The 134,193-nt window shown below is 47.4% G+C and overlaps 2 protein-coding genes across 7 annotated transcripts; one reads left to right on the plus strand and one right to left on the minus strand.

Annotated features, from left to right (window-relative positions):
• Positions 1–26,648: 26,648 nt before the first annotated feature.
• On the plus strand, positions 26,649–46,936 carry KDM8 (lysine demethylase 8). 3 transcript variants are annotated; one of them, XM_033217887.1, is made up of 8 exons: positions 26,649–26,812; positions 33,188–33,716; positions 37,026–37,192; positions 38,328–38,460; positions 39,389–39,433; positions 42,360–42,509; positions 43,768–43,860; positions 43,940–46,936. In XM_033217887.1, the coding sequence occupies exons 2-8, from the start codon at positions 33,219–33,221 to the stop codon at positions 44,102–44,104; spliced, it is 1,251 nt and encodes a 416-aa protein (XP_033073778.1). In that variant the 5' UTR covers positions 26,649–26,812; positions 33,188–33,218; the 3' UTR covers positions 44,105–46,936. The 3 variants fall into 3 exon arrangements, with proteins under 3 accessions (XP_033073778.1, XP_033073780.1, XP_033073779.1); XM_033217889.1 differs by lacking the exon at positions 43,768–43,860; XM_033217888.1 differs by lacking the exon at positions 39,389–39,433.
• Positions 46,937–49,190: 2,254 nt separating this feature from the next.
• On the minus strand, positions 49,191–91,631 carry NSMCE1 (NSE1 homolog, SMC5-SMC6 complex component). 4 transcript variants are annotated; one of them, XM_033217890.1, is made up of 8 exons: positions 91,526–91,631; positions 79,691–79,837; positions 57,493–57,614; positions 56,619–56,696; positions 55,427–55,573; positions 50,937–51,053; positions 49,933–50,053; positions 49,191–49,433 (listed from the first exon to the last, which is right to left on the minus strand). In XM_033217890.1, exons 1-8 carry the CDS (start codon positions 91,623–91,625, stop codon positions 49,354–49,356), a joined length of 912 nt encoding a protein of 303 aa, XP_033073781.1. In that variant the 5' UTR covers positions 91,626–91,631; the 3' UTR covers positions 49,191–49,353. The 4 variants fall into 4 exon arrangements, with proteins under 4 accessions (XP_033073781.1, XP_033073783.1, XP_033073784.1 ...); XM_033217891.1 differs by lacking the exon at positions 91,526–91,631 and adding an exon at positions 91,221–91,394 and having other exon boundaries at positions 49,202–49,433; XM_033217892.1 differs by lacking the exon at positions 50,937–51,053.
• Positions 91,632–134,193: the final 42,562 nt, after the last annotated feature.

Below are 134,193 nucleotides of genomic sequence, written 5' to 3' on the forward strand. Positions count from 1 at the left end.
GCCTCCTTCAAAAGGGAAGGAGCAGTCTGTGTCCTCTCCCCTTGATTCTGAGTGGGCCTGAGATTATGGCAGAAGATAACCCCATGACTTCCAAGGCAATGTTTTAAAAGGTCATATGCCCCAGGAGTAATGAACACACTTAACACCTAGATCTTGGTTTCTAATACCGTTCTCCAATAAAAGAAAAAAAAAAGAAAAGAAAAATGGCTGATTCGAGGACTAGGGCAGGAAATACACGTGATGAGCCTGGAGCATATTGTAGTATCAAAATGTAAGGAAGTACACACATATGTGCACACACACACACACACCACAGGTGCCAACGTGAAGGAGCTTCCAATGGCCAAAGCTACAACAATTAAAACAACAAAATTAAAAGTCTTGGCTGGGCGCGGTGGCTCACGCCTGTAATTCCAGCACTTTGGAAGGCCAAGGCAGGCAGATCACTTGAGGTCTGCACTTTAAGACCAGCCTGGCCAACATGGTGAAACCCCATCTCTACTAAAAATATAAACATTAGCCAGGCATGATGGCACATGCCTGTAATCCCAGCTACTCTGGAGGCTGAGGCACAAGAATCACTTGAACCCAGGAGGCAGAGGTTGCAGTGAGCTGAGATCACGCCCCTGCACACCAGCCTGGGCAACAGAGCGAGGCTCTGTCTCAAAAAAGAAAAAGAGAGTAGTCTTGGATTATAACCCAGAGTATAAAATAAATAACCATGAGTCAATATTGGCATTAATAAATGATTATATAAATAAATAAATGGGAAAGAGAATGGAGAAATCTTCCATGCTGAATAATTCCAAATAACTTTTTAGATGCCCCGCCCCCCGCCCCGAGGAGACTGAAAATGACATCAGTCAGGTGCAGTGGCTCACACCTGTAACCTCAGCATTTTGGGAGGCTGAGGCAGGAGGAATGCTTGAGCCCAGGAGTTGGGAGACCAGCCTGGGCAACATAGTAAGACCCTGTCTCTACTGAAAAAAAAAAAAACTATGGCAGCTAAATGATGAGAACACATGGATACATAGAAGGAAACGACACACTGGAGCCTATTGGAGGGAGAAAACGGGGAGGAGGGAGAAGATCAGAAAAAATAACTAGTGAGTACTGAGCTTAATAGCTGGGTGATGAAATAATCTGTGCAACAAATCCCCATGACGTATGTTTACCTGTATAACAAACCTGCATATCCTGTACCTGTACCCCTGAACTTCAAAGTTAAAAAGAATTTAATTAAAAATAAAATAATTTTTAAAAGATTAACATCCACAGTGGTAAGTCATGTTGATAGTATGTACCCTTTTTTTTTTCTTTTTTTTTGAGATGGAGTCTCGCTCTGTTGCCTGGGCTGGAGTGCAGTGGTGCGATCTCGGCTCACTGCAAGCTCTGCCTCCTGGCTTCGGGTGATTCTCCTGCCTCAGCCTCTTGAGTAGCTGGGATTACAGGTGCACGTCATCATGTCTGGCTAATTTTTGTATTTTTAGTAGAGATGGGGTTTCACCGTGTTGGCCAGGCGAGTCTTGAACTCCTGGCCTCAAGCGATCTGCCCACCTCAGCCTTCCAAAGTGCTGGGATTACAGGCGTGAGCCACTGCAGCCAGCCAGATAGTATGTACCCTTGATATGATGTGATGAGAAGGGTACTTCACCCCAAAACCCATAACCCCAGCCTAACCATTAGAACATCAGAAAAACCCAGCCAAGGGACATGCTACAAAATACCTGCCTGGTACTCAAGACTGTCAAAGTCATGAAAACCAAGGAAAGCCTGAGAAACCCTCACTGCCAGGAGAAGTATAAGGAGACATGACCACCAATGTGGAGTTCTGGGTGGGATCCCAGAAGAGAGAAAGGACATGAGATAACAACTCGGGAAATCTGAATACAGTATGAGCTTTAGTTATAAAAATAAAAAGTATCAACATTGGTTCATTAATGGTGGGACATGCACTATACTATGTAAGATAGTAATCATAGGGAAAGCTGGATGCAGGACATATGGGAAATTTCTGTACTGGCTTTGTGATTTTTCTGTCAATCTAAATGTATTCTGAAATTAATTTTTTAATTTAAAAAAGTCATACAGTCTGAAGCCATCCTGTTGAACTGACCATGCAGAGAGAACACAGTGGAAACAGAGATGCCCCGCTGGGCGTGGTGGCTCACACCTGTGATCCCAACACTTTGGGAGGCTGGGGATCGCTTGAGCTCAGGAGTTTGAGATCAGCCTGGGCAACACAGCAAGACCTTGTCTTTACAAAAAAAAAAAATTAATTAATTAATTAGCTTGACATGGTGGCTCATGCCTATAATCCCAGCTACTTGGGAGACTGAGGCAGGAGGATTGCTTGAGCCCAGGAGTTTGAGACCAGCCTGGGCAACATGGAGAGACATTGTTCCTACAAAATAGAAAAAAAAAAAATTAGCTAGGTGTGGTGGCATGGCCCTGTGGTCCTAGTTACTCAGGAGACTAAGGTGAGAGGATCACTTGAGCCCAGGAGGTCGAGGCTGCAGTGAGCCTTGTTGATGCCACTGTACTCCAGCCTGGCAACAGAGTGAGACCTTGGAAAGGAGAGGAGAAGAGAGGAGAGGAGAGGAGAGAGAGGAGAGGAGAGGAGAGGAGAGGAGAGGAGAGGAGAGGAGAGGAGAGGAACAAATGCACAAGGACCCCCAGCTGTTCCAGCCCCCAGATATTTGAGTCTTCCCAGCCCAGGTGCCAGACATGCGTGTGAGGGGGCCTTTCAGATATCTTCAGCCTCTGGGCTTCTAGCTCCCGTGTTGACACTAAGTGGAACACGAACAAGCTGTCTCCACCAATCCCTGCTCACATTATAGATTATTGCTCAAAATAAATGTTGTTTTAAGCCACAAATGTTGTGGTTGTTACTCAGCATTAGATACATGGGACAACTGGTCTGCAAACCGACTTCAGTGGTTGATGTGTCTTCTGCACTGACTTCTGCTACGTGCTGGGCACTGGCAACACAAGATTCATAGGATATGGTCCCTGCCCTTGGAGAACTCACATCCAAGTAAAAGAAATCAAGTGCCATGAGGGTGATGGCAAACAATGACAATACTGGATTACAGGGATCAATACAGTACTTCAGACACAGAGACAGAGTGGATGGCTCTAGGGGATCCTGAGGATACTGATGCCAGTGGTGCCCTGTTTGGAGCAGCCGCTGTGAAGACGCTGGCTGCTGTGGGGGAGAAGCAGCCAGGGCTGTGCACTCCACAGAGCCGGTGGGAGCCAGGAACAGGCAGGGCTCCTGCCTGCCCCATTCTGAGATAGTGGGGTGGGAGCCCCGTGCTCTTCTGGCACCACTGCAGCCGTCCAGTCATGGCTCCAGACCACGGCATCCCTAAGCTCTCAGGGGCCAGGGAAGCCCCCACCATGACAGGCTCAGAAGTTCCTGCTCCCACTGTCTGGCCTGTCCCTGCTCCCAGCGCTCACTTCCATTTCAGAGCAAAGTGTGGCCGAGCCTGGGGACTGTCACAACCTGGCCGGGTATTGCACACTCGGGGCAGTGCTGACATACCAGCCTCCTGCCATTTCGGCCCCCTCCAGACTTTGGTCACTGACAAACATGGGAGGGAGGACAAGGGGGAGCTGAGGGCAGCTTGGCACGGGCCTGCAGGAGCCCCTTTGCATAAACAGCCTGGGCACGGTGGATGACATGTATTAAACAGATGGCAGCGGGAGGCAGACAGGCTCCTGGGCGGAAAGGGGTGGATCTCCAGTGAAGCCCCCACCTTCAAGCCCGGGACAGGCCAGCCTGAAGCCTGGGGGCTGGGCTGTCAGTTCCAGGTGCAGTCTGCAGCCCAGAGTGAGAACTTACGGTGCTTTTCTGGGCCCATTCATGGGAGGAACACACTTCCTCCCTTCTGAAGCCCATTGAAAACCCCAGACTCAGCCAGATTCGTAGAGCTGTCAGGACAACCTGCCTGCGGATAGGCGCTACCCACTTTGGGTCTCCTGAGAGCTGTACTGTCGCTCAATAAAGCACCTCTTCGCCTTGCTCACCCTCCAGTTGTGCTCGTACCTCATTCTTCCTAGATGCAGGACAAGAACTCAGGACCCAGCAAATGGCAGGACTGAAAGAGCTGTAAAACAAACAGGGTTGAAGCATACCCCCGTGCTTGCCATATTGTGGGAGACGAGGAGAGAAGAGCTGAAGCCCTTCAGGGAGCCCAGACCTAGGGGCTCCCTGAGACGGAGCTGTGACACCCTCTCTGGGGCTCTACGGTATCTCCAGCCTCCCAGGCACCACTGCGTTCCCCTTGTCTGGATGCGGGTGCCCACAGCTGAAGCCACTTGCAGTGCGTCAGACACAGCTGTAGGCTTGCACAGAGCCAACGCCTGTGCCAGTGCCTGGAGCTGCCCATCCTGCCATAGCAGCTGGTGTGCCCAGCTGTGCACGGTGGCCGGACCCCATGCTCGCTCACTCACGCACCCCTGGCTGCTCCATGCCTGGCTCACCCTTGGCAGGCGTGGCGTCTGGGCTAGTAGCACAAGCCAAGTGCAGCCTGTCAGGCTGAGTCAGTGCAACAAGCCCAGCGGATCGGAGCAAAACTCGGGCAAAGGTGCTACCAGCCACAGAGGCTTCTGGCTAGAAAAGCAACACCTGAAGAATCTTGCAACAGTATGAGGAGACAGGAGAGACCATAAGCACTTATTGAGCACCTCCTATGTTACACTGTTCTTTATTTTTTCCAGACAGGATCTCACTTTGTCACTTTGTTACCCAAGCTGGAGTGCGGTGGCACCATTATAGCTCACTGCAGTCTCACACTCCTGGGCTCAAGCGATCACTCCCACCTCAGCCTCCTGAGTGGCTGGAACTACAGATGCAAACCACTGTGCCTGGCCAATGTCTACAATTTTTGTAGAGATGGAGTCTCACTATGTTGTCGAGGCTGGTCTCAAATTCCCGAGCTCAGGCGATCCTCCTGCCTTGGCCTCCCAAAGTGCTGGAGCTATGGGCGTAACCCACTATGCCTGGCCTACCCTGTTCTAAATATGTTACAGCATTTATGTGAATTAATCCCTCCAATTAACCCTATGATGTCATTATTATAACTGTTTCAGAGATGAGGAAACTGAGGCACAGAGAAGTAAAGAGATTGCTCAGGGCCTCCCAAGTGGCAGAGATGGGATTTGAAAGTTGTGCTCCAAATGAAAACACCTTTCCCATCTACAAAATGAGGGTATCAGACAAGATGAACTCCGTGGCCCTTCCTGCCTTCAAGGCTTGTGTTCGGGACATGTGTGGTTTTGCCTGCCTCACATCCGTTCTCCTGCTCCTAGTAACACCACCTCAATTTTTGTGAGTGGTACCGCTCAACTTCCACTCTCAGTTCAGGATGGACACGTACTTGGCCTTGGCCAGTCACAGCATCGCAGCCATCATGCACAGTGATTGGCTCAGGCATCTGCATGTGACATGCCAAGCAGTGGCAGTCTTCTCAGGGACTTTTGCTAGAACTCTCGGGAAAGAGGCACTCTGTTTCCTCTGGGGTTGCTAAGCAAACATGGGGCTGCCAGGGGCCACGGTAAGAAAAGAGTCTACCTGGGAATAAGGTCAGTTCAGAAGAAAAGAGAGGCCAGGAGATGATGCAACAGTGGCCAAGATGTGACAACATCCTTAGCACCTAGATTCTGCCGTGCTTGAAGCCAGACCAGTCCTGAGATTTTCTGTCATACGAGCCAATAAATGTCTACTTTCTTGCTTAGAATAACTTGAGTTGGATTTCTGTCATTTAAAACCCAGTGATGTCTAACACAATTCAGTGATAATGACATGTACTGAGGTTTATGTTTTTGTATGTGTTTTCCCTAGTAATGCTAATCTCCCAGAAGGCCTAAAGAGCACCTTTTAATCTTTGTACCTTCACTCCACCCCTAGCAGTGTCTAACAGCGCCTAGCACATGGGAGGGCTTGCAAAAATATTTGTGGAATTGCACTGATAGGCATCATTGATCACTTTAACCCCAGCTTATCTAGTTCCATCGCTAGACATAAGTCCTCTGAAGACCTGAGGGCACTTAGCATTGATCTGATTCCTATAGAACATGAGGCTCTAAGTAATCAACAGTCTAAGAAATCTACAGTTTTTTCAACCAGCCAGGACTAGTCATAGGGAATGGATATGCCATTATGGCAATGCAATGGTTCTTAAGAGCACAGGCTATGTTTGGTTTTTGTTTTGTTTTGTTTTGTTTTTTTTTGAGACAGAGTCTCACTCTGCTACCTAGGCTGCAGTGCAGTGGCACAGTCTTGGCTCACTGCAACCTCCGTCTCCCGGACTCAAGTGATTCTCATGTCTCAGCCTCCAGAGTAGCTGGGATTGCAGGTGCCTGCCACCACGCCCAGCTAATTTTTGTATTTTTAGTAGAGACGGGGTTTCTTTATGTTTGCCAGGCTGGTCTCGAACTCCTGACCTCAGGTGATCCACCCACCTTGGTCTCCCAAAATGTGAGCACAGGCTTTTAAAGCAGACATATTGGCTGGATGTGATGACTCACAACTGTAATCCCAATAGTTCAGGAGGCCAAGGCAGGAGGATCACCTGAGCCCAGGAATTCAAGACAAATCTGGGCAATATAGTGAGACCCCCATCTCTACTAACAGTAAAAAATTAGCCAGGCATGGTGGTATATGCATGTGGTCCCTGCTACTCTGGAGGCTGTGGCAGGAGGATTACTTGAGCCCGGGAGTTCAAGGCTGCAATGAGCCTTGATCGTGCCACTGCATTCCAACCCCAGGTGAAAAAGTGAGACCCTGTCTCAAAAAAAAAAAAAAGTTAAGGAGCCAGGTGCAGTGGTTCATGTCTGTAATTCCAGCACTCTGGGAGGCTAAGGTGGGTGGATCACTTGAGACCAGAAGTTCAAGACCAGCCTGGCCAACATGGTGAAACCGCATCTCTACTAAAAATACAAAAATTAGCAGGGCATGGCAGCAGGCACCCATAATCCCAGCTACTTGGGAGGCTGAGGCAGGAGAATCGCTTGAACCCACTAGGCAGAGGCTGAAGTGAGCCAAGATCATGCCACTGCACTCCAGCCTGGGCGACAGCATAAGAGTCCATCTCAAAAAAAAAAAAGAGAGAAAAGGAAAGAAATCTGACTTATCTAGGGCCATATCTTTTCCCACATCTTATCAGCTGTGTGACCTCAGGCAGGTTACTTACTTCCTGGGCTTCAGTGTCCTCCTCTTTAAAATGGAGCTGTTACTACCGTCTCCAGTACCCTGAAGAGATAAAATGAGACGTTGTATTAATACATAAAGCACCCAAATCATGGTAAACACTCAAGAAATGGTGATTCTTTCTAGTGTTAAAAGCAATCAGAGTCAATCAGAATGATGATGATAATTATCAAGGTCCCTTCAGTCCCCGTGGAAAACCAGCCAAGTTGTTTGTCTCTATGCACCCCTCCCACTATGAGGGCCTCTCCTGGTGGACCCAGGATAGGACGGGACATATGCTCCACCCTTACTTCTGCTGCAGCCTCCACAGATGAACACACCAGGTTGAATGCAGCTCCCAGAAACCTCCTGTAGTGGGGTCAGCAGGACAAAGAGGCAGCTGGGTAGCACCCAGTGTCTTTCCAGTAGTGTCCAACGTGGAGGGGACTAGAATGCTCTAGAATGCTGAGGACCAGGCACGGTGGCTCATATCTATAATCCCAGCACTTTGGCAGGCTGAGGTGCGAGGATCACTTGAACCCAGGAGTTGGAGGCTGCGGTGAGCTATGATTGCGCCACTGCACTCAGCCGGGGTAACAGAGCAAGACCCTAACTCTAAAATAAATAAATAAATACAATATTGAGGAGCAGAGGCCAGGCTGTTCCCTCTTGGTTTTTGTTGCTATAAAAGAATACTAAGCAACTCCATCTTGGATGCTAATCTGCCGTGTTGACTTCTGATTAATTCTAGTTCCAGGAAGATTTCTAAGATTCCCAGTTTATCTATTGTTCCTTGTGTAAGAGCAGGTACTTACTGTAAATCCTGCCCTTGGGTCATACAACCTTGATGTTAATCATACTTCAGTTGTCCTGCACAGCCCTTCCAAACCACCCCTCCGCTATGGTAATAAGCCCTGGGTCTAGAGGGTAACCCGGTGGGGATCCACCACCTTGACCTGCAGCTGCCCAAGACACAGACATGGCTTCCGTTCGTAAGTCCCTATTAAATGTTCCTTTCTAAGAAACTGGATTTGTCAACCTCTTTCTTTGGCCTCTCAGCTTCCTCAGACTTTGGAGTAGGTTTTCATAGACCTATCTACCACGAACACTGGGTAATTTATAAGGAAAAGAGGTTTCATTAGCTCATGGTTCTGCAGGCTGGGAAGTTCAAGGGCATGACCCTGGATTCTGGTGGGGGCTTTCAGGCCGCATCACAACACAAAGGAGAAGGTCAAAGGGGAAGGAGATACAATGGGAAGGGGGGAAACATGAAGGGTATCTTGGCTTTAAAACAACCCACTCTTGCGAGAACTAATCCATTCCCAAGAGAACTAATCCAGTCTTGCCAGAGCAAGAACTCACTACCATAAAAACAGTATCAAGCCATTCATGAGGGATCCACCCCCATAACGCAAACACCTCTCACTAGGCCCCTTCCCAACACAGCCACACTGGGCATCAAATTTCAACATGAGCTTTGGGAACAAACCATATCCAAACCATAGCACCCCTCAAGACAGCTCAGAGCTTTAAGCCTGCTCCCTGTATTCGTCTGTTCTTATGCTGCTAATAAAACATACCCGAGACTGGGTAATTTATAAAAGAAAGAGGTTTAATTGTCTCACAGTTCCACGTGGCTAGGGAGGCCTCACAATCGTGGTGGAAGGCGAATGAGGAGCAAAGTTGCATCTTATACGGCAGCAGGCAAAAGAGCTTGTGCAGGGGAACTCCCATTTATAAAACCATCAGATCTCGTGAGACTTATTCACTACCATGAGAACAGTATGGAGAAAACCACTGCCATGACTTAGTTATCTCCACCTGGCCCCATCCTTGACATGTGGCAATTATTACAATTCAAGATGAGATTTGGTGGTGAAGACCCAGCCAAATCATATCATCCCCACAACCTCACCCTGCCCTGCTCCAGTCCTGTCCAGGTTTTCATAAGAATCCTGGTGAGCACTGGAGATACAAAAAGCGCTGGGACAGGCCTGGAGGCTGCCAGACCTGAGTCTGGTGCTTACTGCCTATGGGGCAGTTTGCAGGGGTGTTGAGCAAGCCTATCTGTGTCCAGTCATCTCCCTGGCCTCCTGTCACGTGCCCGCTCCCAAGCCATCTTCCCCTTTGCAATACTTCCCGTATTCTGCCAGCCCCTAATATTATTTCTTACTCCTCCTTATCTATTCTCAGGGGCGTTTTTTTCACGTTTTAACATCTGAAATTGGAATGCACCTTGCAGACAATTATGTCATGTCATGGCTATAGACTAGGTGGCCGTTGTAACATAGTTGTCATTGCCTGAACATGTGCAAACTTGGTTGAAATTCCTCACGGAATGACAAAAACAGCAACCCATCAATGCCTCCTTGGCATAGGACAAAATGCTTCCCAGTCACCCCTTGTACCACCAGCAGGAGCATCCAGACTTTGGGGAGTTCTGTTCTCAGTCACCGCCACAGTCTCTTCTGCCTCCACCCCAGCAGACCAGCTGTTTTCTCTGCCTGGAACAATCTCCTCTCCATGGCGAGGTATCTGAATTACCCCCTTTCCAGTTATTTGTTGCTGTGCTGTCTTAAAATTTAACAGGATACAATAACCATTATCCTATGCTTGCAGACTCTAAGGGTTGGAAAATGGCACAGAGGAGACAGCTTGTCTCTGCTCTATGATGTCTAGGGCTCAGCTGGGAAGATGCATATGGCTCGGGGCTAGAACCTTCCAAAGGTTCATTCATGCAAGTGCCCATCTCCTGGGCTGGGAAGACTCCTTACGAGGTAGCGCCAGGCTCCTGAGTGCTCCAGCAAACAAATAGAAGCTGCACCGCTGTCTATGACCCAGCCTTAGAATACCCGTAGTGTCACCTCTGCCATACCCCACTCAAGCCTGCCACTCGAAGGGAGGAGCATCAAAGCATTTGTGGTCATTTTTTAAAACTGCCACACCCGGCCGGGCGCGGTGGCTCAAGCCTGTAATCCCAGCACTTTGGGAGGCCGAGACGGGCGGATCACGAGGTCAGGAGATCGAGACCATCCTGGCTAATACGGTGAAACCCCGTCTCTACTAAAAATACAAAAACTAGCCGGGCGAGGTGGCGGGCGCCTGTAGTCCCAGCTACTCGGGAGGCTGAGGCAGGAGAATGGCGGAAACTCGGGAGGCGGAGCTTGCAGTGAGCTGAGATCCGGCCACTGCACTCCAGTCCGGGCGACAGAGCGAGACTCCGCCTCAAAAAAAAAAAAAAAAAAAAAAACTGCCACACCCTTCTTTACCTTTTTTTTTTTTTTTTTTTCCTGAGACGGAGTCTTGCTCTGTCGCCCAGGCTGGAGTGCAGTGGCCGGATCTCAGCTCACTGCAAGCTCCGCCTCCCGGGTTCACGCCATTCTCCTGCCTCAGCCTCCTGGGTAGCTGGGACTATAGGCGTCGCCATCTCGCTCGGCTAGTTTTTTGTATTTTTTAGTAGAGACGGGGTTTCACTGTGTTAGCCAGGATGGTCTCGATCTCCTGACCTCATGATCCGCCCGTCTCGGCCTCTCAAAGTGCTGGGATTACAGGCTTGAGCCACCGCGCCCGGCGCCTTCTTTACCTTTGATCTGAACCTGTGACATGTGCCTGTGGTTCTCCACATGTCACCTAACATGACATACTCCTCACAGTTATTGCTATTTATTATTTCTTTTTTTTTAGAGTCAGGGTCTTGCTCTTTTGCCCTGGCTGGAGTGCAGTGGCATGATCATAGCCCACTGCTCACTGCAGCCTCCCTTAAAGTTCTAGGCTCGAGCAATCCTCTCACCTCAGCCACTCGAGTAGCTAGAACTACAGGCATGTGACACCACACCCAGCTAATTTTTTTTTTTTTTTTTTTTTTTTTTTTTGAGACGGAGTTTCGCTCTTGTTGCCCAGGCTGGAGTGCAGTGGCGCCATCTCCACTCACTGCAAACTCTGCCTCCCGGGTTCAGCGATTCTCTTGCCTCAACCTCTCAAGTAGCTGTGATTACAGGCCTGCGCCATCACACCTGGCTAATTTTGTATTTTTAGTAGACATGGGGTTTCTCCATGTTGGTCAGGCTGGTCTCGAACTCCCAACCTCAGGTGATCTGCCCATCTCGGCTTCCCCCAAAGTGCTGGGATTACAGGTGTGAGCCACCATGCCTGGCCAAATTTTTGTTAGAGACAGGGTTTCATCATATTGGCCAGGCTGGTCTCAAATTCCTGACCTCAAGTGATCCACCAGCCTCAGCCTCCCAAAGTGCTGGGATTACAGGCATGTGCTACCATTGTCTGGCCTTTTAAAATTTTTTTATAGAGACAGGGTCTTGCTATGTTGCCCAGGCTGCTCTCGAAATCCCGGCCTCAAGCAATCCTCCTCCCTCAGCCTCCCACAGTGCTGAAATAACAGGTGTGAGCTGCTGCACCCGGTGTATTTATTAATATTACATCTTTAATTACCTAAGACTGTGAGTTCCTAAAATCTAACTCAGATCATGTCACTCTTCTGCTCAAAACCCTCCAAGGGCTTCCCATTTCACCCATAGCAAAAGCCTAAGTCCTAACAACATCCAGCAAAGCCCTGTAAGAGTTGCCCCCAAGGTATCTATCTCTCTGACATCATTAGCTTCTACTCCCCAACTTTTGCTCCCCACCACCAACCACAACGACCTCTGTGCTCCTTCTTTAGATGCCCAGCACACCTGCTGTTCCCTGTGCATGGAACTGTCTTCCCACACATGGCCCATATGACTTGCTCTCTCACCTCCTTCAGGTCGCAGCTCAGGTGTCACCTTATCAGAGAGGGTCTGAGCATTCCATGCAAACCAGTACCAGTAGCCCTCACCACACACACATATAGCACCATTGTCCCCCCTCCTCTGCTTGAGTCATAATATATATAACAGTGCATATAATTTTCTAATTTCCTGTTTCCCACCACTAGAACACGGGCAGGGATTTGTGTGCCTGTCCACTGCAAAAATCGCACCAAAACTTGACATCATCCTTCACCCATACCCAAGCCTTCTGAAATGTGACTTAAAGCCTCTCCCATCAAGTAATAGATTCTCCGTCAGCTGCCGTGACTCATTCCTGTAATCCCAGCACTTTGGGAGACTGAGGCAGGGGGACCACTTGAAGCCAGGAGTTTGAGACCAGCCTGGGTAACATAGTGAGACCCCTGACTTCAATTAAAAAATTAAGTTAAAAACTGGCTAGGCTGGCCGGGCGCGGTGGCTCACGCTTGTAAACCCAGCACTTTGGGAGGCCAAGGCAGGCAAATCATGAGGTCAGGAGTTCGAGACCAGCCTGATCAACACAGTGAAACCCATCTCTACTAAAAATACAAAAATTAGCTGGGCGTGGTGATGTGTGCCTGTAATCCCAGCTACTGGGGAGGTTGAGGCAGGAAAATCACTTAAACAGGTTCTCAGGTACTGCTTCTGGATATTTCAATTCAGGGGTTCTGGAGTTAGGTCCAGCTACCAGCCAGCAGGCTGGCCAGGGTTTTGCATTTTCACTGGCTTTCCAGAAAACTCAGAGGGAGATGGCACCCACATTTTTGGAAATGTGGAGGTTGCACAGGACCCAAGATTGCGCCACTGCACTCCAGCTTGGATAACAGAACTAGACTCCATTTAAAAAAAAAAACTAGCTAGGCATGGTGGTGTACATCTGTAGTCTCTGCTACTCGGAAGATGGGGCTGGGAGGATCACTTGAGCCCAGGAGGTTGAGGCTGCAGTGAGCTATGATCACACCACGGTACTCCAGCCTGGGCGATAGAGTGAGACCCTGACTCTAAAAAAAGAAAAGAAAAAAATTAGTGGATTCTCTTTCCTTAACTTTGGAATCTGACTAGTTTTGTGACTTTGGCCAATAGAATGCCACTGGATTTAGCCCACTGAAGTGATTTGTGCCATTTACGGGTTAAGAGGCTTGCAGTTCCTGCTCCCCCTCTTGGAAGCCACTGTCATGTGTACAAGCCCAATAGCTGACTGCTAGTCTAGTGGTCTCATTGCCCTAGCCAACAACTAGCTGATGCCAGCCATTGGAATGAGGCCACTCTTACATGAGCAAGCTCCACCAAGGTCAGCAGAGCCTGACCCAGATGAGCAAACTTCCCAGCCAATCCACAGACTTTTGTTCTAAACTGCTGAGTTTTGGAATGGTTTGCTACATAGCATTATTTGTGGTAACAGACAACTGATGCAAGCACTTAGCCCAATGCCTGGCATGAAATATATGCTCAATAAATATTTACAGCACAAATGATTTAATAAATGAGAAAAAGAAAAACATGCACCTTATGGGGTTTTTTTGTTTTGTTTTGTTTTGAGACAAGGTCTCACTCTTGCCCAGGCTGGAGTGCAGTGGTGTGATCATGGCTCACTATGGCTGCAAGCTCCAAGGCTCAAGCCTCCTCAGTAGTTGGGACTATAGACGTGCACTGCCACACGTGGCTGCCTTCTGTGATTTCTAGTGAGACAAGGTCTCGCTATGTTGCCCAGGCTGGTCTAGAACTCCTGAGCTCAAATGATCCTCCGCCTCAGCCTCCCAAAATGCTGGGATTACAGGTATGAACCACCACTTCCAGCATCTTATTGATCACTTAATAAATGATCAAGCACATCAAGCACCATGCTTGACAAATATTTTTTGAATTAGTGAGTAGAGAGTGACAGGTTCCTATTTTAGAGGTAGGTGTGGGCAAGCAAGATCTTTTATCTTTTAAGGGCTTAAAAGAATGTATCCTGGGGTGCGCTGGGGTAAGGTGGTAGTTTTGTAGTGTTTAGTCTATAAGGAAGCTAATGCTTGAGCCTGTCTTGACTGGGAGCTTTGGGCTGGCTGTGGCCTGGATTGTGACTCCACGTGAAGACACAAGGAAGTACTGATGGAAAAGGGTCTTATAACAGCAGCCAGAGGACCCAGCCGCAGCCATGAAGCTCTGGGCCTGAACTTTAGGTCAACTTTATGTAGTTTCCAGAACCCTCTTCCATCCTTAGCTCCACTTCTCCAGGCATCAGCTACATTTCCAAAACTGTGAGTGCCATCTCCCTCTGAGTTTTCTGGAAAGCCAGTGAAAATGCAAAATCCTGGCCAGGCTGCTGGCTAGTAGCTGGACCTGACTCCAGAACTACTGAATCAAAATATCCAGAAGCAGTACCCAAGAACCTGTATTTTAAGAATTTCCACACTGCCCAGAGGGGTCCTTGGACACAAGACCAGAAGGGCGACCTGTGCCATTACCAGCAGGTGAGCAGAGGGTTGGAATAAACAGATTCTGGGACAGACGGGAGAACAGGGAGTAGCTTGTGACATTTAACTGCCTTATCTAACCATCACTACCTCCTGGGGAGGTCGGTTATCATACTGTGAAAGGAAAATAAATCTCAGGATCCCAAAATCACTAAGGCAAAGGGAAAAGTCAAGCTGGGAACAGCTTAGGGCAAACCGGCCTCCTGTTCTATTCCTAAAGAAGATGGCTAGTAAGATAAAAAAGCTACATACCTCCTCACAATTTGTCCACAAGGGATTTTCTTATGGACTAAGGACAGACAGAACTCAGTCATCCCTGTGCTCACTGAGATAAATATACATCTGATGGATTATTTTGAAAAGGCTAATCAGAAACTCAAAAGAATGCAACAATTTGTCACTTAATCCACCTATAACCTGAAAGACCCCTCCCTGCTTCGAGTTGTCCCGCCTTTCCAGACCAAACCAATGTACATCTCACACATGCTGATTGATGTCTCATGTCTCCCTAGAATGGATAAAACTAAGCTGTGCCCCAACCATCTTGGGCACGTGTCATCAGGACCTCCTGAGGCTGTGTCACAGGCCCGTCCTTAACTTTGGCAAAATAAGCTTCCTAAATTGACTGAGGCTTGTCTCAGATATTTAGGGTTCACAATACTTATTTCATGGAGGTGATACAGAAGTTAAGAAGAAATCACTTAGGCAGATAGCCTTTTACCCTGTAAAAGACTTTTTTTTTTTAATGAAAAGCAGCTCCAAATCATTTTCTAACAAAGAGCAGCCTATAAAGTTGAGCTGCAGATATAGACAAGCAAGCTGGGAGCTTGCATGGGTGAATGACGGCAGGAACTAACAACTAGACATTTTCAAGATGGTGGCTCCATCTTCCCTTCTCTGCCAGTCACATGTACTGTAAGGAGCAGACAAGATGGCGCTGATCAACTGGAAAGCCTATTTGCATAATAAGATTAGGGTGAGGTGACTAGCCTTCTGCATGCACTATGTAAACGTCATACCTGATCGAACCAATCTATAAGCCCTATGTAAATCAGACACCGCCTCCTCAAACTGGACTATAAAATTTGCACATTTGCTGCCAGCCAGTCTTTTCCACTCAGACACCCCTTCCTCAATAGAGGAAGCTGTTTCTCTTTCTCTTCTCTTCTACCTATTAAACCTCCGCTTCCAGCCTCCTCATGTGTGTCCATGTCCTAAATTTTCCTGGCTGCAACATCGAACCCCAGGGTATATATCCCAGACAACATAGCCACTTCAGAGGTGGACACTGAGCCTCAGACAGAAAGTATCCTGGTCTGCCTGACTTTATGTCGGGGGCTTTTTGCTTCTACCCCAGGGGAACCCACTCAACAAAACACCTGGTATTTTGTTCTCAGTCTTCACACAAGGTCATTTTAGGCTTGGTAGCTCCCTGCTGAAGGTCACATGCTGAAATGAAATTGAAAGCACAGAGTAACTAAGTGAGCAGCCCTGCACCTGGAAAATTCAGGCGGTATCAGTGGAAGAGCCAAGACGTGGGAGGTTTTCATGTCTATTTTTAAGCAATTGAAGTAAATTAAATGTCTCTTTCACAGCCAAGATAAAAGTTGTTTGCAAGTTTGGAGCTTTGTTTGTATGTATATATTTTAAATAAATTTGATAATTAAGTCATGAATGTTCCCAGCACACTTGGATGTATTTAAATTACAGGCTTCGGATCAAATGGAGAAAAATCGCAAATATGAACCTAAATGATGCCTTTTTCTGTTCAATGCCTTTTGCAGCATTCAAATGGGTCTGTCAGCTTAATGGCCAATTCTAAGGCTGCTGGGAATGACAGGAGGCGGGAGGACTGGCAAAGAGACTACAGGAAGTGAAACCCTGTGATGAAAAATTGTGGTTCTTTTAAGAAAACATTTCATCTGTGCCCGTAATTCATTTCAACAAGCCAGTTTAAAAACACAAATAAGCTGGTAAAAGGGGTGTTTGTCTCTGCCTGACTGGCAGCCCTCCATACTCACCATTGACAGCTAGTTCCTGAACACTGTGGCTTCTGGGATCAGGGGGTCCCAGAGTTGATTTTCCTTTGGCCCTTGCTGTGGTGCCTGCCTGGGCAAGTTGGAGATTCTAGTGCCCACCCTACTGTAGTCTCTGTAGAGTAACTGCCCATCTATTGTCAAAACAAATTCAGACCTAGTAAAGAGTGGCTTTTCCCATCTCTGTGTCCTGAATGGTACTGCCTAGGTTTTCTTCTAGGGTTTTTATGGTTTTAGGTCTTACATTTAAGTCTTTAATCCATCTTGAGTTAATTTCTGTATAAGGTGTAAGGAAGGGGTCCAGTTTCAGTTTTCTGCATATGGCTAGCCAGTTTTCCCAGCACCATTTATTAAATAGGGAATCCTTTCCCCATTGTTTGTTTCTGTCAGGTTTGTCAAAGACCAGATGGTTGTAGATGTGTGGTGTTATTGCTGAGGCCTCTGTTCTGTTCCATTGGTCTATACATCTGTTTTGGTACTAGTACCATGCTGTTTTGGTTACTGTAGCCTTGTAGTATAGTTTGAAGCCAGGTAGCATGATGCCTCCATTTTGTTCTTTTTGATCAGGATTGTCTTGGCTATGCAGGCTCTTTTTTGGTTCCATATAAAGTTTAAAGTAGTTTTTTTCCAATTCTGTGAAGAAAGTCAGTGATAGCTTGATTGGGATAGCATTGAATCTATAAATTACTTTGGGTAGTATGACCATTTTCACAATATTTATTCTTCCTATCCATGAGCATGGAATGTTCTTCCATTTGTTTGTGTCCTCTTTTATTTCCTTGGGCAGTGGTTTGTAGTTCTCCTTGAAGAGGTCCTTCACATCCCTTTTAAGTTGGATTCCTAGGTATTTTATTAAATGGGAGTTCACTCATATTTGACTCTCTGTGTGTTGTTGGTGTATAGGAATGCTTGTGATTTTTGTACATTCTACTATAAAGACCCCCACACACATATGTTTTTTGCAGCACTGCTCACAATAGCAAAGTCTTGGAACCAACCCAAATGCCCATCAATGATAGACTAGATAAAGAAAACGTGGCACATATGACGCATCATGGAACACCATGCAGCCATAAAAAAGGATGAGTTCATGTCCTTTACAAGGACATGGATGAAACTGGAAACCATCAATCTCAGCAAAGTAACACAAGAAGATAAAACCAAACGCCACATATTCTCACTCATAAGTGGGAGTTGAACAATGAGAACACATGGACACAGGGAGGGGAACATCACACACTGTGGCCTGTTGGGAGGTGGTGGGCTCGGGGAGGGATAGCATTAGGAGAAATACCTAATGTAAATGACAAGTTGATGGGTGTAGCAAACCAACATGACACACCTATACCTATGTAACAAACCTGCACGTTGTGCACATGTAACCCAGAACTTAAAGTATAATAAAAAAAAAAAAAAGGAAAAGAAAAATCCTATTTGAAGGAAACAAAACAAACAAACAAAAAAGTGACTTTTATTTGAAAGGATTATTGCAAGGGGCAGGAGGGAATATTATAACAGGGGGAGAGAGACTATTGCAAAAGAGAGTATGCTGTGGCCACAAAGGTCAGGCCAAAAAGAGCTTTTCTTTTATAGGAAGGAGAAAACAAGGCTAGAAAGAAACTGGAAGTGGCGTGAAAGGGTGACATGATGGGTCAGTAGATCAGATAATATATCAATCTGAGGCCAGCCTATTCTGAGGCTGGGCTGTCTGCTGGCTCAGGCCCAGGGTGAGCCAAAGTTCAGGGACCCCGAGGAAGGAAGGAATCTTAACCAAAGTGGTTAACAAGAATTTTACAAGGATTGATTAGTGGGACCAGCAGTTCAGGTCATCAATTATAAGACAATGAGAATCGGAGGGTCTGTGTCTTGTTTACCTGCTCTCACAGGTAAACAACGGGGGCAGTGTCCTGCAGGGGAGTCTTATCTAAGTTCTATGGGGGAGGGCCGATTCTTTGCAGTAAACTTTTTTCCAGAACGTAAAAGGGTGAGAGCAATTCCTTTTATCTTTACTTTTTTCCAGGGACACAAGACTCAGGGAAAATTCAACATTGTCACTACTCAAGGGTGGTAACCTAGTGTAGCACATAACCATGAGGATTCTGAACCTGTGGCTGCTGGGTTCAGACACCAGCATCTCAGTGAGCCTGGTGGGTTAGGAGATCTTTCTGTGCTTTACTTCTCCCTCCCTGATATGGTTTGGCTGTGTCCCTACCCAAATCTCATCTTGAATTGTAGCTCCCATAATTCCCAAGTGTTGTAGAAGGACCCAGTGGGAGATAACTGAATGATGGGAGAGGTTCCCCCCACACTGTTCTCCTGGTAGTGAATAAGATTCACAAGATCTGATGGTTTTATAAGGAGTTTCTTTTGCGCGCGTCCATGTGAAGAGACCACCAAACAGGCTTCATGTGAGCAATAAGGCTGTTTGTTTCACCTGGGTGCAGGTGGACTGAGTCCGAAAAGAGAGTCAGCGAAGGGAGATGGGGCGGGGCTGTTTTATAGGATTTGGGTAGGTAATGGAAAATTACAGTCAAAGGGGGTAGTTCTCTGACTTGCAGGGGCAGGGGTCACAAGGTGCTCAGTGGGGGAGCTTCTGAGCCAGGAGTAGGAATTTCACAAAGTAATGTCATCAGTTAAGGCAGGAACAGGCCATTTTCATGTCTTTTGTGATTCTTCAGTTACTTCAGGCCATCTGGATGTATACATGCAGGCTTGGGCTCAGAGGCCTGACATTTCTGTCTTCTTATGTTAATAAGAAAAATAAAACAAAATAGTCGTCAAGTGTTGGGCCAGTGAAAATTTTGGGTGATGGTATGGAGAGATAATGGGTGACGTTTCTCAGGGCTGCTTCAAGAGGGATTAGGGGCGGTGTGGGAACCTAGAGTGGGAGAGATTAAGCTGAAGGAAGATTTTGTGGTAAGGGATGACATTCTGGGGTTGTTAAAAGGAGGATTTGTCATGTAGAATGATTGGAGATGGCCTGGATGCAGTTTTGTATGAATTGAGAAACTAAATGGAAGACACAAGGTCCAAATTAAGAGAAGGAGAAAAACAGGCATTAAAGTACTAAGAATTGGGAGGACCCAGGACATCCAATTAGAGAGTGTTCAAGGGAGTTCAGCATAATTACTTGCTTGCTCGGTCAGTTTTTGGGCTCTATCCTTGACAGAGTCCTTTTTTTATTTTTTAAGTTGGAGACTGAGCTTGGTGAGGTGTGTTTTTAAAAGGCCATTAGTTCATTCTACCTTTCCTGAAGATTGAGGACAGTAAGGGGTATGAAGGTTTCACTGAACACCAAGAGCCTGAGAAACTGCTTGGGTGATTTGACTAGTAAAGGCAGGTTCGTTGTCCGACTGTATAGAGGTGGGAAGGCCAAACCAAGCCTGGTGTGACAGAAGGGAAGAAATGATGGCAGTGGCCTTCTCAGACCCTGTGGGAAAGGCCTCTACCCATCCAGTGGAAGTGTCTACCCAGAGCAAGAGGTTTTTTAGTTTCCTGACTCGGGGCATGTGACTAAAGTCAATTTGCCAGTCCTGGGCAGGGGCAAATCCCCGAGCTTGATGTGTAGGGAAGGGAGGGGGCCTGAACAATCCCTGAGGAGTAGTAGAATAGCAGATGGAACACTGAGAAGTGATTTCCTTGAGGATAGATTTCCAAAATGGAAAGGAAAGGAGAGATTCTAAGAGGTGGGCTAGCAGCTTGTAACCTGCATGGAAGAGGTTATGAAATGATGACAGAATAGAGTGGGCCTGTGAGGATGGAAGTAGCTATTTTCCTTGGTCCCAGCACTATTTGCCTTGTGTGGGAAGAGATTGATAGGTGGAAGTTTCAGTGGGGGAGTAGGTGGGAATGACCTGCTGAGAAGGAGAAAAACTGCTGTAAGGGATAGAAGTTAGAGTGCTAGCTGCTTTTTTAGCTACCTTATCAACATAAGCACTGCCCTAAGCAATGGGATCTGATGCCTTTTGATATGGCCCTTGCAGTGAATGACTCCAGTTTCCTCTGGAAGTAAAGCAACCTTGAGAAGAGTTTTTATTAAAGAGGCATTAATGATGAAGGACCTTAATGTAGTGAGGAAACCCTTTCTGCCCATATAACAGCATGGTGGTGCAGGATATGGAAGGCATATTTAGAGTGAGTATAAATATTGACATGTTGTCCTTTTGCAAGAGTGAGGGCTCAAATTAAGGCAATGAGTTTGGCTTGCTGAGAGGTAGTGGAAGGGGACAGAAAGTATATATGTCAGGTGTGAGGAAGAAAATAGATTTTGGAAGTTATGAAAGCTGTAGAGAGTGAGTTGAGCATAGTTTGTGATTTTGAGGGCCTCTAAAAGTATTAAGGCAGTGGCAGCCGCCACACGCAGACATGAGGGCTAGGCTAAAACAGTAAGGTCAAGTTGTCTGGATAAAAAGGCCACAGGGCGCGGTCCCAGACCTTATGTAAGAATTTCAACCACACAGCCCTGCACTTCAGCTGTGTGTAATGAAAAACGGGTTGGGATGAGTCAGGGAGGGCTAGGGTGGAAGCAGTCTCTAAAACTGTCTTCAAGGAACAGAAAGAGGAGTGGGGAAAGGATTTAGGATCTATGGGGTCAGCTAGGTTTCCTTTGGTGAGTTTACATAATGGTTTTGTTAGGATGGCAAAACCAGGTATCCAAAGGTGGAGTATCTAACCATGCCTAGGAAGGAAAGGAGTTGTTGCTTTGTAGAAGGGGTTGGGGTTTGGGAGATTAGCCAGACACGATCAGCAGGGAGAGCACGTGTGTTTTCATAAAGAATTATGTCAAGATAGGTGACAGATGAGGAAGAAATTTGGGCTTGACTGAAGTAGTGGTGACTATCCATGAAGCCTTGCAGCAGTACAGCCCAGGTAATTTCCTGAGCCTGATGGGTGTCAGGGTCAGTCCAAGTGAAAGTGAAGAGAGGCTGGGATGAAGGGTGCAGAGGAACAGTAAAGAAAGCATGTTTGAGATCCAGAACAGAATAATGGGTTATGGAGGGGCTGTGGATCTCAAACATGCCTCAGAGGGGTAGTGCAAGGGGGCAGAGCAGTAGCCTCAATGATAGATGTGGAAAGTACTATAGCATAGCCTGCCTTTCCTGGTGAGTGGCAATTAGGCCTGGTGAAACTGCCATCAATAAACCAAGTGTGATCAGGGTGAAGAACAGGAAATAAGGAAATATGGGGAAACTGAGTGAATGTCAGGTGGATCAGAGAGATACAGTCATGGGGGTCAGGTGTGGTATCAGGAATAATGTGGGCGCCAGCCTAAAACAGTAAGGTCAAGTTGTTTGGACAGAAAGGCTACAGGGCACGGTCCCAGCTCTTGTGTAAGAATTTTGACCACACAGCCTTGTACTTTGGCTGTGTGTAATGAAAAGAGTTGGGATGAGTTAGGGAGAGCTAGTGTGGAAGCAGCTTCTAGGGCTGTTTTTAAGGAATGGAAAGAGGAGTGGCGAAAGGATTTAGGATCTGTAGGGTCAGCTAGGTTTATCTAGAACAGAATAATGGGTTGTGGAGGGAGGTATTGAGGATAGGAGAATATATGGGTTTGGCACCATGGGGTGGATAGGCAAGATAATTAGGTTGATAAGGCGCAGATCCTGAACTAACCTGTAAGATGTGTCTGGTTTTTGGACAGGTAAAATGGGGGAATTGTAAGGAGAGTTTATAGGCTTTAAAAGGCCATGCTGTAACAGGCACGTGATAACAGGCTTTAATCTTTTTAAAGCATGTTGTGAGATGGGATACTGGCATCGAGTGGGGTAAGGGTAATTAGGTTTTAATGAGATGGTAAGGGGTGCATGATTGGTCACCAAGGAGGGAGTAGAGGTTTCCTATACTTGTGGATTAAGGTGGGGAGATACAAGGGGAGGATGTGAAGGAGGCTTTGAACTGGAGAAAGGGCAGCAATGCGGTGTGGCTGTAGCCTAGGAATAGTCAGGGAAGCAGATAATTTAGTTAAAATGTCTCGACCTAATAAGGGAACTGGGCAGGTGGGGATAACTAAAAAGGAGTGCATAAAGGAATATTATCCAAGTTGGCACCAGAGTTGGGGAGTTTTAAGGGGTTTAGAAGGTTTAGCAGCCTGGACGTCAATACCCACACAGTCATGGAGGCAAGGGAAACAGGCCCTTGAAAAGAAGGTAATGTGGAGTGGGTAGCCTCCATATTGATTAAGCAGGCGACGGACTTACCCTCCACTGTAAGAGTTACCTAAAGTGTCTGTTGAAGGGGTGGCCTGCCCCTCCACACCTGTGGGTGTTTCTCGTTATGGGGAACGAGAGACTTGAGAAAAGAAATGAGACACAGAGACAAAGTATAGAGAAAGAAAAAGTGGGCCCAGGGGACCAGCGCTCAGCATACAGAGGACCCACGCTGGCACTGGTCTCTGAGTTCCCTCAGTATTTATTGATCATTATCTTTACCATCTTAGAAAAAGGGAAGTGACAGGATAATAGGATCATGTAGGGAGAAGGTCAGCAGTAAGACATATGAATAAAGATCTCTGTGACATAAGTTTAAGGAAAAGTGCTGTGCCTTGATATGCGTATGTAAACATCTCCATAAACCTTTTTAGTGCATAAAGAGCAGCATTGCGCTAGCAAGTCCCACCTTCAGCCCTAAGGTGGTTTTCTCCTTTCTCAGTAAACAGAACATACAATCGGGTTTTACACCTTGATGTTCCATTGCCCAGGGATGGGCAGGAGATGGATACTTTTCTCTATTTCAACTGCCAAGAGGCCTTCTTTCCTCTTATACTAGTCCTCCTCAGCACAGACCCTTTGCAGGTGTCAGACTGGAGGATGATCAGGTCTTTCTCTTCCCACGAGGCCATATTTCAGACTATCACATGGGGAGAAACCTTGGACAATATCTAGCTTTCCTAGGCAGAGGTCCCTGCAACCTTTGGCAGTGTACGTGTCCCTGGGTACTCGAGATTAAGAGAATGGTGATGACTTTTCACAAGCATACTGCCTTCAGGCACTTGTTTAACAAAGCACACCCTGCACAGCCCAAAATCCTTTAAACCTTGAGTCACCACAGCACATGTCTCTTGCAAGAACAAGGCTGGGGGTAGGGTCACAGATTAACAGCATCTCAAATACAGAACAAAATGGAGTCTCTTATGTCTACTTCTTTCTATATAGACACAGTAACAGTCTCATCTTTCTTTTCCCCACATCTGTGATGGTCCAGAAGGCTTCCGAGGCGATTGAGCAGCGTCAGTCTTCAGCTGCTAAACCAAGAAGATCTGGGAAGGAGTCAGTCCGAGAGCCTTGGGCTAGAGTTCCAGGGGCTCTGGGAGTGGCTGCTGGACGAGCTGGACAGTCTGATTTCCAGTGAGGCTTCGCACAGATGGGACACGACTTAGGAGGAATCCCGGGCTGCAGGCATTCCTTGGCCCAGTGGCCAGATTTCTGGCACTTGAAGCAAGATCCTGAGGGAAGCGGTGCTGTGGGAATGCCTGACTGCAGTGGCTTAGGCATTTTGAAGTTCTTGTGTACTGGAGGTGTGGCTGGGTTTTGTTTCACAGCAGAGGCAAGTAATTTTAACTCTTCTCTATTATTGTACACCTTGAAGGCAAGATTAATTAAGTCCTGTTGTGGGGTTTGAGGGCTAGAATCTAATTTTTGGAGCTTTTTCTAATGTCAGGAGTGGGTTGGGTAATAAAACGTATATTGAGAATATGACGGCCTTCCGGCCCTTCCGGGTCTAGGGCAATAAACCGTCCAAGGGTTGTTGCCAAATGGGCCATGAACTGGGTTGAGTTTTTATATTTGATGAAAAAGAGCCTAAACGCTAACTGATTTGGGAAAAGTCAGATAAAGAAAAAGAAGTATTAACCTTGGCTATGGCTCCAGCTCCAGCCACCTTTTTAAGAGGAAATTGTTGGGCAGGTCAGGGAGGGCTAGCTGCAGAACGAAACTGTAAGCCAGACCAGGTGTGAGGAGGGGATGTGATAAAAGGATTATAGGGTGGGGGAGCAGAGGCTGAGGAAGAATTGGGACCTGACTCGGCCAGGCAAGGAACAGCCTGGGGAGGAGAGGTCAGATGGGTCTGTAGAAAAGGAAGGTTCAAAAGACTCAGCGCTTGGGGTGGGACTGAAGGAACATACAGGAGAGAAAGAAGAAAGATTTGGGATGAGTCACATTGGGAGCAGAGACTAGGGAGGGACCAATGTGTAAAAGAATGCCTGGACATCAGGCACCTTAGACCTATTTGCCCATTTTTTGACAAAAATCATCCAGGTCTTGTAAAATGGAGAAATCAGAAGTGTCATTTTCTGGCTATTTAGAACCATTATAGAGCTTGTATTGGGGCCAAGCAGTGTTGCAGAAGAAAATAAGATGCTTAGGTTTTAGGTCAGGTGAGAGTTGAAGAGGTTTTAAGTTTTTAAGAACATAGGCTAAAGGAGAAGATGGGGGAATGGAGGGCAGAAGATTGCCCATAGTGAAGGAGATAAGTTTAAAGAGAAAGGTAGAGACACGGAGAAGGGGGTGGTGAGCAGCCCTGGGCTGCAATGTGGGTGAGCAGCCAAAGCAGGTGTCCCCACAATTGACTTGCCACCAAGGGAATGTGGGTGAATGACCAAGGCAGGCGTCCCCACGGTGATCAGACACCAATGGAGTGTGGGTGAATAATCAGGCAGGCGTCCCCGCAGTGATTAAACACCAAGGGAAGATTGTCTTCCCAAGTCCGTGATCGGCACCAGAGTTTTGGGTCCATGGATAGAATGTGTCTCCTTTGTCTTTACTAGAGAGGAAAAAGAACTGGAATTGGAAGGACAGGGAGATTGAAGGGTAGCAAGAGAGGAAGATTGGAGGGTAGCAAGAAAGGCTGGAGAAGAGAGTGAAAAGACTGCTTACCCGATTTGAAATTGGTGACATGTTCCTTGGACTGGTTGGTCTGAGGACCTGAGGTCGTAGGTGGATCTCCTCACAGAGTGAGGGCACGGATGGGGGACCAGTCTCCCGAAGGAGTCCTTCTGACCCGGGTCTTCGGCACCAAATTTCACATGTGTCCATGTGAAGAGACCACCAAACAGGCTTTGTGTGAGCAACCAGGCTGTTTATTTCACCTGGGTGCAGGTGGACCGAGTACAAAAAGAGAGTCAGTGAAAGGAGATGGGGTGGGGCCATTTTATAGGATTTGGGTAGGTAATGGAAAATTAGTCAAAGGGGGTAGTTCTCTGGCGGGCAGGGGTGGGGGTTACAAGGTGCTCAGTGGGGGAGCTTCTGAGCCAGCAGAAGGAATTTCACAAGGTAATGTCATCAGTTAAGGCAGAAATAGGTCATTTTCACTTCTTTTGTGATTCTTCAGTTACTTCAGATCATCTGGATGTATACATGCAGGCTTGGGCTCAGAGGACTGACAGTTTCCCTTTTCACTTGGTTCTCATCCTCTCTTGTCTTCCGCCATGTCAGACGTGCCTTTCACCTTCCACCATGATTGTGAGGCCTCCCCAGCCATGTGGAACTGTGAATCCATTAAACCTCTTTTTCTTTGTAAATTGCCCAGTTTCAGGTATGTCTTTGTATCAGCAGCGTGAAAGTGGATTAACATACTCCCTCAAATAGGGATGATCATGATCATTACAATAGCTACAATCTTAGTATTTTTAAAGCACAGTACCTAGAATCCACTAATCTATGAACTGATCTTGAGCAAGCCTGTTTCCTACTCAGACCCCAAGCTCAGTATGAACATAACTTTCCATGCCTCTGTGCAATGCTGCGAAAGGCCTGCATACTTGGAGTCCATAGGAGAGTGTGCTCAAAACACCAAAGTCCCAGTGACCCCGCACCACTCGACATCAAAGCAAACGTGGCAGGAGTGTGTCCCCTGGCCACTTGCCTTCTCACTCGAACAGACTGTGGATGTAGCACTTGCTCGTGGTAATTGTGGATCTGACTTTCCAAAAGTACAAGTATGTGGCCACTTTAATCACTGAGCTTCAGTTTCGCTCTGTAAAATAGGGAGAACTAATAATCCCAGCTGCAGGGATTAAATGGTGGATGCAAACAGCCTTGTAAGAAGTTGTTATCTGTGCAGAGGAAAAATCGGGTGTCACTAGCATGGAAGGACCCGGAGGATACAGCCAGCCTTTCCCTGTCTTGTCCATCCCCTGGTCTTTTAAACGGGAGTGGGGCGGGGCCACGGCATCGATCACTCGGCACTCCTCTAGGCACTGCGTCCTGATCAGAGGAGCGGTGAGCGATCGATACTCCTATGCTAGCCTCTGACTTCTCGGGGGAGACAGCCGCGTGGTCGGACCAAAAGCAACGAGTAGTCGCCAGCCCAAAGGCGACTCGACACCGTCCCAGCTGAAGAGAGGTTAGTCTGAGCAACACGAGAACGGAGTCAGCTCCAGTTCCTCAGAAGTGGAGAGGCCGGGTTCAGAGGCATAGACCGCGCAGGCGTCATGTGAGGCAGTACAGCCCGACCTCGCGCGTGCGCCTTGGAAAGCCGAGGCTGGCTCGCGTCGGCGCTTGAGCTCTGAGCCGGCCTGCGCTGCCAGATAGAGGGAAAGGCTCCGCGCGTGCGTAGTGCTCGTCTTCTGGCAGTGGTTTTGCGCATGCGTGAGGGCAGGCCCTTGAGGCGGGCTGCTGTGCGCTTTCGCGGTTCTTGGCGTCTAGTCGGTGTAGCCCTAGTGCGCCTGCGCGGGTTTTATGCCCTGGTGTGTAAGGCCGACTGGAAACGATTCAGCCGTCAGGTCCCAGATAAGAGCCGCGAAAAATGTAGCCCCGGGAAAGGCGCTGAGGAGGAAAGGGGGTCTGAGGCCTCGGGGGGCTTAAGGCTAGTGCGGGGTACGTGGGACCCTCTAGGGCCTGGGTGTGTGGCTGCCCTAAGGAAAGGTGCTTGTAGCTCGGTAAGACTTAACGATGGGCATCGGTGCGTTTTCTAGCAACGGTAAGAATCGCCGTGCTCGGGAGGACACGGGAGCAAGCCCGGGGTCAGGAGGTGCGCGGGCGATGGGGCCACACGGATGACCCAAACACAAAGACTGGGTGCCCCTTAGCCAAAGGGATCCTTGTGCCATGAATAAAGCTTTCTGGAAAATGTTCCAAACTTCTCTGGGAAGTTTTACAAAGCTCTTGTGTTTGCACAAGTTTTGTGGAATACTGCCATAATAACATTGAAGAGATTAGAGAACCGGACTGCCTGTTCCAAGAAAGCCAGATGTAGGCTGACCTGTCCTGGAAGCCCCCTCTGAGAGGCTTTCTCATGACCAGCATGGTGCTCGCAGAGTGCCCACCCTGAGACCCTCTGCAAATCACAGTGAGGCTCTCCGAGAGGCCGTTCCGCCCAGCCACCTTAAAGAATACTCAGGGAGGTGCTTTAGAGGAATTGATGTTTAAAAATAATTTAAGGGTGAGCGCGGTGGCTCATGCCTGTAATCCCAACCCTTTGGGAGGCCGAGACAGGCCGATCACTTCAGGTCAGGAGTTCACGAGACCAGCCTAGCCAACATGGCGCAACCCCGTCTCCACTAAAAATACAAAAATTAGCTGAGTGTGGTGGTGCACACCTGTAATCCCAGCTACTCGGGCGGCCAAGGCAGGAGAATTGCTTGAACCTAGGAAGCAGAGGTTGCAGTGAGCTGAGATTGGGGCACTGCATTCCAGCCTGGGTGAGAGGAGACTCCGTCTCAAAAAAAATAAAAATAATTTGAAAGAATCCTGGGATGACAGGGCAGTGGTTTCCAAGAGGGATATATCCCGTAACCTACCAGGAACCCACTTTGCTAGTGTGCATAGTGAATTCTGTCTGGATGGCGAATTTATAAAGTCCAGGCCTGAGTCTTAAGGCTGTTATATACAGGCTGTGTTTGGCTCCTTTTTGTTTAATACGACCAACAAGAAGTCTTTTATAAGATTCATCTTAGTCTTGTTTATAAATCCAGGAGAAAAACCACTCTGAGAGGTTAGCACATAGCCTATATTCTGACCTTCTTTGCAAGTTCATTTCATACACCAGCAGACAAGACTTTAAGGAGCATTTAGGGGCTGAATCAAGTCCACTCAAAAGCTGTTTTATGCAACCCGCGCTTGATCTTCCCCCTGAAAGCTGTTCCAGGTAATGAGGCCAGTTCACAAAGCCAGGACATAAGACCACTCAAGCTGTTTCTATACCTGATCCCCCAGCTCCCCTGCCAAAAAAAAAAAAAAAAAAAGCCTTCCCTGGTCCGGCATGCTGGCTCACGCCTGTAATCTGAACTTTGGGAGGCTGAGCCGGGCGGATCACCTGAGGTCAGGAGTTCAAGACCAGCCTGGGCGATGTGGTGAAATCCCGTCGCTACTAAAAATAGAAAAATTAGCTGGGTGTGGTGGCGGGCACCTGTAATCCCAGCTACTCAGGAGGCTGAGGCAGGAGAATCGCTTGAACTCGGGAGGCAGAGGTTGCAGTGAGCCGGGATGGCACCATTGCACTCCAGCCTAGGTGACAGAGTGAGACTCTGTCTTTAAAAAACAAAAACAAAAAAACCAGCCTTCTCCAATCAACAAGAGGTCTTTGAAGGCCAATACCTGTTGAGCTCTGGGAGACTGACTTGTAAAGTGAAGATACAAGGCCACTCAGGCTTTTTCATATGGCCCACATTTGGGTTACGGTAGGTGTCAGTTTGCCTGGAATAACACCAGTTTTTTACTGATGCAGACATAAATATTAATAGCATCTTGGTTTGGATGACCCACCTACACCTGGCCACTAGCAGGCTATCTGTACAACTCCCAATAAGCCCTTTTATGTGGAGCTCTTGAAGGCCAGTCTGTGGCACCACTCTCAAAGACTGCTTCACACATCTTTTTTCTTCTTGCAGATAACTGGCAAGTCACACATCTTATTCTTGACTCCCTTCTTTGGAAGCCTGTTTGTTTAGCCTTTTGTGTGTGTGTTCTTTTTTTTTTTTTTTTTTTTGGCAGGGTGGAGGGACAGAGTCTTGCTCTGTCACCCAGACTGGAGTGCAGTGGCTAGATCTCGGCTCACCCCAACCTCTGCCTCCCGGGTTCAAGTAATTCTCCTACCTCAGCCTCCCGAGTAGCTGGGATTACAGGTGTGCACCACCATGCTGGCTAATTTTTGTATTTTTAGTAGAGATGGGGTTTCACCATGTTGGCCAGGCTGGCCTGGAGCTCCTGACCTCAGGTGATCCACCCTCCTCGGCCTCCCAAAGTGCTAGGATGACAGGCGTGAGTCACTGCACCTGGCCTTAATATAAGACTTTGTAAACAGCAATTCACTAAGGAGTTCTGGGAAGCCAATCAATAAAGCCAGGCCATAAGGCTACTCTGGCTGGTCCTTTCCTCTAGAAAATTGCTTGATACAACGAGAAGCCTTTTTTATCGGACCAGTATGTGGGGAATGTCGGAAAGCTGATGAGCCTGGACCTGAGGCCATTCAGAAAGGCAGTGACCTGAGGCCCGCACCTGACCTTCCCAGGAGGCCCATCTCAAGTGGTTGGTGGTGTGAAGGCTGCTTCTCACAGCCCATGAGGCCAGCGACCCGGGAAGATTGCTTTACACAGCTAACAAGAGAGTGTTCCCCAGCCAGACCAAGACTCCTTCTGTAAGGCCTTTTTGCACAGCTAACAGGAGCCAATGTGTCTGCTCCCTGCAGGGGTAGATGGACACAACAAACAACACTTTCCTGTCACTATGAAGAAACCACAGATAGATTTGTAAAACTAAGACAAAATCTGACTTCACTGGGTCCTCAGACAAGCCCCCATCTATAGAAAGGCCAGTTTTTAAAACAAGTTACAAGGGCCGGGCATGGTGGCTCACACCTGTAATCCCAGCACTTTGGGAAGCTGAGGTGGGCGGGTCACTTGTGGTCAGGAGTTCGAGACCAGCCTGGCCAACATGGCGAAACCCGGTCTCTACTAAAAATACAAAAATTAGCCAGGCATGGTGGCAGGTGCCTATGGTCCCAGCTACTCAGAGGCTGAGGCAGGAGAATCACTTGAACCTGGGAGGCGGAGATTGCAGTGAGCTGAGATCACACCACTGCACTCCAGACTGGGTGACAGAGCAAGACTCCATCTTAAAAAACCATTTTGGAAGACTGTTTCCCGTGCTAGGAGGTGGCTGTTTGATATGGCAACTACATAAAAGGCCAAATTATGAGAGGTTTGGGGAAGTCTATGCAACCAGGCAGAAGACTCATACGGCCAGAATGCCACTTCACCATGCTGCCAACATAAGGCCTTGTAGGAGGCTATAGTTTTATTTTATTGTTTGAAACAGGGTCTCACTCTGTCGCCCAGACAGGAGTGCAGAGGCACAAACACGGTTCACTTGTAGCCTTAAACTCCTGAGCTCAAGCAATCTTCCTGCTTCAGTCTCTGGAGTAGCTGGGGCTACAGGTATGTGCCACCACAGCCAGCTAACTAATTTTTAAATTTTTTTTAGAGACAGGGTCTTGAATTCTTGGGCTCAAGCAGTCCTCCTGTTTCAGACTCCCAAGTAGCTGGGATTATAGGTGCCCTGCTGGAGGGTAGTGTATAATATCAATCTTGAGGCCTTTGGGGAGGCCATTCCAAGTGGCTTATACAGAGGCAAACGGAAAAGTCATTTTGAAAACAAACTCATACAGCCATCCTGAACCTCTGTCTCTGGAAGATCATTATATATTGTCAACGTAAGTATCTCTGAAGGCCTTTTGATGAGGCCATTCATTGAAGAACTCTGCATTAAAGAAGAAGAATAGCCAAGAGGAGACTGTTTTGTACAGCCAACTCGCAGTATTAGGAAGCCATCTTTCCCAGGACAAGGCTGTGTCCACTGGCCTTCAACATGAGGCCTCCAAGGCCAAGTTGCAAAGTAGCAGATAGGCTGCCTTAGGAGGCAGTTTATGAAGATCAAATGTGAGGCCACCCTGGGAGGCCAGGTGACAAAGCAGCACATGGGGCCACCGGGCAAACCTGGCTACAAAGCCACACACGTGAGGCCACCTTGTGAACCTGGCTTTGTAAGGCTGATAGGCGCCCTGTGAGGGGCCATTTTATGAGGTCACTCTGAAACACCAGTTTATAAAGCCCGTAGTCTGCATTGCAGGGAACAGGTTTATAGCCCATTTGAAACCCTCTGGGAGGCCGTTTTCTAAGGTCGTCAAGAGACAAGTTTACAAAGCTGGTACGTAGAGCCCCAGTGGAAGCCAGTTTTATGGTAAGGCAATAAATGGTCTCCTGGGAGGCCTTTCCACCAGCCTTTATGAGAAGCCAGGATATGAGGCCCCTGAGGTCTTTTGGATGCTCAAGATGAGACTTCTCCATGTTGTTCTACAAGATTCATAGAAGATACACAGGGGATAAGCCAGGAGGCCACCCAGGGAGGCCAGGGATGGGCTCATGTGGTGTCTTGTGCTGGCCTAGTGGATAAGTCCATGCTGGAAATTGGACTATGAAACTGTCCAAGAAGGCTGTGAATGAGGCCAACACAAGCATTTTAGGAGGTTAGAGATAGAACCCACCCTGGCAGGCTGGGGCTTTCTGAGGCCTACCACACCCTGAGCTTGCTAGAAAGACTGTTCATTGTGAACCAAGGACAGAAATGAACTCATTGTGAGCTCAGCCCTGTGGATACAAAGTCCAAAGAGCTCACACTTGAGGGCAATGAGTGTTCTGGGCAGACACTGCCACTTACTCTGTAGTTTTGGACAAATTGCTAAACCTCTGAAATCTCAGTTTATTCATCTGTAAAACTCCCATCGTAGGACTGCAAGGGACATGTTAATATATGTCAAGCATGCAGCATTGACATGGCACACAGGAGAGGGTGCTGAGATCAGAGGGAATTTAAGCCCTGCTTCTGCACAAATGATTGACCGTCGGCCTCGGGGCAAGTCACTTCATTTTTGATTTTTTTAAACTTGAGACAGGATCTTGCTCTATCACCCAGGCTGGTGTCATGATCTCGGCTTACTGCAACCTTTGCCTCCAGGCTTAAGTGATCCTGCCACCTTCAGCCTCCCGAGTACCTGGGACCACAGGCATGTACCGCCATGCCCAGCTAATTTTTGTATTTTTTGTAGAGACGGGGTCTTGCCATGTTGGCCAGGCTAGTCTTGAACTCCTAAGCTCAAGCGATCCAATTGCCTTGGCCTCCCAAAGCACTGGAATTACAGGCATGAGCCACCATACCAGCGTCCTCGAATACTTTTCAAAATCCGGCACTCCCGAGTGCCTGCCATGAGGTGGGCTCTGCTTTTAGGCTCTGGGGAAACGTAGAGGAGTAAGCTACATTCTTGCCCTGGTGGGGCTGGCAGTGCAGTGTTGGATAGACACACATGTAAGCTGGTGTTTTCATACATCCTGACAAGTGCTGTAAGAGAAGCTCAAGGGCTGCAGGAACACAGCACACTGCTGGAGAATCTTAACAGGCCTCACATAGGAGTATTTAAGATGGGCATTAAAGGTTGAGTAGGAGTTTGCCAGGCAGCAGAGGGGTATGGGAGGCCTTGCAGACAAAGACAATACACGTTCCTTTCTGAACATTTATCCAGTGCTCACTGAGTACCAGGTGTTGAGACAGGCCCTAAAGATACAGCGGGGACCCCAGACAGATGGGGGCCCTCCCCTCCAGAGCTTCTGCCCAGCAGAGAAAACCACTGTTGAAAAATCCTCACAGATGAGATGCAGGAAACTGCGGGAACGCACAGGGAATCAGGTCTGTCCTGGTGTCTGACTCTTGCTTCTCTCCACCTCCCCAGGCACGTGTCTGACTGAGCTGGTGGTGGCCTGATGGCTGGAGACCCCCACTGCCCTGCAGAGCCCCTGGCCAGAGAAGGCACTCTTTGGGAGGCCCTCAGGGCACTCCTGCCGCACACTAAAGAAGACCTGAAGTTGGACCTCGGGGAGAAAGTGGAGAGGAGCATGGTGACATTGTTACAGCGAGCCACTGAGCTCTTCTACCAGGGCAGGAGGGACGAGTGTCTGCAGACCAGCGAGGTGATCCTGGACTACTCCTGGGAGAAGCTCAACACGGGCACGTGGCGGGACGTAGACAAAGACTGGCGCCGGGTCTACGCCATCGGCTGCCTCCTGAAAGCCATGTGTCTGTGCCAGGCACCAGAGGATGCCACCACTGTGGCCACAGCCCTGCGGGTCTGTGACATGGGCCTGCTGATGGGGACGGCCATCCTGGGGGACATCCTCCTTAAAGTCGCCACCATCCTCCAGGCACACCTCCCTGGAAAGAGGCCTGCCCAGAGCTCCACCCTGGAGCAGCCCTGCACAAAGGTATGTGGGGGAGATTGCCCCAAGCACACTGGCCATCCAGCAATGCTGTTCTTCTAGAAATTCCGAGTCATCTCTCCCACAGGGTGAGGACTCGTAGCCTGCAACCCCTCTGATGGAAAATAGCATCTCCATTGATTCTGAATTTCTGTTTGTTTTTCGAAGTAGGCTCCCGTTCTGTCACCCAGGCTGGAGTGCAGTAGTGCAATCGCGGCTCACTGCAGCCTCCACTTCTTGGGCTCAAGCAGTCCTTCTGCCTCAGCCTTGTTAGTAGCTGGAACTATGGCAGCGTGGCACCACACCCAGCTAATTGTTTTAGTTTTCCATTTATTTTTCATTTTTTGCAGAGATGGGGTCTCATTATGTTTCTCAGGTTAATCTGGAACTCCTGGCCTAAAGCGATCCCCCTGCCGTGGCCTCCTGAAGCACTGAGATTACAGGTGTGAGCCACTGTGCTCAGCCCTCATTGATTTTTGAAATGGAACAGCTCCATTCATTTTGTCAAAAAAAAAAGAAAGCTTTTTCCTTTTTTTTTTTTCCGCAAAGGCAGTGCCCTTTCAGCAGAGAGGCAATAGAGAAGCTTCGTGGTTCCTGAGGGGAACAGCTTACAGCGATTGTGTGGGCGAGAGCTGCAGCCAGCGGCGGCCCATTTTTTTCAGCTTCTTCTTGCTGGGCTTGCTGAAGTCTCACCCAGGCGAGGCGATACCTCGGGCTGCTCCTGTCTCTCTGCTCCTGGGTTTGGATGAGATACTACAACTAGCTGATGTCTGTTTTGGGGATCAGTCTCTCCCACTTCTTGGGTCTGTATGCCTGTTCCAAAGAGCACCCCCAGGAACAGAGCATGGTTTACTCTGAAGGCTTCAGGTCCTGGTGCCCACACACAGGCCTCACTTACAACACCCCCAAGCAAGTCACTTAACCTCCTTTGAGCCTCGGTTTCCTTGTCTGTAGAGTGGCCGGTAACGGACCCACAGAAAGAAATGACTAAGACTGTACTAGACACTCAGTAGTGGAATTATGGGATGTTTCTGACGGTTTTCTAAATGCTGTGTTTCCAGAATTTCCTACAATGCATATTATTATTATTATTGTTATTATTTTTGAGACAGAGTCTCACTCTGTCACCCAGGCTGGAGTGCAGTGGCACAATCTCAGCTCACTGCAACCTCCGCCTCCCAGGTTCAAGCGATTCTCCTGCCTCAGTCTCCTAAGTAGCTGGGATTACAGGCGCTCACCACTATACCTGACAATTTTTGTATTTTTAATAGAGACAGGGTTTCACCGTGTTGGCAGGCTTGTCTGGACCTCAGGTGATCCACCCACCTCAGTCTCCTAAAGTGCTGGGATTGCAGGCATGAGCCACAAATTATTTTTATGTAAGAAAAATGCAAGTGATTGACACTAAACACACATGCATGTAACCAAAATAAAAGAAAATCCAATAAAGGGAGAAGAAACATTTTCAACAAATATGTCAGATAATGAATATCTCTATTACGTAAGGAATGGTACAAATCAATAGGGAAAAAATCTTGAGCCCCAGGAGGTAGAAGACCAGGAACCTGAACAGACTGTTCACAAGAAGGAAATAGATCTGTTAAACAAATGTGCAGGAAAATGTTCAGCCTCACCTCTGGTTAAAAAAATAAGAGAGAGAGATGCAAATAGCGAAACAGCATGTCATCTTTGGCTCTTAAGTTAGCAAACAAGGCTTCATATGATACCCGGTGTTGCCAAGGGCACCATGTGGCCAAGGGCATGGTGTGTGGGTTGCTCTTTTATTTTGTTTCTTTTTTTTACAGACAGGATCTTGCCCAGTCACCCAAGCTGGAGTGCAGTGGCACAGTCATAGCCTTCTGCAGGCCAGGTGTGGTGGCTCACGCCTATAATCCCAGCACTTTGGGAGGCCGAGGCTGGCAGGTCACCTGAGGTCAGGAATTCGAGACCAGCCTGGCCAACATGGTGAAACTTCATCTCTACTAAAAATACAAAAATTTGCCAGGCGTTCTGGCACACGCCTGTAATCCCAGCTACTCTGGAGGCTGAGGCAGGAGAATTGCTTGAACCCCTGAGGCAGAGGTTGTAGTGAGCCAAGATCATGCCACTGCACTCCAGCCTGGGCAACAGAGCGAGACTTGGTCTCAAAAAAAAACAAAAAACTGGCCGGGTGTGGTGGCTCACGCCTGTAATCCCAGCACTTTGGGAGGCCGGGGCGGGTGGATCACAAGGTCAGGAGATCAAGACCATCCTGGCTAACACGCTGAAACCCCGTCTCTACTAAAAATACAAAAAAAAAAATTAGCCGGGCATGGTGGCGGGCGCCTGCAGTCCCAGCTACTCGGGAGGCTGAGGCAGGAGAATGGTGTGAACCCAGGAGGCGGAGCTTGCGATGAGCCGAGATCACGCCACTGCACTCCAGCCTGGGCGACAGAGCAAGACTCCGTTTCAAAAAAAAAAACCGAAAAAAAAAAAAAACAAAAGAAACAAACAAACAAAAAACAAAAAACATAGCTCACTGCAGCCTTGACTTCCTAGGCTTAGGTGATTTCTCCCACCTCAGCTTCCTGAGTGGCTGGGACTACAGGCGTGCACCACCATGCCCGGCTTTTTAAATTTTTTCTAGAGATGGAAGTTTCTCTATGTTGCCTGGTTTCAAACTCCCAGGCTCAAGCAGTCCTCCCACCTTGGTCTCCCAAAGTGCTGAGATTACAGGTATGAGCCACTGTGGCTGGCCATTTCCAGCAGGTTCACACCTGTGGACACTGAGGCTCTCAAGCAGCAAGTAACTTACTCAGGTCACCCAGTTGGGAGATGGTTAAGTAAACGATGGTACAGCCACTCCTAAGAAACTGCAAGGACTGGGTGGCCACGTGGAAACTGCTTTTGATAAATGATTGGAGGGGAGAGGCAGGGCTGCTGCTTCATCGTTGCTGTTACCCCCAGTGGGTCAGAGATATTGTATGTGTGTGTGTGTGTGTGTGTGTTTAAGATGGGAAAAAACCATGCAGGAATGAGAAGACCTTAAGATGATGAAGTTGGAGATAGTAAGTTTTCCTTTATTGCAGAATTTCTGTGAAAGCAGTTTATAATGAAACAAACATTTTTAATGAAATGGTTAAGAAGAAAACCACCTTGATCTCATGAGGAGCAAATAGTAATAGTAGCACTAATAATAGCAAATGTTGTCTATTGTTGTCACTGGTACTCTTGACAGCTAAACTCTCCTACCCCTGACACAGGTTCCTGGTGGAAAGCCTCAAATGTCGACTTCCTGAGGTGCTTGCTAATTTGTTCTGTTTTGATTTTAAACAGAAGGCAAAGACGGACCATGGTTCAATTCCAGATGTGAACTTAGAAAGAACAGTCCCCCGGCTGCACCGTCCATCCCTCCAGCATTTCAGGGAGCAGTTTTTGGTTCCAGGGAGGCCCGTGATCCTGAAAGGCGTGGCTGACCACTGGCCGTGCATGCAGAAGTGGAGGTGGGTGGTCACCGAGGGAGGTGAGGTCCCTCTTCCCGTGTTAGCGTTCCCCAGGGCTCCCTGAATTCCTCCCCTGACCATCCCCAGCGGAATGCAGCCTTGCAGATGCTTCACTAGCAGCCCTTGACTGATTGCCTAGGGGTTAAAAGAGAATGAAAGTAAGGTGCTCTGAATTTATGCCGCAGGTTATGAGATTCTTACCTTCTACCTTCCTCGCCCTAAGTGGTTTTTTAATGAGTCCCTAAGTGGCAGTCCTAGGATGTGTCTGTTCTGCAATTTTTGCAGGATCCTAGCAATTTCAGACCATCTCAGGGCCCTGAGGCTAAGCACAGAAATAACCCAAGAGACAGCCCCTCTCTCTGAGGGATTCTGTGGTCTCTTGTGTTTGTTTCTAGTCCTCTCTCAGATTCATGATGGAGAGATCAGATCAGGCAGCTGGAGCGTGCTGTCATGGGAGGCTCTGCATGAGTTTGGAAATAAGGAGGCATCTCTCCAGGAAGTAGATGGAGTCGGCCTGTTTTGTGGTTTAGCGGAGTGAATGGTACCTGCTGAGACATGTAGAGGACTTCTCATTGCAGGAGCTCTCCTCACAGCAAGCCTTCAGTGAAACATTTTACTATGTACCTGGCACTAGGACAGGTGTTGTCATCACCCCCATTCTGTAAATGGGGATCAAGGACTCAGAGAGGTTCAGTAACCTCCACAGATCCCCTGGCCTGTACCTGATGAGGCCTGGAATCAGTCCCAGGCTAGAGGGCAGAGCCCAGGGGACTTCACTGCAGCACCCGCCGCGCTGCCCACTATTTGTTCAAAAGTTTCTCAGCTTAGTGACAAAATGAGCAAAGAAAGAAATGAGGAGGCCGTTGGCAAGCAGGGAACCAAAGCAGCCCAGCCAACCAGACTTACTGGCCCTATCTGCAAAGCTCTGCAGCACTGTGTAGGAGCTGTACAGCCTTGAGCAGGGAGTCCCGCCTCTCCGTGATCGTTTCCTCATCAGTGAAGCTGGGGATGACAGTCCTCGTCTCTGCACATGAGATCTTCCAAGGATGAAAGGGGACCACATGCAAAGCACACTTAGTACTATGCCCAAAAACTATTAGCAGTGATGATGCCAATGTGTGTGTCTTTCTGCTAGTTTGGAGTATATCCAAGGGATTGCTGGCTGCCGAACCGTCCCGGTGGAAGTTGGTTCGAGGTACACAGACGAGGAGTGGTCCCAGACACTCATGACGGTCAACGAGTTCATCAGCAAATACATCGTGAATGAGGTACATCATGGGGACTGCTTTCCCCTAATACTTGGAAGGGAGAGAGCGTAGAACATTTAGGCAAATAACCCTCCGTGTGTTGCAGTGGGAGGTTTTGGAGGAGCCAGTCCATAAGTCTGTGGTCAGAGGGATGACCACAGCGAGGAAGGCAGGCTGTTCGGCCAGCAGACATGAGGGACTCATGTCAGGTCCTTTTTAATGGGCAGGGAAGTATAATTCAGTGGGTTCCAAAAGTTGGACAGCTAAGTCAAGAGTATGTGTATTTAAAATTTTAATAGCGGCCAGGCATGGTGGCTCACACCTGTAATCCCAGCACTTTGGGAGGCTGAGGCAGGTGGATCGCTTGAGCGCAGGAGTTCAAGACCAGCCTGGGAAACATAGTGAAACCCTGTCTCTATAAAAAATATAAAAATCAGCTGGGCGTAGTGGTGCATGCCTGTAATCCCAGCTACTCAAGAGGCTGAGGTGGGGCAAATTGCTTGAGCCTGGGAGGCAGAGGTTACAGGGAGCCAAGATCAGGTCACTGCATTCCAGCTTGGACAACAGAACCAGGCCCTGTCAAAATTAGGACAGGACAGGATAGGACAGCTTATTTTTCCCAAAAGTTAATCACTTATACTTTCACCAGCAATTAACACAAGTGTCTGTTTTCTTACATCTTTGCCTGCGCTGTTTGTTGCCATTTTATGAAAATGCTTGGCAATCAGATGGGAGATCAGTGCTTTACCAACTGGGTACCCCAGTGCTGGAGAGGTTCTTTGAAGCTGCCCCAGGGCCTCTAAGGGTTGGAGAGGACCACTCAGGATGGAGTGGAAAGGTGGCGGGGCTGGGGCTGGGGCTGGGGCCAGCTGGACAGCAGCAGCAAGAGGGCATCTGTCACGACTAACTGGGCTTTCTGTGTCGCCTCTGGTTTTCCCCGGTGGATTAGCCGAGGGACGTCGGCTACCTTGCTCAGCACCAGCTCTTTGACCAGGTAAGTCTGAGGCCACACTCCTCTGTCCCTCACCTTCTCACCTTCCCCTCTCCTCCCCTCCTGGGCTCAGTGCAGCTGGAGTAGTGGGTGTGAGTAGGAGGGAGGCAGCAGGTGAGGCTGGGAAGTTGACAAGATGTGGGTGACAAGGAGCCATTTTCCTAAAGTAACAGGAAACACTAGGGGTTGCCAGTGCTCCGAGGATTGCAGGGGCTGCTGTTCAGAGATGAAGGGAGCAGCTGTTGGACCGGGTGGCTGGCTGGGCTGTTGCTGTGGTACAAGGAGAGGTGATGCTGGCAGGTGGAGCAGTTCAAGATAGGTGTGAACCGCCGGACCCTGGACGTGGGTGGATGTGTGGGGGTGGGAGGGAAGATCAGGGAAGACGCCCAGATTCAGGTCCCCAAAACACTAAATAGATGGAGCTGGGGTGCCCAGGAGGGACCTGGCTGTTGTGGTGTCTGCCCGGAGTGCCCAGGGAGGCAGCACTTGGCAGGATTCAAGAATAGGGCCAGGCGCATGGGGTCAGGGCCACAGCCAGGGGTGGGCTGGGGTCGCACCTCTGCAGCCTTTGCAGTGGGGCCCTGGGATGCTGCTCAGCTGCTGTATCTACTGCTGAGGCCAGGGCTGCCTGACCCTGTCTTGATGGGGCACCCAAGGACAGTAGGCCAGGAGCCTTCATGCCGACATTAAAGGAGGCTGGCAGTTTCTCTTCCCCAAGCCTCCCTATTAGGACTCGTGCATGCTGCCTCCTGTCCATGTCACTTGCTAAGTGAGGGAAAGGGGGATTCTAATTGATCAGGTCCCTACTGTGTGATCTCGAGACTCGCCTTTCCCCCGACCCCAGTCATCCTGGGGGCATGGCCTCAGTGTGGGCCGGGGACCCTGGAAGCCACAGTTAACCTTGGCTCCCTGTCCTGGAGCAGCTGTTTCATACTTTGTAGAACAGGAGGAGGTATATTTAGGAGTAGAAGGTCAAGTTCACAGTGGCTTTCAAGATGAACCAGGACTTGAAAGACATTTCGGGTAATGGAGGGCTGCCTGGGTGTTTACCTTGGGTCCCAGAGCTGAGTGTCCATCATGCTGTGAGAGGACCCTGGAGAAGTCCCAGCAGCCCATGCCCAGGTGTTGTCATGCCATGTGGCAAGGACAGTGTTCTAGAACCTTCTCTACGTAAGGGATTCTCAGGGGCTCCTACCAAATTCTTGTCCCAGAACCTCTTACTGACTTCTCCCAGAGACCCCGTGTTCTAGAAGATTTTGGCCAACAGTTTAAGCCTGCCTCAATTATCAGTCACATCTTAGGAGCGCTGATTCCCTTGGGGTCTGTGCATCCTTGGCCAGTGATTCTGACGACATAATCTGGTCAGCCAATCACCTTTCAGAAATCCTGATGATGTCATCAGGGACCAATCATACTTTCTGCTCAGATTCCACAGGGCCAATTCTGGTCAGAAGCAGCAGTGTCGGGTGTTACCTTTGGGAGGAACCCCCAGCAGCCCTGGGAGGGGCCTCAGCTTGCGAACTTGTACTTCAGTCCTAAGCAGCAGGCGCGGCTGCGTTTCTGCACAGCTGATTTGAGACAGGCTCTTAAAGGTCCGAATAGCAGTGTCTGGGACCAAGCTCCCTGCGGGGAGAACATTCCAGCTTTTCCCGGTACACACTGGTTTCTGAGCCAGCAGCCTGAAGTTACCGTCACTGCTCCCGAAGGAATGGTAGTGTCCACCTGCAGGTGCCTTCAGGCTGGGGAGCAGTGACTCTAAAAAGACCTGTGTCCCCCTGGCAACCCTGTTTTCATGCCTCTCAAGCTTGAAAAATGTCGCCGGGTCCAACCAGGGTCCTGTGAAGAACCCTGGGGTTCTCGGTGGCCTGGGGGGTGTGGGCTGGTGGCCTGCACTGGTGGGTTCAACCCCAGAGGTAACTGAGGTGCCTGCTAAGGGTCTGGACAGGAAGTGGACTTAAAGTGGTGTGTTTTCACTCTGAGACCCTAGCTTTGTCTAAAGGAGGCCAGGGCCGTGTGCAGTGGCTCACACCTGTAGTCCCAGCACTTTGGGAGGCCAAGCAGGACCGGCCTGGACAACGTAGCAAGACCCCATCTCTACAAAAATAAAATTAGCCGGGCACGGTGGCATGCTCCTGTGGTCCCAGCAACTCGGTAGGCTGAGGCAGGAGGATCACTTAAACCCTGCAGGTTGAGGCTACAGTGAGCCGTGATGGCACCACTGCACTCCAGACTGGGTGACACAACAAGACTGTCTTTGAAAAAAAAAAATTACAATAAATAAAGGAGGCCAGGCCACCGCAGCCCTGCCCCGCCATGAACATCCGAGATCGCCTGACGTGTGGCATATAACTCTGTTGGAGGCCATGGGGAGCCACCCCACCCTTACTGCATCATATAAAGCTCAGAGCACAGACCCAGGCCCACACCTGTCTTTCTGATCAGGCAGTTTCAATGCCCAGTCTGTTGCTGCCAGGTATGGCAACAGATCCTCTGTGCCTACCCTGGCTTTTAAAACTAGGAAGGCGAGGGCCAGGTACGGTGGCTCACACCTGTAATCCCAGCACTTTGGGAGGCCGAGGCGGGTGGATCACTTAAGTCTAGGAGTTTGAGACCAGCCTATGCAACATGGCAAAACCCTGTCTCTACAAAAGTAAAAATAAAAACAAATTAGCCAGGCATGGTGCATGCTTGTAGTCCCAGCTACTAGGGAGACTGAGGTGGGAGGATCACTTGAGCCCAGGAGGCAGAGGCTGCAGTGAGCTGAGATCACACCACTGCACTCCAGCCTGAGAAACAGCCAGACCCTGTCTCAAACACACATACACACACATAATGGATATAGGTGTGTGTCTCTGACTCTTCTTTGGCCTCCGGGCTGCAGTGTCCCCGGCCAGATCCCCACCTCTCATGTCTGCTCTGCCACCCACAGATCCCGGAGTTGAAGCAGGACATCAGCATCCCCGACTACTGCAGCCTGGGCGATGGGGAGGAGGAGGAGATCACCATCAATGCCTGGTTTGGTCCCCAGGGAACCATCTCCCCCCTACATCAGGATCCCCAGCAGAACTTCCTAGTCCAGGTTGGAGCTACAACTGGAATAGTGGCCTCCTATCTCCTCCTGGCCCAGGCACCTGGCTGGCCACGTTCTCTGCCTTTAAACACCGGGCTCTTAAAAAGAAACAAGAAGCACTGAAGGGGATGAGGACAAAACTAGAAAACAAACCCACAAACGGCGCCAGGCCCGGGAAGGCCTCTGCAGTCGGCTGCTTCCAGAAGCGGCTGTCCTGTGTGGGCCCCTCCCAAGATCCCTCACAGGGGAGCCCTCGGGAGAGGGAGCCAGTGCTGGCGTGGGTGCCTGGTGCCTCTGCCCCTCCCCCGCCTGCCACCCATCCGATCCAGACCAGCTTCTTCCAAATAGGAGGCGGCAGGCCGGGGGAGGAGTTTTCTCAGTCACTGGGAGGTTTTTTCCTAAGACCCAGGCAGAGGAGCAGATGGTTTTGCTACAAGGGGAGGTACCTCTGTCTACTGCTGTAAGACCACCTTAGTTTTCACAGGCAAAGAGAAGTTTAGTAAAGGAGAACATTCTCCTACCCCAGCAGACCAGTCCAGAGAGGCAGCTCAGGAGTGGGCTAAGAGCCGGGCTTCGGGAGCCAGCCTGCCTGGCGCGGACAGCAGCCCTGCCACACCTCAGCTATGTGAGCTTGGGCAGCTCATTTAATCTCTCTGTGCCTCAGTTTCCTCACCTGCAAAATGGGAGTGAAGATAAACCTCCTCAGAGAGGATTAAATCAGGTAACACACGTGAAGCACTTAAGTGGTGCCTGGCACAGACAAGTGCCTAATAATGGTGGGCTCCAAAATGTATTTGGAAGAAAAACATACCTTTAGGCCAAGTTTGGTGGTTCACACCTATAATCCCAGCACTTTGGGAGGCTGAGTCAGGAGGATCACTTGAGGCCAGGAGTTCAAGACCAGCCTGGGTAACGTAGTAAAACCCAATCTCTACCAAAAATAAAAATACAAAAATCAGCTGGGTGTGGTGGGGCACACCTGTAGTCCCAACTACTGGGGAGGCTGGGGCAGGAGGATCTCTGGAGGGAGGAGGTCGAGACTCCAATGAGCCATGATCGCACCACTGCACTCCAGCCTGCATGACTGAGACCCAGTCTCTAAAAAATAAAACAGGAAGAAAAACATACATGTGGAACTGTAAGCATGTGTGGAGGGGAAGGGCGGGCTGGGCCCAGGGAGCAGCATGTGGAAGGGGACAGAGGCCAGGGTGGGCGTGGGGCAGCAGCAGAGTGAGGCCACCAGCTGACTGTGAGGGTCTCTTCCCAGGTGATGGGGAGGAAGTACATCCGGCTGTATTCCCCGCAGGAGTCGGGGGCTCTGTACCCTCATGACACGCACCTTCTCCATAACACGAGCCAGGTGGGCACTGGGGGTCCGGGGTGACATTGCAGGTTCTCCCCACTGCCCCAGAGATGATGACGTCCTTTGCTTTCTTCAGGTCGACGTGGAGAATCCTGACCTCGAGAAGTTCCCCGAGTTTGCCAAGGCCCCATTCCTGTCCTGCATCCTGTCTCCTGGAGAGATCCTGTTCATACCCGTGCAATACTGGCATTACGTGCGGGCTCTGGATTTGAGCTTCTCGGTCAGCTTCTGGTGGTCATAGCCGGGCTAGGAGCTGAAAGGGCCTGACATGCAGACAGCATTCATCTGTTCACTGATTTCCTGCTCTGTGCCCCACCTGGTGCTGGGTCCTGGAATCTATAGACAAGCAGGACTGAAGCTGTGTCCTGAAGAGCCTTCACTGCCCAGTGGCAGCCCTGGGCGGCTGAGCTTCAGCACTGGACGAGCACAGAGCGGGGGCTGCCCAGGAAGGAGCACACTCTAGGCTGGGGGTGCATGACAGAGGAAGGTGAGGAGAGCCCAGAAGGACCATGCAGGCAGATAGCCTGCTTGGGGACTCTGGCATCAGAAAGCCTAACGTGTTTGGGAAACAGGTGGGTCACACGGGCAGGGGTGAAACGTGGGCTCTGAGGTTGGCTACTCGACTCAGACCCGGCCGCGCTGCGTACCTGCTGCGCGACTTGGCCAGGATCCCCCGCTTCGTTGTGTCCACGTGGAAAAGAGGGCAAGGCCAGTCCTCACTGCAGAGGGCCGAGGAGGCAGTGCCGAGCCCCTGCTGCTGCATGAACCTTAACCACTGCCACTGATCCCAATTACTCTGATCCTTCTGCCCTTCCTTCCCGTAACTGGGCCTGCTGGACACCACAGCCTGAATACTGGAGAAAGCTGGGCGTTGCCCAGGTCACAGGAGAGAGTCCATAGAGGCCTGCTCAGGAGCGCAGACCCCTGCTGGGCAGTGGGAGCTTTCTGTCATCCTCGTGGCTAAAGGATAACCCACCTGCCTGCAGTGAAGTGCGAAGGTCTTGCTGGATGACTTTTCACCCACACTCATCCAGGAGCAGGCTCCCAAGTGAAGAAACCACTGAACCATCACCAGCCCCTGGAAGCCTCCCTCTAGCCACCTTCTAGTCACCATCCCCCAGAAGTAATGACTCTCAAACCGGTGGAAGGTTTGAGGCCAGGGGGACACCCAGGCTCCGTGCTTTCTGTAATTGTGTCTTGTTTGTGTGCACGCAGGTTTGTTTTATGTTTTGACCATTAAGACTTTCCCCAGCCCTCTGTTTTTTGTTTTTTAAACTAAATAGAGGTGGGATCTTGCTATGTTGCCCAGGCTGGTCTTGAACTCCTGGGCTTAAGCGATCCTCTCACCTTGGCCTACCAAAGTGCTGGGGTTACAGGTATGAGCCACCATGCCAGCCTTGGCTTCTTTCTTCTCCCCTTCCAAGACAGGCCTGGGAAAAAGAGCCCCGAGGGTTCAGCTGCCATCCTGCCAGCACCTTGACTCACTGGCTCCGCTGCTTGTCTTTTAGCTAAAAATCAAGCCGCCTCTGGTTGGCCAGGGGGTAGCTACCCTGGGGTAACTAGAAGGGGGATGGGAAGGTGGCCACGGGCAGCTGGAACTCTAGTTCCTGATGCCCTCTGTACCCAGGCCAAGGAATTTGACCTTTATTTGGTAGGTCCTGGGGTTCTCGGCCTTTGAGCAGACACCAGCAGAATCTGCAATCTCGAAAGCTGGCTGTTGGCAGGGAGAGGCCATGGTACTTACTCATCCTGGGAGTGGGCTGCTGAGGGGCCGTGGGTGTGCCAGGGAGTGACACAAGAGCTATCTGGAAGTGGAGTCCACTTGGCTCCATGGGCAGCTGCTTGCAAGGACATTGTTTATTCCCTGCCATTGTTAATAGTGAATTACCTAATCTTTCATGGGAAGAATTTACACCAGATGTCAACACCCCTGAAAGTAGGGAGGCATAAAACAGGGACGCCCCATGACTAGGTTCGCCATTAGTGAGGAGCGGTGGCTGCCCGGCCACAGAAGGCTGTGACTCCCGGCCCGCATGTGTCACTCACACCTCTTCCCCAGCGGAAGGACAGGCGGGTTGTGGCCCCAGCTCCCAGTGGCCCAGCCGCTCCATGCGCTCCAGCTGGCAGGCCCCATGGCCCATCTGTAGCGTAGCGTGACAGAAAGCTGGGCACGGGAGGCCACGTTCATTAACGTATGGTATCCTGGCCAGGAGGCTTCCCGCAAATGTCCCTTGTCAGATGAGGAACGGGAAAACGGGAAATGGCCCTGCCCTGGGGCCGAGGTTCCGGCGTTCCTAGGAGTCCCAGTCTGAGGGTGACCTCAGCCCTCCGGGGACGGTGGACTCTCAAGCCAGCTTGGAACCCAAGCGCCCAACAGTGGGTCACAGACCAAGGAGAGGCACGTGCACGAGCCCCTTCCTGAGATGTGGCCACAGCAGTCAGGACACTGATACTGCCATCACAGACACAGGACACAGCTAGCAGGCCTGTCACTGACCACATGAGGCCCCTGCCCTCATGGTGTTTTAACACAATGGCGTCAGGCTGGGGCGCGGGGGGCAATAAGGACATGGGAATAAAACAAGACAGTGTCACGCCATGATTAGTGCCATGAAAGCAACAGAGCAGGGTGACGGTGGAAAATGGCAGCCAGGGATGGACTGGTGGGGCCAGAGGTTTTAGATAGTTGACATTTGAAGAGCAAGAGCTTGACTAGGAATCCAGAACTGGCCAGGAGACTTGAGGCCCAGCTCGTGACAGCAGGTACAGCAGCCGTGAGACAAGGCAAGCCCCAGTCTGGGGACAGGGGAGGTAGGAGTCAGGGCGGCTGGGGCAGAGAGGGGTGGGAAGGGGGGTATCAAGGCCACGGGGCCTGGGGGACCAGCAGGGGAAGGCAATGGGGGGCTCAGCCTGGGAGGGACAGGTCTGCAGCTGCTCTGCAGACAAGGGCCTACAAGGGGACCCTGGGAAGCAGGCCAGTCCGTAATTCCTGAGTGACAAGGTCAGGGGCACCGACAGGGGAGCATGGCAGTGAAAGAGAAGGCTGTTGGGGTAATAAAGGCTTTGAATGCCAGGCCAGTGTATGGAACTCCTCACGAGGGTTTTGGTTGAGTGCCAGCGTGTGTTGTGAGATGTTCACATCGGTGTCATCATGGAGGTGCTGGAGGCAGGAGAGACAAGCAGTAGGAGGGCCAGTGTCCCCAATGGTGAAGTGCCCAGAGGCTTCCTGAGTCCCCAGCCAGGACTGCCTCGAGTACAGAGAATGAACAACCAGAACCATGGGACAACTGGGTCAGTCACGAGCTGCCCTGGCCCCTCCTGCAGGCGGTATTCGCTGGTTGGCTTTTTGCCTCCTGGCGTCCATCTTCCCTTCTTCCAGAACAGCACACTGCGCTCTGGAGAATGACCTCTGCCCCAGGGATGCGGTCCTGGCAGGTCTGTACAGCTCCTCCCTGGACTGGCATCTTGAGGGCACGTCGGGAGGAGCATAGACAGGTTGGAGCTGACCCCCTGTGGCAGCAGCACCCACGGTCACAGAATTGTCTTGACATCCACGAGCCTTATTCTAAGGTCTGCCGTTCTAGACTGGTCTTGCCTGTCATTTCTGCAAGCCACCTCATATGTTTCCAAAAAACTCCTCTTCTGGTGAGGCCAGCTGGGGCTGGCACTGGCTGAACACACTGGGCTTACCAATGGGCGTGTCTCTGCCCACTGACGAAGGGCTGGACTGGGTCCCCAGCTGCCTCACTGATGGGAAGGTGGGCTTGAGGGCTCAGGAGCCCAGACTTGGTTCTGGGAGGGTTAGCCTCCCACCAGCAGGGGTCATTGGTTCACTGAGCCTTGGATACCTGCTCTACCCTGGTTTTATGGAGGTGAATAAAGGGGGATGTGCCTGCCTGTAGCGGGGGAGGCCAGCCACCAATTCAGAGTCCAAGTTCACTCCCCGCTGCCTCTGAGGCTACTGAAGATGCAATCACACCTTCAATTTGCTTAGGGAAAGGCCCCTGCTCCCTCAGCCACGTGGCCTGAGAGGGAGGGCCCCACCCCTGTCTTCGGGGTGGGTGTGATTTTCCAATGCCAGTCAGATCATCCTGTCCCCACCTCGCAGGTGTCCACGTGGGAGCTATGGGCCGTGAGGATGCTTGCAAGGGTGTGGGAGCCACCAAGTGAGAGCCACCCTCTTCCTCCTGATCCCGGGCATGATGTGTGAGGCCCAGAAGCATGGCAGCTATTTTGCTATCATGAAGAAAGCTGGATGTCTGGGAAACCGCCTCGTAGGCCCCAAGCATGCAGCCAGCCCAGTGAAAGCGCAGTAGACACAGAAATATGGCTGTGTGGTAACCTCACTGGAGCCCCTAGACCTAAGGCCTTTCAAGTCCCCTGTGGCCAAGTCCTTCCTTGTTTCGGCCAGTCTGAGTTGGCTTTTCTGTCATGACTGAAGCATCCTGACTGATGCCAGGGTTCAAGAGAGGCATGAAGATGGGGACTTAACAAGTGTGAGGATGGAGGAAGTGCAGGGAGCGAGGGGCTGACCAGTGCCAAAGGGCGAGCGGGTGCTAGCCAGGAAACAAAGCCGGACACCAGAGGGGAAGGTGCGCAGGCCCAGGGCGCTGTGCAGAGGCTCCCGAGCTGACGAAGGAAGCCCCGCACCCTGCGCAGTGGGTGGGGGGAGGCAGTGGCGGATGAGCAGGGGCCTCACCAGGGGCCACAGCCCTGCTGCAGCAGTTAGGGCGTCCAGGGGTCTTCCACAGGGAGCATGGAGGCAGGGTGTGGGCCAGGGCTGGCGCTCAGCCTGAGGCAGCAGTGGCAGGGCCAGAGGGCTATTGGCAGCTGGGCTGGACAGGATCTGGTGACAGTGGGATGCAGGAGGCTCAGGGAGAGGAAGCATTGAGGCTGACTCCCGGTCCCGGCTGGGGCTGCTGGATGGCGGGGCTGCTGGATGGCGGGGCTGCCGGGCACCCACAGGGAGCAGAGGGTCCAGGGAGGGAGAGCACGTGTCCTGCCCAAACGCCCAGCCTCAGCCCATTCAGGCCAGTGGCACCTTGGGCCAGGGGAGAGTCCAGACTGGGGAGTTGGGGAGGCCAAGGTTCACATATCCAGGTTTGGGCCAGCCCAATCCTGCTGGGACAGCTGGTCACAGCTGGGACTGGAGGCAAGGCTGCCCTGGGCAAGGACAGTGAGCTGTCCTGAGCCGTTGCTGGGGGCTCTGCTGGTTTCACCTGCTGGAGCCCAAACCCAGGGGTTCTGAGTGATGACTGAACTCCAGGAAAGAAGGCAAGGCCACGACACAGAGCCTCACACACAGGCTCGAGAACACAGACAGGGGCTGCAGCAACTTCCCAGGACAGTTTATTCCAAAGCTGTGGACAGTCCACGTTAAGAAGAAAGAGGTGACTCGCATGGAACCCGAAACACGGACGCCTCTCTTCCAGGAAGGGCTGCAGCGATCAGGCCGCCCAAGGCAGCCAGTCCCTCAGCAGAGCACGACGGCTAATGCTGCCTGGACCGCAGGGACTTTTTGTTCGATTTCGAGATACCAGACTCCCTCTCCTTCTCAGGGTCAAAGACTTCTGTAGACAGAGAAGGCAGGAAAGACAGTGAATGGAGGGGCTGGCAGCACAGGAGCACCAGCTCGAGCCAGCAGCTACGTCTCCTTTGCCAAGGACTCTGTCCTAGGTCTACACCATTCTTCACTGCCAACCCTCCCCAGCCCGTGAGGCAGAGTTAGCCCCAATTCAGACAGGAACAAACTGAGGGAGCTGTGGACGTGGCTTTCACATCTCCCTCCTCAGAGGGCTGCCAGAGAGGGAGCCTTGTCTAGACAAAATGCTCATAAGCATTGGAATTTCTGCTGGGTTCTAGAAAGTCCTTTCTAGAAAGTCCTCTGGAACGGTGCACACAGCTCAGCCTTTACTTCCTGCGGTGGCTGCTTCTAGGATTCAGGCTGCTAATGCGTACCCCCACACACCCTGGAGCCCTTCAGGGCCCTGTCTCTAAGGGCTTCCCCAGCACCAGGCCCTGCGACCTGCTGGCCCAGCCCCTCCCATGAGCACCTCAGGGCCCACGCACCTGGGATCTCATGGGGCCAGTAGTCGTTGCAGTGGGGGCAGCGCGGTTCGGTGTTTGACTGGAAGTACTTGGCCACGCAGGGTAAGTGCATCCTGATCCCACAGGTTTCGCAGCTTTGACCCTGAAACAAGAAAGGCCAATGACGGCGGAGCTGGTGCACACCTCTGTGTTCTGCAAACCTCTGGGGAAGCCACAAGGAAAATGGGCAGCTGGCAGCATCGGGTTATCTTCCAGGCCCCAGATTAATACTGAAAATCCCAAACGCCTTAGTGCAGGGGAGTCTTTTGTTTGTTTGCTTGTTTGTTGCGGTGGGTTTTACTAAACAATTCTGAACACATGAACGCAGTGACAGAAGCCAAGGGCTGGCAAGCTCCTGCACTCAGATCCTGCAGGTGGCGTGTGGACAGCCACAGCTCTTCAGAAGCTTATTTGCTAATGTGGATCAAAAGCTTTCAAAAAAAAAATTGCACTTTGTCCCAGAAGCTCCGCCCAAGGAAATAATCACCAGGTGCCCAAGGATACAGGTGTGCGAGGCCCATGAGAGCAATTGCAATTATAAACAGCTACAGCTGCAAAACGACAGAAACTGAAAGGCACATCAATGTCCATGCTGGTTCAGTGGTTGCAAAGCCCTGCAAACTGGAGTAGACCACTCCGGAAAGCAGCAATTGATAGAGACACTCTGCCAAATACTCTGCCACAAAACTGCCAAGATAATGCAGGTTGCACAGAACACTCAACCTTCCTGAGAAAAATAAAGTAAGCGAGAGCCCTTGGACCCCAACAGCAGAACCAGGGAGGAGAGAGGCAGTGCGTCCCTGCAGGCCACAGTGGGGAGGTGTCCTCTGACACGTCCTGGGAGATGGCCTCCACCAGCTCTTGTGGAGGATGCGCGGGCAGTGCAGGAGGGCTGGGTCCAGAGCCAGGATTCCGGGAAGTACCTGTGCAGAGCCCCAGGAGCTGAGGGCCCAGCAATGAGCTCCCATGCCCTGCCCAGCGGGTACCTGGATGAGGAGGCTGTGACAGATATTACAGATCTTCACCGCGTCGGGGTACGTCTCCCGGATGTATTGCTCCATTTCCAGGATGGCCCGGCCATGCAGGGTGAACTCCCCTTCCTTCTGCAGGGACACACGGGAGGTGGCCACCCTCAGCCAGGCCCTCTCCCCATTCACTACCTCTGTTCCCTCTGTGATCCCACAGCCCAGTGCTCAGGAAGACACAAGGGTCTAGGCAGCTTTGCACCAACCCCAGAAAACAGGCATCAGTCACGCCCCCCTGGCAGAGCCTCAGCAAGGGAAACTGAGGCAAAGGCCCAAAAGGCATGGAGGCACAGCTCCCCGACACCCGCCTTTTCTCAGCATCTGTTGTGCCTTCAGACGTGACTATTCTGTCTGCACAGCAGTCCCAAGAGAGGCAGTCACAGCCCTCCTGCAGAGGAGGACGCTGAGGCCCACAAGGGGTCAGTCTCCCCAGGGCACAAACCCGAGCACCCACTGCTTCCATCCGCCACCCATCCCACTCCCAAAAAGCAGCATCCCCGGTGCCTCCCAGCACTTCTGCCTCCAACTGCAGTAGGGACCCTCAGAGATCATTTCCGGCAACATCACTTTACAGATGGAGCTGGAAGGAGTCTGGAGAGGGCAGACAGGCCCCATCACACCATGGGCAGTGGAGCCTCCAACGGAAGCCAGGCCTCCTGGTTCCCACGCCAGGGTGCGGTCTACCCATCATGCATCCTGAAAACCCTGGGAGAACCAGGAAGCACATGAATAACGCAGCTCCCCAGGCTGACCCTCCTGCCAAGTCACAGGAGGGAGGCAGCACTGAGGGAGACCCGAGGGAGGCAAATGACATGGGACCCAGGACACGGACCCATGCAGGCTGATTCCAGTTTCTCCGCAGTCAGCTCATGCATCGGACGTGAACCACGCCAGGAGATGGCATCACTGAAGCCTGCAAGTCACCCGAGTGCTCAACTGCCTTTCCTGTTATTTTCTAATTTTTACAAGCAAGAGCTGTCACTCCCGTTTTTGTTTTTTGGTTTTTTTTGTTTTTGTTTTTTTGTGTTTTTTTGAGATGGAGTTTTACTCTTGTTGCCCAGGGTGGAGTGCAATGGCATGATCTTGGCTCAATGCAACTTCTGTGTTCTGGGTTCAAGCAATTCTTCTGCCTCAGCCTCCCAAGTAGCTGGGATTACAGGTGTGTGCCACCACGCCCGGCTAATTTTGTGTTTTTAGTAGAGACGGGGTTTTGCCATGTTGGCCAGGCTGGTCTCAAACTCCTGACTTCAAGTGATCTACCTACCTCAGCCTCCCAAAGTGCTGCAATTACAGGTGTGAGCCACTGTGCCCAGCCAAGCTGCATTTACTGAACACCTACTATGCGCCTGAAACTGCACCCAAGGCTCACCATTCATTACTCACTCAGTCCTCTGCGGGCCCATCAGGGGAGGGGTAGGAGGGGTGCCCTAGGCCTCAAAGAAGACGAGAGCCCAGGCAATCTCCCAGGCACCTCGCCATGACACTTGGAAGTCAGGACCTCTTGTAGGGAGCAGTCCTGGGGTGTATGGAGGTGTGTCCATCAGCAGACGTCCAGCTCCCATGAGCCACGCTTGCTCTCAGAGGCCTCCCCGCTGACCCCAACCACCCACCACCCCTGGGCTTCTCCTGGCCCGGCAGCTGCCTCAGCACCTCCATGCTGAGCCAGTCTCGCACAGGACTGGCTGTCCAGGAGTGACATGTCCCTGGGGTGATATGCCCACCTGGAAGGGCCTTGGCAGTGGACCCCTGGCTGTTTCTGTGGGAAGCCCTGTGTCTGAGAAACCAAGGATCAGACGCTGACGTGTGGTTTCTCTGATCGAGGTGCTGCCCTAGGAAGACCTGTCCTGGGTAAATGAGCACCCCACCCCTGTTCTCAGCGGTTCCTCCAGAGTACCGCAGACCTCAGGGCAACCTTACCAGGCCATGTAGGTCAGAGAGTACTGGACCCTCACAGAAACCTGGAGCCGGCAATGTCTCCATCCTGCAGATGAGGAAACAGTCTCTGCAACAAGAAGCTGCTTGCCACAGGCAGCAGAGGAACCTGTGGAGTCTCACTACACAGCCCTTGCCATACAAGCTTTGTTCCTTCGTCCTCCTCAGGGCCCCAGCAGGCCAGGCAGTCAACAAGAAGCCTCGCTAGGGCGACTGCCCAGCACCAGTGCAGAGGGCCCCCTGGTACTTCTGCAGCGCTCCTGCAGGTGGCAGCTTCCGGATCCTCTGTCCACACTCCCTGGAGCTCAGAGGCGCCCTGCAGAAGGCGGTGCCAGCACTGTCACCAAACTGAAAAAGGTACAGACTACAAGCGCCTGCAGCTACAGCTCACCCCCACAGACTCCAGGGCGGTGCCTCTCCTATCCACCACAACCCTCTCCAGACACCAAGGGCAGACAAAGGGCAAGTCAAATCATAAAGCTGGGGGCACGCCCTGCAAGCCATGCACAATGATGGTGGCGTGTGCTAGGCACGCATGCTCTTGGGTGCAGAGCAGGGTGCAAAGTGTTGTGAAGTGGAATGTTGGGGCACTTGGCTCTAGGGGCTGGGATAACAGGTGACTTCAGTAGGTTTCTTTATGCATCCTGACATGTTCTAATCCTCCTATAGTGAACAGGTATTCCTGTAACATTTTTTGTAAGTTTTAAACTCTGTTCCTCTGTAACCTCATCCACCCATTCAGTCATCCAATCAGCAAGCATTTATTGAGCGCCTGAGGTGCCAGGCACTAGATTCTGCAATGGGAACCAGCCATGAAGAGGTCATAACCCCTGCCCTTAAAAAACTTAGCCCATGGCTGGGCACAGTGGCTCACACCTGTAATCCCAGCACTTTGGGAGGCCGAGATAGGCAGATCACCTGAGGTCAGGAGTTCGAGACCAGCCTTGTCAGTATGCAGAAACCCCGTCTCTATTAAAAATACAAAAATTAGCTAGGCATGGTGGCACATGCTTGTAATCCCAGCTATGTGGGAGGCTGAGGCAGGAAAATCACTTGAAGCCAGGAGGTGGAGGTTGCGGTGAGCCGAGATTGTACCGTTGCACTCCAGCCTGGGCAACAAGAGCGAAACTCCATCTCAAAAAAAAAAGAACAACTTGGCCCTAAGAAGGGCTGCACCACAAGCGAGAATGGTCAGTTATAACCTGAGCAGTCCTAGAACATTCTCTAGTACCAAATACAGCCCGGAGGGCAAGAAAAACTGTGACAAAGCCATTGATGGGAGCTGCAGTCCCCAAACTGGGGCCTGAACTCAGCCCTGCTACTCTCAGGGTGTCCGATGTCATCCAGACCCCTGAGCTGTCAGCTAAAAACGAAGCTATGGAGCCACTGCAGGACAGCAGGCAGCCTCCGAGACAGGACATACGGGAATGTGCCCAGCAGATCCTGCACTCACCAGGAGCTCCCAGCCCTGACCTCACCCCTGTGACCTCTGCCCTCACCCCGTGACCTCTCCACCCTTTCTTCCCATCAGGTACCCCAGGAACTGAATTTGGGTCAGGTTCCTGGTACAGGCCCACCCTACATGAAATTAGTAACTCAGAACACAAACTTCCCCAACCCAGAGGCAAGCCTTCTTGAAAAGAAGTGGAGAATCGCTGCAGCCACAAGCAGCAGCCTCTGGCCACGAGTCCGACCACCAAGTGAGGAAGTGGGGACCTGACGTAAGCGCGTCCTCAACACACACGCGCACGAGCACCTGGGAGGGCACAGCTATGGTCAACTCAGCAAACATTGAGCTGTTGAAAACAGGGGTGCCTTTTGTGGAAAAAGAACTGAAACATTTGTTCTGCTCCATTCAGCAGGACTAGACATGGAGGCGGGGCAGCATCTAGAAACTGGAGCTGCAGTGGGGCCTGTCCCAGACGTCACAGCTCCTTTCCTGAAGCTTGTCTATGCCTCTTCTAAGCACTGACCCTGAGGAACTCACTACTGACAAAAACGACAGTGGTAACGTCGCCAGTTCCTCTGCTGCCTCCCCCGCGAGCCAGCCAGCGCAGCACGGAGCACGTTACTGGGAGGTCCCATTCCTGCTCCTGACACGCCCAGCCCCAAAGGGGAAACGACAACTCCCCTCTTAGAGGGAACCTGAGGTCACCTGGCTCAGGGTTCAGACCCGGGTCAGATATCACAGCCACACTCGCAGCCACGGAACTGCCCTGCCTTGCAGTCTGTGGGCTAGAGGCTTGGTCCCAGGGCCCAAATCCCTGGGTGCAGCTCCTGGCTCTGCCATTCTGGCTGTGGCATCCTGAACACATCATGTGGGTGAACAGGGAGTGGGAGGCAGGAGAGGTGAGGCCCAAATCCTCCCCACAGGGTCACTGCTGGAATGCATGAAAGCAGATAACGGATCTGAGAAGGCTAGGCTCCATAGACATCAGTTGGCTACAAATACGATTTTGGAGAAAAAACTGCTATTCACTCGAAAGAGTGAGCCGGACTGGAAAACCATGAGACAGTACCTCAATTAGCCACTTGTTTTGGACAAATTTCTGCAGCACCTGCTCCGCTTCCTTCTTCCTCATCTTCTTGCCTTTAAGTTGATCAACCAGGTTCAAAATGTTTGTGGAAGATGCAAAGCCAGTTTCTGAGTCAATAATTAGTTCCAGCTGGAAGAAAGAGCAGGTACCATGCTTCTCTATTAAAATGGCAAAAATAACTTTTAAATGGCAATACCAAGTCTGGCAGGGGTGCAGTAAAACCACTCAGATCACAGGCAGAACTGTACGCTGGCATGGTATTCTGGGAAAACAATGGCATATGCATCAAGAGTCAGGACTGTGCTCTGTTCTTTTGACTCAGAGGTCACTTCGATAACATCCTCCCAAATAAATCATCTTAATGTCCCCAAATCAAAAAGGGTCGCCTTGCTTCATGGCTGGCCTCAGAGGCAGCAAGAGACAGACACGGCAGGCAGGAACCTCTGGGGAAGACAGGTTCCTGCACACGCAGTGTGTGCTCAGCTCAGCACCTGCTCCTCAACCCTGGCAGCTAATAAACTCCAGGAGAAGACCTAAAAGGAATGATTCCAACGCCTGGTTCTCAGAGATTCGGATTCGACAGATCGCAAGTGGGGCTGAAATGTCTGAATTCTTTTTCACCTCTGCAGTTATGTAGGCCTGAGAACCACTCTTAGCCATGTGTTTGACCAGAGGGCCGAGCAAATAGCTCTGAAGCCTGGTAGAGCAATGCCTCTCAAATGTGCACAGGCAAATGATTCAGTGGGCACCTGGCAAAAATGCAGATTCGGACTCAGCAGTCTAGGGTAGGGACTGGGACCGGGCCTTTCTAACAAGCTCCCAGGCGATGCTGCTGATGCTGCTGCTGATGCTGCTGCTGCCTTTCCCAGATGGCACTTAGAGCAGCCAGGTAGGAACGCCTGTTACTACCAGTGAGGCCCTGCTCTTGCCCATCCAGCTGGGGCTCACACCTGGCCCAGCACTTCCTTCCCAGGCAGCCATGGGGGCCCCTGACAGCTGTGAATTCCAGATGGGTAGACAGTGATATCTCCCTGCAAAGCCTTTTCTCAGACAGCAATGGTGGCCCATGTCCCCCCAGTGGTCCTTGAAGACTGCAGTTGCCACTTCTAATGACTGAGACAGAACTTTCCCATAAGAAGCCCAGCGAATGGGTGACGAGGATTACTCTACTTACAGCCTTTCTAAACAGATCCAGTTCATTCTCTGCAAAATCCGTAGCCATTTTGGAAACTGAAGTTGTAGCAAGATTCACCTAAGAAATAAGTCAGCGCAACAGTCAGGCTGTGGGGTTAACGTGTCGCTGGCTCTCCCTCCCTCCCCTCCTCCGTCTCTGGCCAGTCACTGAGCTCCTGTATCCAGGCACTGCGAGCCGCAGGATAGATCTGTAACCAGGCATATACTACAGACTTTATTCTTTAGCTCAGTCAACATGCTGGACCCTCAGAAGTTTCAGAACTCCAGAGGGTGTGCAGTATTTTCCAAACTCAGATAAATTTGGGAGATTTGTCTACATGTTAATGGAGCTTCTAATGCAAAAGGCACTGAGAAGTCTGACAGCAAGGAAATCTGCTTTGCTGTGTCTGACCAGCATTTCCACAGTTCTTTGACTGTGTCATGTTTTTTCCAGGGAATTGAGTTTGGGAAACCCTGGACTAGAGTGCTTCTTTCTGAGTGAGAGCCTGGCTGGGAGCAGCCAGATGTCCTCTGACCAGCCCGAGGTGTGTCCTAGCCAGGGATGGGCCATGTCAGCTTCCCACTCCTGTGTTTCACCCTGATCCCTACCTGTGAGAGTAAATCTGAAAACCACTGAAGACCCCACGTGGGTCACAATCCTTGACACTCCTACACACAGTTTCTTTTCATCGCTTCTATGTCTTATTCTAAGTAAAAAACCATTTCTCCCTTTATTCCTAATATTCCATACATTTGGAGTGACTTCTTTACAAAGAACTGTCCAAAAGAGAAATCAAACCAAAGCAAACACAGGCTGCCTGGGCCCTGTCCCAGCTCCTCAAAAATGCCACTAGAGGGCTCTGCCGGGCACTCACCAACGCATAAATGGGTCTCCCGTCATCTTCCGTGACTCCTCTCTTTATCTCAATATACAAGGACTCCAAGACACTGTTAATGTTGTTGATGAAGTCTTCCAACTTATCTACAGTGGCATTGCCTGGATATAAACAGACCAAAAAAGGGGGGTGACGGGGGGCCTCATCAACAAAACGTAGCTTGCTTGAATCATTCCATCCCATCTCAACACAGGGGACAGCAACCCCAGACACCGGCGGAGGCTGCAGCCTCTTGGGTGGATGCCAATGCCGCGTGGCTTCTTTCTTCCTGGAGTACTTGGAAGACAAACAGACAACAGATGGAGGGCGTTGTGAGGCAGGAGGGCCGGGGAGATGCTATCTGCAACCACGGAGGCTGCCGCGGGCTTCCTGTCTTTGCTCGCTGCCTCCTGATGAGAGTCCGGATCAGCACCTTCAGCGTATCACTCAATGATGTGCTCAGAGTGTGCACTAAGCTCCCGCTGCACGCACATCCCATCCCATCTCAGCCCTTCTACCTCGTCCCCAGTGCCCCGCGAGCGGCCTCTGTCCCTCTGCATCCCCACGTGTCTTAGGTGGAGCTTTATTCCTTTCTTTTTTTATTCAATGTCCACTTATCCTCACTTACATGCCAGGCTTGTGCTGGGTCCTGGGCTGGAACAGTAAGAATAACAACAACCAGGGTGAGAAGGGCGGCTTGCAGCAAGCCCTCAGCATAGAGAGGCCCTGTCCCGGGCACCTTTTGTCATCATGAATCCACCCTCCAGCAGCTATCTGGGCACAGGGAAAGAGGCTGAGACGCAGAGAGGTGAACTGACTCACCCAGAGTTGCACCACAAGGCCGGGGCTTTGACCTCTCTGTCACCCACCTCCCCTGGCCCTGCCAGCAGGACGCTCACAGCCCAGGGGCCACCATCCAGGTCCATCAGTCTGAGGAGGGGGCACCCACAGTATTGCCGGGGGCTCAGCTGAATGGACACTGATCAGCCAGGGAAGGAAGGAGGGCAGAGAGGCTGCAGTAGGGAAGGGAGCCAGATCACACAGGGCCTGTGACTGGGGACAGCAGGGCCTTTCTCCTGCGGCACCAGGAAGCCTCTGAGCACTGGAAGCAGTGGAAGGACATGTCTAGCGCTGTGTACCTTTCATGCTGTGAAACTTTTTTTTTTTTTGAGACAGTCTCACTCTCGCCCAGGATGGAGTGCAGTAGCACAATCTTGGCTCACTGCAACCTCCACCTCCGGGTTCAAGCAATACACCTGCCTTAGCCTCCCGAGGAGTTGAGATTACAGGTGCCCACCACCACGCTCAGCTAATTTTTGTATTTTTAGTAGAGATGGGGTTTTACCATGTTGGCCAGGCTGGTCTCGAGCTCCTGACCTCAGGTGATCCGCCCACTTTGGCCTCCCAAAATGCTGGGCTTACAGGAATGAGCTTGTGCTGCGAAACTTTTTAAAGCAAGAGTATGTATTACTGTTTTCACTGTTTTTATGTATTAAAATAAATAATTTCAAAAGATTCATGCCTTAGAAAATCATTCTGGAAAAAAAACTGCAAGAAAAACCAGACAATATGATAGATACATTTATGTGTGAAACAAAAACAGAACCAATGAAACAGTCCCACAGGAAAAGGCCCAGCAGGTTGCCCACTGGACTGACGACCAAGGCCGTCGCCAGGAAGGGACTAAACGGGGGTCATCACAGCGCACTCACGCTGTGTGTCTATGTTTGATTTCTTATAGACAGAGGCATTTCTAAGCTACCCATACAACTCAAAAGTCATAAAGTTAAAAAAAAAAAACAGAAGATCACGCTGGTGAAAATGGAGGGCGTGGCCGTGTGAAAGAGTCAAGGACAACCCAGGCCAGTGAGCTCTATCAGAGGATCAGGCTGTGGGGGCCCAGAAAAGCCGAGAACAAAGCCCAGGGCAGTGACACTAACGCGCCATGCTCAGCGAGGAGCTAACCTTCCATTTAAGTAAAGTTTTTAAAAGGCAGTTTAAATTAAAAAGTAGTCATAATAAGTGGGTGGCACGTGGACATGGTGAAATTGTAACATATGACAATGGCATCTGGCCTCAGTGGCTGGAGAGTAGGCATCAGGAGGGAGGCATGGCCTGACTTCCTGCCTCCACACCCCTGCTCAGGGGTCCCTCCTTTCTGAAAAGCTCTCCCTCCACTGCTGCAGCCACCTCAGATGGCCTGTTTTTCCAGGAAATGTTCTCTTCTGCCCCCGATGCTGTCTTCCTCTTCCACACCACGCAAGGCAGCTCTTTGCTGGCGTGGGAGCCAAGCTGTTCCGTACCTGCCTGTGCCGGTGACTTGGGCAGACACACTTTTCCACCCCCAAGGGCAGCCAATGCTGGATAGCTCAGACGCAAGGGGCCCAGACACCAAAAAGCCTTGCTCAGTGCAGAGTGAGTGACAGGAGCCCTGTCCACCCAGTGTGACACCGGGGCAAGTCCCACCTCCCTCTGAAAGTGACAACTCACATTTTCCACTAACGAGGCCCCTCCTGGGTGTCAGTGAGAACAATGGGCCCTGTGGGCAGATGAGAGGCATTCTGCTCTACTGGACTTTCCAGACACCCCATTGCGGGGAGGGAGCCAGCAGCCCTCTCTGCCCTTCCCCTCTCCCCACTGCCTCTGGTTTGGCGTCCGGCCTCATTTTTCAGAAACCATGAATGTTTTGCTGTATTTTTATCTGACCAACCACTTCCTCCTACTGTACTCGCTCACTGCAGACACCAGCCACCGCTTGGGCGCTCCCATTCTCTCCGCTCTCACCCTCTCTTTCCTTCCACACGCTTCCTGCATCGGGGTCGTGTCCACGATCTCCATCGCTGACCCTGTAACTGTTTCTCACGGAGGCCCCACGCCCTTGCAGCTCCTCTTAATTGTGACCTGAGAAGAAACTTCTCTTATGCTCAGCAAACCCCTCAACTGACTCCTTTTGGCAGCAACAGAGGCGGCGTGGTGGCATGGGGCTGGCAGCAGAGGTATAGGCTCCAGCCCGTCCTGCCCTCCGGCTCTGTGGGGCCCTGCGTGAGCCTCTCCCACACTTCTCATCTCTAACAGCCACACACGGTCTCGCCTCCAGCCTTACACATGTCCAGAACCCTCTTCCCTCCCGCTTCTCCACCACCACTCCTGGCTGGACCCCAGCCTCCTGGTCCTCTGGCAGCCTCCTGTACAGGCCTTCCCCAACCAGATGAGCTGCACTTCCCAGCTCTGTCCTCCCACGGCTCCAGCACTTCCTTCCTCATCACACGGTGCTCCGGCTACTGTGTCCGGCCACCCTGAAACAGGAGTCAGCTGGTGACGCCTGCCAGCCCAGCAGCCATGTCCCTCCCTAACGAGACCTTTGCCTTTTTTCTTTCTTTTTTTGTTTAGAATTGTCTTTCTCTTACATTTGTGGTTTTGGTGAGAGAACAATTCCAGGTACAATATTCAGGGAACCAGAAAGCAGAAAGCTGAAGGGACCAGAGATTAGGGCAGCCAGGAGTAGACAGAGAACCCATACCAGCCAGACACTCTCGCAATCTGAGCAAGGGACAAAAGGAAGCTTGGAGGTGGCTCCAGCCCAGAAGCTACAGAGGGCCAGCTGCTCTGGCCATGTGGTGGTGCCATGCTTCCTGCCCATCCCGACTGCGCACCTGGCCACCAATGAATCCTACGTGTCCCTCCCCCAATAGCATCTTGATACATTCCTTTTTTTTTTTTTTTTTTTGAGATGGAGTGTCACTCCATTGCCCAGCCTGGAGTGCAGTGGCGCAATCTCAGCTCACTGCAACCTCCACCTCCCAGGTTCAAGTGATCCTCCTGCCTCAGCCTCCCCAGGCACTGGGACTACAAGTGTTTCACCACCACGGCTGGCTAATTTTTTGTATTTTCAGTAGAGATGGGATTTCACTGTGTTGGTCAGGCTGGTCTCAAACTCCTGACCTCAAGTGATCTGCCCACCTCAGCCTCCCAAAGTGCTGGGATTACAGGCATGAGCCACCATGCCCAGCCCCGACACATTCCTTTCTCAGAACTGCGGTCTCTTGCTTGCTCCCAAGACCCTTACGATGCCCACTAAGTGCTAAGGTGGCACCAGATCGCTGCTTCCCAGCCTCAGGTCTTCAGGACAGCTAATGTCCACAGCTCTGCCCCTGCTGTCTCCTCTGATCCTGGAGCCCTGGTGGAGAAGCTACAGTTTGCCAATCTGTAGGGATACACTGGGCTAAAGGCATGTCTGAGGATCCTTTTGACCTCAATATTCTACAAGCCCATGGTCATGATAAAGAGTGTGGGATAAAGTCCATATCGTGGGATTCTGAGACAGCTACTTTCAGAGTTAGAAATACCACTTTGAGGACTTAGGAGTTAATTAATACCACTCCTTTTCAGAATCCAGAACCAACTGAAGAAAAAGGCACACCCTTCAGTAAATATCAAAACATCAGGTTTTCTGTAGGTAGGGCTGGATCAGAGGCTGGTTCTCTGCACACCGCCAACCTCCAGTCAGTGATATGGGAGGCCCAGCTACGAGGACAGAGGAACGAGGCCCTGGCCCTACCACAGATGTCTCCCCTACAGGGAAAGAGATACCGAAGCCAGGACAACCAGCACCATGTTTGAATCAAGCAAGTTGAACCTCTAAACCTCTAAACACAGTGCCACCTGTGTTTTCTCTACTTGGAAGAGGCAGGGTGTGTCTGGATTTCTTAAGGGCTATAGTAAAGTAGTTCGTGTTAGGCTAAAATCAAGGGGCCTGCAAATGTGTGACTGTAATTCACCTTATTATGTGCCAGCACTATGCATTCTCATGGTTCATTTCATCATGACAGTAACAGTAACTCCATAAGGTGCATCACTAATATCATCTGTATATATAGGAGGCTTGGAGAGGTTAACAACTTGCTCATAGTTTCTGTAACTTGGAAGGAAATGGAGCCCAGGCTTGCCCGACCCCAGATCCTAAGCTACCAGGCACTAAGCCACATGGGCTCCGCAGCACAAGCCTGAGGACATCCTGTATACCAGACCCCACCGTCATCTCATCTACACCCTCCTGCACCTGCCCTGTGCTTCAGAGTCACCGAGAGAGACTGGGCCAACAGGGAAGGATGGAAGGCATCTGGGCACCTGATTAAGACTCCAGAGGTGGTACCCAGAGAGGAGCTGCACTCACAGAGGAGAGGCATCGGATCGGCCCGGCCTGGCCCAGCCCAGCATCCATCATCCCCCTCAGGCCAGCCCAGGCCAGCCCAGCATCCATCATCCCCTCGACCCAGCCCACTACATCATCCATCATACCCCCAGCCCAGCCCTGAGCACTGGGCCAGGTCCAGGGTTCGGGGACAGCATGCAGGGCAGCAGGAGCAGCTAAGGAAAGGCAAAGACCCTGGAGCGGACAGAGCCACTCTTCCTTTAGCAGGAAATGCCTGTCAGTGGTGGCAACTGAAAATGGGCCTCCAGGCAAGTGACAAGCACTGAACAAAACAGGACACTTCTCCCCTAAGAAGGAGGGTTGGCTCAAGTCATCTTGAGAGATTACTTTTTTAACTAATTCTGTACACATTTTCTCCTTTTCTTTTAAAATTAAATTTTAAGGCCAGGTGTGGTGGCTTACACCTGTAATCCCAGTACTTTGGAAGGCCAAGGCAGGAGGATCACTTGAGGTCAGGAGTTCAAGACAAGCCTGAGCAATGGATCAAGAACTCATCTCTACAAAAAAAAATTTAAAACTCAGCCAGGCATGGTGGCATGTGGCTGTAGTCCCAGCTACTTGGGAGGCTGAAGTAGGAGGACAGCTTGAGCCCAGGAGTTGGAGATTGAAATGAGCTATCATTGCATCACTGCATTCTAGCCGGGGTGACAGAGACAGGCCACCTCTCAAAAAACAAAAGAAATGATGTAAGTTAAATTGGAATGAACGTTACCAATGAGCCTCTTCTTGCTATATCAGGGTCCCTGCTTCCCAGAGGCTACTAGAACCTAGAAATTCACTGTGTGCTTGGGCAGCAGGAAATTGGGAAGTCTACTGCCCTGACCTCTGACCAACAAATAGTTTTGTTCTAAACTAAGCACTAAAAATACAAAATGTTATTTTTAGGCAGAGGAAATAACAGCAAAAAATAAGACTCCAAGGGCCCAAGCCACTGTGAGCCAACTTGCCCTGAGACAGCCCTCCCGACAGAGAGGGCGGACGGGTGGTCCTGCTACCACAGCACTGAGGACAGGGCAGGGCAGGGCAGGCCCCAGATGAGACGGGAGTGGTGAAGTGGAGCTGACCCAAGAGAGCAGACCCTGGGCTGGGAGGAAGGGCTGACGGGCAGGACACGGGGCTGGGGAGGTTTGGGAGGGGCCACGGGATTTCACCTCTCAGCCTGTAGGTCTCATCTTTCCCCCAACAGCCTGGGGGAAAAGATTCTCTGGACCTTCAGGCTCGCAGATGCAAAGATGAGAACTGCCACGGGCACTTCCGAGCACAGCCAGTGAACAATGCTGGGAAGAGCAGGGTGGAAGGAGAGTGGCTGGTCTGTGGTAGATCACTTAGAGACAAAGTATCCTCTCCATGGGTGCACCAGCGCATTCACTACACACTGCAGCACGGCTCCCCACCTCTCAGCAGACCCTCAGTGACCGCCGCAGAGGCGAGCCAGAAAGGATCGCTGCTTCTCTTTCTCAGAGGTCAGGGAGATGAAGGACATACTTAAGATGGGACAGGAAGTGACAAAGTCCAGACCAGAAACCCGATGTCTGGCCATTAGCTGGATGCAATCACGAAAGGATGTGGGCATTCATCAGAAAAAAATTCTTACATATATATGCAATGATGTTGAGAATACTTCAAAATAACGTGGGTAAGCAGGTACAAACATAAATAAAACAAGATCCGTCCTGCATTCATCATCTGAACTGGGTGACGGCACACGGGACTTCACTGTGTCAGTCTCTCCACTTTTCTGTTTGACTTTTTCCATAATAAAATGTTTAAAAAATACTTCAGTGCTCAACAATCATATAACTTGACTCCTTGACCCTCAAGAATCTCAATTTAAAGAGAAAAGTGAGTGTCCTGTGACAAGGTAGATTAGCTCAGGGCTCCAACAGTAGGGAAGGAATAGGATTTTAATAACATGTGGTCTTAAAACCTATTGTTCTGAGATCTGTACACAGAGTTCTTTTCTTCTTAAACTTAAGAAGTTTATTACAATCAGAAAGTCTGCTCTTTAGCCTCACTCAAATGACAGAGCATAAAACTTATTTTATGTTACTGGGCACAGTACTTGCATCTCAGCTGCATGCATTTATGGTCCTAAAACCTATGCTACCACTGCAGGAGTGGTGATGGGGACATCCACTTGCTGTCCCTATCTACGCAGCATCTATGGAACATTCCCCTGGCTGGAGGTCTATCAGTCAGGACTCCCACTGGCAATAAAGCAGTGTTCACTGGTTTATCACGCTAAAGTTCTGGATCATAATGGGAATCGTCATGAGAAACATAAACTACTATATATTTTGCTACTGATGCTGTTCATACACATTTCATCTTAATCCCACCCACTGAAAACAGGTGGTCCATCTATCCTTGAGATGAGTGGCGGCTCTGACACCTTCGGTGGCGCTCTGGTTCCCACCCCTACCCATGCAGGAGCCCTTGCAGAGTTGATACAGGGGCTCTGCAGGGGACAGGAGAGGAGGCTTCCTAGTCACCCAGGCCCTGAAACCAGAGCAGTTCTTCCTGATCCCTGCTGGGTAAGCCTCCTCCTGCTCAGATTGCACTGAGCAAGTGAAAATGGATAAATCCGATGCCTACAGAGGCAGGCAGGAAGCACAGCTGCAGACAGCTCTGGGCACAGCAGGGAGCTGGAGGCACACATTCTACCAAAGAAGGTAGCACTGCTCTGCTTCAGCCGAGTGCCCGAGCTTTGGGTGTTCACACAGAATCTCCTGGCGGTTGTTTTCTGTTTAACCTGGTCATTCTCAAAAAGTACAAACACTGTAGTGCAAACAAACAATGCCTGTAAGTTATATGCCACTGACAGTTCACCATCTCCCAATTCCGATGTGGGTGGGAAACCTGCTGTCATAAGACACAGTGACTAATGAGGCCACTCTGCTCCCTGACCCGCCAGATAAGCAGTTACTATTTCTCACACCGGCTGGACTGTGAGCAGCTCAAAGGAATGGACTGTGTTACTACCATTCTTCTGAGAGACTGAACATACAGACGGCCAATGGGCTGCAGCCAATGGCCAGACCACGTATAAAAGCAGAACTCCAACCCAAAATCTACAGCAACCTGCCCAGAAAGCCAGCCCACCACCTCCAAGTGAGAACTGTAGGAAGCCAGGCCAGTCCCCCAACAACCAGTCCAGAAGCCAAAACTAACCCACAATTATGGCCCAAAAGGACTAGCGCAGGATCAGTAACTGATACTACCCTAACTGATTTTATTTTGTATTTTAGAGATGGGGTCTCACTCTGTCATCTAGGCTGGAGAGCAGTGGTACAATCACAGCTCACTACAGCCTCGAACTCCAAGGTTCAAGTGATCCCCCCACTTCAGTCTCCCCAATATCTGGGACTACAAGCACGAGCCACTATGCTCAGCTAACTTTGTTTTTTCTGGAGACCCTGAGGTCTCGCAATGTTGCCCAGGCTGGTCTCAAACTCCTAGCCTCAAGTGATCCTCCTGCCTCAGCCTCCCAAATAGCTAAGACTACAGGCATGTATCACCACACTCGGCAACTTCCCTGATTTTTATTCCTGTTTCTAAGAGACAACAAACCAGAGAAAGCAACACACACTTCTAACCAATCACATAGGACGCCCCGCTTCTGGTTAGCTGTCTCCACCTTGCCCTGGCCAGCGGCCTCCACTCGGGACACCTGAAGCCTCCCTACTCCTCTGCCTACCTGGAGTCTCTGCCAAACCCACGTGGAGGCTGCCTCCCTTGCTGGAACAAGCTCTAAATAAGTAGCCGCTGCCTGTTCTGCTGCCTGGTCTCCGTTTATGCTCACACTTTATCTGTGGAGGACTCAATTTGGTGCCCATTCTGGGCTAAGCAGGGGCTACGAGGTGGCTGGTATGAAGGCGGCCAACCGGAGTCGCTCTGACAGGCACATGCCCTTCCCTTTCCCCACTCACTACAGCCCAAAGCAGACAACAGCCTCCAACATTCTCCCGGTGTCCCCTCTAGCCTTCTCCCTCTGTCTGTCCTCCACATGCAGCTGAGTAGAGCCAGATCCCAGCACTCAGCCTGGAAGTTGCCTGGGGCTCCATCCCCTGACCTATGTTCCCACTTGCTTTTCTGTCTTCCGCTCCCCCACACCAAGCTCCTCCCCATCTCAGCCTCTTCACTCATGCTGCCTTCCCCTTGGAAAGCGTCTCCCGCAGATCTCTGCAGGGCTGCCCCTCATCACCTGAGCATCGCCACACATGGCAGCTCCAGAGAAAGGTCTGAGCAGAGGCCCTAGCCAAAGCCACACCCCAGGCCCACTATGCCGAGGGACTCAAAGCTTCCTTCCAGCAGTTAGCACCCCAAACTACCGCACTGTCTGCCTCCGAGTTGCTGTCTTTCTCTTTCTAAGCAGAATGTCAGCCCACTAAAGGCTGGGATCTACTCATCCTACTCACCACAGCACCCCAACATTCAGCTGATACTCAAGACGTATCCGTCAACGAACCAAGGAAGATGTGTGGTACCAGTGGTGAGCATGCTTTCTGAATTTTCTAGGAAAACCCCAGCAATAGAATTCAGCCCTGTGGTCTATACGATAATTCCTCTCACACTATCATACCAGCACCATGGGTCTTCTGATAGTCACCCCCACCACCCACTCCCAGCAACTGGGATTAGATGGCAAGTCAAGGGGCAGAAAAGGAAGGACGAGGCGGTGGCAAGCATGAAGTGAACGTGTGCTCGCAAGTACTCTCTGCCAGGCACTGAACATACATTCCCTTGCTGAATCTTCATGACTCTTCCATGAGATGAATGTGATGTCCCTTATAACACAGAAAGCTGAGACTCAGAAAAGTAAAAGAACTTTCCCCGGGTCCTGGAAGAAACGGGACTTGAATTCATGCCTTTGAAAAATGGCTTCCCTGTTCCAGCCAGCGGGGTCTGTGGTAATCCCACTGAATCCATTCCCAGTACTGCCACGCGTCAGCACATAACCTCTCGCATGTCTGGGATCCAGTTCAAAATGCATTCCCAAACACATGATGTGTGCGCTTAGGGGAGCGTGGAGCACACGGAAATCCTGGCTCAGCGACTCCATGCTGGCCTGAAAGGCCTGCGGTGGAGCCGTCCAGCCTGGACTCCCATGCTGCAGACATGAGGAACGGGCAGGACTTGGACACATCTAGGCCAGTAAGAGCCAGAGACACAACAGCAACATCAATTTTCTTGTGGTTACAGAGCTTCTTGAACCCAAAGATTCCTGTCCAAGCACTTAATAACTGCCGGCTGTCAATTCTGTATGTTGAGAAATTCATCGAGGCACACGTTCGATGTTACTTTTCACACTCATGTTTTGCCACTTTTCAGTTATGATCCCAGACTTTATCTCCCTTGATTAACGGAAAGGCAGACCGGCTCTGACAGCGGTAAGCTGATTAACTGTTCATCATGGCCAAAAGGGAGAACTAGAAATGAAATCACTAAAAATAGAAGGAAAATGTACTTGGAGCCAGCTTCTAATTATGACCGAGTCTTTCTTGGAAAGAGAAGGTGTTTACAAATAGGACTACAAATGGATGGAATACTAAACGAAAATGTCAACATCGCTGATTTGCCATCAACGCATGCAGCCTGATGATGTACAGGAGGCCAGCATTAGACAACAAAGCAGGCACAGGCATGTAAATCAGCGCGCTGGGAACAAACCCGGGAGGAAGGCAGATAAGAGGGTTGACAAAAACGGAAAATCTTTATCAAACCCCAACGTGACTATGATACTTGATTCACTCATCTAGTTTTGACACATGTATTTCAGCTACCTGGTTTTTGCCCAAACATCAAATTATTTACTATGCTCACTGAAGTATTTCTAAATCTAAATTTTTAAATCTAAAACTTTAGACATTTTTACCTAACTTGTCCTTAAAACAATAGATAATTTAAAACCTCATAAAAATTAACATAAAACATAATAACAGGCATAATTAGTTCTAAAATGTTAATGCTGGAGAGTATAGAACTGTACCTCATAGCAATCTGGCAATCATAAAACAAGAATGAATTTGGGAAGTATTTTAAAACTAATAGTAAAAATGGGATGAAGAATGGGATTATTTTTTGAAACAGGGTCTTGCTCTGTCACCCAGCTGGAGAGCACTGGCACGATCTTGGCTCACTGCCACCTCTGCCTCCCAGGCTCAAGCAATCCTCCCACCTCAGCCTCTGAGTAGCTGTGATTGCAGGCTCATGCCACCAGACCCAACTAATTTTTTAATTTTATGTAGATACAGTGTTTCGCCATGTTGCCCAGGTTTGTCTCAAACTCCTTGAGCTTGAGTGATCTGCCTGCTGTGGCCTCCCAAACTGCTGGAATTACAGGCATGAGCCAAGAATCAGCACCGGGCCAAGAATGAGACATTTACCTTGTCTCTAAGTATCTCCCTGCAATATACTTATTAATCACACAGAAAAAGAGTAATTGTACACTGGAGAAACTGGCTGACCCCATCAGCACCGTAGTCAACCTGGTAGGATGCAGAGAGAACACAACACCACTTCTATATTATATCTGCAAAATTAAAAGGCATAATCTAGATCTAATTAGGAGGAAGCTCCAGACAAACCTAAGCTGAAGAACATTCTACAAATAGCACATGTGGCTACTGAGCACTTAAAATCGGGCCAGTCTAAACTAAGTGTAAAATACATATTGGATTGCAAATACATATTTTCGTCACCCCCAATATGGTTTGGCTGTGTCCCCACCCAAATCTCATCTTGAATTATAGTTCCCATAATCCAAACATGTCGTGGGAGGGGCCTGGTGGGAGGTAATTGAATCATGGGGGCAGTTACCCTCATGCTGTTCTTGTGACAGTAAGTGAGTTCTCAAGAGATCTGATAGTTTTATAAGGGGCTTTTCCCCTTTTGCTCGGCACTTCTCCTTCCTGCCTGCCACCATGTGAAGAAGGATGTGTTTGCTTCCCCTTCCACCATGATTGTAAGTTTCCTGAGGCCTCCCAGCCATGCTGAACTGTGAGTCAATTAAATTTATTTCCTTTATAAATTACCCAGCCTCTGGTATGTCTTTATTAGCAGCACGAGAATGGACTAATACACTCACCAAGTTTCCTTGTGCCTCTTTGTAATCCCCCTCACCTACCCATTCTATCCCTCCTCTACGCCATCCCATGCAACCACTGAACCATCCTGTCATTACAGTCAGGTACGCATTGTCTAGAATTTCACATAAATGACTTCATATGGCTGGGCACGGTGGCTCACGCCTGTAATCCTAGCACTTTGGGAGGCCGAGGCGGGTAGATCATGAGGTGAAGCGATCAAGACCATCCTGGCTAACACGATGAAACCCTGTCTCTACTAGAAATACAAAAAAATTAGCCAGACATGGTGGCACGCACCTGTAGTCCCAGCTACTTGGGAGGCTGAGGCAGGAGAATCGCTTGAACCCAGGAGGCGGAGGTTGCAGTGAGCGGAGATTGCACCACTGTACTCCAGCCTGGGCGACAGAGCGAGACCCCGTCTCAAAAAAAAAAAAAAAGAAAGAATTGCTTCATTCGCCTAGCTTCTTCCACTGAGCAAAATCATTCTGAGATTCACTCATATTCTAGCATGTAGCAATAGCTCACTTACTTTTATTGCTAAGTAGTCTGGATTTATCGCAGTCTGTTCATCTGTTCACCTGGACAATTAGGTGTTCACATCTGGTGCCATTACAAATAAAGATACTCTATCTCTACACAAGCATTTGTGCAGGCAAATAGCTTCATATCTCTTGAGCAAATGCCTAAGAGAGGAATGGCTGAATCTTAGGAAATTGCCACACTGTTTTCCTAAATGGCTGTCCCATTTTACATTCCCAACGGTAGTATATGAGAGTTCCAGTTCCTCCACATTCTCACCAATACTTGCCTTGCAGAGTCTTTTTCATTTTAGCCATTTGAATACACATGCAGCGGTAGCTCACAATGGCGTGATCTTAGCTCGCTGCAAGCTCCGCGTCCCGGGTTCAAATGATTCTTCTGCCTCAGCCTCCCAAGTAGCTGGGACTACAGGCACCCGCCACCACACCTGGCTAAATTTTGTATTTTTACTAGAGACAGGATTTCACGCTGTTGGCCAGGATGGTCTCAATCTTCCGACCTTGTGATCTGCCCGCCTGGGCCTCCCAAACTGCTGGGATTACAGGTGTGAGCCACCATGCCCAGCCTGCATTTTTTTAATGTCTAATGATGCCGAGCATCTGTTCATGTGCTCATCTGCCATCCGTACAACTGATCTGCAGTGTTCAAATCTTTTGCACATTTCGTATTGGGTTGTATGCTTTTTCTTTTCTTTTTCTTTTTTTGAGACAGGATCTCCCTCTGTTACCCAAGCTGAAGTGCAGTGGCACAATCTCAGCTCACTCCAACCTCTGCCTGCCAGGCTCAAGCCACCCTCCCACATCAGCCTCCCAAGTAGCTGAAACTACAGGAGCACGCCACCTCACCTGGCTAATTTTGTATTTTTTTGTAGAGACGGAGTTGTGCCATGTTGCCCAGGCTGGTCTCAAACTCCTGAGCTCAAGCAATCCACCGACTTCAGCCTCCCAGAGTGCTGGGATTACAGGTGTGAGCCACCGTGCCCAGCCGGGTTGAATGTTTTCTTATTGTTGAGCTCTGAGAATTCTCTATATATTCTGAATACAAGTCATTCATTAAATATATTATTTGCAAATATTTTCTCTAGTATTTTGCTTGTCTTTTCAGTCTCTAAAGAGTATTTTTTAATGTAAATTTTTAATTGTGAAGTCCAATGTATTGATTCATTCTCTTATGGAGGACGCTTTTGGTGTTGGAGCCAAGAAATCTTGGACTAATCACGGTCACAGAGGTTTTCTCCTATGTTTTCTTCTGGAAGTTTTATAGTTTCAGGTTTTACATGTAGGTCTATGACTCATTTTGAGATAATTTTTGTGTTTGGTGCAAAGTATGGCCTGCGGTTCATTTTTTGATTATGGATATCCAATTATTCCAGTACTCATTTTGGCAAAGACTATTTCCACTAAATTACCTTTACATTTCTGTCAAAAATCAGCTGTCCACCTGTGTGTGGGTCTGTATCTAGCTCTCTATTTTTTTCCCTTCATCTGTTTGTCCATCATTACATTACTACCACACTGTCTTGATAGGACAGTCATACAGTAAGTCTTGAAATCAGGCAGGGTTCCTCTCCAAGTTTGATTGTCTTTTTCAAAGTAGTTTTGGCTCTTCTAGGTCCTTTACATTTCCACGTGAATTTCAGAATCAGCTTGTTAATTTTTATAAAAAGCCTTGCTGGGATCTAACTGGGATTTATTTGAATCCATAGATCAATTTGGGGAGAATTGATACCTTAACAGTACTGAATTTCCCAGCCCATGAACATGCTATGTCTTTCCATTTATTTAAATCTCCTGGGAGGCTGAGGCAGGAGAATGGCGTGAACCCGGGAGGCGGAGCTTGCAGTGAGCCGAGATTGCGCCACTGCACTCCAGTCTGGGCGACAGAGCGAGACTCTGCCTCAAAAACATAAATAAATAAATATAAAAAAAAAAAATTAAATCTCCTTTGACTTCTCTCAACAATGTTTTGTAGTTTTCAGTGTATGGGTCTAACACGTTTTTGCCAGATCTATTCCTAAGCATTTCTTATTTTTAATGTTACTATAAATGATGCTATTTTTACATTTCAATTTCTGATTATCCATTGCCAGCATATAGAAAAACAATTGGTATTCAGATATTGATCTTGTATCCTACAACTGTACTAAACTCACTTAGTAGTTCTAGAAGATTTTTTGTAGATTCCATCAGATTTTCTACACAGATAATCATGTTGTCTGTGAACTGACAGCTTTACTGTATCGTCCTTTCCAATCCAGCTGCCTTTTGTTTCTTTTTCTTGCCTGAGTACACTAGCTAGAACGAAAGTGGTGAGAACAGACCTTCTTGTCTTGCTCCTGAGATTAGGGGGAAAGTATTCAGTCTTCCACCATTAAGAGTGATGTTAGCTGTAGGTTTTACAGAGACCCCCCCTTATCAGGTTAAGGAAGTTCCCTTCTTTGCTCACTTTGCTGAGGGTATTGTTTTATTTTTTTTATTATTATTATTTTTTAAACTCTGGGTAGAAGGTCAGGTGCAGTGGCTCATGCCTGTAATCCCAGCACTTTGAGAAGCCAAGCCAGGGAGATCACCTGAGGCCAGGAGTTCAAAACCAGCCTGGCCAACATGGTGAAACCCCACCTCTACTAAAAGTACAAAAATACATCAGGCGTGGTGGCGCATGCCTATAATCCCAGCTACTTGGGAGGCGGAGGCAGGAGAACTGCTTAAACCCAGGAGGCGGAGGTTGTAGCGAGCTGAGATCACACCACTGCCCTCCAGCCTGGGAGGCTTTTTTGAGACTCTGTCTCAAAAGTAAAATAAAATAATAAAATAAATAAAATTTATTTAATTTTAATTTTTTTTTTTTGAGACGGAGTTTCGCTCTTGTTACCCAGGCTGGAGTGCAATGGCGTGATCTCGGCTCACTGTAATCTGTGCCTCCCAGGTTCAAGCGATTCTCCTGCCTCAGCCTTCCGAGCAGCAGGGATTACAGGCATGCACCATCACGCCTGGCTAATTTTGTATTTTTATTAGACACGGGGTTCCTCCATGTTGGTCAGGCTGGTCTCGAGTTCCTGACCTCAGCTGATCCGACTGCCTCGGCCTCCTAAAGCGCTGGGATTACAGGCGTGAGCCACCGTGCCCCGCCTTAATTTTAATTATTTTAAAAAAATAAATATAAATAAAACTCTGTAGAGTTCAGACTCCTCACTTGTGCTCTAAGCCTATTTACCCTGTTTATCCCCTGCTACTTAGAATCCCTTAGCTTCCTATAAAAAACTTTCTGCTACATCACACCAGGGCCGACATGAGATTTTGTCAAATGCTTTTTCTGTACCTATTGAGATAAACACAAGATTTTTCTTTTTTAGTTTAATATGGTGAATTACAGTGATTTTCAAATATTAATACTAAATCAACCCTGCAAAATCAGGATAAACCCTACTTGGTTATGTTGTACCATCCTTTGTAAACACTGTTAGATTAGATTTGCCACAATTGGGTTTAGCATGTTAACATCTATGCTCATGAGGAGTCTTGACTGGGGTTTTCCTTCCTCACAATGTCTTTGGTTTTGGTATCAGAATCATGCAGGTCTCATAGAATTCGTCGTAACATATTCTCTTCAATTTTACAGAAAAGTTTGGGTAGAAATGGTGTGATTTCTTCCTTAAATGTTTGGGCCGGGCACTATTCCCAGCTCTGTGAATAGCTGGCATTGTTTTCTCTAATCCTTCCACTAGTTCTCTCCCTGACCTTAAGAAGTTTTCTTGCTCATCAGTTCTCAGCGGGATCCTTGAGTGGAGGGGCACTTTGGACATCTCAAGTTTTCTCTCTGTGCACCTCTAATCTACCTTATACTCCCTTGTAAGTACTCTGTCCTGCAACCTCTACCTGCCTTAGTCTCCCTGAACTCTCATCTCCATCTCCTCAACGCAGGGAGGCTGCCTAGCTCTGCCTGGGTTTCCCCTGTGCCATGGCCTAGAAACTTTCTAAAGGCACTGAGCTGGGGCAGCTGTACTGCTCACTCCCACTATTGCTTTTGGCAGAAGAAAGTTAGTTGGTCTTTCCCCCAGGTTCCTGGTACAGAACTTCTAAAACCCTTACAATTCCCTGAGTCATATGGGTGATAGAAGCATCTTTTGTTCTAATGAGGCAACTTTTGGCAGGCCCCTAGGATGGGGGCTGGTCACCAGAATGACCAAGCCTCAATCAAAAACATGGAACTTTCGGCCCCATTCCCCAATATCTGGGGAGAAGAGAGGGACTAGAGATGGAAGCACTCGTCAACAGCCAGTGACTGATCAATCATGCCTGTGTAAAGAAACCTCCATAGAAACCCCAGAATGGCCAGGCGCAGTGGCTAAATATTTCAAATCATTTCTAATGGTGTATTCACAATTTTGTGGGATGATTTTTCTTAGAGTGTGCCAAATTCAATAATCAACAGGCCCCATTAAACCTGAAACTGGGCTGGGTGCGGTGGCTCACGCCTATAATCCCAACATTTTGGGAGGCTGAAGCAGGATGATCACTTGAGCCTAGGTGTTCGAGACCAGCCTAGGCAACAGAAGAAGATCCCTGTCTCTACAAATAATTTAAAAATTAGCTGGGTGCGGTGGCTCATGCCTGTAATCCCAGCACTTTGGGAGGTGAAGGTGGGCATATCGCCTGAGGTCAGGAGTTCGAGACCAGCCTGGTCAACATGGTAAAACCCCGTCTCTATTAAAAATACAAAAATTAGCTGGGTGTGGTGGCGGGCGCCTGTAATCCCAGCTACTCAGGAGGCTGAGGCAGGAAAATTGCTTGAACCCAGGAGGCGGAGATTGCAGTGAGCCGAAACCGTGCCATTGCACTCCAGCCTGGATGACAAGAGTGAAACTCCGTCTCAAAAAAAAAAAAAAGAAAAGAAAAGAAAAGAAAAAAGAAACCCCGGAATAACAGGATTTGGAGAGTTTCAGGTTATTAAACACACGGAGGCACTGAGACGGTGGTGCACCTAGAGAGGGCATGGAAACTCCACGCCACCCCCACCTCCCACAGCTAGCCCTATGATCTCTCCTGCGTGGCTATTCCTGAGTTGCAGCCTTTATAAAAAAACCACGTAAGTAAAAACGTAAGTAAAGTGTTTTCCTGAGTTCTATGAATCATTCTAGAAAATTATCAAACCCGAAGAGGGAGTTATGGGAACCCCTGATGTATAGCCATTGGTCAGAAGTACAGGTAGCCCAGGACTTAAAACCAGCGTCTTAAATTGGGTCAGTCTTATGACACCGAGCCCTTTAACTTGTGGGATCTGATGCTAACTCCAGGCAGATAGTGTCAGAATTCAACTGAATCATTGAATGCCCAGTTGTTATCTAGAGAACTGGAGAAGTAGTGTTAGAAAAGATACCACATCAAGTGTCAAGAGAAAAAGAAACCATCATTGCTCATCTCTCAAAAGATCACTGTCCTTCACTGACCAATGTCCGGTGTTTTACATTTTGTCCATTTTTGAATTGTTTCAGGCAAGAAGGTGTATTGAGCCCTGTTGCTCCATACTGGCCAAAAGTGGAAAACCTCAAACCCAAGCCTTCTCCACCACCCACAAGGCCTCCTGTGCCTACTTCTATCAAGGAGGCCTATATTAGAATCATCTGACCCCTCGTCTGTATGACTCATGAGAGCCACGGTAAAATAAAAATTTAATCTCTAAGTCACCAGTCTCTAGCACAGAGGCCTGGCTCACTTGAGAGTCTAGGGAAGTTTTGCTGGTGGAATGAACGTATGTGTGGATGCAAGCCCTGGCTCAAAAAATCTAAGGTCCTCTATGAACACAGGTTCCCCAGCGCCATTCTGAAAGGCTCGACCCAAGGTCTGCACTGAACTTGAGAACAAAATCTAAACTCTTCACTAGCCAGGAGAATTGAGGACTTTGTTTCCCCTTAATGACAGTAAGAAGAGAACCCAAACCAAAGCCCAGAATAAGAAGTGCTTTGATAAACTGGACAAACACCCTGGGAAACGGCAATTAGAATAACTTGCAATTTCAATCACTCCTTTGTTTCATAATTTTCCTAGAAGCTCAATATTTTTCTAGTTGGTACAAGGGGACTTTCCTGGCCATCTCTTCAAAAGATAGGAAATTAATAATATTGGGTCTTGCGAGTATTCACTTAAGTTTAGATAATTTCTGTCATTTCTTGTTTAAAATCTCCCTAATAACAAGAACATGCAGTAACAAGTTTTTTGGCATTTTTCTTAAATGAGGATAGGAGAAAACAGATTGTACTACCCTGTTCACCCTGGCCATAACCATATCTAGGTGCAAAGAAATGGTATACAGTGTGAACAATAAATCAATTCCTAGACACATTCTACAGGACTTTCCTAAATTAGATCATAACAATTTTAAAGGTCAAATAAAGGCAAAAACACTTTCAGTCTTAGTACCAAGGCATCATGTGGCTCCTTGCAGTGAGCTGTGAAACTTCCCCAACCAACATTAAAGTTTACAGTCAAGACTCACGGGAGAAAAAAGGAGAAAAAGACTAAATTGTCATGTAAATAAGAGATTCAGGATTAACACAAGCATTCTTTTATTTTTTTTGAGATAAGGGTTCACTGTGTTGCCCAGGCTGAAGTGCAGTGGTACAATCTCAGCTCACTGCAACCCCTACCTCGTCTGCTCAAGCGATCCTCCTGCCTCAGCTTCCTGGGTAGCTAGGACCAGAGGTGTGCGCCAGCACACCTGGCTAATTTTTTGTATTTCTGGTAGAGACTGGGTTTCACCATGTTGCTCAGGCTGAAGACAAGCGTTCTTATGGCCATCTCTGGAGGATATTGAGGGGTAGGTTTAAAGCCCGGCCATGCTTTTTTTTTTTTTTTGATACACGGTTTCGCTGTGTTGCCCAGGCTGGAGTGCAGTGGCACGATCTCAGCTCACTGCAGCATCTGCCTCCCAGGTTCAAGCGATTCTCCTGCCTCAGCCTCCCAAGTAGCTGGGATTACAGGCATGCACCACCACACCCGGCTACTTTTTGTATATTTAGTAGAGATGGGGTGTCACCATGTTGACCAGGTTGGTCTTTAACTGCTGACCTCAGGTGACCCATCCCCCTCAGCCTCCCAAAGTGTTAGGATTTCAGGCGTGAGCCACCACACCTGGCCACTACCATGCTTTTTAAAGAGCAAGAGAAACTAGCTTGACAGGTATAACATCCCCTTTCAATAGAGAAGTCTCTCACCAAAGATCCTTCTCTGCCGGTGCAACTACAGCACATCTACTTTCACCACAGGGATGGTTCTCAAACCTAGCACTGTCTATCTCACTCTCTGCTTTGAATACTTTAAGAGGTCCACACTGTCCGCAGAAGTAAAAACCATTACTATGGTGTACAGGGTTCTTCACGATCTGCAAACCTACACACGAAAAGAATGTATTCTCTTCCCACACATCATATATTCTTGTCTAGGGATTCCCAGGGTAAGTTATCAGTAGGTCAATTAGGTTTGGATACACAGAATTAAACACAGTTCAAGAGGCTAACCTGTTCCTGGCATTACTGAGCTCCCAGAATTCCCCATGGAACACCTCCATGGACCAGTGCTCTGGAGAACGCAGATGCTACTCTCCAGACACTTCAAACTGCTTCTTCTCTGTCTAACATACCACTTTCTTTTATTTCTCCTTCCTTTGCACACCTTGAAAGAATATTTGTTTCTGTTCTGTCTCCCCCTTCTTACTCCCATTCACCACTCACCTCTCTGGGATCAGGCTTTGAACTCTAACAGGCTGCAGAAACTGCAGTGCTCCAAATGTGGCACCTACCTTTCCTCATGTCTCTTCACATTCTGAAAAGTACAAAACGATGTTCATCACTTATGAATGCATTTGCATGCAAAGGCAAAAGAGTGGCCGGGAAGAAGATGTAATGCGCTCATGAGGAGCTTGCCTTTGGAGACAGGAGGGACACCTTTTCTGGTGTCCCTTCGCCCTGTCACATCTCACTGCAAGGAGCTACAGGATGCCTGAGGACTAAGAACGAAAGCATCTTTTTGCCTTTGTCTGTGTACTTGGTCCCTGTGTACTTGTACATGCCCTTTCTCACACCTCTTGGCTTGGCTCACCTCTATGTCATTTTTTCTATTTTTCTTTTGAAAATTAAAAATACAGAGAGAAAGGCAGAATAAAAACCAAACGCCTGCATTCCCATTCATCAGAGGTGACAACCATGAGACCACACTAATTAATGTCATGTTGTTAGGCTAATAATGTAATAATGTCACGCTGGCTTCAAGACTTTTCTTTTTAATCAAAGAACATAACAGGATAAAAGTGAAGGTCCTGTGATCTCTGCTGACAGCCCACTCCCACTCTGCCTCTCCTCACAAGCACCTCACAAGTGTCCTGCGTCTTCTTCCAGTCCACTTTTATGCCTTTACATGCAAATGCATTCATAACCAATGAAAAATCATTTTGTACTTCACAAAAAACAACATAATCACATCATACAATAAGCATAACTCATCACCTTTGTCACTGCATAAAATCTAATCAGTAAGATCTACCCATACTGGCAGGCAACTCAACAATATCTGCCAATACTAATTCAACTGATCTATCAACACTGATTCTATTGTTTCTTCCGCCACCTCCAGTTACTAAGAACTTAGCACCAGGCCCTGTCTCCAAGGGCTTCTTATTTGCCCCTCCCAGTGGCCCCCTAAGATACCCCAAATGCCTTCAGCTGACACAGGGCAGGGACACACTCTCCAAGTCTGGCCCAGTCTAAGGCTGTGCCCTTAAGTGTTATGCTAAGCTGCCCCATTTTTGTGTTTTATAATTTGCTTTCTTTTTTTTAAATAAAAAAATAGAGAGGGTCTCGCTACACTGCCCAGGCTGGTCCCAAACTCCTGGCCTCAAGCGATCCTCCCACCTTGATTCCCAGAGTGCAGGAATAACGGTGTGAGCCACTGCACCCAGCCAAGCTGCCCTGTGTCCATCAATAGCCCACTAGGCACTGTCTCTGTGCCAGGTGTCTTGTACATATCATGTCTCTCAATTCCCTGAACCACACACTTACTTACGTGTTAAGTACAATTACTATCCCCACTTTAGAGACACAGAAACTGAGACTGGGGCAGGTCCTGGAGGCTTGGTGTGAACAACAACTATACAGCTTTAGACTCCAAGTTTTTATCCACAGGGCAAAATGTCAGGTTTACTTGGGGAAAAAAAAAAAGTGGAAGATGGGCCCGTGTAAGACTGTGAAGAGGCTTGAATGCTCAGCTCAGAAGTACCGGTTAACAAGTTACATGGTATTGTACCTAAGTCACTGGTCCCTGATCAACACAGCACCAGAGCGCCCTGGGAACAGGGAAACGGTACTCACGGTCATGGACCTTGTAGCAGTGCCTCTGCAAGCGCTTCACGTCCCATTCCTCTAGCACGCCATGGGTCATCAGCAACTGAAGGAAGCGCCGGTGGACATCTGTCATGACGCCCATTCTCTTTGTGCTACTCTGCATGTGGGAACGAACTGAAAAGGAAGTAAATGACCCTAGTCATCCCCAAGCACATCAGAAGCAATGTCCTGGATCTTGTACTAATTTACATTAACAAATAGAAATTTGCTATCATTTTAAGTCATTCTTCATGCTGATTACTACAAAGGTGAGAAGAAGAACATGAGTCACAGCAAATCAGGACTGGGCAGTGATAAGAGGTGTGGATTCTGGAGCTAGAATGCCGGGATTCAAGGCCTGGCTCTCCCACTTACTAGGCATGTGAAATTGAGCAAATTAGTCCCCACGGGGCTTCGGTTTCTGATCTGTAAAGTGGGAATAATGATAGAAACGTCCTCTGCAGAATTGCTATGAAGATTAGATGGGTTAATACATGTAACAGCCTGGTAACACAGTAAGCACTAAATAAGTGTGAGCTATTTTTACTATTAGGCAATTCTGGGTCTAACCCTTGGCTGAGCCTTTTACCAGATCTATGGCCTTGGAGAAATTTAGCAGAGGCCCCGTTTTTTCACCATAAAATTATAATCAAGTTCATTACTGAGAGAACTGCTAATAAACACTTAATGTTAGTTTCCTCCTCTCCCCAAATCGCTAACAAAACAACTATCATGGTAGGACTTCAGGCTATTTTTTAAATCTCCTGCTTGCTAACAAAATGGGATCTTTCTGCAAACCACAAAGATCACAGCTAATAAAACTATTCCACAAGCCCTGATCAAAACGCTGGCTACCGCCATGCAGCACGCACTGCAGGGGCTAAGAATGTGGATTTGGAACTAAACAGGAAGCACTGAGACCAGAAAGTCCCAGACCTGCCCGATCCTAAGAATTTCCTAATGTGTATATTAACAATACAGATTCCCAAACCCTTTCCTGGATGTTCTGACTGCAGTGGGTCCTGGAATTCTCAGGTGTTTACATTCATTTTAGGTGATATCATGATCTGACAAGAAGTTCACTGGTGCCTTGGACAAATACAGCACGCAAACATTTTTAGCTAACAATGCTCAGCCTCCCTAAGGCCCAGTCTTTTCATCTCCAACACAGGGAAACTAGTAGCTATCTTAAAGGCAGAGGAAGCCTAAATGAATCACAACTACCAAAGGCTTGCCAAGCACCTGGCACATAAGAGATACACAAGACTGCTAATTACTGTTCTTTTTGTCTTTTTTTTTTTTTTTAATCTGAGATGGAGTCTCGCTCTGTTGCCCAGGCTGGAGTGCAGTGGCATGATCTTGGTTCACTATAACCTCTGCCTCCTGGGTTCCGGTGATTCTCCTGCCTCAGCCTCCCAAGTAGCTGGGACTACACGGGCCCACCACTGTGCCTGGCTAATTTTCGTATTTTTAGTAGAGACAGGTTTCACCATGTTGGCCAGGCTAGTCTCGAACTCCTGACCTCAGGCGATCCACCTGCCTCAGCCTCCCAAAGGGCTGGGATTACAGGTGTAAGCTATGGGGCCCGGCCAGTGCTGTTCTTTAACAGCATCCTCAACTGGACCTCAGGGCTGGGAAAATGCACCATCTCATTTTCCTCCAACTGCCTGCTAGAAAAACATCCTCCATCTCACCAAATCGGCACCTCAACAAAGCCTACATTAGACTCATCCTCTCCTTCCACCTCCTTAGCCCCTTTCCTCTCCTAAGTCCTTCTCTTTGCAAATCATCTGGTGTGGACAGTGCAGTCCACACAACCATACCACACACCTGAGCATCAAACTCTGGTCCTCCTCTCCCTAAACCTCAAATCCAGCCAGTCATCAACTTTATTTCCTATCACTAGGGCCATTCCATGTTGATGTACTTGGCACCCCTGTATTTGCCAGTGGTTGCTCTGGGCACAGGGATAGAATGTGCCAGGCTAAAAAACTGGACTTGTATCCTGCAAACAAAGGATCTCTACAAACTAAGGGTCTCGAAGCAGGAAGACAGTGTTGCCTAGCTGTGTTTTAGGAAGATTATCCCCTTTGGCATCATGGAGGTGTAGAGGAAAGAAACGGGAGGCAAAGGGTCCAGAAAGCAGTCTCCTGAAGGGATCCTACAAAAGGGGATGAGGTATCACTGAGGCTTGGCATTGGGGACAAATGATGTGAATACGGCCATCGTGATCCCATCAAATCTCAAGCAGAATAAACTCTAAAATATCCACCTAGGTACATCCTTGTAAAAGAACATAATACCAGAGATTAAACACAATCAAGGAAAAAGTCAGATGACTTCTAAAGAGCAACAAGTAGACTGCTGGCTGCTACCACAATGGCAACAATGGAAGCCAGTCACAGTGGAAACACATCTCTGCTGGGAGGGGTGTCTCAACAGAGAATTCTACAACCAGCTAAAGACTGAGGGTAAGACAAAAACATTTCCAAACAACGAAAAACTGAAAGAGCAAGTGACCAGCAGATGCTCCCTAAGGAAATTCCAAAGCGTATAGTTCAGGAAGAAAGAAAGGGATACACGCTGGAAGGTCTAAAATGCAGGGTAGAATCAAGAGCAAAAAAAGTTGGTAAATATGCGGTTAAATCCAAATTAACTGTATAAAACAGTAAATATCAGAAGAAATGCTTCTATCTTTTAAAAAAGTTTTTAATGCCACAGTAAAAAGAATGAGGTTTTTAAAAAACCAAATACACAAAAATAATAACATAAATGGGAGGTGAGCTATCACTGGGATTAGTGTCCTAATAGCCCTGTGATGGTCAGGAGTAGAATCTGGACATTAATAAATTTTACACTTGCATTTTACAATTTCTAGAGTAACAACTTTGTAAAAAACAAATAGTGTATATAATTTCCAAATGGTAAAGAGGAATAATGTAATGAGAAAAAATGATCACTTAACCCTAAAGGTGGCAACAAAGGAAAGGAAAAAAAACCAGGATAGGAAAAACAAACACAAAAAAACAAAGTTTAAGTCAGGAGAAATAATCCACCTAGATTAGTAATAACAATGAATAAAAATAGACTAAATGTTCCAGCTTATACCAGATTTAAAACCTTATCAAATTAATAATGAATAAAATCTACCTCTATAAGAGTTCCTTATAGGCTGGGCACAGTGAGCTGAGGAGTTCAAAACCAGCTTAAGCAACATGGCAAAACCCCATCTCTACAAAAAATACAAACATTAGCTGGGCATGGTGGCACACCTCCATATTCCCAGCTATTTAGGAGGCTGAGGTGGGAAGATTGCTTGAGCCAGGGAGGTCAAGGCTGCAGTGAACCATGATCACACCACTGCACTCCAGGCTGGGCAACAGAGTGAGATCCTGTCTCAAAAAAAAAAAAAGGTTGGGGGCACTGATCATGGTGGCTCACACCTATAATCCTAGCACTGAGAGGCCAAGGCAGGTGAATCACCTGAAGTCAGGAGGTGGACACCAGCTTAGCCAACATGGTGAAACCCCGTTTCTACTAAAAATACAAAAATTAGCCAGGTGTGGTGGCGCGTGCCTACAGTCCCAGCTACTCAGGAGGCCGAGGCGTGAGAATCGCTGGAACACGGCAGGCAGAGGTTGCAGGGAGCTGAGATGGTGCCACTGCACTCCAGCCTGGGCGACAAAGCAAGACTCGGTCTCAAAAAACAAAACAAAACAACAACAACAACAACAACAAAAAGAATCTATAAAAAGAACTGCAAATTAAATCCAAAGAAAAGTAAAATAAGAAAATAATAAGGCCGGGCGCGGTGGCTCACGCCTGTAATCCCAGCACTTTGGAAGGCAGAGGGGGGTGGATCACAAGGTCAGGAGATCAAGACCACCCTGGCTAACCTGTCTCTACTAAAAATACAAAAAACTAGCTGGGCGAGGTGGCGGGCGCCTGTAGTCCCAGCTACTCGGGAGGCTGAGGCGGGAATGGCATCAGCCCAGGAGGCAGAACTTGCAGTGAGCTGAGATCGGGCCACTGCACTCCAGCCTGGGCGACAGTCTCAAAAAAATAAAAAATAAAAGAAAATAATAAAGGGCAGAAATTAATAAAGACTGAAAATAAGCATATATCTAAGGTCAACAAAACCAAAATTATTCTTTGAAAAAACATAATAAAAGTGAAAAACTACCAACAAGATTTTGCAAGAGCTAAAACTTATAAACAATATTTGAAAAAAAAAAGAAATTAACTGCAGATGAGACAAACATCTGCAATTAAGATACTTAAAAATATTATCAATAATTTATAATAATTAACCTGAAATTTAACTATGTAAAAAGTCATAGGAAATTTATTCAAAACTAATGAATGAATTATCTGAAAACCTAAACATTCCTATAACTATTAATGACATTTTATAGAAAATCCATCTTCTCACAAAGAAAACTTCAGGTCCCAAGGACTTTATCAAGAAGTTCTACCAAACATTCTAAAAACAAATCGTTTCAAATGTTACAAAATCTCAGAGCCAGAAAAAAAGCAAACCCTCCCCAGCCCATCTGATAAGGCTAACCTATTGTGGCCCTGAAACCTAACAAGGATTTCAAAAGAAAGGAAAATTACAAGCCAGTATCTTTTATGAACACAGCTGCAGTATGTCCTAAGCAAAATGCTAACAAACTTAATCCAGATATGTAAAAGGAATGATATATCATCACTTAGGTTTATTCCAGCAATGGTTTAACATCTAAAAATCAATCAATGTAAGTCACCACATTAATAAAGGAAAAAGCATTTTAAAATTCACACAGGGCGGAGCGCAGTGGCTCACGCCTGTAATCGCAGCACTTTGGGAGGCCGTGGCGGGCAGATCACCTGAGGTCAGCAGCTAAGAGGCTAGCCTGGCCAACATGGTGAAACCCCCTCACCACCAAAAACATAAAAATTAGTTGGGCGTGGTGGCGTGCACCTGTAATCCCAGTTACTCAGGAAGCTGAGGCAGGAGAATCACTGGAACCTGGAAGGCAGAGGTTGCAGTGAGCCGAGATCACCCCATTGGACTCCAGCCTGAGCAACAGAGTGAGACTTCATTCTCAAAAATAAATAGATAAATAAATAATCACAATGAAACCAAAACAGAGCCTGAATAGCCGAAGCAATCCTAAGCAAAAAGAACAAAGCTGGAGGCATCACATTACCTGACTTCAAACTATACTACAGGGCTAAACAGCATGGTGCTGGTAGAAAAACAGGCACATACACCAACGGAACAGAATAGAGAGCCCAAAAATAAGGCCACACACCTACGACCACCTGATCCTTGACAAAGATGACAAAAACAAGCAATGGGGAAAAGACTCCCTATTCAATAAATGGTGCTGGGATAAGTGGCTACCCATATGTGAAGACTGAGGCTGGACCCCATCCTTACAGCACATACAGGAATCAACTCAAGATGGATTAAAGACTTAAATGTAAGACCTAAAACTATAAAATCCCTAGAAGACAACCTAGGCAATACCATCCTGGACATGGAACGGGCAAAGATCTCAGGACAAAGACACCAAAAGCAATCACAACAAAAGCAGAAATTGACAAATGGGATCTCATTACACTTACGAGCTTCTGCACAGCAAAAGAAGCTATCAACCGAGTAAACAGACAACCTACAAAATGGGAGAAAATATTTGCAAACTATTTACAAGAGAAAATCAGCCCCATTAAAAACTGGGCAAAGGACATGAACGGACACTTTTCAAAAGAAGACATACATGCAGCCAACAAGTATATGAAAAAAAAAAGCTCAGTATCACTGATCGTTAGAGAAATGCAAATCAAAACCACACTAAGATACCATCTCACATCAATCAGAATGGCTATTATCAAAATGTCAAAAAATAACAGATGCTAGCAAGGTTGCAGAGAAAAGGGAAACTTATACACTGTTGGTGGGAGTGTAAATTAGTTAAACCACTATAGAAAGAAGTGTGGCGATTCCTCAAAGAGCTAAAAGAACTACCATTTGACCCAGCAACCCCATTACTGGGTGTGTAGCAGAGGAATAGAAATATTCTACCATAAAGACACATGCACGGGAATGTTCGCTGCAGCCCTATTCACAGAAGCAAAGACACGGAATCAACCTAAATGCCCATCAATGACAGACTGGATAAAGAAAATGTGGTCCATACACACCATGGAACACGACGCAGCCATAAAAAGGAATGAGATGATGTCTTTTGCGGGAACATGGATGAAACTGGAGACTATTATCCTCTGCAAGCTAACACAGGAATAGAAAACCAAATACCACATGTTCTCACTTATAAGTGGGAGTTAAATGATGAAAACTTATGAACACAAAGAAGGAAACAACAGACACTGGGGTCTATTTGAGGGTGGAGGGTGAGAGGAGGAAGAAGGGCAGAAAATATAACTATTGGGTACTGGGCTTAATTCCTGGGTGAATAAAAAGGCTGTACAACAAACTCCGCTGACGTGAGTCTACCTGTCTAATAAACCTTCATGTGTACTGCCAAACCTAAGTTTTTTTAAAAAAGCATATGATCATCTTAATGATGCAGAATATACAATGGATAAAATTCAACATGTATCTACACCAAAAACAAATTTGGAATCGAAGAAAACATTTTTATCTACTAAGTGACATCTACAAAAAACCTGTAGCAAACGTCATAGGGAAAAATGAAATGTTGACAGCAGTCACTTTAAAAACCAAATTGACCCAATGCAATTGAATCAATGCAATTGCAATCAAAATCCCAACAGGCTTTGTGTACGTGTGTGTGTGATTTGACAAGATGATTCTAAAAATTTACATAGAAAACACAAAGGCAAAACAGCAAGGACATTCCTGGGAGAAGATAAAGGCAGGAGGACTTGTCCTACCAGCTATAAAGACTTCTCATACTGGCTGGGCGCAGTGGCTCATGCCTGTAATCCCAACACGTTGGGAGGCTGACGTGGGCAGACTGCGTGAGCCCAAGAGTTCAACACCAGCCTGGGCAATATGGTGAAACCCTGTCTCTACTAAAAATAAAAATTTAAAAAAAATTTGCTAGCCATGATGGTACACGCCTGTAGTCCCAGGTACTCGTGATACTGAGGTGGGAGGAATGCTTCAGCTTGGGATGTCGAGGCTACAGTGAGTCATGATTGCACCACTGCACTCCAGCCAGGGTGACAGAGTGAGACCCTGTCTAAAAACAAACCAAAACAAAAAAAAGCACTTCTTATAAAGCTAGAGTAACGAGTAGTGTGGTAATGGTACAGAGATAGACAAATAAGACCAATCAATGGAACAGAACAGAGAACTCAGAAACGGAAAGGTACACGTACATGGATACTTGATGGTGGAGGGAAGCAAACTTTCCAATAAAAGTTGCCAGGAAAACTTGTTATCCATATGTGAAAAAATGAATAAAATTTGATTCTTACCTCACACTATACACAAACATCAATTCTGAAGGGATAAGGTCATAATAAGGAAAAATACTATAAGACTTTTAGACAATATAGAGAATATATTTATCACCTGAGGGTAGGGAAGGATTTCTTTAAGAGATACAAAAAGTACAGGTCATAAAGGAATATACTGATACATTTGACTTTTGTGAAAGTTAAGGGCCTGTATTCACCAAAAATACCAGAAAGGTGGGGGTTAGGGGATACAAACTGGAGGGTATTTAAAACAAACATAAGCTACACAATACAAAAGATTCATATTCAGACTATATAAGGAATTTCTACAAATCAGCATGGGAAAGACAACTGTGAAACAGAAATGGGCAACAGAAATTTTACAAAAAGAGGATGCATACATGATGAATAAATACGGAAAAAAGATGCTCAATCTCAATGTTATCAGATAAATGATTATTAAAACCACAGTGAAGGAATGTTTTAGCCACCACCAGATAGGCAAAAATTGTAAAAGAATGTCTGAGGCTGAAACTTTCATCTGTTGCTGGAAGAGTATAAATTCCTTTTTTTTTTTTTTTGAGACAGAGTCTCACTCTGTGGCCCAGACTGGAATGAAACGATACAGTCATATCTCACCGCAGCCTTGACCTTGTGGGCTCAATCGATCCTCTGATCTCAGACCCCCCTAGAAGCTGGGACTACAGGCACACACCACGATGCCCAGCTAATTTTTGTATTTTTTGTAGAGATGGGGTCTCACCTGTTGCCCCAGCTGGTCTCATACTACTGGACTCAAGCGATCCACCCAACTTGGCCTACCAAAGTGCTGGGATTACAGGTGTGAGCCACCACACCAGGCTGAGTATAAATTATTGTAACCATTTCAGATAACAGTTGATACTACTAGCAAATTTGCATATCCCCAGACATCTATTAGGTGTATACCTTACAGAAACTTCCACTTTTGCGCTAGGAAATATGTTTTTACAGAAGCACCATGTAATAACAAAAGTCTAGCAACAGTATAAATGCCTACCAACTGAAGAACTACATTAAAACAATATAATTACCCCATAGAATTCAAATCAGCAATGAAGATAAAGTAGAGCTCCTCACACCAACACACATGCTTCTCAAAAAGATAACGTTAAGTGCAACAAGCAAGTCACACAAAATATATTTTAGAATCCTATCATATAAAATCGAAAACTCAGCAAAAGCATACATTATATTCATTAGAGATACGTACATACATCATAAAAACTACAAAGCAAAACAAGGGAACAAGTAACACAATATTCAGAGTGATGGTTATCTTCGAGGAGGGAAGAAAAGATTCAGTGGGGGGGTTTGGGGATCTGAAAATGTCTGTTTCTTAACTTGGTGGCAGGTACATGAGTGTTCATCTCATTTTTGTCCTTCAAACTTACACTTCCACACAATTGTATAGGTATGTTACATACAATGTTTTTAAATGTGATGGGCCAGGCATGGTGAGTCACACCTGTAATCTCAATACTTTGGGAGGTCAAGGTGGGGGGACTGCTTGAGACCAGGACTTTAGGACCAGCCTGGGCAACATAGCAAGATCCACTCTCTACAAAAGAAAAAAAAAAAGTAACGTGAATATGTTAAATAACAGCCAAAATAAATGTAAATGAGAATGAGAACAGGATAGGATTGAATGCTATGATTTGGTGGAAAAGGGGCGGGAAAGTAGGAGTGGAAGAAAGACAACCATAAGTTTGTTTATGCATATTGTATCCCTTGTCTCTATGAGAAGAGACTGTGGAGAGAATGGTGGGATTAGCCATAGACATACATGTATTACCTACTTAAATAATTTTATTTTATACAAAAATTAGCCAGACGTGGTGGTGCACGCCTGTAATCCCAGCTGCTCAGGAGGCTGAGGCAGGAGAATCGCTTGAACCCAGGAGGTGGAGGTTGCAGCGAGCCAAGGTCACGCCACTGCACTCCAGCCTGGGTAACAGGGCAAGACTCCATCACAAAAAGAAAATATATATATATATATTTTTTGTATTAATTAAAAGTTTATTGGCTTTAAATGTACATCAGTAAATTTTTAAATGCTAAGAATTTATGATAAAAGAATACCGAACCAAAACATCAAAGAAAATAGAGGCTCAGCAGCATGATTTCAATATATTTTCCCAGATAAACATTTATTTTTTTTAAGTCTATGCCTTTTTATTTAAGAACAAAAACTCCCTAAATTCAACGTATAGAACTGAATTTTTTTTTTTTAACTAAGCCCAGAAAACTGGGGCTCATAAAATAAAGGCACAATGTGGGCAGCAAAAGAAAAAAAGAGAAAAAATGGGAGAAAAATTGGTTTTAATCCCATGTATAATATATTGTCTTGTTTTGTTTTTGTTTTAGACAATATAAGGCAGAATTATCTCTCTGCAACCCTGCAGATAAATCCTAGTATTTTAGCTTTAAGTTTCAAGAGTTCAGATATACAGATAAACCAATTAAAGAAAACCTTTCTAAGGCTTTGAAGCATGATATAAATCTTTAAAATTCCTATCACCCACATTTTAAGAAATACATCTATACTTTTAATTAATTAATACATTTAATTAATTTAATAAATTTATTTAAATTTAATAATTTTAAAATAGCAATGTTTGTGGAATAAGTAAATCTCAGTCATACCATTCGTGCAGGTGCTAACACAATTCTAGTGTTTTACATGCACTACCTCATTTAACCCTAACCAGAACCACCTTATGAGCAAAGGATCACTGACCCCATCTTACAGATGAGGAAACTGAGACTAAGAGGACACAAGGTGACACACAAGAGTTGGTGGCAGAGAGAGACGTGACCATACAACAGCACGGTTCCTGTTCTCAAAGACACTCTCTTATCCAGCGAGAGTGAGAAAAGTGAGTGAACAGAACAACTACAATCCAGGTCCCTCATCTGAAACCCTCAAATCTAAAAAGGTATGAATACTAGTGGATGATCGGATGCGGGGGAAAAAAAAAAAGTCTGAATACCAAAACTTGTTTCTTATGTTGGAAAACTTGACCTGACTTAAGGTGAGGCTATTTATGGTTATTTATCCCAACAGCGTAAATATATGCATATCTTTTTTTTTTTTTTTTTTTTTTTGAGACGGAGTCTCGCTCTGTCACCCAGGCTGGAGTGCAGTGGCGCGATCTCGGCTCACTGCAAGCTCCGCCTCCCGGGTTCACGCCATTCTCCCGCCTCAGCCTCCCGAGTAGCTGGGACTACAGGCGCCCGCCACCACGCCCGGCTAATTTTTTGTATTTTCAGTAGAGACGGGGTTTCACCGTGTTAGCCAGGATGGTCTCGATCTCCTGACCTCGTGATCCGCCCGCCTCGGCCTCCCAAACTGCTGGGATTACAGGCTTGAGCCACCGCGCCCGGCCATCTTTTTTTTTTTTAGACAGAGTTTCGCTCTTGTTGCCTCAGCTGGAGTGAAGTGGCGCGATCCTTGCTCACTGCAACCTTCGCCCTCCTGGTTCAAGCGATTCTCCTGCCTCAGCCTCCCGAGTAGCTGATAGTACAGGCACGCGCCACCACGCCCGGCTAATTTTTTGTATTTTTAGTAGAGGCGGGGGTTTCACCATGTTAGCCAGGCTGGTCTCGAACTCCGGACCTCAGGTGATTCGCCCGCCTCAGCCTCCCAAAGTGTTGGGATTACAGGGGTGAGCCACCGCGACCCGGTCAATATAATATATGCATATCTTCATATCGTTAGCTGTGGAAAGGGTCGTGTATTTGATTGCAAGCCGCTGCTCCAATCCCCACTGAGGGTGAAACCTAACATAGAACATACGCATTTTACCTTTCCAAAGTCCAAGAAATCCTCGATTTTAAACGCATCTGGCCTCGGGGCTGTAACACAAGCGGCTGCGGACTTGTACAAAGTGAGAAACTCCGTACACAAAACAGAGGGGAGCACCGAGGGCGGCGAGACAGACAGGGTGGTCGGCGAAGGCTGTGTTTTCCATAGATGTAATCACAGTTTGAATCGAATTTTATATTTTGCTTTTTCACCTATTACGATGAAAAGTATCCTTACCTGTTAAATCGTAATTACGATTAAAAATATTTTTCACTAAATAGTACGATTTTCAGATGTCTGCGTGTGTGTTGCGGGAAGAGATCCCAGTCCGCTGCCTTCTGCGGCCCCTCTCTGGGCCTCAGTTTCCCCATCAAGAAGGGGGAACCCCAAGACCCCTGTCCCCGAGTTCCACAGCCCACGGGGACCGACCACGGGGACGGACCCCACTGCCTGTCTCGCCCACCCCACCTTCCGTCCTCCCCTCGCCTTCCTCGAAGTCCCTCTTCTTTCCCCTCTACCCGCTAGCGCCCCGCGTTACCCACCAGGGCGCCCAGGCGCACCCCGCGCTGCGCTAGCCGATACGGTCGCAAGGAGGACTCTTCTTCCTTTGGGGCGGGGAGAACGCGAACGCGGCGTTCCCATTGGTGGCCTGCAGCCGATTCTCCCGTCCGTTGGGTGACGCACTTCCGGTTTTCCGTTCTTGCCGTTTCCCTGGTGTTTCCGCCTCGTGGGTTAGATCCCAAATTACGCGGATTACCGCACCGCTCTCCAATCCTTAATAATGGGAAGGGGCTTCCACTTGTCGCCCTCCGCCTCCTGCACCTCAGTGACTTCCCTGACCAAGGAGGAAGAATCGGCGTGCAGCCCGTGCTTCCCTCAATGGCCACGATTCCGCCGGCACAATGTAGTGCCCTGCCCCGGGCCTCAGTTTCCCCATATGTGGAACTGACAGTGTGGCCTCGTCGTCAAAAATGTGGACTCTGGCCGGGCGCGGTGGCTCACGCCTGTAGTCCCAGCACTTTGGGAGACCAAGGCAGGCCAATCACTTGAGGTCAGGATGTTAAGAGACCAACTTTGCCAACATGGTGAAACCCCGTCCCTACTAAAAGTACAAAAATTAGCCGGGCGTGGTGGTGTGTGCCTGTAATCCCAGCTACTCGGGAGGCTGAGGCAGGAGAATCGCTTGAAACCGAGAGGCAGAGGTTGCAGTAAGCCAGATCGCATCACAGCACTCAAGCCTGGGTGACAGAGCAAGACTTAGTCTCAAAAAAAAAGAAAAGAAAAATGTGGACTCTGTGGTCATATAGCCTGAGCTAGAATCCTGGCTCTGCCACTTACTAGTTGGCAGGAACTTGGGCAAGTCATTGAGCCTCAGTTTCCTCTTCCATTAAATGGGGGTATTAGTCCTTGCAAAATAGTGTTGGTGAGATTTACAAGAGATAATGACACCTATATCAGGTGCTTAGCATAGCCACCAAAAAGTGTCACATGGGAATGCTGATTAAATGTTAACTATTATCTTATCTAGGGATTGTGAGAAAGCAAGTGAAATTACTCTTGGAAGTGAATAGACTGCTTTGAATCTTCAAGGCATTAATTTTCCAAACGTTTGTATTCTATCCCTAGTCTGAGAGCTAGGGATGCAGCCTAGCAAGGGAAACAGGTAACTAATATAGAACAGCGGTACCTGCAAATGTCTGTCTCTGTGAGGATAACTCAAATACAGGCTTGGTCACTCACCACCCCTGTGATCTTGGACAACCTTTTTTATTTTTTTTGAGACGGAGTCTCGCTCTGACCCCCAGGCTGGGGTGCAGTGGCGCATCTCGGCTCACTGCAAGCTCCGCCTCCCGGGCACACACCATTCTCCTGCCTCAGCCTCCCAAGTAGCTGGGACTACGGGCGCCCACCACCACGCCAGGCTAATTTTTGTATTTTTAGTAAAGATGGGATTTCACCGTGTTAGCCAGAATGGTCTCCATCTCCTGGCCTCATGATCCGCCGGCCTCAGCCTCCCAAAGTGCTGGGATTACAGGCGTGAGCCACCAGGCCCGGCCTGATGTTGGACAACCTCTTAACCTCTCTGGACTTCAGTTTCATCTGCCAAGTGGGAAAGCAGTAGTGTGTGGTGATTAAAACCTTGAGCTTTGGAGCTGGATGGTCAACATAGAATCCTGGGCCTTAAATTCAGTATCTCTGAGATACAGGACAAAGTACAGTAAGCCGTCCCTGTTTATAGGTTCCCCATCTATGGATGGATAATATTTGTGGAGGAAAAACAATAAAAATAACAATACAAAAATAAAAATAATACAAATTCTGAAAGCAATACAGCATATCAACTACTTATATAGCATTTACATTGTATTAAGTAGTATAAGTAATTTAAAGATGACTTTCAATATACTGGAGGATTTGCGTAGGTTATATGCAAATATTCTGCCATTTTGTAAGCGCCCAGTGGGTTCTCCTTGCCTGCTGCCTAGACAGAAGCGATTTATCAAGACAGGGGAATTGCAATAGAGAAAGTTTAATTCACACAGAGCTGGCTGAACAGGAGATCACAGTTTTGTTATTACTCAAATCAGTCTCCCCGGAAATTCAGGGTTTTCGAGGATAATTTGGTGGGTAGGGGACTGGGGATTAGGGAGTGTTGATTGGTCGGATTAGAGAGGAAAGCAGTCAAAGCTGTCCTCTTGCACTGAGTCAGTTCCTGGGTTAGGGCCAAAGTACCAGGTGAGCCAGATTACAGGGCTGGGTGGTGTCAGCTGATGCATTAGAACACGGGTTCTGCAAAATATCTCAAGCACTGATTTTAGGTTTTAGAACAGTGATGTTACTCCCAGAAGCAATTTGGGGTGGGTCAGAATCTTGCAGCCTCCAGCTTGCATGACCTCCTAAACCATAATTTCTAATCTTTTAGCTAATTTGTTAGTCTACAAAGGCAGACCCGTCCCTAGGCAAGAAGGGGATTTGTTTTGGGAAAGGACTGTTATTGCCTTTGTTTCAAAGTTAAACTATGAACTAAGTTCTTTCCAACATTAATTAAACCTATGCCCAGGAATGATCAAGGATAGCTTGGAAGTTAGAAGCAAGATGGAGTCAGGCCAGATCTCTTTCACTATCAGAATTTTCTCAGTTATGCTTTTTACAGAGGTAGTTTTGATTTCATATAAGGGACTTGATCATCGAGAATTCTGGTATCCATGGGGACTGAGGTACCAATCCCTCACCAATACTAAGGGATGACTAAACTCAAGTTCTCAGCCTCAGTTTGCTCATCTATAAAGCAGGTTTAATCATAGCACTTTGTTGATAGTGCTTTTCTGAAGATTAAAGGAAGAGAAGATGTAAACTACTTAGAAGAGTGTCTGTGGCACATTGTAAGCCCTCAATAAGTGTGAACTAACACCACTAATAAGTACTTTATAAACTGCCTAATAGGTAGTCAAATAAGTGGGGAAATAAAGCCCTAAAGAGTAACATTTGTGTTTTGTTTGCCCTACATGGTTTTGTGAAATTTTCTATTATCAATATTTAAACTTGGGGTTTTCGATCTTTGACTGGGCACGGTGGCTCATTCCTGTAATCCCAACACTTTGGGAGGCCAAGCTGGGAGGATGGCTTGAGCTCAGGAGTTTGAGATCAGCCATGGCCAATATGGTGAGGCCCCATCTCTACAAAAATATATATATGTGTGTGTGTGTGTGTGTACATATATACGTGTGTATATATGTATATATACATGTGTGTGTATATATATACGTGTGTATATATGTGTATATATATATGTGTGTATATATATACACACACAAAAAAAAAATTAGCCAGACATGGTGGCGAACACCTGTAGTCCCAGCTACTCAGGAGGTTGAGGTGGGAGGACAGCTTGAGCCAAGGAGGAAGAGGTTGCAGTGAGCTGAGATTGCATCACTGCACTCCAGCCTGTGTGACAGACCCAGACTCTGTCTCAAAAATAAATAAACTTGGGATATTTCACATAAAACCCTACTGTAGGTGACTACTCTGGAAAAGTGGGGAAGTCTGAGGACAGTGGGCCCGCCTTCCCCCATGGCAACACTCATTCAGAGCGTGAGAGAGACCGTCCCCTTTTGTGAAGCCTGTGCTTCCCTGGTGTGTGGAGAGATAAAAGAATAGAAAACTCTGGGAACACAGGCATTTCAATATCAAAGCGTCAAGAATAAGAGGGAGAAAGAAAAGAAAGATTCAAGACTGAAGGGGTTGGTCTTTCCCTTGAAGACCATAGAAGTGATGGAAGACCAGGAAGAAATGAGTGGTTTGTGTTTTAGAAAAAGAACTTGGGTATATCTATTCTTTTCAAACATTATTGGACCATTTACAGAAATTGATTACTGGCCACAAAGGAAGCTTCAAGAAATTCTCAAGAATCTATAAGCAACATTCATGAACCACATGCTGTGAAAGTGGCATCAGAGGCACAAAGGAATAGAGGCTTGTGAAGGAGGGTGTGGTCAGAATCGTCAATGCTCTGGAGAGGTCAAGAAAGATGCGCCACTGATTTAGAATTTGATGGCCAACAAAGGCCATCTTACTAGAGGGGGAGGAAGCCAGATCCAACTCCAAGAGTGAATTGCGGAGGTTGAAGAAGTGGAGAGGGAATGCTGACTGCTCTTTTGGGAAGTATGGCTTCAGAAGGGAAGACTTGAAGACTCAGGAGCAGAGATAATAATACATAAAATAGAAACAGGCAGCCGGGTGCAGTGGCTCACGTCTATAATCCCAGAACTTTGGGAGGCCGAGGTGGGTGGATCATGAGGTCAGGAGTTCGAGACCAGCCTGGACAATATGGTGACACCCTGTCTCTACTAAAAATACAAAAATTAGCTGGGCGTGGTGGCACATGCCTGTAGTCCCAGCTACTTGGGAGGCTGAGGCAGAAGAATCGCTTGAACCCGGGAGACAAAGGTTGCTGTGAGCCAAGATCAAGCCACTGTACTCCAGCCTGGGTGACAAAGCGAGACTTCATCTTAAAAAAAAAAAAAAGGAGTTTGAGACTAGCCTGGCCAACATAGTGAGACCCCATCTCTACTAAAAATACAAAAAATTAGCCGAGTGTGGTGGCACACACCAGTAGTCCCAGCTATTCTGGATGCTGAGGCAGGAGAATTCCTTGAACCCAGGAGGCGGAGATTGCAGTGAGCTGAGACTGTGCCACTGCACTCCAGCCTGGGCAACAGAGCAAGACTCTGTCCTAAGAAAAAAACAAAAACAAAAACAGAGAGACAGAAAGGGATGGAGTCAAAGGTGTATGGAGACAGGATTACTGTTAACCTAGAGAGGAAAAGAAACACCTCTGAAACAGCGGGAAAAGAGGTGAAAGTGGCTAAATAAAAGCTCACTCCTGGTGTTTTCTGTTTTCTCCATAAAGTAGCAAACAGTATCTTTCTGTGGCTGAAGAGGGCCTGGCGTCGTGGCTCACATCTGTAATCCCAGCACTTTGGGAGGCTGAGGTGGGAGGTTTGCTTGAAGTCAGGAGTTTGAGACCAGCCTGGGCAACACAGCAAGACCTCATCTCTACAAAAAAAATTTAAAAATTAGATGAGTGTGGTGGCATGTGTCTGCAGTCCCAGCTACTTGGGAGGCTGAGGTGGGAGGATGGCTTGAACATGGGAGGTGGAGCCCAGGAAGTTGAGGCTGCAGTTGAGGTTAAGATTGAGGGATGGTGCCGCTGCACACCAGCCTATCCCAAAAAAGGTTAGGAGGTGCTGAGGAGATGCTAAGGGATTTAAGGGGAATGGGTCAAAAGGTTTGGAAGAGATGCTGACGACAATGCAGAGATGAGCTCCTAGCTGAGGTTGAAACCAGAAATGTGTAGAGATGACAGTCGGTTATCTGATCCCTCCCTCAACGCTCCCATCCATATCCTGGGGGCTTCAGAGCAGAAGCTCAGCCTGGATTCATACTGAAGTAGGCCTTAGCTGGGCGTCTGCAACTGATTCATAGAAGCGGGCGTTAGCTGGGGATAAGCGACTGATTCATAGAAGGCCAAATGATGGGAGAATGCTACTGTCAAGTGATCCACTATGGATCTGGCAAAAATAAAAAGAAGGGAAAATGCTGACCAATTAAAATGGAAGCAGTACAGCGAACAGAGGCCTCTGTGAGGTGAATCTCGTTCAGCAGGAACAAGTAGTGAGTAAGAATTGAAGTTCACCATGCAGAGTGGTCCCCCACGGGGTGACAGTCCTGCCTCAGTGTGACTCAGAGGATGGCCCATTCCCTAGTGGGCTCTGTGAGTATTTATTAGGGCCATTGAAGTGCCAGACTTTGGACTCTCTGTTCCTGGACAGCTGTGATAGTTCAAACTTCTCAAAACTGACCCTAAAATGCATGACAGCTATGAGTACATAAATTTGTTGGACAGAAGGCGGGTGGCCAAGGCCTTGGCTAGAGAGGAAGCTTCAGGAAATAATATGCTGAGGGCGTTGGTCTTTCACTCGAAGACCACAGAAGCTTATGAAAAGTAAGTGATGAGATCAAGCTTGTATTTTAGAAAAAAAAAAAACTTTGGTATATCTATTCTTTACAGACATTGACGATGTACTGGGCCACAAAGGAAGCTTCAATGAATTCCAAAGAATCTATAGACCACATTGACGAACCGCAATGCGGTAAAATTAAACATCAACAACAAAAAGGGAGCCAAAAAGGTGAAGATACAATACACCTTAAATTAGTAACTGCAGTTGCTTCTGAGGAAGGGGCCAGGAAGTCAGAATGAACTTTTTTTTTTTTAACCAGGTACATCTACTACTTATGAATTTTTAAAAATTAAAAATTGGGCAGACACAGTGGCTCATGCCTGTAACCCCTGCACTTTGGGAGGCCAAGGAAGGCGGATCACCTGAGGTCAGGAGTTTGAGACCAGCCTGGACAACATGATGAAACCCCATCTCTACTAAAAATATTGTTAAAAATCAGCCAGGCGTGGTGGCGGGCGCCTGTAATCCCAGCTACTCAGGAGGCTGAGGCAGGAGAATTCCTTGAACCCGGGAGGGGGAGGTTGCAGTGAGCCAAGATCGCGCTACTGCACTCCAACCTGGGCAACAAGAGCGAAGCTCTGTCTCAAAAAATTAAAAATTAAAACAAAAATTAAACATTATAAGCATACTTTCGAGTTTTATTTCTTAAGTGAGGGGTTGAGTATAGGACCACATACACAGGTGTTATATATATATATTTTTTTTTTTTTTTTTTTTTTTTTTTTTTGAGGCAGAGTCTCCCTCTGTCGCCCGGACTGGAGTGCAGTGGCCGGATCTCAGCTCACTGCAAGCTCTGCCTCCCGGGTTTAGGCCATTCTCCTGCCTCAGCCTCCCGAGGAGCTGGGACTACAGGCGCCCACCACCTCGCCCGTCTAGTTTTTGTATTTTTTTTAGTAGAGATGGGGTTTCACCGTGTTAGCCAGGATGGTCTCGGTCTCCTGACCTCGTGATCCGCCCGTCTCGGCCTCCCAAAGTGCTGGGATTACAGGCTTGAGCCACCGCGCCCGGCCGGGTATTATATTTTTTATACCTTTTTATATGTTGAAAGATTTTATCATACATTTTTAAGAGAAAAAGAACACATGTTTAGAAATGGAAAACATTCGGATTAAAAAGAAAACCAACAGGGAAATTATAAAATATTTGGAAATAAATGACAATGAAAACCTGACATAACAAAACATGTGGGATCCAACTAAATTAATTAGCTGGGCACAGGGCTCACGCTTGTAATCCCAGCACTTTGGGAGCCTGAGGCAGGTGGATCACCTGAAGTCAGGAGTTCGAAACCAGCCTTGCCAACGTGGCGAAACCCCATCTCTACTAAAAATACAAAACTTAGCCGGGCATGGTGGTGGACACCTGCAGTCCCAGGTACTCAGGAGGCTGAGACAGGAGAGCAGAGGCTGCAGTGAGCTGAGATCACGCCACTGCACTCCTGCCTGGGTGACAGAGCAAGACTCCATCTCAAAACAATAATAATGATAATTAGAGGAGGACTTACAGCTTTAAGTATACTTCTTACAAAATAAAAAACATAAAGGAGCTAATTGTTAAAAGGTAGAAAAATAACAACTGGGCCGGGCGCGGTGGCTCAAGCCTGTAATCCCAGCACTTTGGGAGGCCGAGACGGGCGGATCACGAGGTCAGGAGATTGAGACCATCCTGGCTAACACGGTGAAACCCCGTCTCTACTAAAAAAAAAAATACAAAAAACTAGCCGGGCAAGGTGGCGGGCGCTTGTAGTCCCAGCTACTCGGGAGGCTGAGGCAGGAGAAAGGCGTAAACCCGGGAGGCGGAGCTTGCAGTGAGCTGAGATCCGGCCACTGCACTCCAGCCTGGGCGACAGAGCGAGACTCCGTCTCAAAAAAAAAAACAAAGAAAAATAACAACTACAGAAGCTCAGAGAAAGCAGAAGGAAGGAAATAAGAATGAAAAAGCAGAAATGAGTAAAACAGAGAACAAAAGAAAATGAAGTTGATGATAGAAGCCAATAGCTGGTGTTCTCTTAATGACTAATAAAGTAGAAAAACTTCATGTAAGATTGATCAAGAAAATGGTACAAACGATATGATAAATGGCAAACTGAACATACCAGCCAGAGTAAAAATTTTAGAAAGCACAAAAGTATACCACAAACTTTATGCCAATACATTTGAAAAATTAGAAAAAAGATAATTTTTAACAAAAATAACAATTACAAAACTTGACCCAAGAAGGAAAGTATTAGGTTGGTGCAAAAGCAATTGAGGTTTTTGTCATTAAAAGTAATAATCACTAATGAAATTGAACTAGAAGTATAGGATATGCTTCACCTTCTAACATGTCTGGAACAAGAAAGTTTTACTGGAGTGATCAGCACACAAAAAGACTACATTATGCAAAATTCACTGGAATACAAACAAGATAGAGAAAGCTATTTAACACATTCTATGAGACTAGTTTAATTTTGACACCAAAAAGAGAACAGCAAAATTAAAGAAAATGTCAGGCTCATCTTTATCACAAGTATGTATTGAAAAAAATTCAGTCTACCAGTGTATCAAAAGAATATCTCTTCCAAAAGAGAAAATTCACATGGCTAAAAAATATGTGGGGATCAGGTGCAATAGCTCACGTCTGTAATCCCAGGACTTTGGGAGGCCAAGGCGGGTGGATCACTTGAGGTCAGGAGTTTGAGACAAGCCTGGCCAACATGGGGAAACCCCATCTCTACTAAAAATACAAACATTAGCCAGGCGTGGTGGCAGGCGCCTGTAGTCCCAGCTACTTGGGAGGCTGAGGTTGGAGAATCAATTGAACCTGGGAGGCAGAGGTTGCATTGAGCTGAGATCACACCACTCCACTCCAGCTTGGGTGACAAAGCTAGACTCCATATTAGATAGATAGATAGATAGATAGATAGATATTTATAAAATATGTATTTATAAATACATACATTTAAATATAAATGTACATGGAAAGATGTTTAACCTCAATATTAGTTGGAAATAAAAACAAGAAAAGGAAACCAACTTTTCCCCTATAAGGAATGACAAAATGTGGTCAAGGGTAAAGAGAGACCAGTACTCTTGTACGTATATGGTGGGGTTATAAATGTTGTATATAGCCCCTCTGGAGAGCTATTTGGTGTTACTGAAGTTGAAAAAGCTTATCTAGCAATTCCACTTTTAGGAATTTAACTGAAGAAAATCTCCCTTGTGTGCTTGAGATTTGCTGCAACAATGTGGTGGGAGAAAATGAAACGTCCTAAAGAGCCATTAATAAGCAAATCAAAAAGCAAAGTAGTCATGTACCATGGACAGTCATATAACATGAAAAGGAATGAATTAACTCACAAGTGTCTACATGAATGAATCCTGAAAGCATAGATAGAGTGGGGGAAAAGCAAGATATAAAGATGATACAGCAAGATTACCATTTATGCAAATTTGGAGCAATGCAAAATGGCAATATTATAATTTGCCAATAGATAAGCAGATGCATATAAAACTATTTTCTATTTAAGGATTGAAAAGATTATTACGTAACTCAAACTAGAGGGCCTCTAGGAAGGGGAAAGGAAGATTGGGATGGGAGAAGAGAATAAAGATCTTGAGGTTTATCTGGAATATTTTAATTTTATTTCTATTTATTCATTGATTTTGAGCTGGAGTCTTGCTCTGTCATCCATGCTGGAGTACAGTGACTCGATCTCGGCTCACTGCAAGCTCTGCCTCCTGGGTTCAAGCGATTCTCCTGCCTCAGCCTCCCAAGTAGTTGGGACTACAGGTGGATGCTACCACATCCACCTAATTTTTGTATTTTTAGTGGAGATGGGGTTTCCCCATGTTGGCCAGGCTGGTCTTGAACTCCTGACCTTGAGTACAGCTTACTGTACTCGAGGTGGGCAGCTCCCACCTCAGCCTCCAAAAGTGGTGGGATTATAAGCGTGAGCCACCACTCCCAGCCTGGAGTATTCTAATTTTAAACTAAAATAATAAAACTATGTATTCATATAGCAATGAATTTAAGGATTGAAAAGATTTGAAAATTGAATTTTTCAAATATTGGCTTTAAAAAGGCGATAAAGTCAAATATGCCAAAATGTTAGCAGAGGTTAATGCTGGATGGTAGAAAAATGGACAACTGTCATTTTTTTCACTTTTACTTTTCTGTATTTAAAAACAAATTTCTGATAGGAAGAGTAAAAATATGAAAAAAGAATTAAAAGCGTATTTTTGAAAAGTACATGGCAGTGAATGGAGAAGAGGATGGAGACTAGAGACCAGGTTTTCCACAGCCCAAGTCAAGCCCTTTCAAAGTCGTTTTCATCAGCATCTGTATACTACATCATTTTTGTTTCTTTTTTTCTAAAGCTCAGCAGTGTGATAAATACATAATTTTTGAATTCATGAAATTTTAAGTTCAAGCCAGGTGCAGTGGTTCATGCCTGTAATCCCAGCACTTTGGGAGGCCAAGGCAGTTGGATCACGTGAGGCCAGGAGTTTGAGAACAGTCTGGGTGAAACCCCATTTCTACTAAAATACAAAAATACAAAAAAGAAAAAAAATTAGCCAGTCATGGTGGCACGTGCCTATAATCCCAGCTACTCAGGAGGCTGAGGCGGGAGAATTGCTTGAACCCAGGAGGCAGAGGTTGCAGTGAGCTGAGATGGTGCCACTGCACTCCAGCCTGGGCGACAGAGTGAGACTGCCTCAAAAGACAAAGATAAAAGAAAAGAAAGGAGATTTTAAGTTCGATCTAGTAGAGGCGATGCGCACAAGTTGGTTGGGAAAAAAAGGAAAATGATCACCCTCTACCCATCACTCTTCTTAAAAGGAAAGGTGACAGCTCCCAAAGGTCGACTTTAAAAATGATCAATAGGCCAGGCACAGTGGCTCACGCCTGTAATCTTAGCACTTTGGGAGTCTGAGGCGGGCAGATGATGAGGTCAGGAGATAAAGACCATCCTGGCTAACACTGTGAAACCCCATCTCTACTAAAAATACAAAATATTAGCCAGGCGTGGTGGCAGGCGCCTATAGTCCTAGCTATTCAGGAGGCTGAAGCAGGAGAATCGCTCGAACCCAGGAGGAGGAGGTTGCAGTGAGCTGAGATCGCACCACTGCACTCCAGCCTGGGAGACAGAGCGAGACTCCGTCTCAAAAAAACAAAAATAAAAAATAAAAATAAAACCGATTACTAAACTTAAAGGCAGCAGAAAACTCAGATGCTAAAATGAGAAATATGCACATTGCCAGAGGCGTTGTAGACAGTTCAGTCTCTCCACAGGGCAATTTTGCTGTTCTCATTAAGAACCCAGACATGTCTGTGTTCTTTGACCCAGCAATTCCACTTCTGGGAATCTATCTGGGGAAACAATCAGAGATGCTCACAAAAGTTAATGTATAAGAAGTGCATGAGAGGCTTAATTATATTAGGAGAAGAAAGAAACAAATGTCTCCCAATGTTATAAAAGAGAATGGTGGGCGTGAGTAACAATTCTGTGGAATCTTATGTACCCTAAAAATAATGTTTTCAAAGAATACTTAATGTCAGAAAAAAATAATTCAGGATATTTTAAGAGAGAAAACTACCAGAGAGAAATATTTTAAGAGAGAAAACACACCAGAATATTAACAGTGCATATAAACTCTTTTTATTATTTTCTTATATTTTCCAACTTTTCTCCAAGAGTATGACTTATTTTATAATCATAAGAGATACTATTTTTCAGAATAACTCAGTCTGTGTGATCATAAAGATTTTAGATATAAGGAAATAGAGAATATATATAATAGTCTACATAGATATGATTGGGATATAGTTATAGCCATAATTACCCAGCATCATCTGAGAATTGTTATATGTAAGATTTTAGGCCGGGCACGGTGGCTCAAGCCTGTAATCCCAGCACTTTGGGAGGCCGAGACGGGCGGATCACGAGGTCAGGAGATCGAGACCATCCTGGCTAACACGGTGAAACCCCATCTCTACTAAAAATACAAAAACTAGCCGGGCGAGGTGGCGGGCGCCTGTAGTCCCAGCTACTCGGGAGGCTGAGGCAGGAGAATGGCGTAAACCCGGGAGGCGGAGCTTGCAGTGAGCTGAGATCCGGCCACTGCACTCCAGTCCGGGCGACAGAGTGAGACTCCGCCTCAAAAAAAAAAAAAAAAAAAAGATTTTAAAATTTTTATTATTATTTTTGATACAGTGTCTTGCTCTGTCACCCAGGCTGGAGCACAGTGGCATGATCAAGGCTCACTGCAGCCTCAACCTCGCAGACTCAAACAAACTTCCTGCCTCATCTTCCTGAGTAGCTGGGACCACAGGCATAAGCCACCATGTCTGGCTTTTTTTTTTTTTTTTTTTTAATTTTTAGTAGAGGTGGGATTTTGCTATGTTACCCAGGCTGGTCTCAAACTCCTGGGCTAAAGCGATCCTCCTGCCTTGGCCTCCCAAAGTGCTGGGATTACAGGTGTGAGCCCCCACATCTGGCCCAGAATTGTTTCACATAACTAGAATATTTCTTCAATCACTAACATTTTTTAAAGATCTTTTTCTATTTTTCTATATTAATTATTCAAAATTATCTCTCTCTTCCATCTGAAGCACACGATGACCTTTCTTGATGAGTACAAGGTATCTTTGATGGCTGGGCATGATGGCTCACGCCTGTAATCCCAGCACTTTGGGAGGCCTAGGTGAGCAGATCATTTGCGGTCAGGAGTTTGAGACCAGCCTGGCCAACATGGGGAAGCCCCATCTCTACCAAAAATACAAAAATTGGCTGGACATGGTGGCACATGCTTGTAGTACCAGCTACTGGGGAGGCTGAGGCAGGAGAATTACTTGGACCCAGGAGGCAGAGGTTGCAGTGAGCTGAGATCGCACCACTGCACTCCAGCCTGGGCAACAGAGTGAGACTCCATCTCAAAGATATCTTGAGGAGAGTGACTACTCTCGGGCTTTTTGCCTTTGCAAGACATACCCCAAGACAGTGGTGAATTTTTCATTCTAGGGTCAGCTTTTCATGTTATTTCCATCTCTTCCCCTCTGTCGGGCTACCAGAAGTCCTAAGCACTTATAATTCCCTTCTTCTAATGTCCTCTAACCTGAGCAAACACATAGTCAGTCTCATTAGAAAAAGTGGCCAAAAATTAAAACTAAATCTCAGTAAAGCACAGAAGATTTAGTGTGTAGAACTTGTTATGCTTGTTCTTGCTTTACAGACTTCTGTTTCCCCGTGTCTGTGTTCTTGACTCTTTTTCTAAATAGATAGTGAAGCTACCAGAGAAGTGATTTCCAGATAAGATACAAGGTAACAGTGATTTCCTAATCGACTTTTAAAGAGAACTGATCAAAGGCTGAACTCAGGGCAAGCTCATCAAAACCCCCAACCCAAGCTTTTGGAGAGTTCTTGAATTGTGTTGGCTGTTCTGATCCCACGGGGAGTTTTCTGCACTTGCTCTTCCAGCAGCCTCAGTATCCCCTGGGAACTTGAGACATCTAAGGAGTTGACTGAGGCCCCTCCCTGACATGCTGAAGTGGAATTGGCATTTTAGCAAGATCTGCAGGTGAATTTTGAGCATGTGAATGTTTGAGAAGCCCTGATCTGTAACACATTTAGATTCTTTCATATACCCCACACCACGTGCTCTTAAAGATTTATTCCAACAGTAACATTTCTCTTTCCCTCTCTGCCTCTCTCTTTCTCTCACTGGGAGCAGGTTGTAAGTCGTTTCCACTTTGCATGTGTTTCATTTTCTCTTTTTGTTTTGAGACAGGGTCTCGCTGTGCCATCCAAGCTGGTATACACTGTTGAATACTTATAAGGCCCTTGATACTATTTGATGGGATGAATGCAAAAATTGAATTTAAAAAATGAATTTTTTTGGCCAGACGCGGTGGCTCACGCCTGTAATCCCAGCACTTTGGGAGGCCGAGGTGAGTGAATCACCTGAAGTCAGGAGTTCGAGACCAGCCTGACCAACAAGATGAAACGCTGTCTCTACTAAAAATACAAAAATTAGCTGGGCATGGTGGCAGGCGCCTATAATCCCAGCTACTTGGGAGGCTGAGACAGAAGAATTGCTTGAACCCTGGAGGTGGAGGTTGCAGTGAGCCGAGATCATGCCACTGCACTCCAGCCTGGGCAATAGGGCGAGACCCCATCTCAAAAAAAAAAAAAAAAAAATGTACTCCAAGCTGGAGTACAGTGGTGTGATCTTAGATTACTGCAACCTGAAATTCCCCGGGCACAAGTGATCCTCCTGCCTCAGCCTCCCAAGTATCTGGGAGTATAGGTGCACACCACCACACCCAGCTAATTTTGTATTTCTTGTAGAGATTGGATCTCATTTTGTTACCTAGGCAGGTCTCAAACTCCTGGCCTCAAGTGATCCTCCCTCCTCAGCCTCCCAAAGTGCTGGGATTACAGGTGTGAGCACCCAACCATTGTGTTTCTTTTTAAATGGACAAAAGTGGAGAATTTCCTCCTCTCTATGGTTCTTCTTTATTAGTCTACCAGCTCCTTTGAGTCCCCCCTTTTATGATCTGGAAATTATTTATTCCTTTGGGAGCATTAAACAAATAGTTCCAAATTGCTGCTGCTTCTTTTGTCTGCAGTAAGAGGTAGACACTAGGATTAGGGATGGTGGTTGGAGGATGAAAAAGTAAAAACCTTGCATAGAGTGTCTGTTGCAAATAAAGAGCTTGGTGAATATGATTGCTGTTCTGATGTTTCCAAAGTGTTTTACTCTTTGTCATTTAATAAGGTTTTTTGAAGTTATGACTATAATTTGATTGAAACATATAGATACTATATATATGCCACCATCATCATAAAAATAGAGATGCAATCACATTTTTAAATCTCTTTTAATTAAAACTCACTTGAAGCCAGGCATGGTGGCTCACACCTGTAATTCCAGCACTTCGGGAGGCCGAGGTGGGCAGACAACCTGAGGTCAGGAGTTAGAGACCAGCCTGGCCAACACAGAGAAACTCCATCTCTGCTAAAAATACAAGAATTAGCCGGTCGTGGTGGCACATGCCTTTAATCCCAGCTACTTGGGAGGCTGAGGCAAGAGAAACACTTGAACCCAGGAGGCAGTAGTTGCAGTGAACCAAGATTGCACCACTGCACTCCAGCCTGGGCTACAGAGCAAGACTCTGTCTCAACAAAAAAAAAAAAAAAAGGAAAAAGAAAAAAAGAAACCTCACTTGAAAATGGATTAGAAAACCACAGTTGAAAAGGGAGTAACTAGTTGACTCACCACATTTTTCATTTTCAGTCAGGCATAGTGGCTCACGTCTATAATCCCAGCACTTTGGGAGGCTGGAGTTTGAGGCCAGGAGTTTGAGACCAGCCTGGGCAACACAGAAAGACCTCATCTCTACAGAAAACTTAAAAATTAGCTAGGTATGGTGGTGGTACACACTGATGAAGACCTATAAGGCCCTTGATACTATTTGATAGGATGAATACAAACATTTAATTTAAAAAGTGAATTCAATTCCTGTAGTCCCAGCTACTGGGAAGCTAAGGTGGGAGGATCACTTGAGTCTAGAAGTTCAAGGTTGAAGTAAGCTATGATCACACCACTGCACTCCAGCCTGGAGGACATAGAGAGACCCCGTCTCTAAAAACAAAACAAAAATTTCATTATTTAGTCAGTTTTTACATTCATCCTAACAAATCTTATCAAGAAAGTGTTCAGCAGTGTGGTGAGATACAAGGATGAGTCTCCATAGTCCTTAGATCAGGTTGCTCTCAGCTGGTAAGAAAAAATAAGATGAATGCACATTAGTAAGTGTAATCAACAAAGGAATTGCTGGCCGGCTGGAATGACTCACCTGTGTAATCCCAGCACTTTGAGAGACTGAGGTAGGAGGATCGCTTGAGCCTAGGAGTTTGAGATCAGCCTGGGCAACATGGTGAAACCCTGTGTCTACTAAAAATACCAAAATTAGCCATGTGTGGTGGCACACGCCTGTGGTTCCAGCTACTGGGGAGGCTGAGGTGGGAGGATTGCTTCAGCCACTGTAGAGTTCAAAGCTGCAGTGAGCCATAGATTGTGCCACTACACTCAGCCTGGGTGACAGTGAGACCCTGTCTCAAAAAGAAAAAGAAAAAGAAAAAGAAAAAGAATGAAAGAAAGAAAGAGAGAAAAAGAAAGAAAGAAAGAGAGAAGAAAGAAGGAGAGAAAAGAAAGAAAAAAGAAAGAAAGAAAAGAAAGAAAGAAAGAAAAAGGGAAATTGCTAAGTGCTATTAGTTTATCAGTTAAGCTGGTTTAGGTAAAAGAAACTGATGTGATAATTTAAGCAAAAAAGTTTATTGGAAGGGCAGGAAGGGTATTGGGGTATATTATTCAGGACAGGCTAGGTCATGCTGCTATAACACACGTTCCCAAAACTATTATTTCTAGGTCATGCAATCTACCACATTTGGATCAGCAGGAGGCTCTGTCCTCCTCTCACTCAGACTAACGGAGGTTCCACCGTCAATCTGGTGGCTGCAGCCCTGAAACATGGAGCCCCATTGGTGTGACCATGGCAGGGGAAGAAAGAGGCTGGGGGTTTGCACAGGGGGTTTTTACTGCCTCAGCCTGAAAGTGACATGTGTCCTTTCTACTCTAGGATCACTGGTCAGAACTAGTCACGAGATCTTCCCTAACTGCCAGAACTCTGGGAAATGAAAGGGAACAATGGAATCTTTGGCGAGCATTACTGTCTCTGCTCCAGGGTGGCTCGTAGACTCAAATGAAAACGCTGGAGCCTCAGATCTGGGACTGAACGTGGACCAGAGAACTTGGGAGACCTTGCCAGCAGCAGCTGATGGAGGTCTGGTCAGGCCATCATCCATTTTCAGCTATCTGTCACCCTCTCAGGATTTGCACTGGACAAAGAGTGAGAGGAGAGAGAGAGAGAGAGAGAACAACTGATTGGCCCAGGCAGGTTCTATGTCCCACTCGAAACACAAGTTAGTGGACAACTTGATTGACATTCGAGTTGCACTAAAAGGTGGTGGGGGGAGTTCATCCAAACAAAATTGGGGGGCTGTTACAACAAGAGAGGGAGGGTGGGTGTGTTGTGAGCAAAAGCACACACTTGCTGCAGAGCTGGTCCAAATACCCACTCTTCAGAGTTGACATCATGTGGAAGGTTTGCAGAAGTGGCGGCTTTCCAGATTAGCTTTGGAAGATGGGATAACTGATGCAGAGGAAAGGTAATGCAGGCTGAGAGGCCCGTGTAAGCAAAGTGAAGCTGCAGAAGAGTGCAATCATTTGCAAGAAAGAGAAGGCTGGCTGGGTGCAGCGGCTCACACCTGTAGTCCCAGCACTGTGGGAGGCCAAGGTGGGAGGATCCCTTGAGCCCAGGAGTTTGAGACCAGCCTGAGCAACACAAGGAGATCCCATATCTACAAAAAATTTAAAAATTAGCCAGGCATGGTGGTACATGCCTATAGTCCTAGCTACTCGGGAGGCTGACGTGGAAGGATTACCTAAGCCTTGGGAGGCTGAGGCTGCAGTGAGCCATGATTTTGCCACCACACTCCAGCCTGGGCAACAGAGTGAGACCCTGTCTCAAAAAAAAAAAAAAAAAAAATGAGAAGGCTATTGAGATTGAACAGAGGATATGATTTGCAGTACCATTTTCCCAGCTCATCTTTGCTTCCCATGGTGTCAACTCAGGGGACGCAAATGGTTGGAATGGCTCAAACTACATCATGAGATTGGAGCCTGGTCCTCCATGTTGACTGAGAGTCTCAGTTCTCCTCCACGTGGCCTCTCCTTGTGGTCAGCTTACATTTCCTCAAAACGTGGCGGCCTCAGGGCAGTTGGGTTTCTTGTGCGCTGGCTCAGGGCTCTTGAGAGGATAAAGTCAGAATATCTTGTTCTTCGTCAGGCTTGGGCCCAGACTAGCACAGCATCATTATCTTTTTATTCTGTGAGTTAACGTATTTCAGAGGACCAGTGCCAATTCAGAGTGGAGAGGGCTGCATAAGAACATGAACACTGGGAGGTGGCTTCATTTGGGGCCATCTTTGGAGACCAGCTACGGTGCATGATGTAACTGCCCTGAATTCCCAAGCTCCTATCCCCAGCTCCAGCATAAGGTAGGTGGGAAGTGACTGGCAGCATAAGTGGGTCATGTTGGAGGAAAGATAAGTCTGGAGCTGAGCTTTCCAGGTGTTCAGTGCCACAGATGAAAATGATGGTGCTAGGGAAGAGGTAGGGCAGGAGGTCTTTCTCTTCATGGGCCTCTTCCCAGATTTCACCTGTGTATCTTGTTGACTGAAACTGAATCACATCAGCAACTCTTACTGCAAGGAAGCCTGGGCAAGTCAGAATCTGTGAAAGGGAAGTGGGATTGTTATTTCCGGCCTAAGTCAACCCTGATTCATTCTCCAGGCATGTGTGGGCCATTGCAGCCTGAATTAATGGGGACGGAAGAAGAGATGCAATGATACCGGCCAGTGATCCGTGGTGGGAGATCAGTACAAACCTACCCCAAAGGCTGGAGAAGCTGAGAGGCTGAAGAAAGAGGCTGATAAACCCAGTTTCTCCAAGGAAAAGTTTTGTTGTTGTCGTTGTTGTTTTTAGAGGCAGGGGCTTACTCCATCACCTAGGCTAGAGTGAAGTGATGTGATCATAACTCACTACAGCTTTAACCTCCTGGCCTCAAGCAATCCTCCCACTTCAGCCTCCCGAGTAGCTGGGACTACAAGTCACACACCACCACACCTGGCTAATTTTTTTAAATGTTTTGTAGAAACAGTCTCACTATGTTATCCATGTTGGCCTCAAAGCCCTGGATTCAAGTGATCCTCCTACCATGGTCCCCCAAAGTGTTGGGATTACAGGCTTGAGCCATGGTTCCTAGAAAGAAGCATTTAACTGGGACTTGTGAATGAGAAGTCTCGTATCCAGTGGCTTAGAAATAGTGGACCCCATGCGCTGCTACCTCCCAGACCCGAAGACCAGGGCTTATATACCATAGGGAAGTTGCCTAAGGGCAGGATTTATGATTAGCATGTGTTCATGATAACATCAAGGTTGTTTTGACCTAAGGGCTGGCTTTCCAGTAAGTAGAAATTTTAGAGGCATTCCTGGAACTGGGGTGAATCTTAAGTCAACACGGTGAATCAGCATCCAAAATGGAGTTGCTTTCGCCTCACAGTAGGCGACATACAGAAGATTCCATGAGCAACAAAAAACAGGGAAAGCAGCTGGGAGGATGTAGCTTTACTTTAGGTGAGAGGAGGGTGGGGGCTGGACCAGGGCAGAAGCAGCAAGGAGTGGGAAATAAGCCAGATGTGAAAATGAACACAGAAGTGGAGGGTACAGCATGGAATACTATGCAGCTATAAAAAAGAATGAAATCGCCAGGTGTGGTGACTCACGCCTGTAATCCCAGCACTTTGGGAGGCTGAGGCGGGCAGATCACGAGGTCAAGAGATCGAGACCATCCTGGCTATCACGGTGAAACCCCGTCACTACTAAAAATACAAAAAAAGAATTAGCCAGGCGTGGTGGCGGGTGCCTGTAGTCCCAGCTACTTGGGAGGCTGAGTCAGGAGAATGACGCGAACCCGGGAGGCAGAGCTTGCAGTGAGCTGAGATCGCACCACTGCACTCCAGCCTAGGGGACAGAGGGAGACTCCATCTCAAAAAAAAAAAAAAAGAATGAAATCATGTCCTTTGAAGCAACGTGGATGCAGCTGGAGACTATCATCCTCAGTGAATTAACACAGCCACAGAAAACCAAATACTGCATGTTCTTGCTTATAAGTGGGAGGTAAACATTGAACACACATGGTCATAAACATGGGAACAATAGACACGAGGGACTACTAGAGGAAGGAGAGTGGGAGGGGGTGAAGGTAGATACACTTCCTATTAGGTACTATGCTCAGTACCTGGGTAATAGGGTCATTCGTACCCCAAACCTCAGTGACACAGAATTTACCCATGTGAGAAGCCTGAACAGCTACCCCCGAAAACTAAAAGCTGGAAAATAAAAAAAGAGGCAGGGTGCATAGCCCATGGCTGCTTGTGACTGTCTTTCACAAGCAAGAATGGGAAAGAGAGACAGACAGACAGAGAGGGAAGTCAACAATGACAGCATCATTTGCAGCTTGCTTAATTGGATGGTGACACCATCCAAGCACAGAAGGAGAAGTTAGCTCGGCGAGAGACAATGACTTTGTCCTAGGCATTCTGAGGGCAAGGGGTGTGAGAGAACATGCTCAAGGTGTGAGTCATGAAACACGAGGGCGTGGGGCCAGGTTGGGGGGCTAACGTCTGAAATCCCAGCACTTTGGGAGGCTGAGGCAGAAGGATCACATGAGGTCAGGAGTTCAAGACTAGCCTGGCCAACATGGCGAAACCCCGTCTCTACTAAAAATACAAAAATTAGCTGGATGTTGTGGTACACGCCTGTAATCCTGGGATTACAGAATTATACTTGGGAGGCTGAGGCAGAAGAATCGCTTGAACCTGGGAGGTGGAGTTTGCAGTGAGCCAAGGTTGCACCACTGCACTTCAACCTGGGTGACACAGTGAGACCACCTTGTCTCCTAAACAAACAAACAAATAAATAAATAAAATGCTAGGGCATGGGAGAAAGGACAGGACTAGATGTGGAGACTTTAAACAACCAATGCAGAGCTGTAGTCAACGCCATGCTATGGGCTGGATGCAGTGGCTCATGCCTGTAATCCCAGCACATTGGGAGGCCAAGGTGGGAGGATTGCTTGAACTCAGGAGTTCAAGAATAACCTGGGCAATATAGGGAGACCACGTCTCTAAAAATAAAATAAAACCAAAACAAAATCACCATGCTATGGAATGATGTGTCTGCTTGTACCCAGGTCTGGAAGAATGCACGCCCAATGCTCATAGAGGTTCCATCTGGGAAATCAGATTGGACAGGGCCAGAATAGATCCAGGGGAAACATTCACTGAATATATATACTTATGTATTGTGGAAGCTTTGATGGTGGTCATGTACCAAGAAGGGAAAAAGTAAGTTTATAAATGAGCAGAACCAGAAGGAGAACACTAGAGGAAAAAGGAGAGGACTTGAATGATTATATTTAGAGGATAGGATGAGAAGTGAGAGGAGGTGATTAGAGAGGTGAGGAGAAACCAGGAGAGTGGGTATGGAATCTTGGAAATCAACAGAAGAGGGCATTTCATGAAGAATGAACAGCTGCAGAGAGAAAAAGATTGCATGAGAACTGGGAAAAGAAACACTTTGTGTTTGCTGACACTGTCATAGTTGACCGTAGAAAGCATGGTTTGAGTAGAGTGGTCCAAAAGAGAAGGATACTGGAAGGGGCGGATCAGTACCAGAGATGATCTATGGTCATATATAAAGAAATGTGATAACATAAGGAAAGAGAACACTCATTGGGGTTGAGAAATGATATTTCTTGGCGCTGGGAGAGTGATCATATCCTTAAAATGTATTTTTTTTTTTTTGGGGGGGACGGAGTCTCACTCTGGCACCCAGACTGGAGTGCAATGGTGCCATCTCAGCTCGCTGCAACCTCCGCCTCCTGGGTTCAAGCGATTTTCACGCTCAGCCTCCTGAGTAGTTGGGACTGGGCAACTGCCACCATGCCTGGATAATTTTTGTACTTTTAGTGGAGACGGGGTTTCACCATGTTGGCCAGGCTGGTCTTGAACTCCTGACCTCAAATGATCTGCCCACCTCAGCCTCCCAAAGTGTTGGGATTACAGGCGTGAGTCGTTGCACTTGGCCTTAAAATGTATATTGACACCACTCCTTACTTCTAGCTTGTTTTTGACCTGCAAACCAAGAAGTAAGCATTACATCAACCTGTACAAGGTGCACATCAGTGATTCCTGCAACATCCTGCATCATGATGGGACCGGTAGTTGATGTGGTAAAAATATGTTGTGCATTTGTCTTTCCCACGAATTTTTTTCTAGCCACAAAATTAACCAGAAATAAGAGAAGCATAGCCCCATCCCCCCTTTTCTCAGCAACACAGAGAAGCAATGTCTCCAACACGAGAAAATGAATAACCTGCCAAAAACTAAGTTAGAAATACTGATGAAACCAGGTTAGATGATATGCCATGGTTTCTCTGCTATCCCACAGCAGATTGAAACCATGTTACAATTTGATGGGGGGGTGTCCTAGAGCAAATGCACAAGGCTGTGCCAGCAGAAGTGAAGCCTGAGGATTTGGGGTCATTCACTTGTGAATGATTCCTCTCTCCCTGCCTTCTTTCTCTTCCTTTTGTGCTGTTTTTTTCATGTACTCGCTCTCTTTTCCACAGATAGACTGCGGAACTGCCCATGAGGCCAAGCACCTATTAGTAGACCAAGAAGCATCACCCATTCGTGACCTAAGCTGGCAGTCAGCTATTGTTCTCATCTGAGTCTGGGAGTTCAGGATTTCCATCCTGACCTGGCTACTTTCTTTCGACAGTTACCCACTGTAAATTTCCGAATACTTTCAGCTGCTAATCCTGGTGTACCCAGTTAAAAATGGCTTTCCTAATAAAGGCATTTCAGATAGAATTTAGCAAAGTGTTCCAAGGTAGGAGTTTCCAGGGCTGGGGCAGAAACTCAATGATCTTATAAAGGCCCCTGCTCTGACATCTTTGGCATGTTGGCTTTTACCCTTGGCTCTGTCCTCATGGTTTCAAGATGGCTGTCAGAACTCCAAGTATTTCCTCCCTCCAAGACAATGTCCAAAAATCTCTATCTCTCTCTTTTTATCAGAGAGGAAAATCTTTCCCAGAAGCCTCCTGCGCACTTTTATTCAAGCTCCACTGCCCAAGATTGGGTCATCAACCAGTGCCCAGCTGTAAGGAGACTGGGGAGTTCAGTATCTAGGATTTTCGGTCTCTACAGTGGAGAAAAGGAGCTGGAATGACTATTTGGTACACAACCAAATATCCACTACAAGTAACAGTGATGGAAATAGAAAGTAATAATGACAGCTAACATGAATTATGCTATTAATACATGTTAGACATTGTTCTAAAGGGTTAACCTGAATTGGCTTAGTTCATCTCAAAAATGCTACTAACAGAGATCCATATTATTGCAGTCCTCATTTTACAGGCAAGGAAATAGGCTCAGAGAGGCTTTAAAAACTTGCCTCCACCCCTGCCCCACCCCCCGCCAAAAAAAGAAAAAACTTGCCCCCGGCCCCCAGACGCCCAGTTAGAAAGCCCGCACTTAGCCTTTTGGAGACCAAGGTCGGTGAGACATTCCTTGGCATCAAAAGACTCACAGTTCAGAGGAAGGCCCAGGCGGGGAAATAAATGACTGAAATATCATGAGTGAGGTAAGTGTTGATCCAGGAGAAATAGGCTGTTAGCAAGAAAGTGTCAGGCGGCAGCATCCCTCGGCCCCTCTCCTGGGACAGCCGCGTCAATCTTGTGTTTCCAGTGAAACCTTCCAGGGAGGAAGCGAACAGAAGAAGGTGCTTGAGGGGCATGAGCAAAAGCTGTGGCCTCAGTTGGGGAAGCATCCCACAAACTGGGAAGATGGGAGTGTGTAACATTTTGGAATGTGCAACAATGCTGTGTGGCCTCCAAGTGTCCAGATAGACGCCAGGACCCTAGCAGGAGTAACTGCATGATGCTATAAGGGAGGTTGCATCCCCCAGCCACTGCCAGGTGCCTGTGCCCAGGCTGGGAAGGAGTAGCGAGGACACCCACCTTCCAGGACCAAATGGAATTAGAAAACACTGCACTGTGGTGCCTTTTGCAGATAGGAGACAGAGGGCCCTCTCTGAGTGTCTGTGCTGTGTAGGACACCCCCATCCCCTACCCTCTGTTCCCCCTCTGTTTCTCTGTAGGCACAGAGAGAACCCAGACAACCACTGAGAGCAATTGATTGTACTCTGGGGCTTGAGGGCCTTGCACCAGACTTAATTGTATTTGAAACAACAGATTCCTATGTGGCGTCATACATCCAGAGAGAAAGCCAGTCTGAATCTGGGGCTGCATGTGCAGAGAAACATAACACTCTGTCTGTCTTAGGAGAAGGAATCTAAGAAGACTCCTGCACACTTTCATGCCCAGATGCGGGGCAGTGTCAGCAGGGTACTGAAGGATGAATAGGAGTTCACCAGGTGGACAAAAAAGGCAAAAGGTCTACACAAGGCAAGGCAGTATGAAAGACATTCTGGAGCTGTGAACGTTCTGATATCGAGCACACAGGCCCGTAGATAAGGCAGGTAGCGAAGACCCGGAGGTTTTATCTTGTACTCCAACACTTTGGGTAGGGAAGACTAGCTCTTAAAAAGGCTGAAATTGGTCTGAATGAGAGTTGTCCAAACTTGCACTTTTATTTTATTTATTTATTTATTTTTTAGATGGAGTCTCTATCACCCAGGTTGGAGTACAGTGGCATGATCTCTGCTCATTGAAACCTCTGCCTCCCAGGCTCAAGTGATTCTCCTGCCTCAGCCTCCCCAGTAGCTGGGACTACAGGCGTGCGTCACCATGCCTGGCTAATTTTGTATTTTTAGTAGAGATGGGGTTTCACCATGTTGGCCAGGCTGGTCTCGATCTCCTGACCTCAAGTGATCCTCCCGCCTTGGCCTCCCTAAATGCTGGGTTTATAGTCGTGAGCGACCGCGCAGGGCCAAACTTGCACTTTTAAGTACCAGGACATTTTCCTATTCATGAACCCCTTTATAAATTGAAATTACCTGTAACTCCAATATATAAATCGGATGTAAGAGGGATACCTTTTTCCCTGACAATTGTCTTGGATGCAGGAAGCGCCTCCCGATTTTACAAATACATGAAGTTGAGCCTAGCGCTGTGTCTCCAGAGACAAGGCTGGTGAGAAAGTTAATCTATATCATTACGGGGAACCCTCCCTACCCAGAGAGTGGAGTGGAAATCCAGGATCTGGTCTAGTCCTAACTGTTGAGGAGGGCCCTGAGACTTTCATCCATCCTGGTGACTTCCAGAAAGTTGACTGTCCTCTGCTGTCTCCCCAAGCTGACTTCCTGTTGCAGAACTTGGGATTCTTTGTGTGTGTGTGTGTGTGTGTGTGTATGTGATGGAATCTTGCTCTGTTGCCCAGGCTGGAATGCAGTGGTGTGATCATATTAAATAGCTTCAATGACATCTCCAACTCCTAGACTCGAGGGATCCTCCTGCCTCTGCCTCCCGAGTAGCTGGCCTATGGGCATGGACCACCACACCCAGTGACTTGTTTGTTTTCTTATTATTCAGTTTTGAAAGTTGTTTATAAATTCTGGATACAAGGCTTGTATTCGATAGGTAATTTGCAAATATTTTCTCGGTCCGCAGCTTCTCTTTTTTATTTTCTTAATGGTGTGATTTGATAATCAGAAGTAACATTTTGATGAAGAGCAATTTGTCAATTTTATTCTTTTATGAGTCATGCTTTTGGTAGCATATCTACATAAACGTTTTTATTCATCTGTTTATTGTCTGTATTTATTTTGAGACAGGGGCTCACTCTGTCACTCAGGCTGGAGTGCAGTAGTGCTATCACAGTTCCCTGCAGCCTCGACTTCCCAGGTTCAATCAACCCTCCTACCTCAGGCTCCCGAGTAGCTGGGACCACAGGCGCGTGCCACCATGCCCAGCTAATTTTTTGTATTTTTTGAAGAGACAGAATTTCACTATGTTGTCCTCAAGCTGGTCTCAAGCTCCTGGGCTCAAGCGATCCACCAGCCTCGGCCTCCCAAAGTGTTAGGCTTACAGGCATGAGCCACCTCGACCGGCCTATATTAACACTGTTAAACACCTTTATTAAGATATAATTCAGAAACCGTACGATTCACACATGTAAAGTGTACAATTCAATGGCTTTCACGTTCAAATGCCTGTGCTGGGATTAACATTTCAGCATGCACATCACTCACTACAAGAGCTCGCCTTTTGTCCATAATTTTTTAAATGTAAAATTTACATGTAATGAAATTCACAGATCTTAAGTGTATCATTTGATGAGTTTTGACAAAATTCATTCACCTGTGCAATGCAAATCTCTATCAAAATGTAGAATCATCAAAATATAGAATAATCCAGCCGGGCACGGTGGCTCACGCCTGTAATCCCAGCACTTTGGGAAGCCAAGGCAGGTGGATCACGAGGTCAGGAGATCAAGACCACCCTGGCTAACACGGGGAAACCCCATCTCTACTAAAAATACAAAAAATTAGCCAGGCGTGGTGGCGGACACCTGTAGTCCCATCTACTCGGGAGGCTGAGGCAGGAGAATGTTGTGAACCTGGGAGGCGGAACTTACAGTGGACTGAGATTGCGCCACTGCACTCCAGCCTGGGCGACAGAACAAGACTCCATCTCAAAAAAAAAAAAAAAAAAAAAGTGTGTGTATATATATATATATATATATATAAACAATCCCTGTGCTGGGATTACAGGAGTGAGACACTACACCCAGCAAATTTATTCCTTTGCATTTGATTCTGTGTATTCACAGATTTGTACAATATTTCCACAATCAATCAGTTTTCAAACATTTTCATGCTCCCAAGGAGAAACCCCAGACGCCTTAACTGTCAGTGTTTCATCCTCCCATTCCCACCCTCCAAATCCCGACAAACAACCATCTACTTTCTGTCTCTATAGATTTGTCTATTGTGAACATTTCATGTGAATAGAATCGTACCATTTGCGACCCTTTGTGTCTTCACTTAGCATTATGTTTTCAAGGTTCATCCGCATCCCAGGATGCATCAGTATTTCATTTCTCTTTATTGCCAAATAATATCCCTTGTATAGACACACCACATTTTATGTACCCATTATCAGTTGATGAGCATTTGGGTCATACAAGTCGTTGCGTGAATATGTTTTCACTTCCCTCGGTTATACACCTGGGAATGGAATTGCTGTGTCATATGGTGACTGTATGTTCAAGCATTTGGGAACTGCTAGGCTGTTTCCCAAAGGGGCAGTACCACTTTGCATTTTCACCATCAGTGTGTGAGGTTTCCAATTTCTCAACATCCCCACCCACACTTGTTATCATCTGATGATAGCCATTTTAGTGGGTGTAAAGTAGCACCTCACTGTGTTTTGATTTACTTTTCCTCATGATGTTGAGCTCCTTTTTAAATTTGAGACAGGATCACTCTCTTACCCAGGCTAGAGTATAATGGCACGATCTCAGCTCCCTACAGCCTTGACCACCTGGCTCAAGCGATTCTCCCGCATCAGCCCTCCAAGTAGCTGGGACTATAAGTGCACACCACCACACTCAGTTAATTGTTTTTATTTTTTGTAGAAATGGGGGTCTTCCTATATTACCTAGGCTGGTCTCAAACTCCTGGGCTCAAGCGATCCTCCTACCTTGGCCTCCTAAAGTGCTGGAACTACAGGCATGAGTCACAGCCCTCAGTCTGATAATTTTTTAATTGCTTTTGGTTATTTGTATTTCTTCTTTGGAGAACTGTCTATCCAAGTCCTTTGCTCATTTAAAAATTGGATAGTTGTATTGTTATTATTAAGTCCTAATTGTTGTATGTTCTAGATATACTTCCCTTATCAGATATATGACTTGCAAAAATTTTCTTTCATTCTGTGGATTTTCTTTTCACTTTCTTGATGGTGTCCTTTAAAGCATGAAAGTTTTTAAACTTGATGATGTCTAGTATATCTGTTTTTGGTTTCATTGCATCTACTTTTGTGTCATAGCTAAGAAACTACCACCTAAATCAATGTCAAGGAGATTTACATCTGTAGTTTCTATTTTTTATTTTATGTGTTTATTTTGGAGATGGAGTCTCGCACTGTTGCCTGGGCTGGAGTGCAATAACTTGATCTTGGCTCACTGCAGCCTCTGCCTCCCGAGTAGCTGGGATTACAGGCACCCACCACCATGCCCAGCTAATTTTTTGTATTTTTAGTAGAGATGGGATTTCACCATGTTGGCCATGCTGGTCACCAACTCCTGACCTTGTGATTCTCCCACCTTGGCCTCCCAAAGTGCTGGGATTACAGGCGTGAGTCACCACGCCTGACCTACATCTGTGGTTTCTTAGCGTTTTATAGATTAGCTCTTACATACAGGTTTTTGATCCATGTTGAGTTGTTACTTTTTTTTTTTTTTTTGATACGGGGTTTCACTTGTTGCCCAGGCTGGGGTGCAATGGCCCAATCTTGGCTCACTGTAACCTCTGCTTCCTGGGTTCAAGCAATTCTCCTGTCTCAGCCTCCTGAGTTAGCTGGGATCACAGGTGCCTGCCACCACACCCGGCTAATTTTTATATTTTTAGTAGAGATGGGGTTTCACCATGTTGGCCAGGTTGATCTTGAACTCCTGACCTCAGGTGATCCACCCGCCTGGACGTCCCAAAGTGCTGGGATTATAGGCATGAGCCAACGCGCCCAACCAAGTTAATTTTTATATATTGTGTGGTGTGAGGCAAGGATACAACTTTATTTATTTATTTATTTAGAGACAGGGTATCTCACTCTGTTGTTCAGGCTGGAGTGCAGTGGTGGGGTCACAGCTCACTGCAGCCTTGACTTCCCCAAGCTCAGGTGATCCTCCCACCTCAGTCTCCCAAGCAGCTGGGACTACAGGCAAACACTACGATGCCAGGCTAATTTTTGTATTTTCTGTAGAGATGAGGTTTTGCCATGTTGCCCAGGCTGGTCTCAAACTCCTGGGCTCAAGTGGTCCACCCATCTCTGCCTCCCCAAGTGCTGGGATTACAGGAAGGAGCCACTGCACCCAGAAACTTCAGTCTTTTGTGTGTGAATATCAAGTTGTCCCTTTATCATTTAATGAAAAGACTAGTTTTTGTTTTGTTTGTTTTTGTTTTTGTTTGTTTGAGACACAGTTTTGCTTTCATTGCCCAGGCCGGAGTGCAGTGGCGCGATCTCAGCTCACTGCAACCTCCGTCTCCCAGGTTCAAGTGATTCTCCTGCCTCAGCCTCCCGAGTAGCTGGGATTACAGGCATGCACCACCATGCCCAGTTCATTTTGTATTTTGAGTAGAGACAGAGTTTCTCTGTGTTGGTCAGGCTGGTCTCGAACTCCCAACCTCAGGTGATCTGCCCACCTCGGCCTCCCAAAGTGCTGGGATTACAACTGTGAGCCACCGCGCCCAGCCAAAAAGACTTGTTTTGCTCATTGGCTTGTCTTGACATAGATTAACATTTTATTATATTTACTGTACCACATATCTGTCAATCTTTCAATTCCTCTATTCATCCAATAATCTAACTTATTTTTTGATGCATTTGAAAAAGGAAGCTGTAGACACTAGAACACTTTCTTCCAACACTTCAACATGCGTATCATCAACTGGAGTTCAACATTTGTCCATGATGTTTTTAATGTAAAATTCACATTTAATGAAGTTCACAGATCTTAAGTGTACCATTTGATGACTTTTGACAAAATGCATTCACCTGTACAATGCAAATCTCTATCAAAATATAGAACAGCACCACCACCCCAGAAAGTTCCCTCATGTGCACTTATTTTTATGTATTTATTTTGGACAAATGCGTGTGCATGTGTAGCCACCACCCTAATGAAGACATAGAGCATTTCCACCCCCTAAGAAAGTTTCCTTCCACATCTTTGCAGTCAGCCTTGCCTGACCCACCTCATTTCTACCACTATATATTAGTTTTGCCTGTTATAGAAGTTCATATAAATGAAATCATGTGATATGCTCTAATTTGTGACCAGCTGATTTCACTTCTGATTAGGATTTTGAAAACAACACAGAGCAGAATAAAAAATAGTAAAATAAATAGCTGCTTGCAGGGCGAAATACTGCTTTGTAGATCTTTGTTTCGGATAGATAGACGATACATATGTATGTGTGTGTGTGTCTGTGTGTGTGTGTGTTTGTGTGTGTGTGTCTGTGTGTGTGTCTGTGTGTGTGTCTGTGTATATGTCTGTGTGTGTGTGTGTCTGTGTGTGTCTGTGTATTTGTCTGTGTGTATGTGTCTGTGTCTGTGTGTGTTTGTGTGTCTGTGTCCGTGTGTGTGTCTGTGTGTGTGTGTCTGTGTGTGTGTCTGTGTGTGTCTGTGTGTGTGTGTCTGTGTGTCTGTGTGTCTGTGTCTGTGTGTGTCTGTGTGTGTCTGTGTGTGTGTCTGTGTGTGTCTGTGTGTGTGTCTGTGTATGTGTCTGTGTCTGTGTGTCTGTGTCTGTGTGTGTGTGTCTGGTGTGTGTCTGTGTGTGTCTGTGTGTGTGTCTGTGTGTGTCTGTGTGTGTGTCTGTGTATGTGTCTGTGTCTGTGTGTCTGTGTCTGTGTGTGTGTGTCTGTGTGTGTGTCTGTGTGTGTGTCTGTATATGTGTCTGTCTGTGTCTGTCTGTGTGTGTGTCTGTGTGTGTGTGTCTGTGTCTGTGTGTGTGTCTGTGTGTGTCTGTGTGTGTGTCTGTGTGTGTCTGTGTGTATGTGTCTGTGTGTGTGTCTGTGTGTATGTGTTTGTGTGTGTGTGTGTCTGTGTGTGTGTGTCTGTGTGTACGTGTCTGTGTGTGTCTGTGTGTGTGTGTCTGTGTGTGTCTGTGTGTGTGTGTCTGTGTGTCTGTGTGTGTGTGTCTGTGTGTGTCTGTGTGTGTGTCTGTGTGTGTGTCTGTGTGTCTGTGTGTGTCTGTGTGTGGTGTCTGTGTGTGTGTCTGTGTGTGTCTGTGTGTGTGTCTGGTGTGTGTGTGTGTGCCTGTGTGTGTGTGCCTGTGTGTTTGCCTGTGTGTGTGTCTGTGTGTGTCTGTGTGTGTGTGTCTGTGTGTCTGTGTCTGTGTGTGTCTGTGTGTGTCTGTGTGTGTGTCTGTGTGTGTCTGTGTGTGTGTGTCTGTGTATGTGTGTCTGTGTGTGTGTGTGCCTGTGTGTGTGTCTGTGTGTGTGTGTGTCTGTGTGTCTGTCTGTGTGTCTGTCTGTGTGTGTCTGTGTGTGTGTCTGTGTGTGTGTCTGTGTGTCTGTGTGTGTGTCTGTGTGTGTGTGTCTGTGTGTGTGTCTGTGTGTGTCTGTGTGTGTGTCTGTGTGTCTGTGTATGTGTCTGTGTGTGTGTGTGTCTGTCTGTGTGTCTGTGTGTCTGTGTGTCTGTGTGTCTGTGTATGTGTCTGTGTGTGTGTGAGAGAGAGAGATGCCAGGCCTGCTGGCTCATGCCTGTAATCCTAGAACTTTGGGAGGCCAAGGCAAGCAGATCACTTGAGCTCAGGAGTTTGGCCTGGGCAACATGGTGAAACCCTGTCTCTACAATACACACAACAAAAATAGCTGGGCATGGTGGTGCACCCCTATAGTCCCAGCTGCTGTGGGGGCCGAAGCAGGAGGATCACTTGAACCTGGGAGGTTAAGGCTGCAGTGAGCCAAGATGGCGCCACTGCACTCCAGCCTGGGCAACAAAGTGAGACCCTGTCTCAAGTACGTAAATAAATAAATGAGAGAGAGAGAGAGAGAGATTGTGTACCAGGCCTAAAGAGAACATGCGTTTCTTCCCATGGGTTATAATAAAAACGGTTTAAAAGCTATTGATCCAGAAGTTCTAGATCAGAACCCTGTCTTGTCACCCTCCCTCATTGGCTGCCTTGATCCCTTATCAATGACCACAGTACTTGCTCTTCGCTTTAGGCCTTCACCAATGCCAGCCCTTCACCACTGCCTACTCATCCATCAGGTGCCTGCTTGGTTTACCCTTCCTCTAGAAAACCTCTATTCCCAAATTTCCCTCTCAGACCCAGTACCCAGTTGTGTCCAAATTATTTGGTCTGTCTTTCCTTCAGCTGACAGGGACTGTGTTTCATTCACCTTTGCAGTCTCTAGCTTCTGGGATGTGATAACACATAGCAGGCACCAATAAATATTCACTGAACGAATGAATGAATGAATGAATGAATCCCAGAGTTCCAGGTGACAGGGTTTGAAACAAACCAGCCTGATTCTTTTCCAAGGCTCCCTTCCTACTTATTTTATTGTCCTGTACACCTTTTTCCTTTTTTTTTTTTTTGAGATGGCGTCTCACTGTGTTGTCCAGGTTGGAGTGCAGTGGTGCAATCTCAGCTCACTGCACACTACAACCTCTGCCTCCCAGGTGCAAGCGATTCCCCTGCCTCAGCCTGCCAAGTAGCTGGCACTACAGGTGCCTACCACCACGCCTGGTTAATTTTTTTTTTTTTTTTTTTTTTTGTATTTTTGTAAAGACGGGATTTTACCATGTTGGCCAGGATGGTCTTGATCTTCTGACCTCGTGATCCGCCCGCCTCGGCCTCCCAAAGTGTTGGGATTACAGGTGTGAGCCACCGTGCCCAGCCTCCTATACATCTTTGACTTCGTAACCATCATGTTCTATAACCTCCTTCAATTGCCCTGAGACCTTATTAGCCCTTCCCTTTTTCCTCTGTCCACCCCTAGTATTAGTGCATTCGTCGTGGCTACTTTCTCCCCGCCATGCTGCGGCAAACAAGGGCAGTTGTCATCATGAGGTGACATAATATCCTTATATGAATGACTTTGCCCCAGAACCCTCCCCTGTCTTGCCAAAGGGATGTTAATTCTGTGACTGTGGATATGAGAGGAGGTGTGTGTGTGTGCATTTGTGTGTAGCAGGATAAATTCTTATCGTTAAAGCATATTTTTTTAACTTGGAAATTCTATGTTAGCAGTTATGTCAGGTCCTGTATCTTCTTTTTGCAGAGGGTCACATTTGTTGACAACCAATACATCTTGCTGAAATAAATTTCTAGATTATTTTTGTTTTTTATTTTTCGTTTTGAGAGAGTCTTGCTCTGTCGCCCAGGCTGGAGTCCAGTGGTGCCATCTCGGCTCACTGCAACCTCCGCCTCCTGGGTTCAAGCGACTCTCCTGCCTCAGCCTCCTGAGTAGCTGGGATTACAGGCATGAGCCACCATGTCCAGCCTTCACTTAATTTTTTATCCTTTTCTGTGTGGCTTCAACTTTTTGAGTATTGTATCAATCAATTATCCAGCTAACATAATGCTGCCAGAGCACTCATCAGGAGGCAGCAATAAGTGTTTCTTGCTTGCACTGCAGTGGTTGGCTGGCTGCTGCATAGGTTGGCTGCTGGCTGACCCAGAGAGGCCTCAGTTGAGACAATTGAGAGGACCTTACTCCACGTGTCCCTTATCCTCCTGTGGGCTAGCCCAGCCTGCAAACTTTCTGCAGCCATGGCAAACATGCAAATAAGTCTGATCATAGCTAATTACAAGCCTCTGTCCCATTGCATCTGCTGACATCCATTGGCCAACAAAAGTCACATGGCTGAGCTCAGAGTGAGAGGACACTTGTAAGTTACATGGCAAGAAGCATGGACCCGGGGAGAAAGAAAGAAAAAGAAAGGAAGGAAGGAAGGAAGAAAGAAGGAAGGAAGGAAGGAAGAAGGAAGGAAGGAAGGAAGGAAGGAAGGAAGGAAGGAAGGAGGGAGGGAGGGAGGGAGGAGGGAGGGAGGAGGGAGGGAGGGAGGGAGGGAAGGAAGGAAGGAAGGGAGGGAGGGAGGAGGGAGGGAGGGAAGGAAGGGAGTGTCATGGCAATCTCTCACAAACATAGGTTATCTTCATAGTCAGCAAAGGCAGTACAGCTGGTTTTAAGCAGAATGGCTCCCAGAGTTCTAGTCCTGCAACCTCTGGGTGGTACAGGTGATAGACACCTGTGGAAAGACAGGTGACTGTCTGTCTCAGCAGCTCCAGAAAAATTTCAAAGAGTCTCATTAACTCCTATCAGGTCACATGGACATCTCTGACTCAATCAATAAGGCCAAGGCACTGCAGTGTCCTGAGTGTCCACTCCTGAAAATCACCTGCCCACTTTCGCAGCCATAGGTGGAGTCAACTCTACCTGAATTTTTTGGAGTGAGTGTTAGGGTGGGGTGGTTCACTAGAGGTATATGCAGGATGTTACAGAGGTGGCTGGCTTGAATTAGATCTCCCCTGAGATGTAGATTGAAGCGCCAGTAGTGTACTTGTGATGTGATCCCAGAGGGCACACTTAAATGTTTATAAATGTTTAGTGAATGAATGAACGGATAGATGGATGAATGGATGGTTGTATGGATGGATGGATGGATGGATGGATGGATGGTTGTATGGATGGATGGATGGATGGATGGATGGATGGATGGACAGTGAAGTTATCAATGTGGCTGAGACCTAGAAAGGTTTAGTGAGTCACCCATGAATGCCCAGGAAGTGGCAAAGGAGGAGCTGAGCCCCAGATGGTTAAGGGACTAATTCTTGGAACAATGGGGCTCCCCTAGAAGGTTTTCTATGGTCCAAGAGCAGCCTCACCTGTTTGCAGGACGACAACCTGTCAGCTCTCAGAGTTCTTCCTTTTCAGCTAGTTGGCTGAAGCCACAGAGATTGTTTGTAGTGGATTTGGGTAGCTTGTCTCCCATGTAGATTTGTCCTGTTGTTGCTCGGCAAAAGCGGAGGTTACATTACAGTGAGCCAAGATTGTGTCACTGCAGTCCAGCATGGGTGACAGAGCAAGACTCTGTCTCAAAAAAATAAAAATAAAAAAAAGATATCAGGGCTTCTGTGTCTAGAAAATTCTTCACCTTACAAGAATTCCAGATATTAGCTCTTGCTGGGGTTGGTTCAATTGTTCACAGATGTCAGGGCTCCTGTGCTGCAGTTGTCTTGGCCTTCTGTCATGGCGGCAAGATGTTTCACAGCAGGAAGACCCTTTCAATCAGGAAAGCCAGCCTTTCTCCAGGAGCATTCCCCTACACACGGAGACTTCCATTTGGGTTTCTTCAATAGAACTGGGCCACTCAGTCACCACTAGCACAAGGGAGGCTGAGAAAGATGAAATAGAATTGTCATGATTAGGCCAGGCTTGGTGGCTCATGCCTGTAATCCCAGCACTTTGGGAGGCCGAAGTGCGTGGATCATGAAGTTGGGGGTTTGAGACCAGCCTGACCAACATGGCGAAACCCCGTCTCTACTAAAAATACAAAAATTAGCTGGGCGTGGTGGTGGGCGCCTGTAATCCCAGCTACCCAGGAGGCTGAGGCAGGATAATTGCTTGAACCCGGGAGGCGGAGGTTGCAGTAAGCGAGGATTGCACCACTGCACTCCAGCCTGGGCCGCAGAGTGAGACTCCATCTCAAAAAAAAAAAAAAAAGAAGAAGAATTGTCATGACTGGCCACAATGAATCTTGATCTATTGCCTCACGTAGGACACATTGCTGACCGCAAACAAAATCTGAGTTCCGTGGATAGAGAAGACTGCATAAGGTATCATGGGTGTCATAAAAGTTCAAGCTACTATGGCTGTGTAACAAACTATCCAAAACTTAGTGGCATTGATTTTGCACGTAAATCTGCAGTCCAGCAGGGTTCAGTGGAGACAGGTTCAGTGGGTTCATCTCTGCTCTATTTGGTTTAAAGTTACCCAGGATTAAACTCTTGGTTTAAAATTACTTGATTACTCAGATTAAAACAATAGCAACGTTTATTTTGCGCATGGTTTTGCAATTTGGCCAGATTTCAGTCGGCTCAGCTGGGATGACTCGGTGTCAGCTTAGCAGACTCCAGAACTGGGGGACAGGAATCATCTGAAGGCTCATTTGCTCATATCTGTAGACCTGGGATAGGAAGTCCCAAACAGATGAGACTCCTTGGGCTTCTCTCTTTTCTCTCCAGCATGGTGGCTTCAGCGTACTTGACCTTCTCACATATTAACTCAGGGATCTCAAGGTGGGAGGAAAGAGAGATTCAAGTAGAAGTTGTAACTCCTTTCTTTAACCCAGCCCTGGAAGTGCTGGCATCATTTCCACCATATTCTATTCATTAGAAGAGAGTCACTGAGGTTGCGTCATCCTGTAGGGGAGGGAAATTCGGTTCCCATCTGTTTGCGGGAGAAGTATTGAAGAGTTGAACATGTTTTCAACAGTTAAGCATGTCTGCCACGTCTCCCACTGCAAGAGAGCTGGAAGTAAGTGAACTGGAAAGTACCGTGTTGGATGGAGAATGAAGGGGAAGTTTGAAATATGCTTTGAAATATTCTCCCTCTCCAGGTCCTGAAACATATCTCTCTATTCTTTTTTGAAGATTCAGAATGAGTTATGCTCAGAAAAGGTAATACTTCATGTTATTTTATTTTATTTTATTTTATATTTTATTTTGAGATGGAGTCTCACTCCGTCACCCAGGCTGGAGTGCAGTGGCGCAATCTCGGCTCACTGCAACCTCCGCCTCCCAGGTTCAAGCGATTCTCCTGCCTCAGCCTCCCAAGTAGCTGGGACTACAGGCACGTGTCACCATGCCCAGCTAATTTTTGTATTTTTAGTAGAGACAGGGTTTCAGCATGTTAGCCAGGATGGTCTTGATCTCCTGACCTTGTGATCTGCCCACCTCGGCCTCCCAAAGTGCTGGGATTACAGGAGTGAACCACCACGCCCAGCCTTATTTATTGATTTATTGAGACAAAGTCTTGCTCTGTCACCCTGGCTGCAGTGCAGTGGTGCAATCATAGCTTACTGCAGCCTCAACCTCCTAGACTCAAGTGATTCTCTTGCCTCAACCTCCCGAGTAGCTGTAACTACAGGTGCATGCCACCACGCCCAACTAATTTTGTTAAATTTTTTTGTAGAGATAGGGTCTTGCTATGTTGCCCAGGCTGGTCTTGAACTCCTGAACTCAAGTCATCCTCCCATCTCTGCCTCCCAGAGTGCTGCGATTATAGGCATAAGCCACTGTACCTGGCTTATTTCCTTATTTTAGATGCAGAGAGGCTGTGCTGTAGTTAGTTCATTGCCTATATCCCATCAGCTGTGCCTTTCCATGTGTTTGCCTGACTTCCAGTCTCCAACGACAGCAGTTCTTTGCCTGAGTGCTCTTCTCCTGGCTGTTGGAGCCTGCTGTGCTCCCATTCCTGGTCTCCTATGGTCTGTCTGGAAATGCTGGGAAAATAACCACTTCTATTCCATCAGCCCTAAGCCAACGACCAAGCCAGTGATGCCCACTCTTACCACTCCTATTCAATATCATACTGCAAGTCCTACCTCATGCGACGAGACAAAGAAAAAGAGAAAAGTTACACAGATTTGGAAGGAAGAAACTAAACTGTCTTTGTTTGCAGATGATATTATTGTCTATGTAGAAAATCCTAAAGAGTTAATTAAAAACCCTCTTGGAACTAATAAGTGTGTGTAGCAAGGTTGCAGGATACAAGGTTAACATACAAAGGTCAACCACTTTCCTACATACCAGCAATAAACAAGTAGCATTTAAAATTAAAAACACAAAGCCATTTATATTAGCACCAAAAAAAGAAAGAAAAATAAATACTTAAGTATAAATCTAATAAACATATACTGGATCTTTATGAGGAAAACTACAAAATTCTGATGAATAAAACCAAAGATCTCAATAAATGGAGACAGTCCATGTTCATGGAGAGTTCTTCCCAGCTTGATCTTACGGATTCAGTACAATCCCAATCAGAATCCCAGCAAGTTATTTTGTAAGTATTGACAAACTGATTCTAAAGTTCAAACAGAAAGGCAAAAAGCCTGGAATAGCCAACACAATACTGAAGAACAACAACCAAGTTGAAGGACTGACATTACCTGACTTTAAAACTATAAAATAAAGCTACAGCAACCAAGACAGTATGGTACTGGTGAAAGAACAGACAAAAAGAACAACGGAACAGAATACAGACTCCCAAAATATACTGACACAAATATAATCAACTGGTCTGTGACAAAGAGGCAAAGGCAATTCAGTGGAAAAAGGATAGTCTTTTCAACAAATGGTCCCGAAACAACTGGATGTCTATGTGCAAAATAATAATAATAAATTTAGACACAGACCTTACACCTTTCACAAAAAATAACTCAACATAAATCGTAGACCTAAATGTATAATACAAAATTACAAAACTTCTAGAAGATATCATAGGATAAAATCTTGGATCTCAGTGACCTTGGGTTTGGCAATGGGTTTTTAGACACAACACTAAAAAGACAATCCAGGAATAAGAAAAAAAATTGGTGGTTTGGAGTTCATGAAAATTGAAAACTGTATTAAATTTGAAAATCTTTGCAAAACACTTATGTGATAAAGGACCTGTATCCAAAATACACAAAGAATGTTAAAACTTGACAATAAGAAAACAAGTAACCCAACTAAAAAATGGGCACAAGATCTCAACAGACAACAAATAAGATATATAGATGGCAAAAAGCATATGAAAATATGCTCAACATCATATGTCATTAGGAAATTGCAAATTTCCTAATTTGCAAACATATTGACATATGCATCATATGTCACTAGGAAATTGCAAACAATGATGAGATACCACTACACACCTACTAGAGTGGCTAAAATCCTCAAACTGACAATATGAAAAGCTGACAAGAATACAGAGCAATGGAAACTCTCACTCGTTGTTGATAGAAAGGCAAAATGGTACAGCCACCTTGGAAGACAGTGGCAGTTTACCGCCAGACTTTCTTACTTTTACCGTATGATCCAGCAATTATGCTCCTTGGTATTTACCCAATTGTGTTGCAAACTTATGTCCACCCAAAAACTTGCACATGAGTGTTGATAGCAGCTTTATTCATAATTGCCAAAAATTGGAAGCAACAAAGATATCTTTCAATAGGTAGAATGGATAAACTGTGGTACATCCATACAATAGGGCACTACTCAGCCACAAAAGGAAATGAGATGTCAAGCCTGGAAAAGACATGGAGGAACCTGAAAAGCATATTGCTAAGTAAAAGAAGTCAGTTTTAAGGGACTGCATACTTTCTGATTTCAATTACGTGACTTTCTGAAAGAGGCAAAACTATGGAGACAGGAAAAAACTCAGTGGTTTCCAGGATCCTGGATGAATAGGTAGAGAATTGGGGATTTTTAGGAAAGTGAAACTATTTTTTATTTTTTCTTTATTTTCTTTCTTTCTTTATTTTTAGAGATAAGGTCTCATTCTATTGCCCAGGCTGGAGTGCAGTGGCATGATCATAGTTCACTGCAGCCTCAAACTCCTGGGCTCAAGGGATCCTCCTGCCTCAGCCTCTGGGTAGCTGGGACTACAGGTGCATAACCATTCCTGGCCTGTTTTTTTTGTTGTTGTTTGTTTTTGTTTTTTGGTAGAGACTGGGTCTTGCTATGTTGCCCAGGCTGGGAAACTATTCTTTTTGTTGCTATATGTGTATACATTGTTAAGATCCAGAACTTGGCTGGGTGCAATGGCTCAGGCCTGTAATCCCAACACTTTGGGAGGCCGAGGCAGGGGGATCACTTGAGGTCAGGAGTTCAAGACCAGCTTGGCCAATATGGGGAAGCCCCGTCTCTACTAAAAATACAAAAATTAGCCAGGCGTGCACCTGTAGTCCCAGATAACTTGGAAGGCTGAGGCACGAGAATCGCTTGAATCTGGGAGGCAGAGGTTGCAGTGAGTTGAGATCACACCACTGCACCCCCGCCTGGGTGACAGAGCAAGACACTGTCTCAAAAAAAAAAAAAAAAAAGAAAGAAAGAAAAAAAAAAGACTCAGAACTGTGCAACAGAGGTTAGGCACAGTGGCTCACGCCTGTAATCTCAGCACTTTAGGAGGCTGAGATGGAAGGATAACTTGAATTTAGGAGTTTGAGACCAGCTTGGGCAATGTAGCAAGACTCTCTCTACAAGTTAAAAAAAAAAAAAAAAAAGAGCCTGGTGTGGTGGCATGTTCTTGCAGCCCCAGCTACTCGGCAGGCGGAAGCAGGACGATCCCTTGAACCTAGGAGTTCCAGGCTGCAGTGGGCTATGATCCCGCCACTGTACTTCAGCCTGGGCAACAAAGTGAGACCTTGTTTCCAAACAAACAAACAAACAAACACAAAACAAAACCCTGAGAAACAGTGAAACAATATATGCTATGGACTTTAGTTTATAATAATGTATCAGTATTATAAGGAATGCACCATACAATAATGAAAGATGTTGATAAAAGGGGAAATTTTGCACGGGGGAGGGGGATGTATGGAAACTCTCAGTACTATCTGCTCAATTTTTCCATAAATCTGCAATGGTTCTAAAAAATAAAGTCTATTAGTTTTAAAGACCGAAAGGCTTGGAAACAAGTAAGCGTGTTAGGATGTAATGAGGATTGAGCTTATACTGAGTCAAGACTTGGGAGCCCCTAGATGGGGGAACAGAGGTTTTACTGTCTCGTTGCCTTTGGACCTGCTCCCAGGACTGACAGAGCAGTCACAGATAAAGTCTGGGCATCTTGGGCAGGAACTTGAATGGTGGGACTGTATGCAAGAAGACAAACTTCACATTTCTTATCTCTCTTGCACCCAAGAACAATGCCCTGTTTTCTTTAACTTTGTAATTTGACATAATTTCAGACTCTCAGGAAAGTTGGGAGAAGAGTACAAAGAATTCCCGAATCTCTTCCCCCAGATTTCCTGAATGTCTTAGCCTCTGACCACAGCTGTGTTTTCTTTGCCTGTCTTCTCAATGCCACGTTCATCTCCATTTCACAACCAAGCAACAGACCAAGGCAACAGGCTTGACTTTGCTTCTTTCTCATCTTCATCCTGATAAGAATAGCAATTGACATTTTGAATGCCTAATCCACGCCACGCATTGTTCTGGGCATTGTGATACATACCTTGCCATTTCACCATTTCGTAGCCCTACGAGGTGGATCTATTATTATCCCCATTTTACAGATGGGGAAACTGAGGCACAGGGAGGATGATCTACTTTGCCCAAAGTCATAGTCAGTAAGTAGCAGAGTTGGCCTGCCAACGCGGGTGGTCTAGAGGCAAGTGAGGAAACTGACGAAGGATGACTTGACCGGGAAAACAGGATGGGGGCCCAGTTTGGGAGGCCAGGAGGGGATACAGCCCAAGCCACACATTCTCAAAGGACTTTCAAGGTAGACTTATGCTGTCGTCTCCCGATGAGATGGGGCACAAACTCAGAGACACAAAGACAGGACAACTGACTGCAGGGCTGAACTGCCTGGGATGAAATATCAACCATGTGGGTGTGCGGATGTATGAGTAATGAGTGTGAGGGAGTATGAGTGTGGACGGGAGTGAAAGTCACACTTGATCCGGAGGATTCCTATTTCTCCTGAAACCCAAGCTTCCAGAAAAGCCCTTCCTGTGACCCTCTCTGCCTAGTCCTCTCCATGTCTGCCTGGGCTGCCCCCAGTACAGGGTTTATTACACTCAATTGCTTACGTCTGTTCACTTGTCAGTGCCCCAACCAGATCCTCAGGGCTAGGAAGCAGGGCCTGGATCTATTTATTGTTCTCCCCAACCCCCAGCTCACGACTTGGCATATGGAGGCCTCCACAAACAGATGCGAAAGGATGGGAGTTTTTCCACACTCCCACGCCACCTCCAGGTATTTGCTCATGCTGTCCCTCCCACCTGCATGTTTTTCTGCATTGATTCAGGCACTGGTGCAGAGGTCACCTCCTCCAGGAAGCCATCCCTGACCCCAGGGAACTCAGTCCTCTTTACTGTCACTTCCCAGGGTGGGTTGGTGGCTGTCTCGCTCACTTGGTTGTAAGGTCTCAGAGGGCAGGGATTGTGTCTGTTTCATGTCTTCAGGTCTGCGTCATCGGCACTTGTCACAGGGTTAGGCACAGTAGGACCAAGACAGACCGAGTACAGGAAAGAATGATTGACATATGGGCTGGGCATAGTGGCTCACGCTTGTAATCCCAGCACTTTGGGAGACAGAGGCAGGCAGATCACCTGAGGTCAGGAGTTTGAGACCAGCTTGGCCAACATGATGAAACCTCATGTCTACTAAAAATACAAAAATTAGCTGGACATGGTGGTGCACGCTTGTAATCCCAGCTACTCAGGAGGCTGAGGCACGAGAATCGCTTGAACTCAGGAGGTGGAGGTTGCAGGGAGCTGAGCTCACCCACTGCACTCCAGCCTGGGCAATGGAATGCGACCCGATCTCCAAACAAAAAGAATGATTGACATGCGGTGGCCCCGGCTCTGGGAAGCCAACTCTTACCCTCCACCACAGCACTTGATCCCATTGGGCTGTCCTTGGCTTCCACCCTCAGACTGACAGCTCCTTGAGGGCAGGAGGGGGTCAAATTACTCTCTGGGTTCTCAGCACTGCCCAGTGTAAGTCCAAATATCTCCCACTTCCCCTCCCTCCGCTCTCCACAGCCACGCTGGTCTTCAGCAATTCCTCCTGCAGGCTGAACTGGTTCCCACAGGGCCTTTGCACTAGCTCTTCCCTTTCCCTACACAAGTTTTCCCCATAGGCTCTTCAAAGTCTCAGCTCACATGTCGCCTACCCAGAAAGCCCCTTCCAGACCACCTACCCCACTGGCCTAAGAGGTCCCTACTTTCTTCTTGGGCCCTCCTGACCTGTAATACTTTGTTGAGTGTTTTCCCTCCAGTCATCTGGCTGTATCCGGATTCTTATGGTGTCCAGTGGTTAATGGTCTATGGGGCCTGGGTTCGAATCCTAGCTCCACCCTTGCTTACCTGCCCAGTGATTCTGAGTTTCTTTGTTTTCTTTGTTGTTGTTGTCGTTGAGACGGAGTCTCTCTCTTTCGCTGGACTGCAGTGGCGCGATCTCAGCTCACTGTAAGCTCCGCCTCCCGAGTTCAAGCCGTTCTCCTGCCTCAGCCTTCCGAGTAGCTGGGACTACAGGCGCCCGCCACCAGGCCAGGCTAATTTTTTGTATTTTTAGTAGAGACGGGGTTTCACCATGTTAGCCAGGA

Source organism: Trachypithecus francoisi, unplaced genomic scaffold, assembly GCF_009764315.1.
Source record: "Trachypithecus francoisi isolate TF-2019V2 unplaced genomic scaffold, Tfra_2.0 Lachesis_group10, whole genome shotgun sequence".
NCBI classification, from domain to species: domain Eukaryota; kingdom Metazoa; phylum Chordata; class Mammalia; order Primates; family Cercopithecidae; genus Trachypithecus; species Trachypithecus francoisi.

Coding starts and splice junctions, on each gene's coding strand:
- KDM8 (XM_033217887.1), top strand. CDS start 33,219: ATGGCTGGAGACCCCCACTGCCCTGCAGAGCCCCTGGCCAGAGAAGGC. Junction 33,717..37,025: donor TGGAGCAGCCCTGCACAAAG/GTATGTGGGGGA, acceptor GATTTTAAACAG/AAGGCAAAGACGGACCATGG. Junction 38,461..39,388: donor GCAAATACATCGTGAATGAG/GTACATCATGGG, acceptor CCGGTGGATTAG/CCGAGGGACGTCGGCTACCT.
- NSMCE1 (XM_033217890.1), bottom strand. CDS start 91,625: ATGGGAACGCCGCGTTCGCGTTCTCCCCGCCCCAAAGGAAGAAGAGTC. Junction 56,697..57,492: donor GGAGACCCATTTATGCGTTG/GTGAGTGCCCGG, acceptor CTTATTTCTTAG/GTGAATCTTGCTACAACTTC. Junction 50,054..50,936: donor GTCACAGCCTCCTCATCCAG/GTACCCGCTGGG, acceptor TTCTTGTTTCAG/GGTCAAAGCTGCGAAACCTG.